Consider the following 144,179-nt stretch of genomic DNA (forward strand, 5'->3'; position numbering starts at 1 on the left):
TATACGGCAAATTCTGCTTTTTTTTTTAATTTACAAAAGGACATAACTCAAGAACAGCGACAGTGACGCCACCCAAATTCCAACTTGATCTGTGTTTGTGGTAAAAAGTTTTGTGTACAAGTTTCATAAAATTTAGTTGAGGCAAACTAAAGTTAGAGAACGGAAACTAATTTTGGGACGTATGGACGGACATACAGATGGACAAGGGTAAAACTCCAATGCAGCAAGGGCATTAAAAGTAATGAAACTTAACAGATGGTTGGACTGACCGACTTAGAAGAAGGCAAACCTATTGTCCTATTTGGCTTCTCGGATAGGGGACTCAGTAAAATGTGATAAGTTAATGAACAAATGGATGCCAAATGCTAGAAATAGCCCACACTGGTCATTTGAGCTATGTGAGTTAAACATTGGCAGTAATACTTAATGCAAAAGGTAACAAGGCAGGATAAAACAGATGTTTTCTTTTTCATTTTTATTGACAGTTCACCACTGCATAAAATATGAACACAATCAATGACAAAGTTATATAACCTGTATCAAGTTATTGCAACAACTTATTCATAAACATTCTCTTTTATTCATATCAATTATAAATGAAAATGGAGAGAAAATTTCAAAAAATAATATTTCAATACTGAATAATCATTACCCTTATAATTTAATAAACCAATTAGACATATATTCATACGTAAAATGAAAAAAAAAATGATTTTATGTATTGACATACTGTGGATTCATTTTTATTCGTTGGGTACCAATATTTGAGATTTCGTGGGTGAAGGATGAACCACATATTTATATTTTCAACAAAATACAATAATTCTATAGGCTTGTATGCAGACTTTGGCAAAACCACAAAATCAAATATTGATGAAAATACAATTTTACTTAATCCACAAAAATAGGTATTAATGAAAATAAATGAATTCACAGTACATGTATCTAAAGATTCACGATGAAAATTAAAGCCATTACATGATTAAGAACCAAGGCCTCGTATTCAGCTAGAATGAAAGATGCATTGATCCCATTATAAAAAGTTATTGGGTTTATCTCCTGATTTCTATGTCCTACTGCTGAAAATGTACAGGAATTATAAAAAAAGTTTAATGATTCAAAAAACCAGGATTCTGTGAGTAGAATTACTCTAACAATCTCTTCCTCAGAAATAATTCTAAGGTTCTGCAGAAACAGTTGAGTAAATATTTGCAACACATCACTGAAATTTATGGCTTAAAAAAAAACCCACTAAAAACACAAGTCTTAATGCCCTTAAAGAAACCCTTGCTAATTTATGATTTTGTAATACCATGATTTTAACTTGGAAGTTTTACAACTGTATACCTTTGCAATGAGTATTTACAACTTTCAAAAACATGATAAAAGAGGTACCCAATGATCACTTACTGTTATATTTAATATGTGCACTTGACATGAAACTCATGATTAAATAGATTTACCAAATGTTCACCAAAACATGTACTTTACATTAATTAACTTCATCATATGAAGTTTTAAATATACATTCTGTACAAATTCATTTGTATTTACATATATATATACAAAATTTCTATCAAAAAAGGTTTACCATACAAATTATATCAATTTATACCAAATCTAGGATTATCAATCGTGAGAATTCCTAGTTTTGAAAATTATATTTAAATTCTACATTCATAACATCAAATATATTTTCTCAAAAAGTATATAAAAATGTTACCGAAATCTGTTTAATAGCTTACACTACTTTAAAAGAACAAGTTATTTATCTGATTAAAGATCAGCATTTTCATTTTCACAGAAATAGAATAGCATTGTTTATAAAACCATCTTATATCCGAAAGCTTAAAAAAAAATATTGATAATAAAGGTTCACCTATTTTTCTTTATCCCAATATTTACACAATAATTCAATTTAAATAAATCACTTTACCTTTTTACAATACATACAAATGTTGTTGTTTTTTTACACGAATGAATGATTCATTATTATATAAATAAATCAAACAATATTTACATCAACATCACTTATATACAAGAAAATAACAAAGCATTCACTCCCATAATGCACCACAAAACAGGAAATGTACCATAAAATAGGAATCAATGCCATTAGATTAAGCTGACAAGCACATGTTTTTGGAGGAATAAATATTGAAATGAAAAGAAAACATTGCAACCCTTTTTGCTGTTCAATGAAATCCATCTTTTAATAAACAAAACAATTTCACTTATAATCATAAGTGACCAATACTGACCTTAACAAAGCAACCAGATCCTATATAATGTACATGTACAACATATGTCTAACCTGATCAGTGAAAACTTTATAGACACATACTTATCAGAATAACTAGCCTATTCAAAGATGTTTTATATATACTATTTTCTATAAAGAAACCATAACTGGTTAATATATAAACAAACCAAAAGCAAAAACAACTGAAAGATGAGAACCCATCATTAAAATAACTCTCAATCTACAACTGCAATCATGTTAAAATATCATCTTAGGATAAAACAAGATTACTTGGATATCTTCAGGTAGACAAACTGTCAACCTTTCTTTTATTAGAAACAAATTTTATACAGCATCCATCATTTTACCAATTTAGAATTATACTGACTAAACTGTCCATGCACATTTCATACAAATCTTGTTAAGCTCTCTCAAATCAATTATACAATACTCACTCACATCCCTTTAAATAACACACGAGGGGGTTCCCCACATGAGAATACTACTTTGGACCTATAAATAAGAGCTCCTATAATTTTTGTATCCCAATCCTTTGTTAAGGAACCTTATATACAGGAAAGAAATTTCGTAGGCATCTGATTAATATCATTTTCAATTCCTGTCTGGTCCTTACACATTTAAGTACTTAAATTTCAAAATGTAACCGATTCTTAGTAAGTCATATACTTAAAAAATGTCAACAATTTAGCACTAAAAGTATGTTTGCTATCACATTCTTCTTGACAATAGCACCATTGATGGGTATGAACTTTCATTCAACTTTACTAACAGTTTCCTTTTCCTCTTTATTTTTCTTATGTTTCTTCTTTTTATGTTTATGTTTATGTTTTTTGTTCTTTTTATGTTTTTTTTCCTTCTTGTGTTTTTTCTGTTTCTTTTCTTCCTTATCACTTTTTTCCTCCTCCATGCTTGATGCATCACCATCAGATTCAGCATCTGAGTCACTGTGTTCATTATAATCGGGTACAAAGGCTGATTCATCAATCACAGACTCTTTTCTCTCATACTTTTTCTTTTTAATCTGAATTTCATTTTCTGCTTTTGTATTTTCTTCCTGTCCATTCACTTTCTCCAGTTTTGATTTCTCACCTTCAACCTGATCAGTTTCTTTCACTTTCTCAATATCTTTACTTTCCTTTTTCTTCTCTTTCACACTCTTTACAATTGTCTGTTTAACTTTAGTTGAAACTTTTTGTCTGCTTTCTTTTTCTGGAGATTCATTCCTCCTAGATGATTTTTGCTTGTCTATTTTCTCTGATTTTTCAACGGCATCAACTTTATTTTTTTCACTGCCCACTACTTTACGCTTATCTGACTTTTCACTTTCTGAGACTCTACGTTTATCTACCTTTTCACTTTCTGATACTCTCCTGTGAATTCTTTCAGCCTCTTTTTCATTTTTATCAGAAGAGACTGTAATCTGCATGGAATTTTCACGACTGTGTACTCTTCGACTATCATCTTCATCTTTATGATTCTGTTTCTGGTTATCATCCATGTAAACTCTTCTCTGTTGTCGGCCAGGGGATTTTTTATTATGATCACTGGAAACAGGAGACTTACGATGTCTTTCATCGTTCTGTCTAACAGGTGATTTCTGTAATCGGTCATGGACTGAGAGTTTCTTTTGAGGGTGTGCAGGCACCACAGCAGAAGCAACTGTAGCTGGCTTCGGTTGTTTCTGAGTTATAGCTTTCTCTGCACTTTCAATTATGGATCTGTAATATGAAGAGAATTAATTGGTAATGGTATTATCATATACAAATACCTACAAGATTGGTGGAGATTGGTGGAGTAAATTTTTCCTAAATGTACATAAATGTAATAAGAATTTCAGGCTTAACACAACTTCTTTATTCATTACTTGTACAGACGAAGAGTAGTTTAGAACTTGAGACAACGTATCTATTGTTAAAAGACCACATCTTGACCTCTAGATGACTTTTCATGTTTGTTTTTTGTAAGGTTGCGGTCTCATTGACATAAAATCTCACATCTCCTTTTTTCCTAAGTGTCTATTGATTTCATAGCACATTTAACAAGCCAATCTTGAATCATTGACTAAATAACTAGCAAGACACCTAGCTAAATCAAACATAGTGAAATTATTTCTGGACAGTTTGGAATTCATGTATGTTGTTTATTAAACCTGTATGTAAGATTACAGATATAATTGGTAAAGTTTCATTAATTGTATATTTTGTACATTACTGATAATGTAAAAAAAATACAAATAAATATGTGATCATATCCAAAACACCTTGATACTAGAACATCTATCAATAGTTTATTTTACTAAACACTGCCATTTGAATTTCTAATGACAATATATGATAGAACAGGAACTATGATCTGCAACATAGATCATAGATGTGCATTTATTTTTTTTATTTAAGATGATATTAAGATGCTGCAATCCATAATGAATTATTTGAGTTCTAATTGATAGCTCTATGATTTATATACCAACCTTGGCAAAGGTTTCCTCTCGGTTTTCTTTTTAAGTTTGTCCCTGAGATCAGGTGATTTGTCTTCATTGTAATCTTCCCTTTCCCATTTTGACAATTCAGGGGGAGACAACATCAGCTGATCTTCACCTTTAGAAATATTTTTCTTTATTTCCATTTCTACTTCAGCATCATGTTTTATTCTTTTAGCTGGACTTTCATCTTCAGAGTTCTCATTATTTTCATTTATCTCCTGAACACGTTTTTTCTTTTTCGTTTTTACTTTTTCTAAGTCTGAAGCAGAATCACTTTGTGAAGCCTCTATATCCACAAGTTTTTTAACCTTTTTAACTTTTTTCACTACCTTAACCTTCTTTTGAGATTTAACAGGAGTAACTTGTTTAACTGGAACATCTTCCTTTTTATCGATTGTTTTGTTAGTTTGATCACTTTCTTCTCCATTCATTGCACTGTCTTTACTTTCCAAATCTGTGTTTTCTTTCTCAGTCTTTGACTGTTCAGTTTCCATAGGTTCAAGTTTGCTTACTTCATTAATAGGTTTTGATTTAGCCTCCTCATCAGGTGCTTCTTTGACTTCAGGACTCTTCACCTCCGGCAAAACATGCTGAGTGTTAATTTGTATAAGATTAGAATTGCTTCTCTTTGAGTGCAATGCTTCCTTTTGAGGTAAGTTTCTAATATTCTCTGTTGTTTGAATTGTCTTGAGAGCTCCTGATCTATTTATAGTAGTTGATTTTTCATCACTTTCACCAACAACTGCTTTAGCTGTGACAACTTTAGCAGCTTTCACAGGAGATTTGGGAACAGTTCCCTTAGTCTTTAATCTAAGTGCAAGTGATTCTTTCTTTACTATTGTTCCATCTTTTAATTTAACTACTTTCTTCACTACTTTCTTTTCAGGTCCTTTCTTTTCAATCTCTTTTGGCTTTTCAGTTTTTGCCTCTGTCTTTTCAGCAGGTTTTGTGGATTTGTTTTCCTTGGATTTGCTTTCCTTTTCTTTATCTTTTACCTTTTCCTTGGGTTTGTCGTCTCTTCCTTTTGATTTTTCATTTTCCTTCTTAGTTTTAGATTTGTCGTCCTCTTTTTTATTCTTTGTCCTACTTGATTTATCAGTTTTCTTATCTTTGTCTCTACCTTTAGAATATTTATCATCTTTACGATCCCTAGGCTTGTCACGCTTGGATCCTCTAGGAGACCTTGACCTAGATCTTGATCCTCTTCTATATACTCCTTTGTGTGAATCATAGTACATGCCTCTTTCTAACTGTCCTGAAGGTGGGGGTGGTGGTGGAGGTAGACCATATCTAGCTATATAATCTTGAAATATTTCCTCATAAATTCTCTGGTCAAACCTACAAGTAAAAAATATATACTTCTCTAGATAATCTTGGAATGTTTCCTCATAAATTCACTGGTAAAACATACCAATTACAGAAGGATTAGCCATGCCTGTATGGCTTAAAGGTGTTAGTCAGATCTTTCTGAAATATCAGTGAAAGTAAACTAAACCTTAGCGTGCATGGCTAACCCTCCATATTTGGGTTAGTTTTCATCATACATTTCCTATCAATTTTCCAGATTCAATTAATTCCTTCTTTAAACATATTTCTTAAGCTAACCTTATCGTGAAAATTTACACCTTACAATGATTCAAATGAAATAATAGTCAGCCTAAAATTGAAAGTAGCCGAAAAAATGACCTAATCACTAAAATTAAATTAAACCATGAAATAGAAGTAAAGGTGCAGCCAAAGCTGTCATATGGACATGAGCATTCTACAATGATTTATAGTACATAGTAACAGAGAAATTAACCTGATCACGGAAACTAAGTGTTAAATAAATCATTTAACCATGAAAATAAGATCAAGGTCAGGTAAAGCCCCATCCCATGGACATGTAAATCTTACAATGATTCTGTAGACCAAATATAGTTGACTTCTTTCTAACAATACCGGAGAAACAGACCTTATCACCCCAAAGTAACTGTTAATCAATGAACCATAAAAAATGAGGTGAAGGTCAGATGAACACTGTCAGACTTTCTTCTTCCCTACCTTTGTACATGGCCTTCCAATCATTAATCCCTTAAAGTTTCAACATTTTCGCCTCATAGTTTCAAAGAAGGTATTTAAAAATTGTCCAATCAGAATCACTAGAATTAAGTCTTCTAGGGATCAGATACCCCTGCTTGCATAAAAACTCTTAAACAGTTAATGCTAAAACAAAATTCAAATTGAATGTGACCTGTATTTTATAATTCATAGCATTGTCTTTAATTCTTACATGATTTTTTAAAATGGCATTTTCATTATCACCAGGTAACCAAAAAATTCGAAGTTTTCAGGTAAATCAAGGGGAAAAACTCTTGAACGGTTAATCTCAAAATCTAATTTGACCTGTTTTTTTTATAGTCCATGACATGGTATTCAAATTTCAAAAGATTTGGTCAAGTGATACTTAATTATCATCAGGAAATAAAACAACCCAAAATTATTAAGGAAACTAAGGAGCATAACTCTAAAACTGTAAATTTCAAAACCATTAAAACCAAACTAGACTTGTATTTTCTGATCCTTGACATTGTGTCCAAATTTTAAAAGATAATTAAACTTTAATCATCATCTGGAAATCCATAAAAATTCAATTTTAAGGTAACTTACGGCACAACTATTGAACAGTAAATGCTAAAACCATAAAAATATATCTTGACCTGTAGTTTATGGTTCATGACCTTGTGTTAAAATTCCAAAAGATTTGGTCAAGGGGTACTTAATATATGTTAAGAAACTTAACTTGTGACTGACAGATTCAGACAAACAAGTACTTCACTATATACTATATATATGAAGATTGCCTCTTTGGGCCATCTTTTTTCATTCAACCAAATCATTGATGATAATTAGTAAATATCTTTCCATTAATCATCCCTGCCAGGTTTAGAATAAGATTATAACAAGAATGTGTCCATAGTACACAGATGCCCCACTCGCACTATCATTTTCTATGTTCAGTGGACCGTGAAATTGGGTCAAAACTCTAATTTGGCATTAAAATTAGAAAGGTCATATCATAGGGAACATGTGTTGAAGTTGATTGGACTTCAACTTCATCACAAATTACCTTGACCAAAAACTTTAACCTGATACGGGACAGACGGTCGAACGAACAGATGAACGAACGAACGGACGCACAGATGAACGAACGAACGGACGCACAGACCAGAAAACATAATGCCCCTACTACTATCGTAGGCAGGGCATAAAAATGTGATTTTCAATATGGTTTCAATGAGAGCTATGAAATTTGATTTTCCATAGGGTTTCCATGAGAACAATAAGCCACCAAATTCAACCATGTTTGCCACCAGATTAACATTGATTGAGGAAAGTTTTACTTCATAGTATCAGAAAAGATTTTTTAAAATTGTCCAATCAAGATTGCCCCTTGTCACCATGTTTTTGTTATTTCATCAGATCTGAACAAGAATCATTCAGCACTTTCAATGCACCATTCCTACAAAGTTTGGTTAAAAGTGGCCGTGTAAATTCAGAGAAATAGATTAAAATGTGATTTTCCATAGGGTTTCAATGAGAACTACATGTATGTGCCACCAAGTCAGACACCCAATCAAACTTAAAGGTGGATGTTTGAAAAAGCCTTTCCAATTACAATCTCTTAGATTCAAATATTTTGCCCTGTAGTTTCAGAGGAAATGATTTTTTTTAAATTTACCCATTTGTGGCCATGTTTTTCAGCAAATCCTAACCAAATGAAATTGTTTTGTTATAAAGAACTTTCCATATATTTTTATTGCAAATTTTGGTTCAAAACAGAGGTTTCAGCAGCAGAGATGATAAAACAGTCAACTGTCTTAGGTGGAGAGAAGACAGATACAAAGGGGTTACAATATTTCACATTGGTCCTGTGGGACAGGTGAGCTAAAAAAAACCTAACAGATATGATTAAGATCATACTTGCAGGAAAATATAGTATAAAGTATGCACATTATACAACCACAGCAATTTTTTTTAAATTTTAAATACCCGTACCAAGTCAGAAAGTAAGGCCAAAAATAAAATTAAAATTGTTTGATGTTGCCTACCTACCCACCTTAAAAGCTGCCTACCGGAAAAATTTTACGACACAAGTTGTTTCAAATTTTTTTTAAAGGATTTTTTCCTGCTCCAACGTCTTTTCCTTGTCTCAAATATATAACTTATGTTGTTGGCCATCCAAAAAATAAAATCCCTACCTATCTAATCAACCCTACGAGGCATTATTAGGCATCATCAAACAAAGAACTTTTTAAGGGTGGCCTGAAAGTTATTTTTTAATTGTTTCCTTTCCTTTTTCTTTTGCATTCAATTCTCATAACATTGCCATGTATCTATATTTTTCTGGCTCCAATATGGCACATTTGTTTATATCATCCTCTCTCTTTCCACAAAGAGTTTCTAAGATAGTTTTATTGCTCATCATTGTTAAATAATTCTTTTATACAGTTTATACTCTCCTGCAAATGTTCTTTAAACTAAGTATGAAGCAGTTAATGATGACAAGATTTTTTTTCAAATTTAGGAATCTTGTCTTATTATTTTTTAGGGTCTATTCAAACTATTGTGTAGAATGTAAATTTGCTGTTGTTGAACTCATTCTACACTTTTCTTAAAGTCTTTTTTGATAGTGTTATACAGTGTTGGCAACTGTCCATTCTTATATTGACTGATTGATTGGTGTTTAATGCCACCTTCAGCACTATTGGCTATTTTGTGGCGGTTAGTTTCTTATGGTGGAGGAAGCCGTAGTACCTAGATAAACCACAACGTTCCATAGGAAAACTGACAATCCTAGTTAATTAAGATTGGAGTCGACAAAAGATGACACAATGACTTCTACTTAATGGTCTTATAAGGTTGCATTTTTGTTTTTGCATTCTAATTTCTGTTTTATTTCTTGTTGACCATTTACTACAAGTACAGGTAACCAGATTATGCCTATTGAAATGCAGTTTATTTTGTTTGTATCTCTCGGTCTTGTTTTCTAATATTTTTTTTATGCATGTCTATATACTGAGTCATGGATGATACCGTCACTATTTTGTTGACTGAAGACAAATGTTAAATGGTGTTTTATACTGATATTTCGAGCCCATTTTTCCAACATTCTATTAATTTTCAACTTCACTATCTTACACAATATAATTTGCTGTTCTATTCAATAAAGTCAATGCCTTGTAAAAGTCAACTAACTTGAAAATGTAAAGCATTTAAACTCCATGTTTTACATTTGACAAGATCTTCAAAGATCTTCCATGCATAATTTATATATCTAATCACTGTAATTTTTATGGCAAACTTGAGATTCACAGAAATGGCATTTTTACACATCAAAACATTTTGGTGTTCATGGCCAAATAAAATATTGAAACAAAACTTTATGCAGAGCAGTATACGGTGTCCAATAGATTGCAGTAGAAAAAGTTTTTGATTACATGTAAACCTCTCATTAACTTTTAGACCTAGAAATCCCTGTGAGAAAATGAACCACTTTTACTGGTATTTGAATGGTTGTAAACATGATTGATCCAATACAACACATGTAATGACCAGTCATGTACAATTATTAACAATGACACAGATATTGAAAGAACATATATTTTGTGTAATTGGATGAACTTAACACACCTAGCAGGAAAATCTCTTCCCCCGAAACCATAAGGTGTTGGACCATATCTTTGAGGGGAAAATCCTCTGGGCGGTGGACTCCTGTAATTTCTGTATGGTGGTGGTGACCAGTCCCTTCCATAATAGCCAGGAGATCTCCCTCTTCCACGGAAATATGGTGACTTTGATCTCCTCCTAGGTGGACTTCTGGAAAATGACCTTCTTCTAGGTGTAAGACTTCTAGAATATGATCTTCGTCTTAATGGGGGAGACCTGGAATATGTCCTCCTCCTAAATCTTGGTGACCTAGTTCTTGATCTTGTTCTTGACCTTGTGTATGACCTTGATCTACCCCTGAATTTTTTAGGTGTCCATGACCTTGACCTTGGTCTTGGGGTCAATGATCTAGGTCTTGGGGATCTACTTCTCCTTGGTGTTAAAGATCGTGAGCGTGATCTTGAAAATGACTTTTTCTTCCTGTATGGTGATCGGGATCTACTCTTGGTATAAGAACGTTTCTTTGGAGGTGGGGTTCTTGAATATGAACGTTTCTTTGGTGGTGGAGATCTTGAGAACGACTTTTTATCTCTTGAACTTGCTTTAGGGGTTTTCGATCTGTAAAAAAACATAAAAAAGGAATAAAATCACATAAAATAATACTACCTGATATTTAATGCATTCAAGAGAACACTCTAGAAGCTATAAAAAATGTTTGGCATATTGCTGATTTTGAAATATACATATAAAAATATACATCAACATATTATTCTTGTGTAATGTCTGTGAACCTTCATACAATCATCTGGTACTATGGCTTCCTCTACCAGTAAAAAATGACCGCAATGATATTGCCAAATGTGCTTAAAGCGGCATTAAAACACCAACAATCAATTATACAATCAAATTACAAAAATGATTTTTTATGAAATGGAAGCAAATGAGCTGTATTTAGTGTCTCTTACAAAGTAAAAATAACATTTCACAGTTAATTTGATATAACAGATGATTTTTTCAAATTTCAATAACTAAGTTTCCTAAAACACATTTTACTTCAAATAAAAAAAAATTCAAAATTCATATATCTTGAATATATATCATATATAACTTTAATAAGAAAAAATAACCAGTTAGCTCAGATATATCAGCTGTTTACATTATTCTTATAGCACATTAAATGATATATAAGATTTTTTTCTATTTTATGAAGTTATATGATTACAACTATTTAGTGCGAAAATACACAAATTTAGGTTTAATAAAATATTCATACACAGTTTAGATAAGCTCAGAATATATGATTCAAGTTTTCTTTCTCTATATATAAACTCAAAAATGTGATTCACATGTCAACAAATAAAGGGAAATAATTATAAATTTGAGTATAATATAATAACAAACCTTGATCGAGATCTCGGAGACTTGGACCTCTTGAATTTTGGACTTTTAGACCTTGATTTTATTTTAGTTTCTTTTTCTATTGGTGGTCTTGTGTAATCATCTAATGGACTGAAAACAAACAAACAAGTGTTAAATAAAATAAAATAATTTAACACCCAAACATCAATCTACATAATTGTTTAAAGAAAATAGAAACGATAAAGGTTTAGAAAAATTATATTCAGACTTCTCCAATATAGGTTTACAACTTCCATTGTGTGGATTTGTGTACATATATTTTCCATCACACATACATTGTACTTCAATAACTCCATTAATAAATGCAATCACCAACTTCCAATTTGTTTGGTTTTTTTTTAAACTTTTGTTTTTCTCTTTGAACCAAAGAAGTCAACAAGTCTTTTCACATTGTGATAATTTTGTTTTGTTTAGTTTTTTAGGGGGGGGGGGGGGGGGGGGGGGGGGGGCGGGGTTGTATTATTTGTAATTAGTCTTTAAAACATTTTATATTGAGAACATGCAAGTCTGATGCATGCAACATTGTTATTCACAAATGCACATATGAATAAAGGAACCAACTTCTCCCGATAGGGTCATATACCCTCAATGGTTTGTGTTGATAATAGGCTAACCTGTCTAAATCACACTTTGTATAAACAGTGAAGTTGCCTTAATTTAACTTTGATATCAGACATACAATGAATATTCTTTAGTTAATTTAACCTTTGTAAACAACATACATGTCTGATCCATATAAATTTTTTAGCTTTGTAAGAAATGTTTCAATGTATTGACTGATTGCAAAATTTTACGTACTTGTTTTTTAAAAGCCTCTTCTTTTCTCTGTAAAATTCATGTTCTGAAAGAGGTTTGGACACCTGAGGTGGTATAAATCCTGGTGGTACACCATATGGTGGTGGAGGGACTAGACTAGGAGGGTATAACAAAGGTGGTCTGTATCCTGGGGGCGGTAAAGTAGTGTTTGGTAGAGATGCTGAAATAAAAAAGTATGTTATTAATATACTTTTGCACAGTTGAAGCTATAAAATGAAAATACAAGTGAAATTCATTTTTTTAAATAAATATTATAAATAAATAAGGAAAAGAACTTTTCAAGAATTATATAATCAAAATAATATCATCTTTAACTGTTTACTTTTGCAGATACAATGAGTGTACATAAAGAACTAATGATTAAGAAATAAATGTGGATAGTGTCCAGATGTGGACACAGATGATGCCCCCGCTTGCATATCATATAGTTATAAAGGGACATAACTGAAGAACAGTAAAAGTGACGCTTCCCAAATTTGAACTTGATCTGAGTTTTGTGGTAATAAGCATTGTGTGTAAGTCTCATAACATTTGGTTGAGGCTAACTTAAGTAGAGAACAGAAACTAAAAATTCAGCAATTTTTCTATTTGTAAACACGCATAACTCTAGAACGGTTGTGTATAAGTTTTATAAAATTTGGTTGAGACAAACTAAAGTTAGAGAACGCAAACGATAAATTCATCAATTTTTATGTTTATAAATGGACATAACTCAAGAATGGTTAAATTGTCGCCACCAAATTTCGTACTTAATCTGTATTATGTAGTAATAAGCATTGTGTATAAGTTTCATAACATTTGGTTGAGGCAAACTAAAGTTAGATAAAATGCTTCGCTGAGCGCAGCCTGATACGACCGCAGAGGTCGAACCCTGAACAGTTGGGGCAAATTTGGACACAATATTCAGGCTTGATACTGTCTGAATTTGGATTGTAATCAAATTTTTGACATAATATAGGTTTCTGACACAAAATAAATATGGTCAAAGATCTTATAAATCCATTGCGCAATACTGTGCAATTGAAGATTTCTTCTTGAAACTTTTCAAAAATTCGAAATTTTAAAAATTTGGAAAAAAAAATATGAATTCCTTAAAAAAAAATTGGGAAAAAAATCCCCCCCTCCCCCCCCAACTTTTTGAAACCCCCCTTGGAGCAATAACCCCAAAACTCAATCCCAGCCTTTCCTTTGTAGTATGGAACCTTGTAGTACAATTTCAGAGAGATCCATACACTTACACACAAGTTATTGTCTGGAAACTAGAAAAATGCTTGTTTTTGGCCCTTTTTTGGCCCCTAATTCCTACATGTTTGGGGTAATTAACCCCAAACTCAATCCCATCTTCCCTTTGTTATATGGAACCTTGTGGTACAATGTCAGAGAGATCCATATACTTACACACAAGTTATTGTCTGGAAACTAGAAAAATGTTTGTTTTTGTAAAATGAATCCCAACCTTCTACTTGTGGTATTAAACATTGTGGTACAATTTCAGAGCAATTGAAATACTTATACACAAGTTATTATCCTGAAACTAGAAAAATGCTTGTTTTGGGACCCTTTTTGGCCCCTAATTCCTAAATGGTTGGGACCATCATCCCCAAAATCAATCCCAACCTTCCTTTTGTGGTATTGAACCTTCTTAAAAAATTTCATAAAGATCCATTCACTTAAACTAAAGTTATTGTCCGGAAACCAATGTGTCTTCGGACGACGACGACACAGACGCAGACGATGACATCATACCATTATACGATCCCAAAAAAAAAAACGGAAACAAAAAATTTGTACTTGATCTTAGTTTTGTGGTAATGAATATTGTGTATAGGTTTCATAATGTTTGGAAGGGGCAAACTTAAGTTACAGAATGGAAACTAAAATTTTTGCAATCTTTCGATTTATAAAGGGGCATAACTCAATAATGGTTAAAGTTACACTACCCAAATTCAACTTGATCTGTATTTTATCAGTGGTAGTCAAAATCAAACATTGCATTGTATAAAGCATTGATTGTAGCTGATACAACTATAATCATGGACAAAGGAAGATAACTCCAATTTTAAAAATAACTTGATATTCAGAAGAAAATAACAATTTTGCAATTTTTCCATTTATAAAGGGGCATAACTCTAGAACAGTTAAAGTGACGCCACCAAAATTCAAACTTGATCTGTGTTTTGTGGTAATGAGCATTGTGTATAAGTTTCATAACATTTGGTTGAGGCAAACTTAAGTTAGAAAACGGAAACTAAAAATTTTGCAATTTTTCCATTTATAAAGGGGCTTAACTCTAGAACAGTTTAAGTGACACCACCAAAATTCAAACTTGATCTGTGTTTTGTGGTAATAAGCATTGTGTATAAGTTTCATAACATTTGGTTGAGGCAAAATTAAGTTAGAGAAGGGAAACTAAACATTTTGCAATTTTTCCATTTATAAAGGGGCATAACTCTAGAACGGTTAAAGTGACGCCACCAAAATTCAAACTTGATCTGTGTTTTGTGGTAATAAGCATTGTGTATAAGTTTCATAACATTTGGTTGAGGCAAACTGAAGTTAGAGAATGAAACCAATTTCGGGACGTACGGACGGACGTATGTACGTACTACGTACAGACGGACAAGGGTAAAACTTAATGCCCCCACCGCTACGGCGGGGGCATAAAAATTCACAAAGGAAGGATATGGAAAGGAGAATACAATATTATTTAATTTGATGGAATTTTTATCCTATACATAATATGTAAGATTTGTTATCTATAATCCTTAAAATTTGACGTGTACTGATGTTCCCTGATGCCCTGTGTTAATTTTGTCAATTTCAAAGATGATTGTTATGTAAAGTTTCAGCATGAATTTCATACATAACTGTTAATACTAAAACCCTATATCATTGACAGTTGGGTTTTTTTTTCATAACAAGAGTTCATTTAAGAAACACTCATTAAATATCTTACATGCAGAAATATAAAAACAGTACTAACACAGATTTTAAACATTTTCCAATTAAAATATTTTTTTTCCATATAAAAATAAGGAGATGAGGTATGATTGCCAATGAGACAACTTTCTACCAAAGTTCAAAATTTTTTTCATATTCATTAAATGAAACAATTGAAATAATGTCAAAGCTTTTAAAAACATATAAATGCGACTGCAAACCAACCCTTAATTGTTCTTGTTCCTCAAGTTCTGTATGTTTATATAGGACAGCAGCTATAAATAGCAATTTAAAAAGGTATTGTTTTTTATCTGACCAAGGATTTGCCTACATTGCAGGCTCTGCATTTTATTATTGACCCTTAAATTCCATTAAATTTTGTCATTGTGTCCCTTCATTTAATTGTTTTTCACATTGAAGTTAATGTTACCCCTTTAAAAATTTCTATGACCATGGTAAAATTATTGATTCAATTGGAGAAATGAAGCAAACTTTGTTATTGTGAGGAGCATAAACACTATCAAACTTTTTTTACTGCACTAATTTCATAGAAACTTAAGAGACTTAAAAATAGAAAACTTCCCATTTAAATTTCAAAGTTAACCATTTAGAGATGAGAATTAAGAGCACCTAAAGACATTTTCCCATTGAACTTCTTTATATTCCAATGTAATCTTATGAACATTAAAAAAAATTTGAAGAAATAAATGGAAAATGGGTCCATGGGACATAGATGATGCCCCCGCTTGCATATAATGTTATAAAGAGACATAACTAGAGAACTGTAAAAGTGACACCACCCAAATTGTGTTTTATGGTAATCAGCTTTCTGTATAAGTTTCATAACATTTAGTTGAGGCAAACTAAAGTTCAGAGAACGGAAACGATAAATTCAGCAACTTTTCCATTTATAAAGGGGCATAACTCAAGAATGGTAAAAGTGACGCCACCCAAATTTGAAATTGATCTATGTTTTGTGGTAATAAGCTTTGTGTATAAGTTTCATGACATTGGGTCAATGGAAACTAAAGTTAGAGAACGGAAAACAATTACGGGACGTACGGACATACACATTGAAAAGGGTAAACCTTAATGCCCTCTCTGCTACGGCGGGGGCATAAAAAACATTTTAGTTAGGCATTAAGGTGGCCAATATACCAATATTGCCAAAGTATGACAAGCACCTACCAGGTGGCATGGATGGTCTGTATGCTCCTAAGGATGGTATAGGTACTTGTACTGGAGGAACATAATTCTCTACAGAGACTGAAGACTTGGACTCTACTGGTCTGTATAATGAATACATTTTTACATTAGTCATTCATTTAAAATATATGACAATTAATTCAGTTACAATATATGTATAGATGTAACAAACAACTTGAGAAAACAATAAATCATTACTGTCTGAAATGTACTTCAATACTTTCTGTGGAATGTCAGGTCTTTATTCCTGAAGATGTCTGGTCTGGGATGAAAAACAGCAATACAAATGTTTCTTGTTTGAACAAGGATACTGGAGTATTTTTTATCATATTCAGTGTACAATTAACATTATAAAAATATGTTAAACTTAATTGGAGTTGGTATTTCAAGGAAATGGATTAATATAAGTTATGTACAGCTTGTTTCCGAATACTATTTCATAGTGTATTTTTGTATGATGATACATTTGTAATGATGACAAACAAATATGTTTATACCAACATTATAAGATGTAAAACCAATTATTTCAATAATCTACAGGATATATCAAAACATTTTAAACTAATAAATTAAACTTATATATTCCAATCTGATTAAAATAAGATCTTTCACATTGCTCTGTTGGATTGTTTATCATGTCTTCAGATCTGACACATACACACAGTGACAAACAAATCTAACAAAGCAAAGTGAAAGATCTGATTTTAATCAAACTGTCCTATAATTATGAAGGATTAATATTTATTTAATATAATAAAGGAGTAGGGGCAATAAGGCCCTTATCTGGCCCAAATTATAGCGCAAACTGAAAAGTTACCATACTATTTAGAAATTTGTCCTATACTGTACAAAAATAAAAACAAATTTCGCATTTAACAAGTTACCATGGCAACAAACCACGACAAATTTGTAGTTTTTGTAAAATTTATTGATTTCCTTGTTTTACATCAACTTCTTTAGTATATATTAGATTGGAAAAATATGTGCCCACCCCACTTTATAATTGGTTAGATTATGTCAATAATTATATTACAGATTTTCTTAGATTAATTGGTTGTTTCACACAGTTTCCACAATGGAAATAACGATGGAAAACTGCAAAAATTCTGCAGTTTTCTTCATTTTCATAAAAACGTTACATATGACGTAATTGTCATAAATTATGTAATTCATTTATTTTTCTTGATTTTAGGCATTTTCAAACATTATGTGCAAATTTGAAGTAGATATCAAAAACTTTATTTTCTTGGACCAAAACCCAGCCTTAATGCCCTGCCCCTTCTCCTTTATTACTGGTCTATTTCAGTATCAATTAATTATGCTTAACAATACATGCACTACATCTATGTAAACTTTTATCATACACCTGTACAATAAATAATGAAAAATTTAAATGATTTTTATTTGTCTTATTTCATTTTTTCTTGATCTTTACCTGTTTGATGTTGAAGTCTGGTCTTTGTCTGAAATATAAAGATAAATATACAATTATGAAAATAGTAAATATTAAATCTAGATCAGACCTAACTATGACATGATCTGTTGATTAATGAATTTCCATAGACTGGCAATTTCACTTAGGAGACTTTATTTGTGAAGTATATTTTTCCCCATATAGCTTTCTTTACAGGATTTAAGTTGTTCTTTTTTATAACTGTACATTTTGTTTTGTTTGTTGAACAGAGTTGAATAGGGAAGAAAAAAATCAGCTGTTCATATATTTTAGAAAGTGATTACATTATAATTCAAATTACACTCTTAAGTGAAACAAAATAATCAGTAAAGAAAGAACTTGTTGTAAATAACATGAACCAACCCGACAAAGAATTTGTCCAGCTGCATACTATTTATTTGAGACGAATGTTCACATCTTAACTTGACCAGAATAATGTATTTAAGTCATAAAGTATGGTCTCTCCAATAATATGAAGGAACTCAATACTGATGAATAGGAAGTATGATCTAAGTGTCGAAATCAAAAAGCAACAATGCATTTGTTTGCCATTTTAGTTCACAAAGTTACTAGCTGGGATCTATATTTAAGACAATTACTAACAATAATAGTTTAATCTGTAACACTGGCATTAAATGCACTTGTTTCAAATCCGTCTTAGCATTGGTCTGTTCTTTTATTTTTCTTTTGGTTTGTTTAACAGAGTTAAATTGAGAAGAAAATTCCACTGTAGATACATTTTAAACAGTGATTACATTATGATTACAATAACTAAGTGATATCCATTAGATAAATTTTTCAGTGAGACTATAGCATACCTGTAGTAACAGCCTTTCTTCCACTCAAAACAGCAATACCCTGAAACAACATACTTATAGTTAGTACATTTGAAAGTCATTTTTAAAGTTTTTATACATTTATTTTTTTATTAGCTAATAGATTTTTATCTTTTCCCTAAGCTTACACTTGTTTTTTTTTTTTATAACCATCAACATATGTTTCTATTTTTTTTTTATCTTTGTACTTATTCACTCCACTTTCTATGTGGGAAATCTGTGTTTTTTTTAGGAGAAACGAAATCTACATTTTCTTGGAATAAATACGCCTGTAGTAAATCTAGACGTTTATTTGTTATTACTGAATAATCAATATTTATGATCAGTTTTAAGTGTAGCCAGTACATTTACTAACTAAAAGTCTTAGTTTGCAAACTACATATGTTCAGTCCCTAAGTTTACATAGTCCGATTCAATATTTAATTCAACTTGTCAATATTTTCACAAATGAATGTCCCCTATGATTGTCGTATACATGTATGTTTATAATTCTCATAAATAAACTGTTGTCTGTTCATTGTCAGTCAATGACTGACAGTGTTTGTAGATAGATTTCATCAGTATAATCATGTACTGATTATTCCCAATATCATATGTAGCAGTAAAAGATTAAATTAATTATGTTTATTGTGTCTTTACAGATCATAAACTGGCTTGATTGCTGTCTGTCATATTAGTTTCAACATAAATTAGACCATTGCTTTTCTTGAATTGTTTCACATTTGGTCATGCATGGGCTTTTTACAGCTTACTTTACAGTATGGGGTTTCCTGATTGTTGAAAGCTGTATGATAACATACATCTACCTTATATAAACATGTAGGCTGTTTGGATCATTAGAGAAGATTTTCCGTAAATGTCAAGAAAATGATCAACATACAAAATAGTTCTTTTGATACATGGTTATAAGTTCCCTTTATCTAGTGGAACTTTTCTATAATTCTTTATTACCTTTCCAATTTCTTCTATCGCTTTATTCTCATCTAATACAGGTGTTTCTGGTTCAGTGTCGGCTGTTAAATCTATTGTTTTACTGAAAATTTTAATCAAAATGTAATATATAGCAATGACTTCTTATAATGTGATTAACAAAATTCATTTTACAATGATTGATAACATAAATGATGTAAACTTTCATCTTATAAATTCTCTCTTTTGATTACACAAATTAAAACATACATGTTACCCAGGGAAGGCACTTAAAAAATGGGGTAACCACCTATATAGGCAAATTAAAATTTCACTAACATTTCCACTATGCAAAAACATAGATGATACCCACCCATAGTTGAGATTTGGAAGTGCCTTCCCTGGGTCCGATGTATGTTTTTAGGAAACAGCCCTTAGAATTTTTTTATACTATAAAAATGAAATAACAGTAAAGCAATAAACAATTTTCCTATACATTTCATAGTGAACATGCTGCCATAACCACTCATAAGGTAGAAACAAAAATTGTTTGAACCCTCTCACATTGTAGAATACTAACCTTGTATCTAACCTAAGTGGAGATGAAGTAACTTCTGTTGTCATTGGTGTACTGGTTGAAGGTGTTATCCTTGGTGGGGGTGGTGGAGGGGGTGAGGGAGACTTTTGCTTCTCTCGTTTCTGATACAATGTTTCATTCTTGAAGTTATTTACAGAGACTCGTAATGACTTGTTGATAATTAATTTATCGGGCGAGACATTTTCCTCATGGCAAGTGGGACATTTGTGATCATCATCCTCTACTAAATGATTTCTTATACCTGTAATGAACAAATAGGATAGTTGGAAGATCACATTTTCTGACCATAAACTGACAATTTCCATTCAATTTAGTGTAGAAATTCTACAACAGGAACATACTGTACATTGTTGTAGTATGTAACATAACCATACTTTATAAAACTTAAAAAGGCAATTCATTATTGTGACAACAATTAGTAACATTGAGCCCAAAATTTACGTAGCTAAGTTCGTTTTTCTTTTTCTTAAGATCTTTTTCACAATTTTATACCATACCTAAAAGTGTTCAAGGTATAGGTTGGTCTTCATGTCAGAGGATTCACCTATTTCACAACTTTGATTTCCAGATAATATTTTTAAAAGTATCAAATGATGAAAATTTTCACAAAATGTAATGAACTATAAAATATATGCTGAGTTCCATTTTTCAGCAAATTTAACATTCCAACTTTAAAGTATAACCCTTTATATAAATAAGATTTTTTTTCTTTGCCTTTTTGAAAATTTTTGACCATGTGTTCTAACTCGTACCTTTTTTTTTCAAATACCACTATTAAACCAAATTTTGCCTATAATTGCTTACATCCACTTCATTTGAACTTTGGTGGATAGTTGTCTCATTGGCAATCATACCACATCTCCTTTTTTTTTTTTTTTATTGCTTTCTAGTAAAAATGCACTTACATTCATCACAGTAACTATTTCCACAACATGGTATAACTACAGCATCTGTTAATAGATCTTTACATAATAAGCATGTTAGTTCTGAAGGTACTGACACATCTTCTCTCTTCTCTTCTGGTAGAGCTGGTAAAAATGGTGGTCTCTCTTTCTTTCCTTTCTTAAATGCTTCCCTGTGAAAGAAGTCATTATATTTCATTTATTTTATTTTTTCTAAACATTTATGGTTTAAATACATTAAAAATCAACCTTTTCATTAGTGAAGGAAGCTGTAGTGCCTGAAGAGAACCACATACCTTTCGCAGGTTAACTGGCATCAGTAACATGTTTAAGTTTGAAAAGCATTGGTAGAATAGTTCTCAACTTATTAAAATAGGAGTTACATATTCACAGAGTAAAACAAATAAGCAATTGAATGATGTATGATTTATCTACATGAAAATGAATCTATTACTATTTCAAGATAGAAACTTGCTGCCCCATGGCCCCAGTCATTCCTAAAAAAAAGGCCATCAGATGTCAGAGCAATCTCAGACTATTAAAAGACTAGAACCAATTTTAACTAGACCATGTGACGACCGAGTCATGCATGCCGTTAGTTTTCTAGTTTGAATTGTTTTACATTTATCATTTCTGGGCCTTTTATAGCTTGTTATGCATTATGGTTTTGCTCATTGTTGAAGGCTGTACAGTGACTTATAGTTGCTAAACTTCTACGTCATTTTGTCTCTGGTGGAGAGTTGTCTCAAGGCATTCATACCATGTTTTCTTACTTTTATTATAATTTTATAAGTACATGCATCTTTTTATTCACTACCTGATCTGCTGTCGCACAGAAACATTGATGAGCTTTATACACTACACAATCCTTTAAGAAAATACATACTGATCTATAGTAGGCACAGCAAATCTGCCCCCTCCAAGTGACATAGCTCCAGGTTCAGATTTTTTGGCAACAGTAAGGAAAGTATGAGGAATCCCTGTTGGTCTCTTCATTCTAATGTCATTTACTTCTGTTGTTTTAGGAGAGCCAGTTGTTTCCTGAAATTTATAAAACTTTTACTATTAACCACAATGTTTTAATATTTTGACATTTTATAACAAAATACATACAGAGAACAGTGTACATGGTTTTCACATTTAAACAATTGCTTAAAGTTAATCTTATTTTGGAATACAAATATTGAAATACACACAGACCTATTGATTCTGAAATGGCAAATTAGTTGACTATCATGGTGAGTATTACACGCTATCTCTAAGAACACTATAGGGAACTGTTCTGTCTTACATGTATCTTATATAATCTCCTAATGTAAGCCTACTATATCAACATTAGCATTAGTGTCCTGAAACACTTACTCTACGAATGAGAGCATTGGGAATGAATGAAGTGTCCAAGCTTGTTATAAAAATTTCACTGTGCTGGCAGTTAAGGGTGATATGACCTGGCTCTATAAAAAAATTATTGTGCTGACAATTAAGGATGAAATGTCCGTACTTGTGAGATATAAAACGTCCTGGCTTGTTACATATAAAACTGACTTTGTTGGCAGTAAATGAAGGATGAAATGGTCTCACTAAATACTTCTCAAACTTACGGTGTTGGCAGCAGCATTTGGACAATTATGGATGAAATGTCCAGGCTTGTTACATTTAAAACATATATAGGATGGTGATGGTGTTCCTGTTGGCAGCTTCTTTTGATAACTGAAATTATAATAAATCTTTTACATGATCACTCTTCCTTACAGCATTAAAAAAATGTCCAATTTGGTTAACCAATAATAAGTCATACAACTTATCAATCTTTCTTTTAAGATAAAATTTAGAACCATATGATATATCAGTACTTTTTCACCCCTTTTCTTCAAAATTTTGTTCTTAAAGCTTTAAATTAGTGTTCCATGTCTTGAAATATTATCTTTTACAAGCTGACTATTCATAAAGAGCAACACATTATGCAATTAACTTTTATCCCAATGAGTATTTTAAGAGTTCATACTTGGCTGGATCAAAGTCTTTAGTAGACTGTGTCATCATTGCTTTAATCTTGTCCTCCTCAGATCCTACTGCTGTCACCAAATCTGCAATCTACAATAAATTTCATTCTTTTGATGCATTTCATAAAACTATTTTTTCATAAATCGACGGCAAATCCATATGAAAAAATTTGATATTAGTTTCAGAATTTGATATGTAGCCATTAATATTTTTGGTTACTGTTTAAATGCAAAGGCACAAAGTGTAATAAGGCAATTTTCATGGCGTGTACTTCAGATCTTATGATGTCAGTATGGATCTATGATTTACAAATATCAAGTATATGTGGGATTTGAAAAAATAACCACAGTGTCTATTTCTAATAAAAACACCTCCCATATAAATATTAATGTATATCTTACATGTAATTGACATTCCTCTTACATGTAATTGACATTCCTATCTTCAAATAATGAACAATATATAAAGTCTTTTTCTCTTTTCTCAAATTCACCATTAACTTGTTAGAATTCCAAGTATTTATCAAGCATCCTTCTACTTAAATCAAATTTTATAAAGGTAAACCCACCTCTGCAAGGTTCTCCTTATTAATGACTGGATCTGGTAACTTGACTTGCGGTTGCTATTTATAAAAGACAATCAAAAGCATTTAAATATTGGTTATCATAAAATAAAAACTCTTCTCAAAATCAACTTTCATAGTACACACAATAGGACATTTAATATCATCTTCACTCTCTCTCTCTCTCTCTCTCCCTCATTTTCAGGTGACTTGTCAAAGAACAATTTCCCAAGCAATACTTAAGTAAACAAATACACCTACTTTTGTTTTCATTTTTTGTATAATCCTTAATTTGATTAACTTGTTTACCAGTCATTCCTCCAAAGGCTCCTTATCATATATTCAACTGCAACAAATTGTCAACCATTACGTCTTCTGTATCAAGGTGTATTCCAATAGACATTTGGCTACATCAGGAACAGCTTAACACAAACATTTCAATTCTCTAAATTAAAGTCCGTGTAAACTGACATCTGTCATGTCTGTACTTGATTTTTATGTACTTTTCAAAAACAGACGGGTTTAGATCTGGATTTTACTATACTGTAAATTCAGAAATTATTGCGTGCATTTATTATTGCGAATGCATTGAAGAATGAACAAAAATGTGAATTAAATTATTGCTATTTTAGGAAACGCTACATAAAGATATATGTATCAGATATCAGAATGTGAGTTCAAATAATACCAAGGAACAATATGCACTTTAGCAAACAATATTCTTTATGGAGAACATAAGTTATTGCAAGCAATCAAAGCGTTTGTCGAAAGACAACTTTGATAGACCAATATCATATTACCAACAGTTATGTTTTTGTTTCAAGAAATACTCTTTGTTTGTGAAATGGAACTCTTGTACATGAAGTTAACACAGACATATCTATAACTGATCTTTTACTTGTTCCTTTTTCAAATGGATCAATAGGCATGAAAGCAGGGACTTGGTTTTGCATGGACAAGGCTCCCAGTTAAGACACTTAGAATATGGAGGCAATGAATAAAATGTTGTGAATAGTGATAAATCTACAGAGGTAAGAAGAAAGAAAAGCAAAAACAAGAGTGCACACACTAAAATGTCTCACACAAACTAAAAATTATCAATGATCCATGCCAATGAGGTCAATGTCAGATGAACCCTACCAGTTTGACATGTACACCTTACAATCATACCATACACCAAATATAGTAAACATATTACTTAAAGTATAGATCTGGTTACGAAACTTAATGTTGACCAAGGAACCATTAAAATGAAGCCAAGGTCAGTTCAACCCTGCTAGACTACATGTTCACCAAGCAATCATTCCATATACTAGTACTAAATATATTAGACCTATTGCTTATATTATCTCAGAAAAATTAGGTCAATGTCAGATGAAACCTGTCAGACAGACATGTACACCTTACAATCATTCCATAATCCAAATTTAGTTGAACTATTGCTTATAGTACTTGAGAAACAGGCCAAACCACAATAAATTGCTTCGCCGAGCGCAGCTGGATTCGACCGCCAAAATCAATCCCAACCTTCCTTTTGTGGTTATAAACCTTGTGTTTAAATTTCATAGATTTCTATTTACTTATACCATAGTTATTGTCCGGAAACCAAATGTCTTCGGACGACGCTGACGACGAGATACCAATATAAAAACTGAACTGCGTCCATTGAACCATGAAAAAGGTCAAGGTCAGATGAAACCTGCTAGACAGATATGTACACAATTCAATCATTCAATACACCAAATACAGTTGATCTATTGCTTATAATATCTATGATACAGATCTAACCACAAAAGCTTAACATTGACCAATTAACCATAAAAATGAGGTCAAGGACAGTCAGAAATGTACACCTTACAGTCATTCCATAATCAAATGTAGTTGCTTATAGCATATCAGATATGGACTACGAAAATTTAACCTTGAACATTGATGACATAAGGTCGAGGTCAGCTGAACAATGTCTGATGGCCAAGCAGACTTTTCAAATATCACATATACCAAAGATAGTTATCCTATTACTCATAATAAGTGAGAAATTCACATTACAAACTATCATATACAATTTTTTTAAGAAGTCACTGAACCATAAAATAATTTGATTTTTTGATTTTTTGGTGTTTTAACGCCACTTTTAAGCACCACTTTTGGGCTATTTCGTGGCGGCCAGTTTTTATTGGTGGAGGAAGCCATAGTGCCCAGAGAAAACCACCGACCTTCGATAGACCATAAAATAATGTCAAGGACAAAGGACATATGACAGACAGAAACAAAAAACATCTCTATACAAGGTATGAGGCATATAGGTATTTATACAAATAATTAACGCCGTTGATGCTGTTGCTTGATTATCATCCCTATGTTCCAACATAACTTTTAAAGTAAATAAAAGAACAGAGTTCCTTTAAAAGAACAGAGTTCCAATGTCCCCTGCGTTGCACATATTTTATCTATCCAAGGTACAAGGGCGATAATTAAAAAAAGCACATTTTTTTCATTCTTTAAAACATTTTATTAATATCTTAAGGGAAATGAAGGTTTCAGAGCAAATACAATGCGATTTCCATTATAATTTGTATTTCCAAAGAGCATAACTCGTTAAAAATATTTGATCAGAACTTATTTTCGAAAGTGTCTTCAAATCCATTGATGATATAAACTTATAATATAAATTTCAAAAAACTCTGGCAAGAATTGTATACATTAGAGGGCTCATAAGGCAATTTTCCATATAATTAATATTTCCAAGGGGCATAACTCTTTTAAAAATTATTGATCGGCACTGATATTCTTATTCGTCAAAGACATTGCTAATATAAACCCATGATTTAAGTTTCATAAAATTCTGGCAAGAATCATACAAATGAGAGCGCTAATGATGCAATTTTCCATAAAATTAATGTTTCCAAGGGGCATAACTCTTTTAAAAGTAATTGATTGGCACTGATTTTCGAACTCGTCCAAGACATTGCTAATGTAAACCTATGATATAAGTTTCATAAAAATCTGGTAAGAATTGTACAAATGAGAGCGCTAACGATGCAATTTTCAATATAATCAATGTTTCCAAGGGGCATAACTCTTTTAAAAATAATTAAACAGCACTGATTTTCGAACTCATCTAAGACATTGCTAATATAAACCTATGATATAAGTTTCATAAAATTCTGGCAAGAATTGTACACATGAGAGCGCTAACAATGCAATTTCCATAAAACTAATGTTTCCAAGGGGCATAACTCTTTTAAAAATAATTTATCTGCACTGATTTTCGAACTCATCCAAGACATTGCTGATATAAACCGATGATATAAGTTTCATAAAAATCTGGCTAGAATTGTACATGTGAGAGCGCTAACAAGACCGGATGGGCGGACGCCTGGTATTTCCATGTCCCCCGCAACGTGTTGCACGGGGGACAATTTTTTTTTTATATATATATTCTAATGTATGGCGCTTTAATGTAAGGTTGAGCTGTCATGTTCTGTGCTTATTTTTCCCAATCCATTAAGGATCATATCTCCTGAACAATAAAAAATGAAAATTTTCAATGTAGAACTTGACACCCATTTTGTCATCAGTAACAAAATATTTAAATTTGAAAAGCTTTGGTTGAAAAGTTCATGGGTAATTGCACAGAAATAACATAAAGTGCTATATTCCAATCTATCAAGGATTATTTGATTGTTGTTTGCTTAACGTCCAGTGGCAAATATTTCATGCATGTTCATGGGTTATTGCAAGGAAACTGTCTACCTGCCAGCAGAATTTCACCATTTAAATATCTGGATTTTTCCTTACATTTGCCTGCCAAATTATTTCAGACTGGTTAGATTTTTAAAGATATAATCAAAATGTGATTCCAGGTAACTAAGTTTTAATGAAAATATGTTCCACAATGAAATAGTTAGAGGAGCAGCATAATTCATACAAATCTTTGAATAAAGTCTGCCGTTGAATAGTCATTCTCATAGCATATTTATAAATTGCTTAACATATCTTGAAAAGTAAATAATGAGAAAACTGACTGATCAGCATAAAGACTTTCTGCTCACTGTCATGCACAGTAAACAGACATGGATGGAATTTTCAGTCATCATAGTTTTTTAACAAATAAACCAAAGTTCAAAAACAAACTGAGCAAGAACAAATAGATTGGGCATGATGGAAAAAACACACATTCAAAATGTCTCAAACATCTACCATATGGACTCTCAATTTTGCCCTCTAGATGTCCTATGTTTTGTGCGTGTTTTTGGTTGCTGTTTCATTGATGTATAACGCTCATCTCCTTTTATTCATAATACAAACATCCTCCCTTTAAGTTTAATTTGGGACAGATGTGAAAAAAACCAACAACTGTAATGAATATTCTTAATTTCCGTTTATATATTATGGAATGGTACTAAAACTAAGGTCTTATTGGTTACGACGCTCTCAAATGTTTCATGAATTGGTTTCAGAAACTTTTGGTCTCTAGCATGATTAATGTAATGGTTATTCAAGAATCATATTTCTCTAATTTTCATGCTTTTTTACATTTTTTTGACTGGTGTGAGAAAAATATTTCTCATCTCTAGATAAAACTTTGTTCTCAGCAAATGATTGATCAAAATTTAATTATGACATCAAATGTTCTTGGTTACTTCTGAATTTCCTATTATGATTCATGAAATAAAATGCTCCGCAGGGCGCAGCTTTATACGACCGCAGAGGTCGAACCCTGAACAGTTGCGGGAAGTATGGACACAACATTCAAGCTTGATACAGCTTTGGATTTGGATTGTGATTAAATATTTGACACAGCATAGGTTTCTAACACAGATTGAATGTGGTCTAAGAACTTAAAAATTTTAAATTGGACATTCACCTATTATGGTCCAATATCCAAAATCTAAATACATGGTTAGATTCAGCATATCAAAGAACCCCAATAATTCAATTTTTGATGAAATCAAACAAAGTTTAATTTTGGACCCTTTTGACCTCAATGTGGACAAAGTTGATAACGGGGCCCAAAAATCAAAAATCTAAATACATGGTTAGATTCAGCATATCAAAGAACCCCATATATTCAATTTTTGTTGAAATCAAACAAAGTTTAATTTTGGACCCCGATTTGGACCAACTTGAAAACTGGGCCCATAATCAAAAATCTAAATACATGTTTAGATTCAGCATATCAAAGAACCCTAAGAATTCAATTTTTGTTAAAATCAAACTAAGTTTAATTTTGGACCCTTTGGACCTTAATGTAGACCAATTTGAAAACGGAACCAAAGATTAAGAATCTAAATACACGGTTAGATTCGGCATATCAAAGAACCCCAATAATTAAATTTTTGATGAAATCAAACAAAGTTTAATTTTGGACCCTTTTGACCTCAATGTGGACAAAGTTGATGACGGGGCCCAAAAATCAAAAATCTAAATACATGGTTAGATTCAGCATATCAAAGAACCCCATATAATCAATTTTTGTTGAAATCAAACAAAGTTTAATTTTGGACCCCGATTTGGACCAACTTGAAAACTGGGCCCATAATCAAAAATCTAAATACATGTTTAGATTCAGCATATCAAAGAACCCTAAGAATTCAATTTTTGTTAAAATCAAACTAAGTTTAATTTTGGACCCTTTGGACCTTAATGTAGACCAATTTGAAAACGGAACCAAAAATTAAGAATCTAAATAAACGGTTAGATTTGGCATATCAAAGAACCCCAATAATTCAATTTTTGATGAAATCAAACAAAGTTTAATTTTGGACCCTTTTGACCTCAATGTGGACAAAGTTGATAACGGGACCCAAAAATCAAAAATCTAAATACATGGTTAGATTCAGCATATCAAAGAACCCCATATATTCAATTTTTGTTGAAATCAAACAAAGTTTAATTTTGGACCCCGATTTGGACCAACTTGAAAACTGGGCCCATAATCAAAAATCTAAATACATGTTTAGATTCAGCATATCAAAGAACCCTAAGAATTCAATTTTTGTTAAAATCAAACTAAGTTTAATTTTGGACCCTTTGGACCTTAATGTAGACCAATTTGAAAACGGAACCAAAAATTAAGAATCTAAATACACGGTTAGATTCGGCATATCAAAGAACCCCAATAATTCAATTTTTGATGAAATCAAACAAAGTTTAATTTTGGACCCTTTTGACCTCAATGTGGACAAAGTTGATAATGGGGCCCAAAAATCAAAAATCTAAATACATGGTTAGATTCAGCATATCAAAGAACCCCATATATTCAATTTTTGTTGAAATCAAACAAAGTTTAATTTTGGACCCCGATTTGGACCAACTTGAAAACTGGGCCCATAATCAAAAATCTAAATACATGTTTAGATTCAGCATATCAAAGAACCCTAAGAATTCAATTTTTGTTAAAATCAAACTAAGTTTAATTTTGGACCCTTTGGACCTTAATGTAGACCAATTTGAAAACGGAACCAAAATTTAAGAATCTAAATACACAGTTAGATTCAGCATATCAAAGAACCCCAATAATTCAATTTTTGATGAAATCAAACAAAGTTTAATTTTGGACCCTTTAGATTCAGCATATTAAAGAACCCCATGAAATCAAGAATAAAACCCCATTGAAATTGGTCAAGAAATAAGCAATTTATAGGAAGTATCTTCTTTTGCACAATCCTGTGCTATTAAATATTTCTTGCTATTGCGCAATACTGTACAATTGACAATTTCTTGCTATTGCGCAATATTGTGCTATTGGATATTTCTTGCTATTGCGCAATACTGTGCAATTGAAGATTTCTTGCTATTGCGCAATACTGTGCAATTGAAGATTTCTTGCTATTGTGCAATACTGTGCAATTGAAAATTTCTTGCTATTGCACAATACTTATTATATAATAATTTACACATCCTGTTTGGTGTGTATCTCCTACCATATCATTATTATTTGATTTTAAATATAAATCAGAAATAACCAACTTAAAATGGAAAATTTTAAAAGAAACAAAAAAGGAAAAAAAGAAAAAAAAGGAAAAAAAAAATAAATCCCCCCCCAAAATTTTTTGAACCCCCATTATGATTCATCACCCCCAAACTCAATCCCAGCCTTCCCTTTGTGGTATGGTACCTTGCAGTACAATTTCAGAGAGATCCATACACTTGAACACAAGTTATTGTCTGGAAACTAGAAAAAAATGCTTATTTTTGGCCCCTTTTTGGCCCCAATTCCTAAACGTTTCGGGCAATTACCCCCAAACTCAAACCCAGCTTTCCCTTTGTGATATGGAACCTTGTAGTACAATTTCAGAAAGATCCATACACTTACACACAAGTTATTGTCATGAAACTAGAAAAATGCTTGTTTTTTGCCCCTTTTTTGGCCCCTAATTCCTAAAATTTGGAGGCAATTACCCCCAAAATCAATCCCAGCATTCCTTTAGTGATATGGAACCTTGTGGTACAATGTCAGAGAGATCCATACACTAACACACAAGTTATGTCTGGAAGTTACAAAAATGCTTATTTTTGGCCCCTAATTCCTTTACTGTTATTACCATAACCCCCAAAATCAATCCCAACCTTCCTTTTGTGGTATTGAACCTTGTGGTAAAATTTCATAAAGATCCATTCACTTAAACTAAAGTTAGAGTGCGAAAACCAATGTGTCTTCGGACGACGCCAGACGACGACGACGCCAACGTCATACCAATATATGACCACAAAAATTTGTTTGCGGTCGTATAAAAAGGCGACCATGCCTGATGATGTCACATTTGAGAACACAACTTTCTGCAAATCTTTGAAAAGGAAGGATAAACTTTGTTTAGATATCATCTAAAATTCATTAGAGAAAAATATTCCACCACCATGACTCATGTATTATGATATTTCTCGATTCTCAACAGTTAAATTTTAATTATTTAAAAAGCTCAGCAAGTCTCTTGCATTAAATATTAAAATTTAACTGGCTCGAGTGGAGAAATATTGTAACACACTTAATGCAGTGGTGGAATCTACATGTAATTCACACTAAAATGGGAATCACATAATTAATTATATCACATGTAATAAGAACACATTTAAGTGATAAATGGCTGTAGTAGTTACTATAAACACAAATGATGATCTATGACGATGATTTATCTGGTATCTTATGATATATTCAAGTCTGATTTCTAACCAGTGTATATGGTTATTTGTTCCAATCATCATCTTATAACCACTTTGGACTTAAAGCTATTCATATGTTTGTCAGGCTGGTTTACAGCTGAAAGTCTATGGTTTTCTGGATATACGAAGACCAAATATCATACAATAAATGGGGAATGTGTCCATGGGACACAGATGATTCCCCTGCTTGCATATAACGTTATAAAGAGACATAACTCAAGAACTGTATAAGTAATGCTACCAAAATGTGAACTTGATCTGAGTTTTGTGGTAATAAGCATTGTGTATAAGTTTCATAACATTTGGTTGAGGCAAACTTAAGAGAACGGAAACGAAAAATTCAGCAATTTTAAAAAAGCATAACTCTAGAACAGTAAAGTGATGCCATTAAATTCAAACTTGATATGTGTTTTGTGGTAATAAGCATTGTGTATAAGATTCATAACATTTGGTTGAGGCAAACTAAAGTTAGAGAACGCAAACCAATTTCAGGACGTACAGACAGACAAGAGTAAAACTCAATGCCCCCTCTGCTATGGTGGGGGCATAAAAATTATTGCAGACAAGTTTGTAAAGATCAATAATTTCAACTTGAGGTCAAAAGTCAGGTCACCTATTAAGTCATGATGGTAATGCAGGTCTGACAAGTGATAAAAAAACTTGCCAAATATGGTAAGTGACCCAGCAAACTTGCCAAAAATATGCAATATTCATACAGTGTAGGAAAATATAAAATTTATTTGTAAGAGCTTTAGAAAATGAGATAAGTGAGGCTCGCCAAGCGTTTCTCCTGTTTCGTAGTGAGTAACATAAACAATAAACTTTATATTTTCATACATGGTACAAATAATGTTTTTATCCTGCAGTTTAACATTGAGCTTAAACAGAGGGTGATTTTAGCTGAATTTGTTTTTGAATGAATCAACATGACTTTAATGCAACCGTAATGAGGACCCCAAATTGAACTGTGACATAATCAGTAATTTAAACATAACCTTTCGCTCGCAACAGAAGCAGGGTACCAGGAGTTTATAAACATTTATAATTTCATGTTATCTGTACACCTGTATTTATATAGTAGAAAGATCAAATGCAGGATAAATATAAATAATTTGACAATGATGACAAAGTTAGTCATGAAAGTATATGTATGACATATATAAGTTAACCTGGAAAAACTTAGTTACCACATTAATATGTATTGACGTCTGGTCACAATCATGTGTTGGTCATGTTAGTATGCATCTCCAATGCTAATGTCATTTATGATGATCCATGCACAATATTATAATTCTAAGTTGGTTCATTATGAAGTTCTGGCACAAACAGGCTTACTTGCAAAAAATGCAATAAGGAGGAGGTGTGCATAAATGCCCCATAGATAAAAACATTGGAAGTCTTACAAATAATATGATTTTGGGGTATGTGTGTGTAGTTTAAACTGTAAGATTGTTCAAACTTTATTATCAAGTATCACAAGTCTATGTCAAAAAATAAGAGTTCTGACCCAAAAAGCATTCTTTAAAAATCAATAATTTAAACTTGTCTTAAAGTCAAATGTCTTGGCATGACAGAACATCAAATCATCTTATGGTGATAACCCCATATGATATGCCATGTCATCTTTGTCTGTAAACCTGGCTTTTTATACAAAGTAGCTTTTCGGAGTAAATGTTGAACCATGAAAGACAATTTATCAAACTTTTCATGGGTAGTGGTAAAGGATGAATTTACAATGCAAAATCAATGAAAATGGGCTAATGACAATGCCTTAGGTTAACATTATTGAAGATATGTTGAATGCTGCTAATCAAATTTTCATTCTGAAAGCCCTTGATGTGAAGCTTTATAATGTTTTCCATTATCATTTATTTTCATGGGTACCAATTAACATGAAATTGAGGAAAAATTATATTTTCATGAATATTTGATTTCATGGTTTTGCAAAGTCTGCACACAAGCCTACAGAAAATTTGTACTTTGTTGAACATTTAACTTCCTGGATCACCTTTACCCACGAAAATCACAAAAAATGGTATCCCACACATAATAATGAATACACAGTAATTTAGAGAAATAATGGTGAAAACCCACTCCCAAAGTGGATGATGGAATTTCGTTAAACTAAAATTTCATCAATTTTAATAAACTGCTTCGCTGAGCGCAGCTGGATACGCCCGCAGAGGTCTAACCCTGAACAGTTGGGGCAAAAATGGACACAATATTCAAGCTTGATACAGGTCTGAATTTGGATTGTAATTAAATATTTGACATACATCTATTATAGGTTTCTGAATAAATGTAGACGACGTGATACCAATATACGACTGCAAATAAAAGTGCTTTCAGAAGTTTTCCATGAAACCAATTTACTTCTTTACTGTACATTTACATACAAATTTCTTCTATTTCAGTGTCAAGTTATGGGTATGGACATATTTGTCCAACTTTTTAAAAGTCATAGTGGTGTCATGTTATACAATGTATACAGGTAATTTGAAGTTTTACAATGTCCCTAACTAACAACAGACACATTAAAGATTACAAAAAATACGTCAATGTCTCCTATGGCAGGGTTGTAATATTTGTGACTCAATTTTGCTGAAAAATGACCAAGTTCCTATGCATGGACAAAGGAGAAAAATTTCTGTTGGAGTTGACTACACAAAACTTGTACCCTCTTTCATGAATTTTGCTAAAATGACTAAGTATGGAAAAATTAGGAAAAATCCTCAAACAATTCCATAAAAGCAGGAGCACAACTTCAACATATGTACAATCTCTCTGTGAAGTTTCAGGGTTTCGGGTTGAAATCTGTAGGAATTGATCACACAAGTTAGGTACCCACTTTAACCTGGCCGCCTGCTCAACATCACAATACAATAAGCCTGTTTTGGACTTTGTCCAAACCCGGCCAAAAATTAACATACTTGTATCTAAAAGATTATAGCACTTATTTTAAGTTCTTTAGACTAAGTTATAATCAGGTCCTCTCAGCAACTTTTTCCGATGTATTGAAAGGATTTTAAAATGATTGTAAACATCTTGCTAATAGATTTATTCTCATGTGAAACTTGGGATAGTATTTTGGTATAAACTCCAGTTAGATTATTCTATAAAGACCAAGATACAAGACTTCCAAAGAATATTAAAGAATGAATATACGTCATTTTGTAAGTAGAACTCTGAAACAGTTTAAAGAACAATTATTAATTCCCTACCTTGTTCTTGACAAGTCACCCAAAATATTGTTGAAAACAAATCATTACAGTATTAGCTCTGGATCTGTGTATAGTTGTTCTAGGCATTCTTCCCTGCTCACTGTTGTTGATGTAGTCTCTGGACAGAGCATAATACTGTACTCTCACACACAATCATACACACCAACAATGAAACAAAGAGAGATACTGGTGTATTTTTTATTTTGACAGATGATATCAAGATCATTCTAGATAAATGATATCCTCTTATTGAACGTCCTCCATTTGTAACAATTCTGCAATTGGAAGTCCATATCAACTCCAGATAATAAAGTTCATCTAACACCATACTATGTAAAGTTCATATAGCACCATATCACGTAAAGTTCATATTACTGATCAATTCAGTTCATGGATAATGTTTATAAAGTTCACCACAATATGGTTTCCACAATTCTCGAGTCCAGTTATGTATAAAATGTCTTATAATTACATAATTAATGTATGGTTTTATGTAGTCAGCAAACACATCAGTTTTCCACGAATTTTCATTTTTAAAACATTGTAACCATCATACATGTAACTAAGTTTTACAAATACACTTTGTACATACTGAGATAAACTCATATATATTTTTGATTATTGTAGTTTAAAAACCATTTTCTCAATGTTTCAAACATATAACATCTAAAGGCTTTGTTAAAGGTGACTGGTCAACAATTTGACAGATTACACTGTTCCATTTTGAATATCTACACAAGAATAACATTTTTTTTAATAAAGACACTGTGTGTGTCATCTAGGCCTGTATATGTAAGAACTTCACATAAATCTTACACTGACAATAAAATCCAAGTAGCATGTTTGACAAATGCATGACCAGGTGAGATGATGGACACATGCACATACAAGCAAACACTTCTATAGATTTGTAAAGCTTACTAAGGGTTTTTCTCATTGTTGGAGGCTTTACGGTGACTTGTAATTGTTAACATTCTTTTCCTTATGTCTTTTTTGATAGTTGTCTCACTGGCAATCAGACCATTTCTCCTAATTTTTATATTTAGTACACCGAGGGGATATACAATATACTTCACACCTATGGCAGAAATTATCCTAATAACGGAATTCATTGCAACATAACAGATATTTGTCATTGGGTTGTTATCTTGTTTAATTTACTATTTAAGTTGTAAAACCAAGCTGAAAGAGACTTTAAATAGAGAAAATTCTCAATACAAGACCAAAAGAGCAAAAAATCACAATTGTGGCATTCAAAGATCTTAAATTGTTAGTCATGTTTTCCCAGTTTTTTAAAACGCAAGCAATCAAGAAAATGATATAAGACTACAGAATTGAGGCAATAATTCAGTTGACTTATAAACAGAATGATATTCTGATAGTCAAGACATATATGAATATCAGAAGGAAGGGCTCACAAGTTGATATTGAAAAGTAATACCATTGTCTTTGATCCAGCAACTTACATCCATGCCAATAGCAAGATAAAAACATCAGTATTCACTGGAATTTTATTTTTAATGTACTATCTGAAGTATTGTGGTCATTTGAATACTACCACTTGTACTTTTGTATTCAAAAAGACTTCAATAGTAAACAATAATTTAAATGTAATTAATTGTATACAATTAAAAACAAAATTTGATATTTTTAGGCAAAATGAAGACAAGCAAACCTCATGATTGCTCATTATGAATGAATTTAACAGAAGAATTATTTCTGAAATTCTGCTTAGCAAATGCTTTGTATTGCTTAAAATCAACAGAATCTGTGTGAACATGATGAAATCATATTTCCAGTTTATATATAACATAGGTGTCAACTCTCAATATTGATGGAAGCTTCCCAATATTTGTTTCAAAATTTGGAAAGCTTCCTCTATTGATCAGTCTCAGTCTTTTCTTTCTCTATTTATTGTAAGCAGTAATTTGTCTACAAATTAGTCAAAACAGTGTTTTTTAAACAATTTTGAGAGCCCTGGCAACTTGATAGTTGGTTTTAGCAAGATAAATAATAATGCCCTGATCAATTTAATTGTAACTTTTTTTCAAATTAACAATAGAACTGCAAAAAGTCAGATAAAAAATATGGAAAAAAGCAAATCTCCCTTTAAAAATTTTCCAAATTGGGATTTAACTCTCTGGAAGATTGAAATGTTGACACCTTTGCTATGAATAAACATCAGTTTTAACATTCACATTTCAAAAACCAAAGTAAATGGTATATGGCAGAACTACATGTAATTATCTTCGTAACCAAGTATTTCACAAGATAAAAGTAGATGTGAAAGGATAATTATTGGTTCCCAGTTAAATTTACATTCCAATGAACAATATTTATACTTCAATCATCTGCTTTTATTTTCAAAATAGTATTTCCAAGACATTGTAACAAAAACATAATGTCAGTGAAGGTTAATAAATTGAGTAAACTTCATAAAGTATCTTTGTAAAAAAGATATAACAATTGTATATGGAATAAACACAATATTCATAGTAAAACAATAGTAAATATAAAATGTAACAAACTTATGTATAATATAGCTGCCTCTTAAAAGAGTATTCCTGATTTGTGACAACATTAGCTAATAAGTCATTGATATACAGATTATTAAAAGTTTGGAAGACATAGGATAAAGGGAATTTATTTTGGAAGAGGTGTTTATATTTACTATTTCTCAATTCTGCTTTTAGAGTAATTTGAAAAAGTCCTTCTCTTTAAAGATAATCATGTACATGCATTAAACATTAGGCAAACTTCAATCAAACAGTCTTTTACTCCAAAAAATTACAAAATTAACTGACAAAGTTTATTATTACCTTTTAAATATAATTTTACTTGTAATGATTAAATAATTCAAAAGTTCAAATTGCTGTATCGCATAGATTACTTTTTTAACCTTTTTTAATGCGGGTTCAAAATCTGTTATCAGCAGATTCAAAGAAACGAATCAGACCCCAAAAAAAAGCTGTCAAAGATTTTTTTTTGCTACAGAAGTTTGGATTACACCAATTCAACCCATGTCCTCCTTTTAAAACTCAATCAAAAGCTTAAAATGGGTATTTATACCAAATAAGGAGAAAGGGTAAATGGCGAGTAAATTTACCTAAACTGACCTATACCATTACATAGATATACAATAATTATTGCAATGAACAAATGCATCGGTACATGTCAATAAACAAACATATTGGTTATCAAAATACAAATATAAATGTTAGCTTGACATTTAATGAAATATGTAATTAACATTGATCTGCATGTTAGCTGTTTGCTAAAATATACATTGTTATATATATAAGTATTAAAAAAACTTCATTCATTCATGATTATTTTTGTTTCTTCCTAATTAATCTGAACATTTTATTTTAATGCAAAACCAAATACATAATTTCAACTAATTTGAAATGTGCAGTCAGAAAGCACATATTCAACATGTTCATATTAAATAAATCAATGAATTTTCTACAACCATGAAACATTTGAATCTGTTAAATTAAGTAGTTCAATAATATATTGCACTATGTTAACACTATGGGCTTTATGATGAGGGGCATTGTAATAATGACTTGTAAATGTCATTATGAATAAAAAGAATTAGGGTAAACATTAAAGAGAATTAATCTTCCCAAATATAAAATTCATTATATTGTTGAATTCATTAACACTTCAAATACTAAAATTGGGACTAAATTGTTTTTCAAAACAAAAAGTTCAAACAGGACATACTTCTAAATTGAGATGTTTGACAAGAGGCTTGGTATGCTATCCAATATAAATCAATTTGTAGGTCTAATGGAAGAAAACTTTCTACATAATTATTTGATAAAAAGTATGTCACTGCTAATTCAAAATGCAATTAAGTCTACATACTTTCTTTATCACTTCATACAGATATGCCATTGTGAATAATATGATTGGATAATGTTTACATAATTAAACATTGTTATTTTATATTTTAACACAAGTAATTCATAACAGATTTCTATCATAACAAACAACATATATATCTGAAAAGTAATTGCACATGATTTATAAACAATACAATCAAACATTATGACATAATACTGTAACCCGCTTGTAAACCCTTATTTAACCCCAATACTATACCACTATAAAAATAAATAACATACTGGCTTTGGATCTTCTATATATGCCTTCCTGCAAAAGAAATTAAATAATAGTTGAGTGTCATTTATAACATGTAATTGATAACATTAATTTTGAAAAACAAATATTTCATTACACGGCACCTTAAAAGTGACAAACCTACATTATTGATAAATGTATTAGGAAATAAGTTAATGTAGAAAAACACAGTAAATTTTAGCTACATCGAATTTTTTTCTCGTAAAATATCCAATTTCCTCATATAATTTGAAACTGAAATAAATGGAGAATGTTTCCATGGGACACAGATGCACCTGCTTGTATAAAACGTTATAAAGGGCATAACTCGAGAACGGTAAAAGTGACGCCACCCAAATTCGTACTTGATTTGTGCTTTGAAGTAATAAACATTGTGAATAAGTTTCAAAACATTTGGTTGAGGCAAACTAAAGTTAGAGAACGGAAACCAATTTTGGGAAATACCTACGTATGGACAAGGGTAACACTTAATGTCCCCTACGGTGACGGCGGGGGCATAAAAAAGATTGCCATGAAATAGCAAAATGTCCCCTGCAGAAATGTAACAGAGGAATAAGGTGCAAGTACGCTGCAATAGGCCTAGGATAGTCAAAGTCCCATGACGAAGAGTAGAAATTGTCAAATCAAAATGAATGTATGGTATATGATATCCTTTAAAGTATTTCTGACTTTTTGACACACAAAATATACTTACAAAGTTTTAGGTCCTTTTGATTTTGGAGCATCAGATTTAGGTATCCTGGCTACAATCACTGAGGCATTCTTTGGAATCATTTCATCTTCATCTTTGTAAGCTGAAAAGTTGAATGACTTAAAATGAGAAACCTCTTTTTGTAAATGAAATCTGTTATCTACTACCCACTTTAAAGATTTAGGAAATATAAATAATACTAGAACACTCTGTCATGTCCGTGACTGAATTAACGCTTACACCCCAGTTCTATTGTTATGCTTCATAGTTTCTGTCTCTGAAACAAGTGTAAATTGAATAGATCTATTGTTACGAATAACAATGGATTTTGACCACAGGGTGTGACGAGCGGGGTTTCTGGAAACCCCTGCTTCATTCATCCCGCAAACAAAGTCCATTGTTATTCGTAACAATAGAAATTGATTATTTTTTTAAATAGCATGAAATTACTACTAGTGTTCACTACAAATTGTTTCAAGATATTAAAAAACACATTTTAGGAAATTCCAATAGCGAAAAAAAATTAAGCATCTATTTTGAATACATCATAATCCTTGAAATACTCCTTTGCTTGAAGGTAATTTTCTTTATCCCAGTCATATGTCTCTATTCTAAAGCATTGATCTTTAAAAAAAAACGGGGACCCCCCCCCCCCCCCCCCCCCCCCCCCCCCCATTTGAATGGTTTTGACCCTCCTCCCTTTTTTCTCTTGAGTTGGGAACCCCCGGCTGTTTCAGCGCCTGATTGCCCCCAAAAGGGAGTGGGTTGCTAAAATGCTAAATATTAATATCTTTATCTTTGTATGTTGAGCGTGTCTGGTAGTCGGGTTTCTAATGCAGACACACCCATTCCTTAGTATGTCCGAATATGAATGTTTGTTTATTCTCGAGAAGAGAGGGGGGGGGGGATGTGAGGGCTTTTTTTATTATAAAATCGTAAGATATAAAATACAATTATGATTACCTTTATTTAACTGATAAAGGTTAGTACTTTGGGTTGTAATAGTGCCTTTATCTTTAGTCTGTTCTACCAAATTCAACCTTTGCCACAAAATGTCGTCCGTCTTATACCCGTCCATATTGACAACTGTATACAAGGAGCATGATGTATTTTTTGTTTGTAATATAAATATACACGAAACAGTCAACCTTGACCTGCTGATCCATATTAGCACATGGATTTAACGGGAATATGCAAAACAACTTTGACATTTGTAAAATATACTCACTTGTCAAAATTTGAACGAAGATAGCCAAAAGAAAGGTTACTAGTGGGGTTTCATGTAATAAGAAAATAATCTTATAAATCATGGTTTGATATTGTCAATAAATATGCTATCGGTTTGGTTTTTTTTTCATTTAATAATTAACGTTAACAAATATAGGGTTAAGAATGGGGTGTAAGTTAGTTATACACCTCGGGATACGGCGTGTCTGGATAAGAAACCCCTCCGGCCTCCGGCCGACGGGGTTTCTTATCAAGACACACCTATTCCTCGGTGTATAACTATTACACCTACACCTTATTTTCAGCCTAGATTTTTAGTATTCATATTGTCATTTGATAAAGTCATGCTGATTATAAGGTGTACAGTTTTATCTGTTTTCAAAATCTTTCTGTTTGAATCTGTCCTGGTTTTCTTACTTCAACAGGAAACTACTTGTGGATATTTTTTTTTTGTCAATGATTGAATTTAGTGGTGTCAATCCCTGTATAATGACGAAGTTCAGGTGTGATTATGACCTGTGTATATAGCAAATCCCAAATACAATGTTTGGTGGTGCGCCTGACAGAGGCAAAACATACAGATTAGGTTACAGGTAACATGTGACATATATACTACTGGTATCGGTATCAGATTCGACCCGAAACTTGTTGACTATTGGTAATATTAATTATGTGGAAAACAAAAGCGTCTGGAATGGTGTAATTTTTATTCAACACCATTGTCCTATATTAGTTATATAAAGTTGAATTCTTTGATTTGTTGTTTTTATGTCATGCCGGCTAACAAATTGAACCTTGTTATTTTAGTAGTATAAATACTGCATTCTAGTGTCTGATCTCAGGATTTGAAATTGGCACTTAATTTATGAAGGACCAGTTTTGAGTGTACACAATAAAGGGAAAATCTAAGAAGACAATTTATAATAGGGATGTCAACGAGTACTCGAGTATTCAAGTATCGCTCGGTAGTACCGAGTATCAAATACCAAAACGATTCTGGACTAATCGGTTTCCTGCTAGAATATTGTTGTCTTCTTTATATAAAATTGATCTTCTTGGGAACCTCTTTCGGAAAATTGAATAGGCATCACTGATAAATCATACTAGTAAATAAAATACATTTTGTTTCGAATGTTTGTGCAAAATTGTCATTTAAAATGCCTCCGAAAATATGTGGGCTATACCTAGGCTAACACTTTAAACTAAACATGTCTTAGACATTCCATCACATCGGTACCATCAGAGGAAATATTTTCGTCTGGAAGACTGTAATTTAAGTAGCAAAACCGACTGTCCCCAATAATAGTTGACAAGAAAATGTTTCCAAATAGAATAAATTCTTTGCATCCTCTGATGACCCTCAGTAAATAGTTAAAACTTCTAATCCTTACACCTTTGTAAACATTAAATGTGTTTTCTTAACGATTACCCAATACTATTGTTTGATATGATTTTTCCTTGTAATAATTTAAATAGATGTTCATAAAATTACATTGATTAGATTATTGTTTTTTTTTTACTTCATTAGTACTTATAGGTAATGAACTATTAATTATGGTGTGTAATTCCTTGTCCCAGATATTTATGTAGATCGTTTTTTGTCCGTTGAACAACAAATCCACAGTATATAAAATATGTATTTTTGTGTTTCCATGTTGTAGATATATTCGGGAGCGAGTACTCGAGTATCGCTCGATAAAACCAAAGAGTACTTGATTAGTAATTGTTCACTGAGTTGACATCCCTAGTTTATAATGAAAGTATTTCAATGAAATAAAATCAATATGCTTTCCTCCAGAAGCTTGTCAAATGGAATTTTTTATATATGGTAAGAAATAATTACCTGTAATCCGATAGATATTTTTTTCCTTTTTTATCAGTGTTTCACACCATTGTTTTATCATTAGCTGAATAGCATATAAATAAAAACATGTCTCAACTCCCAAAAATTTAATATGAAATAAAGTAGCTTTAAGATTATTTATTGTCATGTTGTTATTCAAATACTCTACAGGAATGACTACTTCCAGAAGTCGAGGAAAATCAGAAAATACAGAATTTTTTGTTGAAATGCATATGACCTTTATCATACTGCCATACCCTACTCAGTATCTCTCAGACCCAAGTAATTTTGTATGTCATGTATTCACTGGGTCTTACAGGTTAAGAAATAAGACAAATTATTTTCAAAATTGACACTTTTTGCATCAGACGAGTGAGAAAGCCTACTTCAGGGCAGCATTCCATCCAGTCACACCTGCTCATTCCAACCATCCTGATCACCTATCTTAGCTATATTTTCATCAATAAGAATCAGCAGCAAGGTAAAGCTCATTTAATTTGCATATTTTTACAAAATGTACAAATAAACATTTTAGACATTTTCTGCATATAAAATGGTAAAAATTGTCATTAATGGGCAACAACTCTAATAAGGAGTCGATTGATGATTTCCGCTATATTGACTTACTTGAAGATCTTGTTTTGCTGATCAGTTTTGCAGTTATAATTTTCTCTCTAACTGCTGTAGTTTTCAAGATTATAGGCAAAATGGAAAAAAAGTGGGTAAAATTCATCATTTTAGGGCAATACCTCCAATAAAAAATTGTCTGACAGTTCGAACATAGACAGATTATAGGTAGAGCTCACCATTCTGAACATTTCTGCCACTGTCAGATTTTCTCTTTTTATAGAGGTTTTCAAAATATTAGACAAAACTTACATTTTACCCCTATATTCTATTTTTAGTCAAGTCGACCATCTTCGTTGGCAGATGGGGTCATAGGACACATTTTTTAAACTAGATACCCCAATTATGATTGTGGCCAAGTTTGATTAAAATTGGCTGTGTAGTTTCAGAGGACAGTGTTCTAGCTACAAAGTTTGAACAGGGCGCAGTGCCCGCCCCTTTTTTATTGACGCCCGTGCCTTTTTTCTGCCGTTTTTGTCGAAATTTTCATCACCATTTTTCTTCCTTGTTGACAATGCGTAACGCGCCACCTATAACTAACAGAGCTCCAGATAAGAATTCACAAATTGGGGTTTTTACCCACCATTTTTTTATGTAATTGGGTGATAAAGTTTTTTAATTGCATTATCAATTCCAATTCACCCATCAAGCAAATATCAAATTGGGTTTTTCACCACCAAGCTCCTTAATGTATTGGGTTTTTTCATCAACACAATATTGAATATTTAGGCATGTTATAATCACATTATATCAACCCCAGATGTGTTTCCATCTTAAATGTGTTTCTTTCTTTGTATATGTGCTTAGCTGTTTTATTTGGTTTATTCACTGACGAGCAATTGTACGATTAATTTGTGTCCCCTTTTAAACGTTCTGTCAGTTTTGTATTTTCTCAAAACTTATGTAAACTGCAGCTGGTGTCACTAGTTGGACAGTAACTAATTGCCTTTCTAGATCACATATGATCACCCTACAGTTTATCAGTTTATAGTTGGGGTAGGTGTGGCTAAGTGTTTAGATTTTTATGTAATATATGTGAAATTTAGGTGCTGTAAAAAAGTTTTGCCAGTCCTTTCACCTATTTGCCAGATGTTCCCATATTTAAGATATACCCCAAAACCTTGAGATTTATAGGGTGGTTTAATGATGGAGACCACATTCAACTTAAATTTACAAATAATTCTGCAACATCAAGTAAATAAATGACAATGTTATACTGCACTTGCCAATAAGACAACTATCTTAAGCATCCAGGACAATTAGACCAAATCAAAGCTGCATAATTTGACGTAAAAAACGTATATGTGTATTCATTCATCAACAAATTTGTAAGGGTTCCGCGTAACCCAGTGTCTCGCCTACTTTTGCTGTTAATCGCAGGCTCAACAAAAATGAGGAAAAAAATTAATAAAAATATTCCTCTCTATACTATCTTTTGATTGTAAGTAGCTTCTGTCCAAGTTTGGTAAGAATTAGGATAGTTTATGAATCTAATAAATGTTTAAAAAACTTTAACTGCAGACTGTATGTAATGTTAACTGGAAGAAAAACTAAGTCCATTTATCAGTAAAATACGGAAAAAATGGAACAAAATTTTAACAAAATTTCCTTCTAGATACTAGTTTTTAATCATAAACAAGCTTCTGTCCAAGTTTGGTACAAATCCAGGATAGTTTAAGAAAGTTGTTAAAATTTCAAAAACTTTAACCACAGAGTGAATGTAATGTTTCCTGGCAGAAAAACTAAGTCCATTTATAAGTAAAATACGGAAAAAATGGAATTTTTTTTTTACAAAATTTACTTTTGAATATTATCTTATGATCATAAACAAGCTTCTGTCCTAGTTTGGTAGAAATCCAGGATAGTTTAAGAAAGTTATTAAAATTTAAAAAACTTTAACCACAGAGTGAATGTAATGTTTCCTGGCAGAAAAACTAAGTCCATTTATAAGTAAAATACGGAAAAAATGGAATTTTTTTTTCACAAAATTTACTTTTGAATATTATCTTATGATCATAAATAAGCTTCTGTCCCAGTTTGATAGAAATCCAGGACAGTTTAAGAAAGTTATTAAAATTTCAAAAACTTTAACCACAGAGTGAATATTTGTGGACGCCACCGACGGAATGTAGGATCGCTATGTCTCACTTTTTCGACAAAAGTCGAAGGCTCAACAATAAAATGAAAAAAATAATATATAAACTGTTTTTGTTTAATTCAATTTACATAAATCTGGGTTAAGTTGTCCCATATCAGAACTTGTGATTTCCGATGCTTTCCAACTACATATCATGTCATAATTGATTTGGCCTTTCACTTTTTCCAACTGATTTTGTTTTTGACGAAACCCCGTGTTTATCGTTCTATAGCAATGTTCTCGTTAAGGTACGCAAACACGCCCGTGCGTTCAATTGACGCTTCCTAAAATCACTAGCTGAGTCTTGTTATCATCATAACTTTCCCTCAGCTATCAAAAAGAAGCTGAAAACATGCTTCTATTCAATATTTTTATCGGACATTTACTTTCGTTTTAATTCATTGTATGTTATGATAAATCCCGAGCAATTCGAAAAAATATGACAGCATGTCACACGCTAATTGGATAAACGCTGAGAAGATCGAAATGTTTTCATAAACAATTGTACCTTTTGAGCAACGGAAAATTCCAACAGGGACCCATTACAGCTACTTGATGCAGGGCTCTATTTTAAGAACGAAAGGACATTTCCAATTATAAATATTATAAAAATAGATTACACGACGACTGTAATCAGATAAGGGCAAATAACGCAAACGATAGCGAATAAAAGCGTTAAGAACTCATGGTTTTGGCATATAATTGGGTTATTGAACCCTGCAATGGGCAATTACATTAGGTTTTTAATTATTTGTATTGCGTGATCACGCAAATAAGCAGCTTATCTGGAGCTCTGAACTAATTAGCATAAATATTTGCATAAAAAGTGTTAACCTTGACTATCGATCGATTTCGTGATTAGAATTAAACTAAGAACTTAATTAAGTCCATATAAATTTTTAAATCATTATTTTCACAATGCCGACTCGAGATAAGACGCCTGAAAGATGAAACCAACAAGCATTCTGTGAGTATTGCATGGCAATACTTAGTCCCCTACCTGTTACAAATTCATTGTAATAGAAAGAAATTCTAACTTGATCTATAACTTGTCATGGTGTAAACTACATAAAAATATCAAGTCAAAATCTTCAAGCATGACGAAAATAAATGTGGATAGTGTCCACATGTGGACACAGATGATGCCCCTGCTTGCATATCATATAGTTATAAAGGGACATAACTGAAGAACAGTAAAAGTGACGCTACCAAAAATTTTGTGGCAATAAGCATTGTGTGTAAGTCTCATAACACTTGGTTGAGGCTAACTTAAGTAGAGAACAGTAACTAATAAAATGCTCCCTGCTGGGCGCAGCTTGATACGACCGCAGAGGTCAAACCCTGAACAGTTGGGGCAAGTATGGACACAACATTCAAGCTTGACACAGCACTGAATTTGGATTGTGATTAAATATTTGACACAGCATAGGTTTCTGACACAGAATGAATGTGGTCTAAGAACTTAAAAATTTTGATTTACCTATTCAACCCATATCATTATTGTTTGCTTTTATATATAAATCAGAAATAACCAATTTAAAATGGAAAATTTTAAAGAAAAAAAAAAACCTCCCAAAAATTTTTTGAACCCCCTTATGATTCATCACCGCCAAACTCAATCCCAGCCTTCCCTTTGTGGTATGGTACCTTGCAGTACAATTTCAGAGAGATCCATAAACTTGAACAGGTTATTGTCTGGAAACTAGAAAAATGCTTGTTTTTAGGCCCCTTTTTGGCCCCAAATTCCTAAACGTTTTGGGCAATTACCCCCAAACTCAAACCCAGCTTTCCTTTTGAGATATGGAACCTTGTAGTACAATTTCATAAAGATCCATACACTTACACACAAGTTATTGTCCTGAAACTAGAAAAATGCTTGTTTTTTGCCCCTTTTTGGCCCCTAATTCCTAAACTTTTGAGGCAATTACCCCCAAAATCAATCCCAGCCTTTCCTTTGTGGTATGGTACCTTGCAGTACAATTTCAGAGTTATCCATACACTTGAACACAAGTAATTGTCTGGAATCTAGAAAAATGCTTGTTTTTAGGCCCCTTTTTGGCCCCAAATTCCAAAACGTTTAGGGCAATTACCCCCAAACTCAAACCCAGCTTTCCTTTTGAGATATGGAACCTTGTAGTACAATTTCATAAAGATCCATACACTTACACACAAGTTATTGTCCTGAAACTAGAAAAATGCTTGTTTTTTGCCCCTACTCCTAAAATTTTGAGGCAATTACCCAGGGCTTCCAAAATTTCCTGACGACAGCCGGACATTTTTCAAAGAAATATTTTTGACGGTCAATGATCAGCTGGATACTTAAATGTAACTGAGAGGATGCATAAATTGATATATGTGTCTAAATAATTAGTAGTGTTATATGCAATAAAATTATTTATAACTGTTTTGTTTTCTTCATTCTAAAAATAAATAAAATATTATCCTCGGTATTGTGTCATTTTTCTGTGTATCGTAATACAGTAACCATCATTGCATCAATCAGCTTCAGTACCTGACTGTTCTCATGTTTTTTTTCTGTTTATATAATCTATCTTCTCTCTGTGAGTACTTAACACTTTGTAAATTAAGGCCATCTTATTTGAAACTGTTGATGTTGGCTTTAATTGCAGTACAACTTGATCATCAATACACGTGATACTTTTCTTTTTGTGTATTGATTACCTGACCACGTGACTTTAACAACTGATGCGGTATTTATAGATAACATTGAGGAGGCCCAATGAAGGATATTGTTTTAAACCGTGTAAAATCTACTGAACAGTGATAACATTTTTCTTTGTACAATGATAAGTACAAAATTAAATGTTTTTGCGTAGCCAGATCAGTTGACTCGTCGATCATAATTCCCACGGCGGGACTTAACTTTACGTCGGACATCACCTCTTTCTCTATAACATCGGAAATTGTCTAAATAAATTCGGAGGAGGCATTGTTCTCTTGATATAATTTAGAAGTGATCACGGCACCATTTAACTTAGTTAAATCATTTATTGACTGAAATTTGTCCATTGGTAAGTTTTCTTTAGCAATAAAGTAAGCATTACGGAACAAGGTGCATTGCGTTGTCAGTCTTTTCATGAACTTTCTCAAATACTGATACAATTGGATTACTTTTGGAAGCTGTCTCTAATTTAAGAGCTTGAATGTGGTCATTGCTATTAGCATGCTCTACAACGGCTGACTTTCGAAAATTTGTCGAACCAGGCTTTACAAAGTTATTTTTAAGTTTATGTTTTTGACAAATGTCACAAAACATGGCATTTAGCATACTGTCAAATCTTAACCATATAAACAGTTGTAACCATTTATGAATAAAGCTTCTAGCATTTTTAGCAGATTTCGAATTTTGATCGGAATCGTCACGTTTACGTTTGCCCATGATGGCAGATTTGTAAAGTTCAATTTGAGACAAAGTCTTTATAACAGTCGGAGATTGTCATGATTGGATATTATTCTTTATGATTTTAATTATAAAAACAGTTTTTAATATGAAAACAAGAATAGAGAACGCCCCCCTTATTTATTGGACAACTCAGCTTGGTATAGTTTTTCCTATATATTTTAGTAAATTTTCCCCTTGAAAGTACCCCCGTATTTAACACGATGTACAGTGTTAAATAAAATAATATATATCATACTTATTCATTTACAAATATCCTTATTTGAATAATAACTTTTAAATATCAGGATACTTTTTTAAACTGAATGCTCATTTAAAATAATATCTATAAAGCGTAATTAAATAGGATGTTGTTCCATACACGCTTACATGTTTGACCTCGTTTACCTGATTACCTTTATGTACATTGTTATGCATCATTAATTCTATTGATAAAGACAAGCTGACACCTCATCAAAGGTAACAAACCTGTAATCAGTGAATGATTTATGGCTTCAATATAACTTATTGAAGGGATAATTGTTTGACAGCTTAATTGTTGTTATTTAAATAAAAGAAAACGTGTTTTTTCTACTTTTTATTGATGTACACAAGCTAAAGACCAAGCCGTACATTTATGTACCCAGAGGATTAGACTAACTGAGACACTTCAAAGTATCTGAAATATGCTGCTTCTGTTTTATTAAACCCAATTATGACCGAAATATCTTTGTGAAATAGATTGCCACAATTATAAACTCAAATGCCCAAACGGACATGCCCAAAGCCCCAAACGGACATTTTTATCGATCGATAGTTGGTAAAAATTGAAATGACCGTTTCATGAAAATGCCTTGAATAACAAAATGTGGCACACCAATTCTATTTGACCGTTTGAGGCTGAGAGCAGCCGGTCTTTTTATGAAAGTTTCGGTCAAGTCCGGAATATATGACCGTTTTGGAAGCCCTGCAATTACCCCCAAAATCAATCCCAGCCTTCCCTTTGTGGTATGGTACCTTGCAGTACAATTTCAGAGAGATCCATACGGTCCGGGTACACAGTTATCGTCCTTTGATTTTCGTTGTCCACGAATATAGTCCCTAGTGTGGACAGTGTGTTACTTGTTGATTTTTTTTATACCCCTTCCAAATTTATTTCTCCATGTTTTATGACTCAAATAGTAAGTAGGGGGGTGAAATGACACTGTAAAAAAATTTGGGTCATGAATTTTAAAGTAAAGTAGTGATTTGGTCCAGCTGAAAAATGTTAAAAATTAGCACTTCGGAAGCTGTCAAAAGATTTGAAGACCCCCTTAACATGAAATTGTCCATATTTTGAGTTAGAGCCGATGAAGTTTTCTATAATTTTGATATAATTTGTCCCAAAAGTAGTACAACACACTGTAAAAATATTATTGAGAAAGCGCAGGTGGGATTTTTTTAATTTTCATTTATTGTCTAAAAGAAATGCACTACGAAATAACTGTGTACTCGGACCTAAGAGGTGAAATCAGGAAATACAGAATCTGTACTTTGGCAACTTCCCTGAATGATTTGATGGTGTCAATTTATCAAATAACATAAAACTAAAGGATTTAAACTTTTATTTGATAGAATTTCTGCAAAAATGACCAATTTTGGCATTTTATGGTCAAAATAAGCATTTCATAGCTTTTTCAATTTTGATGCATAAGTGGCATTCTGACTTTCTATCTGACAGGTTTTTATGTATCAATATTTGTGTTTCTATGCTTCAATCCAGTTGTATTACTCATTTGTGAACTCTGAATCTACAGAAAAGCAGATTATCTCAGACAATATGTGCAAAATGTGTTGTATATATGATCCTCGTCTAACGCCCTGTTTGGATCAAGTTAAATGTGAAGAGCTTGGAACATCAAAGTTGAAGTCCATTATAAAGACCTCACTAACTTTGTATAAAAAGCACTTAACATTGTCTTTTGTACCTGTTTTATGTCACATAATATCTTTCTTTTCTTCTGTAGGATAGCAAGTGGTTCAAATATAAGCCTGTTGAGACTAAAATTGCATGCATGTTTTTCACTGAAAAGTGAAAAATCTTTGTATCAGACCATACTGTCTGCAAAAAAAGTTAAATGCAAGAGTCTTTTTGTGCTCAAATTTATTGTATCATGTCACCTGAGTATAGAAATGATAGAAAAGACACAAAATTTTATTTTCTATAGCTTCAATATGCATTTTTAAATGTAAATATGTGATACGGCCTAAATTGACCCTAAATTATTTTCAGTCTTACTTGGCCTAAGACCCTTTTAAACTAATGTGATATGTTATTTGTAAGTTTTCTTTCCATTAAAAGTACATTAAATACAAATGTAAGGATTATTTATAACCAAAAAGCTTTACAAATTTAAAATTGCTGGAAAATATTACATCTTTATGTAAGGCCCCCCTTCATTGGAAAACCTCAATTTTTAGCCACAGGCTCATATAAATTTGACTTTTTAATAATTATGATAAGTCTGATAAATCAAATGAGTACTCTATTGCTTTTAATACATAATATATTATATATTAAGGCATTTCAAAAGTATTTTTTTGCAATATTTTAATTTTTTAAGCCCCAAATGTTGATAGTTGAAAATTTTCAATTTTAACGTCTAAATTTCACACGCAAAGTTGAATATAGAATTAGTCATATTGTCTATAATATATATCCTATTGCCATGAAACTTTGTAAGCAGTCTTATAATTTAATAAGCTTTGGTCATACCAAGTTTCATTAAGATTGGTCAATTTTTTCTACCCTATTAGGTCCGGGTACACAGTTATCGTCCTTTGATTTTCGTTGTCCACGAATATAGTCCCTAGTGTGGACAGTGTGTTACTTGTTGATTTTTTTTATACCCCTTCCAAATTTATTTCTCCATGTTTTATGACTCAAATAGTAAGTAGGGGGGTGAAATGACACTGTAAAAAAATTTGGGTCATGAATTTTAAAGTAAAGTAGTGATTTGGTCCAGCTGAAAAATGTTAAAAATTAGCACTTCGGAAGCTGTCAAAAGATTTGAAGACCCCCTTAACATGAAATTGTCCATATTTTGAGTTAGAGCCGATGAAGTTTTCTATAATTTTGATATAATTTGTCCCAAAAGTAGTACAACACACTGTAAAAATATTATTGAGAAAGCGCAGGTGGGATTTTTTTAATTTTCATTTATTGTCTAAAAGAAATGCACTACGAAATAACTGTGTACTCGGACCATACACTTGAACACAAGTTATTGTCTGGAAACTAGAAAAATGCTATTTTTGGCCCATTTTTGGCCCTTATTCCTAAATGTTTTGGGCAAATAACCCCAAACTCAATTCCAGCTTTCCCTTTGTGATATGGAACCTTGTAGTTCAATTTCAGAAAGATCCATACACTTACACACAAGTTATTATCATGAAACTAGAAAAATGTTTGTTTTTTGCCCCCTAATTCCTAAAATTTTGAGGCAATTACCCCCAAAATCAATCCCAGCCTTCCCTTTGTGATATGGAACCTTGTGGTACAATGTCAGAGAGATCCATACACTAACACACAAGTTATGTCTGGAAGTTACAAAAATGCTTATTTTTGGCCCCTAATCCTTAACTTTTGGTACCATAACCCCCAAAATCAATCCCAACCTTCCTTTTGTGGTATTGAACCTTATGGTAAAATTTCATGGAGATCCATTCACTTAAACTAAAGTTAGAGTTAGAAAACTAATGTGTCTTCGGACGACGACGACAACGCCAACGTCATACCAATATACGACCATAATTTTTTTAATTTTTGCAGTCGTATAAAAATTCAGCAATTTTTCTATTTGTGTAAACACGCATAACTCTACAACGGTTGTGTATAAGTTTTATAACATTTGGTTGAGACAAACTTAAGTTACAGAATGGAAACTAAAAATTTTGCAATCTTTCGATTTATAAAGGGGCATAACTCGATAATGGTTAAAGTGACACTACCCAAATTCAACTTGATCTGTGTTTTATCAGTGGAAGACAAAATTAAACATTGCATTGTATAAAGCATTGATTGTAGTTGATTCAACTATAATCATGGACAAAGGAAGATAACTCCAATTTTAATAATTACTTAATAGAAGAAACTAAAAGTTTTGCAATTTTTCCATTTATAAAGGAGCATAACTCTAGAACGGTTAAAGTGACGCCACCAAAATTCAAACTTGATCTGTGTTTTGTGGTAATAAGCATTGTGTATAAGTTTCATAACATTTTGTTGAGGCAAACTTTAGAACGGAAAACTAAAAATTTTGCAATTTTTCCATTTATAAAGGGGCATAACTCTAGAACAGTTAAAGTGACGCCACCAAAATTCAAACTTGATCTGTGTTTTGTGGTAATAGGCATTGTGTATAAGTTTCATAACATTTGGTTGAGGCAAACTCAAGTTAAAGAAAGGAAACCAATTATGGGACAAACGGACGGATGTACGTACAGACGGACAAGGGAAAACTTAATGCCCCCACCGCTACGGCGGGGGCATAAAAACTGTTGAAAACTGATTAAGTGAATTTTTCTATGTCCAAAGACCATACATGTAACTCTGCACAAAATTATCAGACTGGAACAAAATTCCAACTTGATCTGTAACTTGTCATGATAAAACTATATACTAATTATCAAATCTCTTCAAGAATGACAAACAAACCTACCATTAAATTCTTCAAACAATTTACCAAAGAAAACGAAAAAAATCCAAAAATGTCATTTTGTCTTTTAAAAAATGAGTTATTTCCCTTTGAACAGAAATCTACTAATTAATAAGTATTTCATCAAAAATTTAATTCTAGGGAAAGGATGTTTAACTGAACAAAGAGAAAAGCTAAAATCGTGAAAATTGAACTTGACCTGTAGCTTGTAATGATAAATCAATTAACCAAATATCAAATCAATATCTTCAAGCAAGAAGAAAAAAAGTCTGGAAAACTGATTTGGCGGACTGACAGAAGGACGGAGTGCAAACCTAAAGTCCCCTTCGACTTCGTCGGTAGGGGACTTAAAAGTATGCTAGCCAAAATAAAACTTTGACATCGTTCTTTAATATGTAAGTTGAAATGGACATCTTTCATTTCCTTTATTGGGGACACTTCAGCTGAGCTCAGATCAATACAGAAGTGCATAACTGTGCTCATGAATGAAACACTAGGTTTGACTGAGCTCTATCCAAAAATTTTGAAACTTATGAGTGTGGCAGCAGTTTTGCCACTGAGCACAGCTGAGGTTGTTGAGTGTGTGTTTTCTCAAGTAAAGCTGATCAAATGTGATCATAGAAATAGGCTCAAGCAATCAACACTTGAGAACTTGCTACATATCAAAATTAACTGTCATAATGACATGTTCTGTTCAATTTTAGACAATGTTGTAACAAAGTTTTTTAAAGTCAAACAGAGAAGACTGTGCCAAAAGTATTGAACTTTATTACTCCATTTTAACTGAAACTTGATTTTACCACAGTGCCTGAGTTATATAGAGTATGTTGTGTACATTAATAATTGCCCTTTTTTCAATGACATTTACACGTAAAATTGCCCTTTTTCTGACTAGCACCCTGCCCTTTTCAAATCCTGGCTAGAACACTGAGAGGAGATGATCTTTGTAAAAGTTAATGGACGACGACAGACGCCAAGTGATGGGAAAAGCTCACATGGCCCTTTGTTCCAGTCAACTGATAATTTTGAGTAAAGTCATAAAAGTAGAACAACAAATGAAGTCAGGAATTTGAAAAGTAATACTATCATATCATTATGTACCTTTAGCATTCAATGCATTTATGATGAGCAAATCCATATCTGTATCATTTAACTTCTTTCTGTGCATGATGGATTCCTTTAGATCTCTTACAGAAATATGTAAGCCATCAAAAGTGATGGAATCAAAGTCCAAACTATTCTTAAACTTGTAATGAATACAAGCCATGGTGGTAATTGGTTACAGCTTCAAATGGTAAATCTGAAAATAAAAAATTTCTTTCACAATTATTTATCTCATGAAAATGGCTGTTATTTGAGAATTGTGAGTCTATAAATGACATATCACATTGCATACAAATGTTCTTAATAACAACTTCCATAACATGCTATTTCATTGTACATATTTACTTATTACATACTACATGTTATTATTACATACTACATGTAACAACACTGCCTTAGGTAGCTACACTGTTACATGAGGCCAAGCATTGAAAATAAAATGGATTAAAAGAACAATCCATTGTATTTAAAATAGAACTGGGTGAGATTTTTATGTACATGCACTGTTCGCCCCCTGGGTTCGTTCTCACCCTATTTTTATTTGTTTGAATTATTAGTGTTTTTTTATATAAATCAAAATATATAAACTTTCACGATTAAATTTCGGGAATTTTTAAATAAAATATTTTTTTGGTGATTTGATGATCAATTATTTTAATTATGTATAATTAGTGTTAATTGGTATTGACAAAGTCAAATTTGGTATTATTGTTCTGTGTTTAAAAATCATGATTGTTGTTATAACTAGCTTTGATGTAAACATGCATGTAGTTAGCTTGGTATGAGTAAACTCAATGAAGATTTGGTATCTTCCGCCTTTCTTTTACAAGTCTTATATAAATGAACTTTGCCTTGATCATCACTGGGACACAATCATTGTATAACAGTCCAAGATCATCATGATTATTTCGTCAAAATATTGCCAATGAGACAACTCTCCACAAAACACCAAATGACACAGAAATTAACAACTATAGGTCACCGTACGGCCTTCAACAATGAGCAAAGCCCATACTGCATAGTCAGCTATAAAAGGCTAAAATGACAAATGTAAAACAATTCAAACGAGAAAACTAACGGCCTAACTTATGTACAAAATAATGAACGAAAAACAAATATGAAACACAGCAACAAACGACAACCACACAATTACAGGTTCCTGACTTGGGACAGGCACAAACAGAATGTGGCGGGGTTAAACAAGTCCAGGCCATAATCTTGCCGGCGAAATGAAGATTTATGTCGCCAAAGAATTTTGAAAATCGCTAAATCTCGCCGGCCGACTGACTTCATGGCGAAGTCAAATCGCTATCAAAATCGGTAAAAGGGAGACAACTTGTGATTGACATGTCTCACAGGTAAAAAAAAATGGCGGCTGACAAGGAAAATCGAGATTTTCGAAACGACCCAGGACTAATACTGTCAACTATCAAATTAAATAAATACAACGGCGACTTTGAACATCCTCGGATATAACTTTCAAAACTATTCAAACGGAAAACTGGATGTCTGTTTAAGTTATCATTTTACGATGATTTTCATTACTCACACGAGTCGATCAATTTTACTATTTGGTAGGTAAAGGGTGGGAATTAACGGTAGATTTATTATATTGATTGAATAAAAATTGAAATATAAAAGGTAGAAAGACAGCTGATGGATAATGTGATTGCAAACGTACAACACTCAACCAGATTGTGATCAGCAGTGGAATTTTTCTCATGACCATTTCGTTGATATGGATGATATCTTTAAATAAAATGCTTCGCTGGGCGCAGCTTAATACGACCGCAGAGGTCGAACCCTGAACAGTTGGGGCAAGTATGGACACAACATTCAAGCTTGATACAGCTCTGAATTTGGATTGTGATTAAATATTTGACACAGCATAGGTTCTGACACAGAAAGAATGTGGTCTAAGAACAATTTTTTTAATTTACCTATTATGGTCCAATGTCCAAAATCAAAATACATGGTTAGATTCAGCATATCAAAGAACCCCATATATTCATTTTTTGTTGAAATCAAACAAAGTTTAATTTTGGACCCCAACTTGAACAAACTTGAAAACTGGTCCAATAATCAAAAATCTAAACACATGTTAAGATTCAGCATATCAAAGTACCCCAAGAATTCAATTTTTGTTAAAATCAAACTAATTTTAATTTTGGACCCTTTGGACCTTAATGTAGACCAATTTAAAAAACGGGACCCAAAATTAAAAATCTAAAAACACGGTTAGATTTGGCATATCAAAGAACCCCAATAATTCAATTTTTGATGAAATCAAACAAAGTTTAATTTTGGACCCTTTTGACCTCAATATGAACCAATTTGATAGCGGGCCCACAAAATAAAAAATCTAAATACATGGTAAGATTCAGCATATCAAAGAACCCCATATCTTCAATTTTTGTTGAAATCAAACAAAGTTTAATTTTGGACCCCAATTTGGACCAACTTGAAAACTGGGCCAAAAATCTAAATACATGTTTAGATTCAGCATATCAAAGAACCCCATATATTCAATTTTTGTTGAAATCAAACAAAGTTTAATTTTGGACCCCAACTTGGACCAACTTGAAAACTGGTCCCATAATAAAAAATCTAAACACATGTTTAGATTCAGCATATCAAAGAACCCCAAAAATTCAATTTTTGTTAAAATCAAACTAAGTTAAATTTTGGACCCTTTGGACCTTAATGTAGACCAATTTAAAAAACGGGACCCAAAATTAAAAATCTAAATACACGGTTAGATTTGGCATATCAAAGAACCCCAATAATTAAATTTTTGATGAAATCAAACAAAGTTTAATTTTGGACCCTTTTGACCTCAATATGAACCAATTTGATAGCGGGCCCACAAATAAAAATCTAAATACATGGTAAGATTCAGCATATCAAAGAACCCCATATATTCAATTTTTGTTGAAATCAAACAAAGTTTAATTTTGGACCCCAATTTGGACCAACTTGAAAACTGGGCCAAAAATTTAAAATCTAAATACATGTTTAGATTCAGCATATCAAAGAACCCCATATATTCATTTTTTGTTGAAATCAAACAAAGTTTAATTTTGGACCCCAACTTGGACCAACTTGAAAACTGGTCCCATAATAAAAAATCTAAACACATGTTTAGATTCAGCATATCAAAGAACCCCAAGAATTAAATTTTTGTTAAAATCAAACTCAGTTTAATTTTGGACCCTTTGGACCTTAATGTAGACCAATTTAAAAACGGGACCCAAAATTAAAAATCTAAATACACGGTTAGATTTGGCATATCAAAGAACCCCAATAATTCAATTTTTGATGAAATCAAACAAAGTTTAATTTTGGACCCTTTTGACCTCAATATGAACCAATTTGATAGCGGGTCCACAAATAAAAAACTTTAAATACATGGTTAGATTCAGCATATCAAAGAACCCCAAGAATTCAATTTTTGATGAAATCAAACAAAGTTTAATTTTGGACCCTTTTGACCTCAATGTGGACAAAGTTGATAACGGGGCCCAAAAATCAAAAATCTAAATACATGGTTAGATTCAGCATATCAAAGAACCCCATATATTCAATTTTTGTTGAAATCAAACAAAGTTTAATTTTGGACCCCGATTTGGACCAACTTGAAAACTGGGCCCATAATCAAAAATCTAAATACATGTTTATATTCAGCATATCAAAGTACCCTAAAAATTCAATTTTTGTTAAAATCAAACTAAGTTTAATTTTGGACCCTTTTCACCTTAATGTAGACCAATTTGAAAACGGAACCAAAAATTAAGAATCTAAATACACGGTTAGATTCGGCATATCAAAGAACCCCAATAATTCAATTTTTGATGAAATCAAACAAAGTTAAATTTTGGACCCTTTGGACCTCAATGTGGACCAATTTAAAAACGGGGCCCAAAATCCAAAAACTTAATACACGGTTAGATTCAGCATATTAAAGAACCCCAAGAATTCAAGAATAAAACCCCATTGAAATTGATCAAGAAATAAGCAATTTATACGAAGTATCTTCTTTTGCACAATACTGTGCAATTGAATATTTCTTGCTATTGTGCAATACTGTACAATTGACAATTTCTTGCTATTGCGCAATATTGTGCTATTGGATATTTCTTGCTATTGCGCAATACTGTGCAATTGAAGATTTCTTGCTATTGCGCAATACTGTGCAATTGAAGATTTCTTGCAATTGTGCAATACTGTGCAATTGAAAATTTCTTGCTATTGCACAATACTTATTATATAATAATTTACACATCCTGTTTGGTGTGTATCTCCTACCATATCATTATTATTTGCTTTTAAATATTAATCAGAAATAACCAACTTAAAATGGAAAATTTTAAAAGAAAAAAAAAAGGAAAAAAAGAAAAAAAAAGAAAAAAAAAAATTCCCCCCCCCCAATTTTTTGAACCCCCTTATGATTCATCACCCCCAAACTCAATCCCAGCCTTCCCTTTGTGGTATGGTACCTTGCAGTACAATTTCAGAGAGATCCATACACTTGAACACAAGTTATTGTCTGGAAACTAGAAAAATGCTTATTTTTGGCCCCTTTTTGGCCCCCAATTCCTAAACGTTTCGGGCAATTACCCCCAAACTCAATTCCAGCTTTCCCTTTGTGATATGGAACCTTGTAGTACAATTTCAGAAATATCCAAACACTTACACACAAGTTATTGTCATGAAACTAGAAAAATGCTTGTTTTTTGCCCCTTTTTTGGCCCCTAATTCCTAAAATTTTGAGGCAATTACCCCCAAAATCAATCCCAGCATTCCCTTTGTGAAATGGAACCTTGTGGTACAATGTCAGAGAGATCCATACACTTACACACAAGTTATTGTCTGGAGGTTACAAAAATGCTTATTTTTGGCCCCTTTTTGGCCCCTAATTCCTTAACTGTTGGTACCATAACCCCAAAAATCAATCCCCACCTTCCTTTCGTGGTATTGAACCGTATGGTAAAATTTCATGGAGATCCATTCACTTAAACTAAAGTTAGAGTGCGAAAACCAATGTGTCTTCGGACGACGCCGGACGACGCCAGACGACGACGACGACGACGACGACGACGACGACGACGCCAACGTCATACCAATATACGACCAAAAAATTTTCAATTTTTGCGGTCGTATAAAAATGATAGAAATTAGCTCTTTATCGGATAATTAATATGCGATTGAAAGATATTTTCATCTATAGGCTTACAATCTTTAACGATAATCTCAATTTACAACTAACATAATGTCCTGGACATTCAATAATGTTTTACAAAATAATGACAAGTGGTGATATAAATTAAATTCCCAGTCGTGTGAAATTCATCAGGTAAACTGGGAGTCATATTTTTTCTGGACTTTTAAAAATAAATTGAGGCAGATGCACATGAATTTAATGCATCATAATCATGATAATATTACTAGGCTACTCCCTCATGTCTCAATCAACAAATTTTATTTAGAACACAATGGTATCAATAAATAAATAACAACTATATATTGTCTAAACCTTTTTATCAAGAACTTTCTATATATACATTGTGTATAATAACATATATGAAATAAAATGCTCCGCAGGGCGCAGCTTGATACGACCGCAGAGGTCGAACCCTAAACAGTTGGGGCAAGTATGGACACAACATTCAAGCTTGATACAGCATATGTTTCTGACACAGAATGAATGTGGTCTAAGAACTTAAAAATTTTAAATTGGACATTCACCTATTATGGTCCAATATCCAAAATCTAAATACATGGTTAGATTCAGGATATCAAAGAACCCCAAGAATTCAATTTTTGATGAAATCAAACAAAGTTTAATTTTGGACCCTTTTGACCTCAATGTGGACAAAGTTGATAACGGGGCCCAAAAATCTAAATACATGGTTAGATTCAGCATATCAAAGAACCCCATATATTCAATTTTTGTTGAAATCAAACAAAGTTTAATTTTGGACCCCGATTTGGACCAACTTGAAAACTGGGCCCATAATCAAAAATCTAAATACATGTTTAGATTAAGCATATCAAAGCACACTAAAAATTCAATTTTTGTTAAAATCAAACTAAGTTTAATTTTGGACCCTTTGGACCTTAATGTAGACCAATTTGAAAACGGAACCAAAAATTAAGAATCTAAATACACGGTTAGATTCGGCATATCAAAGAACCCCAATAATGAAATTTTTGATGAAATCAAACAAAGTTAAATTTTGGACCCTTTGGACCTCAATGTGGACCAATTTAAAAACGGGGCCCAAAATCCAAAAACTTAATACACGGTTATATTCAGCATATTAAAGAACCCCAAGAATTCAAGAATAAAACCCCATTGAAATTGATCAAGAAATAAGCAATTTATAAGAAGTATCTTCTTTTGCACAATACTGTGCAATTGAATATTTCTTGCTATTGCGCAATACTGTACAATTGACAATTTCTTGCTATTGCGCAATATTGTGCTATTGGATATTTCATGCTATTGCGCAATACTGTGCAATTGAAGATTTCTTGCTATTGCGCAATACTGTGCAATTGAAGATTTCTTGCTATTGTGCAATACTGTGCAATTGAAAATTTCTTGCTATTGCACAATACTTATTATATAAAAAATTTACACATCCTGTTTGGTGTGTATCTCCTACCATATCATTATTATTTGCTTTTAAATATAAAACAGAAATAACCAACTTAAAATGGAAAATTTTAAAAGAAAAAAAAAAGGAAAAAAAGAAAAAGAAAAAAAAAAAAATCCCCCCCCCCCCCAATTTTTTGAACCCCCTTATGATTCATCACCCCCAAACTCAATCCCAGCCTTCCCTTTGTGGTATGGTACCTTGCAGTACAATTTCAGAGAGATCCATACACTTGAACACAAGTTATTGTCTTGAAACTAGAAAAATGCTTATTTTTGGCCCCTTTTTGGCCCCCAATTCCTAAACGTTTCAGGCAATTACCCCCGAACTCAATTCCAGCTTTCCCTTTGTGATATGAAACCTTGAAGTACAATTTCAGAAATATCCGAACACTTACACACAAGTTATTGTCATGAAACTAGAAAAATGCTTGTTTTTTGCCCCTTTTTTGGCCCCTAATTCCTAAAATTTTGAGGCAATTACCCCCAAAATCAATTACAGCCTTCCCTTTGTGATATGGAACCTTGTGGTACAATGTCAGAGAGATCCATACACTTACACACAAGTTATTGTCTGAAAGTTACAATAAAATGCTTCGCTGGGGCGCAGCTTGATACGACCGCAGAGGTCGAACCCTGAACAGTTGGGGCAAGTATGGACACAACATTCAAGCTTGATACAGCTCTGAATTTGGATTGTGATTAAATATTTGACACAGCATAGGTTTCTGACACAGAAAGAATGTGGTCTAAGAACTTGAATTTTTTTAATTTACCTATTATGGTCCAATGTCCAAAATCAAAATACATGGTTAGATTCAGCATATCAAAGAACCCCATATATTCAATTTTTGTTAAAATCAAACAAAGTTTAATTTTGGACCCCAACTTGGACCAACTTGAAAACTGGGCCCATAATCAAAAATCTAAACACATGTTTAGATTCAGCATATCAAAGAACCCCAAGAATTCAATTTTTGCTAAAATCAAACTAAGTTTAATTTTGGACCCTTTGGACCTTAATGTAGACCAATTTAAAAAACGGGACTTAAAATTAAAAATCTAAATACACGGTTAGATTTGGAATATCAAAGAACCCCAATAATTCAATTTTTGATGAAATCAAACAAAGTTTAATTTTGGACCCTTTTGACCTCAATATGAACCAATTTGATAGCGGGGCCCACAAATAAAAAATCTAAATTCATGGTTAGATTCAGCATATCAAAGAACCCCATATATTCAATTTTTGTTGAAATCAAAAAAAGTATAATTTTGGACCCCAACTTGGACCAACTTGAAAACTGGGCCCATAATCAAAAATCTAAACACATGTTTAGATTCAGCATATCAAAGAACCCCAAGAATTCAATTTTTGTTAAAATCAAACTAAGTTTAATTTTGGACCCTTTGGACCTCAATGAAGACCAATTTAAAAAACGGGACCCAAATTAAAAATCTAAAAACACGGTAAGATTTGGCATATCAAAGAACCCCAATAATTCAATTTTCGATGAAATCAAACAAAGTTTAATTTTGGACCCTTTTGACCTCAATATGAACCAATTTGATAGCAGGGCCTACAAATAAAAAATCTAAATACATGGTTAGATTCAGCATATCAAAGAACCTCATATATTCAATTTTTGTTGAAATCAAACAAAGTTTAATTTTGGACCCCAATTTGGACCAACTTGAAAACTGGGCCAAAAATCAAAAATCTTAATACATGTTTAGATTCAGCATATCAAAGAACCCCATATATTCAATTTTTGTTGAAATCAAACAAAGTTTAAATACTGGACCCTATCTTGGACCAACTTGAAAACTGGGCCCATAATCAAAAATCTAAACACATGTTTAGATTCAGCAAATCAAAGAACCCCAAGAATTCAATTTTTGTTAAAATCAAACTAAGTTTAATTTGGACCCTTTGGACCTCAATGTAGACCAATTTAAAAAACAGGACCCAAAATTAAAAACCTAAATACACGGTTAGATTTGGAATATCAAAGAACCCCAATAATTCAATTTTAGATGATATCAAACAAAGTTTAATTTTGGACCCTTTTGACCTCAATATGAACCAATTAGATAACGGGGTCCACAAATAAAAAATCTAAATACATGGTTAGATTCAGCATATCAAAGAACCCCATATATTCAATTTTTGTTGAAATCAAACAAAGTTTAATTTTGGACCCCAATTTGGACCAACTTGAAAACTGGGCCAAAAATCAAAAATCTAAATACATGTTTAGATTCAGCATATCAAAGAACCTCATATATTCAATTTTTGCTAAAATCAAACAAAGTTTAATTTTGGACCCTTTGGACATTAATGTAGACCAATTTGAAAACTGGACCCAAAATTAAAAATCTAAATACACTGTTAGATTCGGCATAACAAATAAATAAATGTGATCAAAGATTTTACAAATCTAATGCGCCATACTGTGCAATTAAAGATTACTTCTTGAAATTTTTCAATATTTGAAATTTGAAAAAAAAATAATATTTGAAGAATAATTCTTTTTAATTTCTGAAATCTGAAATGAGAAAAAATTGGCCCCCCACAATTTCTTTTTATCCCCCCCCCCCCCCTTTTTCCCCCAAAAAAATTCTTTCCCTCAAGATATGGTCATAATCTCAATTCAAATTTCCAATGGAGTTGGCAACCATAATTACCCATTTAAATTTACCATAGTGCTAACTTAATCTATTTTATAATAGAATTAATAAAAATATAGTGTCAAATCTTTCATATGGATTTTTTTGTAAAAAAAAAAGATGAAAACATTTGCAGATATTTTTACTGGTCTTCCTTTATAAATATGCATTTCTTTAAACATAATTTAAAAGCAGTGTAAGGGAAGTAACCAAAACATTGTATTTGGATTACCTCCCTTACACTGTTTAAGATTATCTTTATTGTTCATTAACCATTACTTTATACATAATTTAAAAGCAGTGTAAGGGAGATAATTTCAATGATGTATTTGATTTATCTCCCTTACACTGCTTTAAATTTTGTTTTGTACTAAAGTATTTGTCCATTAACCAGGACAACCTTGTTTTTCCCCCTTTTTTGCCCCTAATTCCTAAACGGTTTGAGCCATAACCCCCCAAAGCAAATCCTAACCATCCCTTTGTGGTATGGAAACTTGTAGTATAATTTCAGAGAGATCCATACACCGTTCCACAGTTATTGTCTGGAAACTAGAAAATGCTCATTTTTGGCCCCTTTTTGGCCCCTAATTCCTTAACTGTTGGTACCATAACCCCCAAAATCAATCCCAACCTTCCTTTTGTGGTATTTAACCTTATGGTCAAATTTCAAAAAGATCCATTCACTTAAACTAAAGTTAGAGTGCGAAAACCAATATGTATTCGGACGACGACGCCGGACGACGACGACGACGACGACGCCAACGTCATACCAATATACGACCACAAAATTTTTTTGCGGTCGTATAAAAATGCTTATTTTGGCCCCTTTTTGGCCCCTAATTCCTTAACTGTTGGTACCATAACCCCCAAAATCAATCCCAACCTTCCTTTCGTGGTATTGAACCTTATGGTAAAATTTCATGGAGATCCATTCACTTAAACTAAAGTTAGAGTGCAAAAACCAATGTGTCTTCGGACGACGCCGGACGACGACGACGACGCCAACGTCATACCAATATACAACCAAAAAATTTTTAATTTTTGCGGTCGTATAAAAACTGCAAGTATATCTTTTATTGCATATAAAACAATTTCCTTAGTGCTAAGCATGAAAACACGATGCAACCGAAACGGTAATGGAATCTCACTTCTCCAAGAAATTGACCACTTCTCCCTTCTCTCTCATGGAAGGAGAAGTCACTTCTCCCTCTCCAAAATCCTAGATTAGGCCCTGCAAGTCACTTTATTTTGAAACAATAACAATAAAATGCTTCGCTGGGCGCAGCTTGATACGACCGCAGAGGTCGAACCCTGAACAGTTGGGGCAAGTATGGACACAACATTCAAGCTTGATACAGCTCTGAATTTGGATTGTGATTAAATATTTGACACAGCATAGGTTTCTGACACAGAAAGAATGTGGTCTAAGAACTTCAATTTTTTTAATTTACCTATTATGGTCCAATGTCCAAAATCAAAATACATGGTTAGATTCAGCATATCAAAGAACCCCATATATTCAATTTTTGTTGAAATCAAACAAAGTTTAATTTTGGACCCCAACTTGGACAAACTTGAAAACTGGTCCCATAATCAAAAATCTAAACACATGTTTAGATTCAGCATATCAAAGAACCCGAAGAATTCAATTTTTGTTAAAATCAAACTAAGTTTAATTTTGGACCCTTTGGACCTTAATGTAGACAAATTTAAAAAACGGGACCCAAAATTAAAAATCTAAAAACACGGTTAGATTTGGCATATCAAAGAACCCCAATTATTCAATTTTTGATGAAATCAAACAAAGTTTAATTTTGGACCCTTTTGACCTCAATATGAACCAATTTGATAGCGGGCCCACAAATAAAAAATCTAAATACATGGTAAGATTCAGCATATCAAAGAACCCCATATATTCAATTTTTGTTGAAATCAAACAAAGTTTAATTTTGGACCCCAATTTGGACCAACTTGAAAACTGGGCCAAAAATCTAAAATCTAAATACATGTTTAGATTCAGCATATCAAAGAACCCCATATATTCAATTTTTGTTGAAATCAAACAAAGTTTAATTTTGGACCCCAACTTGGACCAACTTGAAAACTGGTCCCATAATTAAAAATCTAAACACATGTTTAGATTCAGCATATCAAAGAACCCCAAAAATTCAATTTTTGTTAAAATCAAACTAAGTTTAATTTTGGACCCTTTGGACCTTAATGTAGACCAATTTAAAAAACAGGACCCAAAATTAAAAATCTAAATACACAGTTAGATTTGGCATATCAAAGAACCCCAATAATTCAATTTTTTATGAAATCAAACAAAGTTTAATTTTGGACCCTTTTGACCTCAATATGAACCAATTTGATAGCAGGCCCACAAATAAAAAATCTAAATACATGGTAAGATTCAGCATATCAAAGAACCCCATATATTCAATTTTTGTTGAAATCAAACAAAGTTTAATTTTGGACCCCAATTTGGACCAACTTGAAAACTGGGCCAAAAATCTAAAATCTAAATACATGTTTAGATTTTGCATATCAAATAACCCCATATATTCAATTTTTGTTGAAATCAAACAAAGTTTAATTTTGGACCCCAACTTGGACCAACTTGAAAACTGGGCCCATAATCAAAAATCTAAACACATGTTTAGATTCAGCATATCAAAGAACCCCAAGAATTCAATTTTTGTTAAAATCAAATTAAGTTTAATTTTGGACCCTTTGGACCTTAATGTAGACCAATTTAAAAAACGGGACCCCAAATTAAAAATCTAAATATACGGTTAGATTCGGCATATCAAAGAACCCCAATAATTCAATTTTTGATGAAATCAAACAAAGTTAAATTTTGGACCCTTTGGACCTCAATGTGGACCAATTTAAAAACGGGGCCCAAAATCCAAAAACTTAATACACGGTTAGATTCAGCATATTAAAGAACCCCAAGAATTCAAGAATAAAACCCCATTGAAATTGATCAAGAAATAAGCAATTTATACGAAGTATCTTCTTTTGCACAACACTGTGCAATTGAATATTTCTTGCTATTGCGCAATACTGTACAATTGACAATTTCTTGCTATTGCGCAATATTGTGCTATTGGATATTTCTTGCTATTGCGCAATACTGTGCAATTGAAGATTTCTTGCTATTGCGCAATACTGTGCAATTGAAGATTTCTTGCTATTGTGCAATACTGTGCAATTGAAAATTTCTTGCTATTGCACAATATTTATTATATAATAATTTACACATCCTGTTTGGTGTGTATCTCCTACCATATCATTATTATTTGCTTTTAAATATAAATCAGAAATAATCAACTTAAAATGGAAAATTTTAAAAGAAAAAAAAAAGGAAAAAAAGAAAAAAAAAAAAAAAAAAAATCTCCCCCCCCAAATTTTTTGAACCCCCTTATGATTCATCACCCCCAAATTCAATCCCAGCCTTCCCTTTGTGGTATGGTACCTTGCAGTACAATTTCAGAGAGATCCATACACTTGAACACAAGTTATTGTCTGGAAACTAGAAAAATGCTTATTTTTGGCCCCTTTTTGGCCCCCAATTCCTAAAAGTTTCGGGCAATTACCCCCAAACTCAATTCCAGCTTTCCCTTTGTGATATGGAACCTTGTAGTACAATTTCAGAAATATCCAAACACTTACACACAAGTTATTGTCATGAAACTAGAAAAATGCTTGTTTTTTGCCACTTTTTTGGCCCCTAATTCCTAAAATATTGAGGCAATTACCCCCAAAATCAATTACAGCCTTCCCTTTGTGATATGGAACCTTGTGGTACAATGTCAGAGAGATCTATACACTTACACACAAGTTATTGTCTGAAAATTACAAAAATGCTTATTTTTGGCCCCTTTTTGGCCCCTAATTCCTTAACTGTTGGTACCATAACCCCCAAAATCAATCCCAACCTTCCTTTCGTGGTATTGAACCTTATGGTGAAATTTCATGGAGATCCATTCACTTAAACTAAAGTTAGAGTGCGAAAACCAATGTGTCTTCGGACGACGCCAGACGACGACGACGACGACGACAACGACGACGACGACGACGACGACGCCAACGTCATACCAATATACGACCAAAAAATTTTTAATTTTTGCGGTCGTATAAAAACTATATACAGCAATACACAAACTTGAACATGATTAAATATTTATTCCACACAAAAACCAATAAAAAGGGTGTGAACTAGTGGGGTGCGAACATGCAAGGGGGCAAACGTGAATGGGAGCGAACGTGATTTTGGGCGAACGGACCTGGTTTCAATATATTCCATAGCTATGTATTTCAACATTTTTAAAATTCATTTATTTACAATGTATGATGTAACTCTTATGTTCTATTTTAAGTAACAGTGGCTATATTGATTGATCAACAGGAAACTGCATGTTCATGTTATTTTGAAAATAACAAAGGGGGAACCCTGATTGTGTCCTAGTTTAGTTCCAATGTAACAATTAGGTAACAATTCACCAAAACACACTAAGTCCGTCACATGTCTGTCACAGTACTATTTTTTTAAATTTCCATTCACATTACAGAAACAATGAAACAAAGTCCTTTACCAAACAAATTTTATTCTAACGCAGTGAATACATGTACGACAGTCTGGTGTACCCATGCACAGATTTATGATTTTATTCAAACACAAAATGAATACATACATGTCGCAGAAAAAATGGGACACAAAATGATGGCAAATCTATCGCCAAACTGGGTGAAGATATTGTCACCAAACCACAAAGACTAAAGGCGTGGTTTTAATTGTGGGTCATTTTCTGCATAAAATGAGTCGTCCAAATAACTGTACTTTATTATAAGTATCTGTAAATACAAAATTGTAAACCAAGTTTACAATGTGTTCCAATAAATATGAACAATATACATAACTGAAATATTCACATGCAACAGGGCTATATTCTGTCATTTACTAATATACCAAAATGCGGCCTTCAAGCCAAACTGAATTCTATATTTGAAATACTAAAATATCTTTGCATTAACTGAAACATTTGAAACATTTAAACATGACTAAAAGAATAAATAAATTTACAAGTACCTGTAGCGGCAACTCTCATCATCCGCCCTTCCTGATATATATTGACCAGTGACTAACTCAAAAAGTGCTTATTACAATGTAGTATATATATATGGTTAGTATTGCCGCGCTTTGAGTTCATGCATAGCTCATGTTATTTGTATATAAATATATATCATTTAAATATTAATATAGTATCGCATTCACTTCCTACAGTACTAATTTAAATACTTGTGCCGTGATTTAAATATTCAGTACTCATAGCCAAACATACATGAACAGTAGCATACAAAGCTATAATCTGTTTCTAAATCAGTGCAAAACTATTTGTCGTCAATCGTCAAGTGGAAAATGAATATGAAATATTAATATGATATGAATGTGAAACATATAACACTGAAAACACAAATAACATAAAATGTTAAATAAATGGAGCAAAATATATTGGATACATATATCCGGTGACATACAACTTTGGTATCGGGTCCGTTCGCGTCCAATACACGTTCGCCCCCTGGGTCCGTTTGCACCCTTTTTTTTAATTCAAAAACCCGATGAATTATAAGATGTTTTTTAAGATGTTTATCTCAAAATAAAGAAAAATTCGGCAATTTTTGAATTTTTTAAATGAAATATTGTTTTAAATTGATTTGATGATTAATTATTTATGATTACTGTTAATTATATATGGTGTTTACACAGCTAAACTTGATGTAAATTCTGCATGTAGTTATATTACATGTAGCATGTATTTAACTTGGTATGAGTAAAAACAATTAAGATTCAAAATGTTATTGTTGTTGAGTTTAAAGCGGTTTGGTATCTTAACATTTAAATAATATTCAACACAAAAAACCTTTTTAGAAAGTCACTTTATTTTGAAACAATGAAAAAAAAAATAATATAGCAATACACTGACCAAAACACGATTAAAAAGATATTCAACACAAAAAACGTCACTTTATTTTGCATGTTTTGAAACAATGAAAAAAAACTTATTTATAGCAATACAATAACCAAAACACGATTAAAAAATTATTCAACACAAAAATCATTTTTAGAAAGTCACTTCATTTTAAAACAATGAACAAAAAAAATATTTATAGCAATACACTGAGGGGGTGGAAAGGGGGGTACCTTTCTCCTTTCTCCCGCCCCCTTTCTCCTGCCCCCTTTCTCCCTGTCTCCCAATACCCTTTCCACCTACTCATACACTAACCAAAATACGATTGAAAAATTATTTAAGACAAAATCAATAAAAAGGGTGCGAACGGACCTGGGGTGCGAACGTGAAAGGGGGCGAACGTGAATGGGCGCGAACGGACCCGGATTCTACAACTTTTATGTACGACAGTCTGGTGTTACCGTGTACCCATGCACAGATAGATTTATGATGTTATCAAACACAAAATGAATATAACTTTTATGTATCTAGTGGACGCTAAATGCTAAGCCTTAAAACTTTTCGAACTGCAAATGTTTGTCTGTATAAGTAATTATTTTCGAGATGTAAACACATCAGTTTTAGTCCATTTGTAACGTTATGAACCTTAAAGTAGTTATCGCAATTACTTGATTTAAAATAATGGCACGCATCTCTTATATGTAGTAGTACATAGGCAGGAACTGCTACTCGGACCAGTGTATTTTCCATCTTTATCTAAAAATTCATAATTTTGGGAGGTATGTTGGCCATGTTGCAACTGCAAGAAAGAAAATTCAGAAAGGTTCACCGGATCATATAATTTATCGCCGTCTTGATGAATCAGTAAAGTTTGAGTCATTAGTGAAAAAAAACTTACATGGTCTATTGTATGAACACAGCCAATAAGCTCTAATTTGAAGAAAAGTTGTGACATTCACATTGTGCTATCCTTGCATATGGCGTCATTCTGGAAAATCCTCTCGGAAATTCTCGTTAAACTTCGTTGGACACAGTACTTTGTGGATAAGATCAGAAGACGGACTTAGTGATCCGATATATCTAAAGTACTAATTTTTTTTAGAATTACACAACGTACATAAAATGGGAAATTTAATATTACACCAGAGGCATATATACATGTGTATATATGTCTCTGATTACACTGAGTATTAAAGGAAGGTTGTTTGTCATCAGATCGTTTACTCTTGGGATCTAATTTATACAACCCTTTATAAAGAAAAAGAAATTAATAGCAAACAATCAAAAAGCATAAACCGTGCGGCATAATGTAAATGCACTCCTCTGGAACTGCCGCGAATCAAAGTTGTTACTTGAAAGTCAAACATGATATTTAACTATAAAAAAAGTTCATATACTTGAACACACTCCTTTGGAACGTATTTACAAAACTGCTAAAATATGATTTAAAAACTCCATACCGCCGCTTAAAATTATAGCAACATAAATAGTATATGGCCGCAACAGAAAATCCTGTTGTTGCCAGTACATCTTCAATAGACAGGGTTTCCTTAGGTTGATATATATATTTTCATTGGCATCAGGATATTCACTTGTTATTTGAGAAATGTTACACATCTATGAACATTTAAGTTAATCAGCATAATGTAGTTGGATAATAATTGTAATAAAAGTTTCCACTGAACAGTTTAAAAATAGAAAGCAACATATTTATGTCATACAAGTTAAAGTTTTGAAGTAAAATCAATCGATCAATCAATCAATCAAGTGTTAACCCTTCACTTATATGGAAGGCACGATCATTACAATCGAGAGAAAACATTGAACATCAGCTGCCGGTCTAATTTACTCTTCAGTATAATATGAAAGGCTATTCAATTCATCATACTCTTCAAATCAGTACAGAAACAGGAAAAAAAAACGACTCAACTACTTCATTCTACTTTATTTCAAACAAGAAATTTATAGACTTGATTGGGTTGATCAACTGTGACACGATCGTATTGATTGAATACGATTGATACGATCGTGCCCCTAGTAAATGGAAGTAATATAGAATCGATTGAGTTGATCAACGGTGGCACGATCGTATCGATTAAACCCGATTGATACGATCGTGCACCTATTAAATTGAAGTAATAGAATCGATTGAGTTGATCAACCATGGCATATGTACGATCGTATCGATAGAGAAAAATATGAGATTAAAAGGGATTTAAAAAAGAGAAAAACCTTTTTGTTGATGATTTTTATGAAAGAACATAATCTCTTTAATTTTCATTTACTTGAACTATATTCCAATCTAATTATAATATATATCTCTGATTTCGTTATACTCTTATATACGAGCATGCGAGTTAATATAGATATAAATTTTAATTAGATTGAACTATATTCATGACATCTTACTTAAAAGTATTTTAATTGATTAAAACAATTTCTGCATGTCGATACGTTTTTACTTTTCAGTTTCAAAATATTTGCTGATTTCATTATGTAAATTAATCACCAATGTCATTTCCATTACACAATTAACACACTTAACTCTTTCTTCTCTTGATTGGTTTAGTTTACCATCAGTCCGGCAGATTATATCGGAAATCTATAATATTCACCATTCGAAATATAAAACCATATAACAATCTTTTTTGTCGAGGATATTTAAGTAACTTTCAAAAATATGTTCCGCCGTGTTATAGATACGAAAATTGATTGTTTTGGGGCAATATTATGAACGTCTTGCTTGAGTTCTAAGTTTATTCAAATTTATCTTGCAGTATCGTTTAATTGTTGTTTGATCCACTGTTCTAAAAAAATGTTAGTTAAGTCAGATTTATGAAGATTTCAAATGTATTTTATCCACAATGACGTGTTGCGGCTTTCTCATGGCACCGACTTTCAATTGATAGATCATACTACATAACTTATTCCTTCAAGTTTACTGCAAGAATTCAAGTCTAGCCCGATACAAAATCATTCTGGCTTTACAATCAGTAGAGTAGGAGAAGCTAGACTGAAAAGTGAGAGGGACTTCTGAAGGTGAGAAGAAAAAGAAGCAGTTAGTAAGTTTCCTCAATAATTATTAAGTTTTGTTTGCAATAAAAAAAATGCAAAAAATAAGGAGGGGTGGGCAAAATTTCTTAATTGTCCGCGGCTCTTATGCCAGTGATACTAATGTCTATATACGATTTAGACATAGTTCGTCGTATAAAACCGCAGAAGGTGTCGTGGATTCTAAACCCGAAGAAGTAACTTGCAAAATTAATGCTGAAATTTTTTTAATCAGATTGATATATTTAATTTTTATTGTATTTTGATGAATTTACACCAGGTAATTAGCAACGGTTTAAGTTATGGAATTTTGTCTATTGTCTCAAGTGAAATACTAATAAATGTGATAAAATGTATATACATGTATATGTCTATGTCCATAAGAAAGGGTTTTGTCTATCATAACATCTTTGAGACATAATCTTTACAGAATTATTTTATGTAAAAGTAGATCAAAAGTTACAGGTAACAAACTAATCAATAAAATCAGGCCGTTAGTTTTGAATTGTTTTACATTTGTCATTTCGGGGCCTTTTATGGCGGACTATGCAGTATGGATTTTGCTCATTGTTGAAGGCAATACGGTGACCTATAGTTGTTAACTTCTATGTCATTTGGTCTTTGGTGGAGTTGTCTCATATTGGCAATCATACCACATCTTCTTATTTTTAAAGTGGCTCATGTTATTGTTGGAAACTACAAGAAGGTTTAAATCCCTTTTACATGTATTATTCCCATATTTCATTTGCTAAATATTGTAAATAATGGTCTTCTGACCAAATACCAAATGTTTAAAATCGGAAACGACACGTGGTTGGAACCATCCAGGATAGAGGTAATTCGAATCCGCGTCTTTTTCCCGCGAGATTTCCCATTTGCACCGATAATGACATGGCGCAGGAAGTTGAAACTGGTTGGTTTACAAACAACACGTATTATAGTCGCATGCTTTTGTTTGTTTACATTCTATCAATTTTTTTCTGCACGATAAATTCTTTGAGTCTTTTTCGAAACAGTCACCCACTTTAACCATAATGTCATTAGATAATTACAGATATGACCTGTCAAAAGTTTACCTTTCACTTGTGCGATCTTCCCACATTATTTACATTTATAAATATTATAATAGAGTCATTAAAATTCAGTTTGTCGTAATATTGATTAAAGAATTAGCTGTATAAACTTATTGGTTCGATTCAGTATCACTGTTCATGAGTTTATAGGGATGTCGAATGACCACTAGTGACCCTGAAATTGACATTGATGATTGAAGGACATTGATCTTAGATCATAGATGTGACCATCAGTTTTAGCATATGTTGACAACAGTTATTTTCATCTGCACACATTTTTGTAGGAATGATTCAGTTATAAAACATTTATAGAATGGTCAGAAAAATGAATTGAAGTATACAATACAATGAAGGGAAAATGGTTCTGTCACAATAGACCACTTTTATATTCGTGTATTTTTCCGAACATTTCCAATGTCACAATGTTAATGTTAATACATCACAGTAAGAATCATTTGTTTAAATTTACATTGAATGACCCTTCATTTGTCAACGTATATTTGTTCTACCTAACAGAAGGTCCACTGGAAACTTTTTTATAAACAATGTCATAATATCTGTTCCTGTTGGAACAATATTCTATACCATTTATTCCGTTAGGAACATATACTGTAATATTTATTCCAGTGGAAATAATATTCCGGAATATTAATTCCATTTGGAACTTATATTATGAAGGAACTTCTATTTCGTGACATACTTGTACATGATCTGTATTCCAATTAGGCCTGTCTGTGCCCCATACCTGCACACTTAACTATTAGTGTAAAATATACATGATTTTAACTCTTCAATCAAATGCACAATATTAGTGAATTACCACTTGTAGATGGTTCCTATCTTTCCTAAGAAGTAAAAAGCATGTTGATTTATGCCAGCACCTAGAAATATAGTAAACCAATGTTAACATGGTTAGATAATTTCAGTGACTGACAAAATAAACTCTGGGGATATCATATGACTTCTGCATGCGGACTTCTAAATTGACCACATGGGCCTGTATATTGTTTCAAAGCAGTACCAGTCTTCATCAGAAGTCCTTCTTGGCTCAGAACACTTGCAAGTCTGTCAGTGAGTCATGTCTGTAACTTCCTCTACTGACAAAAATTGTGAAGTGTGAATGTATACTTTCAATGGTAAAGGAGATACAGACATATCAGGTTTTCTTTAGATAATTTAACTTCATGCTCTCCCCTGACTGAAAACAAAAAACACCACTTAGTGTTTTAGCTTAACCCCACAAAGGACTAAAGACAATCAAGCAAGCTTGTTACTTACTTACAATTATTGTCAGCGTAAGTTAATTTAATAAAAGGACTGCTTATACATGCAAGATAGTTCAGTGTTCCAATTCACTTTGGCCATTACATGATATTGTGTCTTAATATTGCACTTTTATATGATGTATGATGTATGTTATTATATGATATCAACTTCCAAGCATAGTTTATAAAATGGTTAAACTGGCCAGTTAAGTCTGCCAAATTTCATATTTTTCAGTTTGAAATTCTGCTTAAACTGACACCATGTTTTTATTGTTTGATATATATACATATATCTTGAATTTTAAATCAAAATATCCCACTCAGTACACATAATCATCACTCACTATCATCGGGCACATAAGAACTGGAGTGTTAAACTTAAAAACTGTTTAGCACTTTTTAATAGACAGCATTTAGTCATTCTGAAGATCAAAGTATTATTAAAGAATAACCTTTAAATGTATATACAAAAGCAGCATAAACTGACAACAGAAATAATGTTAAACATAAATTTGATTTGTTGACTGACAAGAGTGCCATGAAATATTTGCCCAAACCTGGATTAAAACTGAATCAAAATAAAAAGTCTGACATCGAACAATAGTCAAAACAAAGTGTACCATGTCTGCATAAACACTTGATAAAAGCTTACAAATTCATTGTTTGGCTGTTCATGTAGATCAAACCTACATGTATGTATTGTAGGACATATTAAATTTGTATCACCTGATAGATTAAAAAAAAGACACTTGAATTCCTATAACCTTAATATTTGCATGTGGACTGTTATGAAGTGTTGAAGCAAGCAATTTGTTAACTAAGCTGAAACCAAGCAAATGGTAGGATCTATTACTCACATTTTGCTTTGCCATTGTTTGCAGATGAAAGAAAACTACTATGAAGACGGTTGAGAGTATGTATAGTAATGACTGACTGTACCACAGATGATGTCAATACTCGGCAGGTCAAGGGTGCCTTGGCAGTCATCAGTAACTTCATTAAACAGGTAAGTTAAAAATGATTAGAGATTAATTTTTATACGACCGCAAAAAAATTTTGCGGTCGTATATTGGTATGACGTCGGCGTCGTCCCAAGACACATTGGTTTTCGCACTCTAACTTTAGTTTAAGTGAATGGATCTCTATGAAATTTTACCATAAGGTTCAATACCACAAAAGGAAGGTTGGGATTGATTTTGGGGGTTATGGTACCAACAGTTAAGGAATTAGGGGCCAAAAATCAGCATTTTTGTAACTTCCAGACATAACTTGTGTGTTAGTGTATGGATCTCTCTGACATTGTACCACAAGGTTCCATATCACACAGGGAATGCCGGGATTGATTTTGGGGGTAATTGCCTCAAAATATTAGGAATTAGGGGCCAAAAAAGGGGCAAAAAACAAGCATTTTTCTAGTTTCATGACAATAACTTGTTTGTAAGTGTATGGATCTTTCTGAAATTGTACTACAAGGTTCCATATCACAAAGGGAAAGCTGGAATTGAGGTTGGGGGTAATTGCCCAAAACGTTTAGGAATAAGGGGCCAAAAAGGGGCCAAAAATAAGCATTTTTCTAGTTTCATGACAATAACTTGTGTTGAAGTGTATGGATCTCTCTGAAATTGTACCACAAGGTTCCATATCACACAGGGAATGCTGGGATTGATTTTGGGGGTAATTGCCTCAAAATATTAGGAATTAGGGGCCAAAAAAGGGGCAAAAAACAAGCATTTTTCTAGTTTCATGATAATAACTTGTGTGTACGTGTATGGATCTTTCTGAAATTGTACTACAAGCTTCCATATCACAAAGGGAAAGCTGGAATTGAGTTTGGGGGTAATTGCCCAAAACGTTTAGGAATAAGGGGCCAAAAAGGGGCCAAAAATAAGCATTTTTCTAGTTTCATGACAATAACTTGTGTTCAAGTGTATGGATCTCTCTGAAATTGTACTGCAAGGTACCATACCACAAAGGGAAGGCTGGGATTGAGTTTGGTGGTGATGAATCATAAGGGGGTTCAAAAAATTTGGGGGGGGGATTTTTTTTCCTTTTTTTTCTTTTTTTCCTTTTTTTTTTCTTTTAAAATTTTCCATTTTAAGTTGGTTATTTCTGTTTCATATTAAAAAGCAAAAAATAATGATATGGTAGGAGATACACACCAAACAGGATGTGTAAATTATTATATAATAAGTATTGTGCAATAGCAAGAAATTTTCAATTGCACAGTATTGCACAATAGCAAGAAATCTTCAATTGCACAGTATTGCGCAATAGCAAGAAATCTTCAATTGCACAGTATTGTGCAATAGCAAGAAATATCCAATAGCACAATATTGCGCAATAGCAAGAAATTGTCAATTGAACAGTATTGCGCAATAGCAAGAAATATTCAATTGCACAGTATTGTGCAAAAGAAGATACTTCATATAAATTGCTTATTTCTTGACTAATTTCAATGGGGTTTTTTATTCTTGAATTCTTGGGGTTCTTTAATATGCTGATTCTAACCTTGTATTAAGTTTTTGGATTTTGGGCCCCGTTTTTAAATTGGTCCACATTGAGGTCCAAAGGGTCCAAAATTTAACTTTGTTTGATTTCATCAAAAATTTCATTATTGGGGTTCTTTGATATGCCGAATCTAACCGTGTATTTAGATTCTTAATTTTTGGTTCCGTTTTCAAATTGGTCACATTAAGGTCCAAAGGGTCCAAAATTAAACTTAGTTTGATTTTAACAAAAATTGAATTCTTAGGGTTCTTTGATATGCTGAAACTTAACATGTATTTAGATTTTTGATTTTTGGGCCCCATTATCAACTTTGTCCACATTGAGGTCAAAAGGGTCCAAAATTAAACTTTGTTTGATTTCATCAAAAATTGAATTCTTGGGGTTCTTTGATATGCTGACTCTTACCATGTATTTAGATTTTGGATATTGGACCATAATAGGTGAATGTCCAATTTAAAATTTTTAAGTTCTTAGACCACATTCATTCTGTGTCAGAAACCTATGCTGTGTCAAATATTTAATCGCAATCCAAATTCAGAGCTGTATCAAGCTTGAATGTTGTGTCCATACTTGCCCCAACTGTTCAGGGTTCGACCTCTGCGGTCGTATCAAGCTGTGCCCTGCGGAGCATTTTATTTTATGTGTTTCGAAAATATTTCAAGGAAGTGCAAAACAAAAAGCTTGTGGATGTTAAATAGACCTTGCATACATTTTAAGATACATGTATGTGAAATTGTTTTGATTTATGTTGCTTTAAATGGGAAATCTTAACAAAATTGATTTCAAATACCTGAGCGACAGATGTGACACATGCTCTTTAGCACCTCAAGTTTTTTAAAACAACCTCAACTTCTTGCACAAATGTTGCAGAGATATGCGAGTTTCCAATAAAAAATTTTGTTTACTATCTTGCTTTTTTCAAGGATTATTTTTATGGTCCAGATACTGTCATTTATTGTCTCGCCTTGACGGAGTCAAAAAGCGAGACAAAGGTGTGCTGTTTCCGGCGTCCGCGGCAACAATGTATTAGTTTGTGATTATGTCTAGTTCATGGTGAACCACTAGTGGTAGGTCAATGATATTTGGTATGCAGTTGTATTAGCATTGGCACATCTCATTACCATGGAGATTATTTGGCCCCGCCCCGTCAGTCAAGGTCTATTGACTTTGAAACTTTTCATAGTTTACATGTATTAGTTTGTTATTAGGTCAATTTATGGGGAACCACTAGTGGTAGGTCAATGATATTTGGTATGCAGTTGTATAAGCATTGGCATATCTCATTTCCATGGAGATTATTTGGCTCTGCCCCCTTAGTCATGGTCTATAGACTTTGAAAATTTTGCTAAGTTTCCGGCATTGGCGACGATGGCGGCGTCAACAATGTATTAGTTTGTGATTAGGTCAGTTCAAGGGGAACCATTAGTGGTGGGCCAATGTTAATTGGTGTTCAGTTGTATAAGCATTAGCACATCTCATTTCCATGGATAATATTTGGCCCCGCCCCCTCAGTCATGGTCTATTTACTTTGAAACTTTTGCTTAGTTTGTGATTAGATCAGTTTAAGATGAACTGCTAATGTTAAGTCAATGATATTTGGTATGCAAATTTATTGGCATTTGCAAGTATCATTTCCATGGAGATTATATAGCCCCACCCCTGATCATGGTTCATTGACTTTGAAACTTTTACATAGTTTACAAGTTAATGTTTGTGTTTAGGTTTGTTTAAAGGGAACGACTTGTAATAAGTCAATGGTATTTGGTATGCAGTTGTATTAGCATTGGCACATCTCATACCATGGAGATTGTTTAGCCATGTACCTTCAGTCATGGTTCATCAACTTTGAATATTTGCATAACTTACATGTTAAAGTATTGCTATTTTAATTTCAACATTTGCATAATAAAAATTACAAAAAGGCGTGACATATCTCTCTGATAACAGTTTATTTAGATATTAAAGTATCTACCATGTAAAATTATTGTAATTTAGTTGAGGTGTCTTGCTACTCTGCATTTTCATGCTCTAAATCTAAATAGTAGTAGTATTTAGATCCTACAGAGCATCTTATTGCCCTAAGTACCTGAGCAGATCTTGTATAACTGGACTATATACACATGATATAGTTAAATCATTTGGTTGTGGGTCCAAGTATTTTTAAAAACAAAAAAGATAAATCCATCCCAATTTTCATTCAAATGAATATTATCTCTAGCAGTTAAAAAGTAAAATAAGTTGGTTTATGTTTTAAATTATGAGTAAAAATGTATTTTAAACGGATGCATTTTAAACATGTTAAAGAAAGCCCATTTTAGGGGAAATAACTCCATTTAAAAAACAACATAATTTTATCATTATGCCATCATCATCATGATTATCTGCACAATTTATTATCTTAATCAAGCCTAATTAGTCTAGAATAAAAAAGTATTATTAGAAATGTTGTATGAAGCCATTTGACAGGGCTAGTCAAGATATGTTGCTGATATTGGGGCATTGGAAAGGCAAACAAAGGAATATTTTTTTCAAGTGTGAGGGCAGAGGGATGCAGCCTGAAGAGGGAGGGGTGTGGTACCCTCTAATTTGTGGTAGGGAGGATGCTGAATGTGAGCTATGTAATAGTTGACCTACTTTTGACATTTAATGGCCATTAATCTACTTTCAATTTCATTATACAGAGCTTTGGCCAAATTAAAATATATGTGTAGTTCCAGTTACCTGACCAACCCTAGATAATACCCACTGACCCTAGAACTTTTTTTGCATTTCTGAAAGATATAATTTGACTGATCCCGTTTTGAAGAATGTGAACTTCAATAATTAAATTCACAGATTTCTGTCATCTGATTTCCCATTAGAAGTATCAATAGAAATGCTACAAATTCTTAACAGAATGCAACAAAATTAACTGAAAACGTAACAAAGAAAATGGTGAACTTCCGGTAGGGGTGTGTATAATACCGTAACTGGAACCGCACACATATTTTTATTTGGCCTTTGCATATATATATTTGAATCAGTGCCAAATTTCAGCACTGTTCTTAATAAAAAAATGGGCCCTTTTCTATAAAACTAAATATTTTGGTCATACTATGGTATGAGTGTGTCTATCTGTACAGATTTTTTTTTTCTCACAATAACTTTAGTTTAAGCTTAAACATCCTATTCTCATCTCAAAACAATGATTCTTGGTAGAAGAATAATGCAGGCACTGCATTTTGGAAGTTGAAGCTGCAATTAAAACAAAGGATCAAAAGGGACTCCTGAAAGTGTTTTCTCACATTTTGATGTTATGAAGTGCTTTAAAATTATAAAGAAATTGGTTAAAGTTAATCATGTGTTAAAAGATACTGATAATTGTTTATCATTAGGGCCCAGTTGACTGGTCAGCAGTGCCTATAGTTATCGCTCTGTCTGTTTGTTACAGAAATAATTTCAGTCATTTCATTGAGATCAAGTTTCTACAATGCCATTTTTAACTAAAGTCTGTTTTGAAACGCTTTTCTGGTATTAAAACTGCCACTCCAGTATAGTATGATAATCCTGTAGGCCCTCCTATTAACCATAATAATGACTCTGGAAGATATTGGCTAATGGTCGCTAATCAATTTTTACCGGTGTTCTTCACATCTGACAGTAGTTATCAAGCTGAGAACTAATAGTAATATTTTAAAGAAATTCTATTTTATTACAACTGCATTATTTAAGAACTTTTCAGTAAAGACAATCGGCAATTCTGATTTAAAAATTAAAACTTTTATCGAATGTTTGTGGAAAAAAGTAATTAACCTGCTTTATTGTCCCCCGCGCAACACGTTGCAGGGGGACATAGAAATAGCAGGCATCCGTCTGTCCGTCCCGTCTTGTTAGCGTTCTCACATAGACAGTTCTTGTCAGATTTTTACGAAACTTATATCATAGCTTTATATCAGCAATGTCTTGGATGAGTTAGAAAATCATTGCTGATCAATTATTTTTATACGACCGCAAAAATTAAAAATTTTTTGGTCGTATATTGGTATGACGTTGGCGTCGTCGTCGTCGTCTGGCGTCGTCCGAAGACACATTGGTTTTCGCACTCTAACTTTAGTTAAAGTGAATGGATCTCCATGAAATTTTACCCTAAGGTTAAATACCACGAAAGGATTGATTTTGGGGTTATGGTACCAACAGTTAAGGAATTAGGGGCCAAAAATAAGCATTTTTGTAACTTTCAGACAATAACTTGTGTGTAAGTGTATGGATCTCTCTGACATTGTACCACAAGGTTCCATATCACAAAGGGAAGGCTGTAATTGATTTTGGGGGTAATTGCCTCAAAATTTTAGGAATTAGGGGCCAAAAAAGGGGCAAAAAACAAGCATTTTTGTAGTTTCATGACAATAACTTGTGTGTAAGTGTTTGAATATTTCTGAAATTGTACTACAAGGTTTCATATCACAAAGGGAGCGCTGGAATTGAGTTGGGGGGTAATTGCCTGAAACGTTTAGGAATTGGGGGCCAAAAAGGGGCCAGAAATAAGCATTTTTCTAGTTTCAAGACAATAACTTGTGTTCAAGTGTATGGATCTCTCTGGAATTGTACTGCAAGGTACCATACCACAAAGGGAAGGCTGGGATTGAGTTTGGTGGTGATGAATCATAAGGGGGTTCAAAAAATTTTGGGGGGGGGTGATTTTTTTTCTTTCTTTTTTTTTCTTTTTTCCTTTTTTTTTTCTTTAAAATTTTCCATTTTAAGTTGTTTATTTCTGTTTTATATTTAAAAGCAAATAATAATGATATGGTAGGAGATACACACCAAACAGGATGTGTAAATTTTTATATAATAAGTATTGTGCAATAGCAAGAAATTTTCAATTGCACAGTATTGCACAATAGCAAGAAATCTTCAATTGCACAGTATTGCGCAATAGCAAGAAATCTTCAATTGCACAGTATTGCGCAATAGCAAGAAATATCCAATAGCACAATATTGCGCAATAGCAAGAAATTGTCAATTGTACAGTATTGCGCAATAGCAAGAAATATTCAATTGCACAGTATTGTGCAAAAGAAGATACTTCTTATAAATTGCTTATTGCTTGATCAATTTCAATGGGGTTTTATTCTTGAATTCTTGGGGTTCTTTAATATGCTGAATCTAACCGTGTATTAAGTTTTTGGATTTTGGGCCCCGTTTTTAAATTGGTCCACATTGAGGTCCAAAGGGTCCAAAATTTAACTTTGTTTGATTTCATCAAAAATTTCATTATTGGGGTTCTTTGATATGCCGAATCTAACCGTGTATTTAGATTCTTTGATTTTAACAAAAATTGAATTTTTAGTGTTCTTTGATATGCTGAATCTAAAGATGTATTTAGATTTTTGATTATGGGCCCAGTTTTCAAGTTGGTCCAAATCGGGTTCCAAAATTAAACTTTGTTTGATTTCAACAAAAATTGAATATATGGGGTTCTTTGATATGCTGAATCTAACCATGTATTTAGATTTTTGGGCCCCGTTATCAACTTTGTCCACATTGAGGTCAAAAGGGTCCAAAATTAAACTTTGTTTGATTTCATCAAAAATTGAATTCTTGGGGTTCTTTGATATGCTGAATCTAACCATGTATTTAGATTTTGGATATTGGACCATAATAGGTGAATGTCCAATTTAAAATTTTTAAGTTCTTAGACCACATTCATTCTGTGTCAGAAACCTATGCTGTGTCAAATATTTAATCACAATCCAAATTCAGAGCTGTATCAAGCTTGAATGTTGTGTCCATACTTGCCCCAACTGTTCAGGGTTCGACCTCTGCGGTCGTATCAAGCTGCGCCCTGCGGAGCATTTTATTAAACGAGTTATACCCCTTGGAAATATTAACTATATGGAAAATTGCATTGTTAGTGCTCTCATGTGTACAAGTCGTGCCAGATTTTTATGAAACTTATATCATAGCTTCATATCAGCAATGTCTTGGACAAGTTCGAAAATCAGTGCTGACCAATTATTTCTATACAGCCGCAAAAAAATTTTGCGTCGTATAATGCTATGGTGTCGTCCGAAGAGACATTTGGTTTCAGGACAACAACTTTAGTTTAAGTGAATGGATCTCTAAGAAATTGTACCAGAAGGTTCAATACGTCAAAAGGAAGGTTGGGATTGATTTTGGGGGTTATGGTACCAACAGTTTAGGAATTAGGGGCCAAAAACAAGCATTTTTGTAGTTTCCGGACAATAACGTGTGTGTTAGTGTATAGATCTCTCAGAAATTGTACCACAAGGTTCCATATCACAAAGGGAAGGCTGGGATTGAGTTTGGGGGTAATTACCCCAATGGTTCAGGAATTAAGGGCAAAAAAGGGGCCAAAAACAAGCATTTTTCTAGTTTCCAGAGAGTAACTTGTGTTTAAGTGTATGGATCTCTCAAAAATTGTACTACAAGGTTCCATACCACAAAGGGAAGGCTGGGATTAATTTGGAGGTAATTACTCCAAGGGGGAGGGGGTTCAAAAAGTTTGGGGGGATTTTTTTTGGGGGTTCATATTTTTTTTTATTCAAAATTTTTGAAATTTCAAATGATTGCACAGTATTGCGCAATAGCAAGAAATCTTCAATTGCACAGGATTGCGCAATAGCACAGTATAGGGCAATAGCAAGAAATCTTCAATTGCACAGCATTGTGCTAGTAATCTTTAATTGCACAATAGCACAGTATTGCCCAATAGCAAGAAATCTTCAATTGCACTGTATTGGGCAAAAGCAAGAAATTTTCAATTGCACAGTATTGCGCAATAGCAAGAAATCTTCAATTGCACAGTATTGCCCAATAGCAAAAAATCTCCAATTGCAGTATTGCGCAATAGCAAGAAATCTCTAATTGCACAGTATTGCGCAATAGCAAGAAATCTTCAATTGCACAGTATTGCGCAATAGCAAGAAATCTTCAATTGCACAGTATTGCGCAATAGCAAGAAATCTTCAGTTATACAGTATTGCGCAATAGCAAGAAATCTTCAATTGAAAATAAATACAATTATTACATTGGTTGCAATAAATTACCTTGATTTCCCAGTGAAATAAAAACCGATAATTTCACATAAATAATTATTTCACTCCTCTGACGTCATACAACAATAGGTGTTGTCAAGACGTTGTCGATGACGTCCTGTCACAGCAAATTGTGAATGCGTAGAAAAAGATATAGTTCCTTACATTTTCTACTTTAATTCCATTAAAAAACCAATTGTCAATGTAATAAAAAGATAACTCTTCCAAGTATTCAAATATCGAAAAATATTCAACTCGTGGCCGAACAACACTGATAATTAACTCATGCGCTACGTGCATTCGTGAATTAATGTGTTGTTCGGTCACTCGTTGAATATTTTTCTATATTTTAATTCTTAAATTAGCTATTCTATAAATCTTTTTATTTCAGTGGGATTAATTTAAAGTCTTATTTTTGGGGGTTCTAACCTTGTATTACTTTTTTGGATATTGGGCAGTTATATTTAAACACTTTTATAGGTATTAAAATAAAAAAATACGATGATTTCTTGTCATTTGATAAACAGAATGAATCCTGTAAATGAATCTGGAATCACTCGTTATTTAGTATTAAATTCCTGTTTTTTATTAGTCCCCTACCGAGGAAGTCGAAGGGGACTTTAGGTTTGCACTCTGTCCATCTGTCTGTCTGTCTTCTGTCCATCCGTCAGTCCAGCAAATCAGTTTTCCACACTTTTTTTCTTCGTGCTTGAAGATATTGATTTGACATTTGAATTTGGTGTATTGTTTTATCATGACAAGTTACAGATCAAGTTCAAATTTTGTTCTGGTCTGATGATTTTGTTCAGAGTTATGGTCCTTGGACAATTGAAAATTCACTCAAATAATCAGTTTTCCCCACTTAGGGGCATTATGTTTTTCTGTCTGTGCGTCCGTTCGTCAGTCTGTTCGTTTTCTGTCTGACTTCAGGTTAAAGTTTTTGGTCAAGAGTTTTTGATGAAGTTGAAGTCCAATCAACTTGAAACTTAGTAAACATGTTCCCTATGATATGATTTTTCTAATTTAATGCCAAATTAGAGTTTTGACCCAAATTTCACGGTCCACTGAACATAGAAAATGATAGTGCGAGTGGGGCATCCATGTTCTATGGACACATTTTTGTTTTCGTCATGCTTGAAGATATTGACTTGATATTTGTTACATAGTTTACACCATGACAAGTTATAGATCAAGTTAGGATTTTGTTCCAATACAATGAATTGTTTACTGGTAGGGGACTATGTATTGCCATGCAATACTCTCAGTATGCTTGTTTTGTCTTCAAAATCTAAAGAAGTGTTGGCGATTCCAGAGAAATTTACAATTTTGTGTCGTTAAAATCATTTCAATTTTAAACTGTTATAATTCATTAATAACATAAAAAATAATGTGTTGCATTTCTATTGGCACTCAGTATATAATAAGTGGAAAATCCAAGTTGGTCTAATAATAGATTTGTTTTAGACAAAATTTCTATCTAAAATCATAACAGAAAAGACTGATGATGCCTTAAAGTAAAAAAGAAAAAACTATGCCATTAGGTATCTATAAGCTTTTTCCCCTATTGAAGGTGTGGGGTATGTTAGCTTGCTCCTTAAAGGTTCTTAAATTGTGTAATGCTTTCAACAAAAGATGCTGTATCTGTATATTATGCATTCCAAATTGATCAATACTTCCCATGTCAAATTTGTGGTAAAAATTGAGTTTTTTATTTTTAAAAAAATGACTAATTTTGAGAAACATTCTGATCTTGCTTGGATTTCAATGAAAGTTGTTATATATGTAGGTATAATTTGTGTCCCCAAATGATTCCCTTTGTCAAAAGCAATAAGAAGCCCCAATTTAATTTCCTTTTGAATGAAAGATAACCTTGGCACTCTGAAGCTTCCAAAGATAATAAATGCTGTCCAAAATCTGAGTAAAGTTTCCTGCATAAAGGAAATTTATCAATCAAATTATGAACTTTTAGGCATGGTATTTTGTATGGAATTCAAAGTAAAAGTCCACAGATAATACTTTTGTGCAATTAAGCATTTTATTTAAAGGTTGATAACATATCTCTTGCACACCACACTGATAAAGAATGGAGAGGGTAGGATGCTATTTTGGAAGAGTCATATTTAGATTTATCCATAAAAAATATATGGAATATATATTTCTGTAATACATGCTCATGATGTTATAAGGGACACATTTTCAGTACTAAGTACAATAATTTTGGTACAAGTACTGGTAACAAAGGAAACTATGGACAAATTTCACTAAGTGAGAGAAGGTGCTGTTTTTACGACACCAGTATTCTTAACAACAAATAATTTTTAAAAAAGTACTTATGATTCATATTGTGTATTCCTTTGTATTATCATCCATTCCAGTCATCTCAATTTTGCATAGAATATTACATTATATAATTAAGAAAAAATGTTTCAAGAATTTGATGAAAGCAGTTTACATCAGCTATTTATTTATAACCTGAATTAAGATAAAACCTTAAATATATCAATTGTACAAACTATATATTTATAATACCTTGGTGCATGTACACAGAAGTTAAAACACAAGGTTTCACCCTTGACTGATGATTATAATTAGTGCAAATTTATTGCAATTAAATATGCAAGCTTTCAATTTCACATATTATTTTAAGTAAGATTTTTATTGATAATAGGAAAAACCTGAAGTACTTCCTTATAAAATGAAGTGTACAGTTTATAAACTGGTTTGTATGATGTAGTAAACATGTATCATTTTCTGATCAACTGTTCATTGTGAAATAGAGAGTTTGGAAGGAAGTCATCACGGAAAATAAATTCATCCACAGCACAATTTCTATTGATTCAATCTGGAGAATTTAACCTTGGAAAAATATGTACATATGTAAATTTATGTGTTGAGAAAACTCTATGTATACATGTGAGTAATATTCTTTATTTTTAGAAAAAATACACCCTTGCATTAGCAGAATGTGAATCTGGTAAGTTTTTTTTATAGTATTCAATATACTGGTAAGTCAAGAGATTTGTATGATTGCCAATGAGACAACTATTCGACACAAACCTAAGGAAAACATTTACAGGTCACTTGCAAAAAAGTCATCAGCAAGGACGAATAATATAAAGTAAGTATTAACAAACCTGCTATGCCAAATGTTAAAACTTCAAAAGAGACAAACAACAGCCATATGTGTCAGAAATAAATAAACTAATAGAAGACAGTTACTGTTGCTACATAGATTGACTTAGCTACATAGCCTTCTGCTATTTAGAAGAGAATGTTTCTTTATATAAAAAGCATTAAACATGTTAAAATTTCAGAGGCTATAAATGTAATTTTTACGCCCAGTTTCTTTGTCCATTTTCACTGTACAAATATAAATATCTGGGATGAGTTTTAAGGTGGCAGCTTGTCTTGAAATACTTGGGAAAATATCTTTATTTTTTTTTTTAAATGTGGACTATGATAATTTTTAACTGTTATTGATTTGGGGTAGGGCGGGAGAAGGAATTGGAAATACCTATATACACAGTATTTCAGTATTTTTTTTTCTGGAAAATAGTCATAAATTATTGAAAAGTCTTTTACTTTACTTTAACATTAATATTTCTATTCAATCAATGAAAATCGAATTGATTTTCAGCAGGATGTCTCATACAGCTCAGAAGTTATGCTTAGATAAATGGTGTCTGGCTGATTAATGAGATTTGTCTTAAGCAAAACAAACTAATGAGGAAATTATTTTGATTTTCATAATACCTACCCCCTTGGTTTAGGAATTATTTTTTTAAAATAAATTATTTGATTTCATAACCACAAAGGTAATGTGTATTTATATCATTTGTTTTATTTAGTGCAACATATCAAAAGACAGATATCAATACAATATTGTAATGTTTGATGAATAATTTATATGTTTCAGTTAAATGTGTTTATATAGACACGGTAATTATATTTTAATGTATTGATTTTAAGCAATTCAAACATTTGGAGAACATGAGAAGTTAAAAGAGAGGAAGATCAAGATTCTGTGCCATCAGGGGGACTTTGATCATGCATATACTATAGCAAAACAATGGTTTGAGGATCAACCACAGGTATATATACACCTTTATGGATGATAATTGATTCTTAAAATAAATATGTGTGTTTTTAAAAAGGTTAAATTCAGCTCGACCAGAAAAAATCCCAATTACTTAATAAAACATATGAAGATAACAGGAATTACCAAAAAATATTGAACAGTACAACAGACCATACAAAAAACCTGTCTAGAAATAGTAGCACAAACAAAAACAACAACAATAAACACATGGTTCAGATAACCTGACTTGGTACAGACCTACCTATACCTACCCTTTACCTATCTAGACCATATCAGGTAAGAGTAAATCACACAATACTTCCATTTTATCTCTGAACTGAAAGTTTGCTATTGTTTAAAAACATATTTGAACACACAAACACATCTAATTCAGAGTACTAGAATTATCACTTGGCATTTAGCATGTCTGTTATTATTTTATAATATATCTTTTTTTATTCCCACCGCCATAGGTGAAGGGGACATTAAGTGTTACCCTTGACCTTCCGTCCGTCCAATTTTCCTTTCCACACATTAACTTAAGTTTACCTCATGCAAAATTTATGAAACTCCTACACAATGCTAAGAATCAAAACTCACAGACAGAGTATGAATTTGGGCAGGGAGTCACTTACCATTCTAGAGTTATGTCCCTTTATAATATGGAAAATTGTTAATTTTTTCGTTTCCGCACTCTATCTCAAGTTTGCCTCATGCAAATTTTATGAAACTCATACACAATGTTAAGAACCAAAACTTGCAGACAGAGTTTGAATTTGAGGAGCAAGTCACTTATTGTTCTAGAGTTATGTCCCTTTATAACTTCAAAAATTGCAAATTTTTTCGTTTCTGCACTCTAACTTAGGTTTTCCTCATCCAAATTTTATGAAACTCATTCAAAATGCTTAAAACTACAAAATGCAGACATATTTCGAATTTGGGCAGTGACTCATTCACCGTTCTAGATTTATGCCCTTTTTAACTTGGAAAATGCAGAGCTTGATAGGTTGGCATTCACGACATAATTGTCTGGCCTGCGACGAAAGTCGCAGTATGCGAGACATAGGTATTACTATGCGGCGGGGGCGTAAAATATTTGTATAAAGCTTTAGATTTCAGAAGGTAGAAGACCTGGATGCTTCATATCTTGTATGCAGATACCATAGGTTACGAAGTTTCCGTCAATCATATGTCCATTGTCCCTGACCTCATTTTCTTGGTTCAGCTACTGCTTGAAAATTTTTTTTTTTGTCATGTGAATTTCTCATCACTTATTATGAGTAATAGGATAACTATATTTGGTATATGGGTTCCTTACACCGTCTACATGTCTGTCAGACAGAGTTCACCTGACCTCAACCTCATTTAATGTATCAGTGATCAAGGTTAAAGTTATGTGATTAGGTCCGTTTCTCAAATACTATAAGCAGTAGGTCAACTATATTTGGTGTATGGAATGATTGTAATGGGTACATGTAAGTCTAGCAGTTATCATGTAACCACGACCTCACTATCATGGTTCATTGGTCAATGTTAAGTTTTTTTGTGTTTTTATCTGTTTTTCAAGTACTATAAGCAATAGGTCTACTATATTTGTTTTATGGAAAGGTTGTAAGGTGAACATGTCGTACTGGTAGGTATCATCTGACCTTGACCTCATTTTCATGGTTCATTGGTCAATGTTAAGTTTTTGTGTTTTTGTCTGTTTTTCAAGTACTAAATGCAATAGGTCAACTATATTTGGTGTATGGAATGATTGAAAGGTGTACATGTCTGTCTGGAAGGTATAATCTAACTTTGACCTCATTTTTATTGTTCAATGGTCAATATTAAGTTTTTGTGTTTTGGTCTGTTTTTCAATTACTAATAGCAATAGGTCAGCTATATTTGGTGTATGGAATAATTGTAAGGTGCACATGTCTGTCTGGCAGGTATCCTCTGGCCTTGACCTCATATTTATGGTTCATTTCAATGTTAAGTTTTTGTATTTTTGTCTGTTTTTCAATTAGCATATGCAATAGGTCAACTATATTTGGTGTATAAAAAAATTGTAAGGTGTATATGTCTGTCTGACACAATTTATCTGACCTTGACCTCATTGTTATAGATTTTTTTAAATGTTAAGTTTCTGTTATGGTTATAGTAAAACCTTTCTCTTTAAGACATAAAATCAATGGTCATTAAAAAATGTGAGACATTTCAGCGTGTACACTCTTGTTTTAGAAAAGCTTTCTTAAAGCTATTTACAGAATCTATATATTGTTGTATTGGAAATAAGATATATTCAAAAGTGCATTTTAACATGATTTATATTTTTTTTTTTATATAAATTAATTTCGTTTCAGAGTGCTCTAGCAGCTAAAGAAGTTAAAAGATTACAAGTTGTTATACAGGCCTTACAAGATGGGGTAAAGTTTCTAACAATTAATTAATAACTTTATTTAAAAAAAGATAAATTAGAAAAATCTTTGTAGTAAAGGAAAAGATGATAATAGATGTAAGTTATTGATTTGTCTTGAAAATATGTTTTTGTATTTTGAATTAAGGTACTGTTTTTTTTTATTGCCTTTAAGTCATTTTTACTGGGTTTGTTTTTCAGTTTATGGTTGTAAAAAACCTTTCATAGTAAATATTGTAAATGATGTAGCAGTAGAAATGCAGAAACTGCCTATTCTCTTTCCTGAAGGCATTATAATAATATACTAGTATATTTAAGGCTTATTTGTTGTGATAAGGCTGCAGGCAGTCACATGTGTGTCATAACAACACATAAAGTTTTCCAAAAAATCAGACTCTACCATATTGGTGGGCATTGTACCTGACCATGGGTCCAGATAATATGTATTAAAAAAAATGATGGACAAAAAGAGAATGTAATCGACTTACTAATAAACTAAGTGCCAGTTTTAAAAATCATATTAATGCATGTCTGACATTGTCAGATGCTTTATGAAAATTGGCTTTGACAGAAAAAAATCTGTTTTGGCCATGTAAGCTATTGCCAACAATTGCAGTCTGCACCGTTAGCCACTAGTCCGATGCCCCAGACCAGTAAATATTGATTCGGACTAGTGAAAATTTTCAAGTTTTGATATTTAGGTTCCACACTAGTAGATGAAAAAGTTTTTGGCGCAGACTGCAATTGTTACCCTTGTATGTTGGTTGTGTCTGCTTGGAACAATTGTATGGCATCATAGAGGTACAATACTTTATCCAACTGTTATCAAATATCAAATTCTTGACCATAGATAAAGCTTGAATCCTGTTCTATTTCTAGATCAAGGTCACAATATGACATAGGATATTAAAATTGCCTTACATTCCAAATTTGATGTAATCACCATCCATGATTAAAAACTTAGTTTCGATGATATAGATTAAATTCAAGGTCACTTGATTGCATCATAGAGAACAGACATTTATGACATAAATTGCTGGCAGATGAGACCTGTGTGTGTGTGTTTACAGTTAATTTTGTACACTGGATTACTTATTTTTTAAATTATTTTATTTAGCATTATAAATAGTTTTAATGAATACTGTTCCTAACAATTAGTAATATATTTATGGCAGGATTCAGATGAGGATGATTTGGAAGAACAAGCAGGTCCATCAGAAGATATATCTCCTTTATTGAATAGTGAAGAAAGGAGGAGTGTATCTCCTGATAAAGTGCCTAGCAATAATGATGTCAGACCAACAGGTAAGGTAATCGTCAGAAGACAACATATAAAGTGCCTAGCAATTATGTCAGATCAACAGGTAAGGAAGTCTTCAGAAGACAACATGTAAAGTGCATAGCAAAAATGATGTCTGACCAACAGGTCAGTTAGTCTTTAGAAGGGATTATGCCCCATGGGGGGGAAGACCTCAATTGATTTGGGATCAAAAGGTTAAAAAATCAAGGTCACAGCATCTATTGATTTACTGAAAATTGGGGAAGGGAAAATAATGGTTGCAAGATTTTATCTTTTGAATAACCATACATGGATGTTCAACTTTCACCAAACTGATTTAATAATGCCTCATGACTCATGAGTCATGTGATGACTTGATTTTGAGGTCACTAGGCCAATGGTCAAGGTCACTGCAGCAATTTATAGACTTAAATGGGGGATTTTGGTTTATGGATATTAACTTTTGAACCATATGTCCAATGTTCCCCAAACTTAGCTGGAGGGTGCCACTTTGGGAAAATCAAAACTTTTGTTCATTTTTGAGTCAGTTGGTCAAAAGTCTAATTCACAGTACATACAAATAGACTGAAAATTTCAGGAAAGATTAGTTCCAGGACAATATGCTTTGAGCCAAGAATCAGATCTTTACCTATCTTTGGTGGATAATGCACCTTGGAATAAAAAAGAATCCAATTGAATTTTTGGTTACTAGGTCAAAGATCAAGATGACAGCAGCAATTTATAGACTGAAATTTAGGCAATTTTTATGTTTCCCTTCATTCGACTTAAACTGCCAGCAGACTTTAGTCTACATTGTCTTAAATATTTCACATTGTCCATTTGCTGTTCCTTGATCTTCAGTAAGGTACTTCATTTGAGTTTCTGAACAACTATTTTTTACTCTTTTTATGTCAAATCTAAGCTAAAGGCATTAAGTGTTACCAGAACACAAGTTTCTGAATGATTTTACCAGAACTAAACTTTCTGTTGAAATAGTATTGTTTTTTTTTTATAATTGACAAGAATATATTTCCATAAACAGTTTACATAAAGTTACTAAAACATTAAGAATGAACTTATTTACATAGCATGTCATTGATTTTCTTGATTTTATGAATATAGAACAATGAAAAAATAAAACATGAGTAAGAGTTTTAAAGTAACATCTTGTTAGTGTAATTTTTATTAAAGTTCAACTTTTATGTTGTAAGCTTAATCTGATATACAGGACCATTAAATAAATGGTATAATACAAGCTTGAAACAAAATAATGGTAAATACTTTAATTGTAGAGCTACCTTGTTGGTGTGACTTCTGTGACATGAAATTTACCTCAGAAGCAGAACTAGAAACTCACTGTAGAAGTGACTTACATAAGAAAAAGATAACATCAGATGAAGATGGACGGTGGAGATATCGCTATCCTCCGAGAGGTCTTTCCAGTGAGGAATATACATTATGTAGAAGTTTTGTGGAGACTACCAAATGCCATCTTGGTGAAAAATGTACTCAGGCCCATTCAACTGAAGAACTGGAAGAATGGAAAGAAAGATTCAAGTACAAGAAAGAACAGATGAAGATTGCTAGAGAAAAACATCTACATGGTACTACATATGCTGAACAGCTGATGGAAAAGCTTGTTAATATGGATAATCCAAAGTCACTGGTAGGCATTTCTAGTTAAGGATTTTTATATGACCCCAAAATTTTTGCGTTCGTATAATGTTATGGTGATGTCTGCGTTGTCGTCCGAAGACATTTTGGTTACCAGACAATAACTTGAGTATAAGTGTATGGATCTCTATGAAATTGTAGCACAAGGTTCCATACCACAATAGGACGGTTGGGATTGATGATGAGGATATTGTCCTAGCTGTTTAGGAATTAGGGGCCAAACACAAGCATTTTTCTTGTTTCATGACAATAACTTGTGTATATGTGTATGGATCTCTATGAAATTTTACCGCAAGGTTCTATACCTCAAAAGGAATGTTGGGATTGATTTTTGGGGGTTATGACCCTAACCGTTTAGGAAAAAGAGGCCAAAAACAATACTTGTGTAATACTTTGTATAAATTGATTATTTCTTGACCGATTTTACAGGGGTTTATTTCAAAGTCTTGAATTCTTGGGGTTCTTTAATATTCTGAATCTAACGGTGTATTAAGTATTTGGGTTTTTGGGCCCTGTTTTTGAATTGGTCCATATTAACATGATTAAGGTTTAAAGGGTCCAAAATTAAACTTTGTTTGATTTCATCAAAAATTGAATTATTGGTGTTCTTTGATATGATGAATCAACTGTGTATTTAGATTTTTAATTTTGGGGACTGTCTTCAAATTGGTCCACATTAAGGTCAAAAAGGTCAAAAATGAAACTTTGTGTCATTTAAAAAAAAAAATGAATTCTTGGGGTTCTTTGATATGCTGAATCGATCTGTGTATTTAAATTTTTGATTTTTTGGGACCGGTTTTAAAATTGGTCTACATTAAAGTCAAAAGGGTCTATAATTAAAATTTTGTTCGATTTTAACAAAAATTGTGAATTCTTGGGGCTCTTTGATATCTGAATCTAAACATGTATTTACATTTTTGATTTTGGACCCAGTTCTCAAGTTGGTTCAAATTATGGTTAAAAATTAAACTTTGATTGATTTCAACAAAAATTGAATGTATGAGGTTCTTTGATTTGCTGAATCTAACCATTTTTTTTAAGATTTTTGATTTTGGGCCCAACTTTCAAGTTGATCCAAATCGGTGTCCAAAATTAAACATTGTTTGATTTCAACAAAAATTGAATATATGAGGTTTTTTGATATGCTAAATCTAACTGTGTATTTAGATTTTGGATTTTGGGCCCTGTTATCAAATTGGTCCACATTGATGTCCAAAGGGTCCAAAATGAAATTTTGTTTGATTTCATCACAAATTAAGTTCTTAGGGTTCTTTGATATGCTGATTCTAACCATGTATATAGATTTGGGATCTATTATCAAATTGGTCCACACTGAGGTCCAAAGGGTCCAAAATTAAACTTTGTTTGATTTCATCCAAAATTTAATTCTTATGGTTTTTTGATATGCTGATTCTAACCATGTATTTAGATTTGGGATATTGGACCATAATAGGTAAATGTCCAATTTCAAATTTTTGAGTTCTAAGACCACATTCATTTTGTGTCAGACACTATGCTATGTCAAATATATAATCACAATCCAAATTCAGAGCTGTATTGCACAATAAATAGAAATTATAAGTAGAGTTTGTTATCAAATTTGTCCACATTGTGGTCCAAAGGGTCCAAAATTAAACTTTGTTTGATTTCATAAAAAATTGAAATTCTATGGTTCTATGATATGCTAAATCTAATGGTGTATTTAGATTTGGGATATTGGACTATAATAGGTAAAATTCAAATTTCAAAATTTTCAGTTCTTTAACCACATGTATTCTGTGTCAGAAACTTATGATGTGTCAAATATTTAATCACAATCCAAATTCAGAGCTGTATCAAGTTTGAATGCAGTGTCCATACTTGCCTCAACTGTTCAGGGTTCGACCTCTGTGGTCGTATCAAGCTGTGGCCCGCGGAGCATTTTATTTATACTGACATTACTTCTTTAATGGGATTAATTTTGAGTGCTTTGTAGTATCCTAGTTAAGTAGTTTTGAAAGTTAAATTCATTGTAACTAAATTAAAGTGGAACCAAATTTTTTTTCAGTTTGCACAGTTTATTACATAAAACATAGTTTTTTAGTTTAATACATTTTCATATTACAGGCTTAACCGCTGTAAAAAATATAATAGTAAAATAGCAAATTATACAAAATATTAACTCAAATATGCTAAGAAAAAATACACACCACAACCTTTGCCCCAAAAGATATCCACAATTTTTTTATTCCCTGGCACTAAGTGACCAATGCATCTAGTGTTCATATCCGTTCTTTCAATCTAAAATCAAGAAGTTTTTTGTTTTTGTTATGCCTGCAGATATTGATCTGATTTTTGGTAAATTATGGTGTGTAATGATCTCTTACAGATAAAGTTTGTTGTGTTCTTGTTGAATGACTTGGAATTGCGACCCTTTAAAATTGTACTGGTCCAGTCTTTTTTTTATGCCCCACCTAGTGGCATTATGTTTTTCGGTATGTGCGTCCGTTTGTTCGATCATCCGTCCGTTCGTCGTCCGTCTGTCCCGATTCAGGTAAAAGTTTTTGGTCAAGGTAGTTTTTGATGAAGTTGAAATCCAATCAACTTGAAACTTAGTACATATGTTCCCTATCATATAATCTTTCTAATTTTAATTCCAAATTGGAGTTTTGATCCCAATTTCACGGTCCACTGAACATAGAAAATGATAGTGCGAGTGGGGCATCCGTGTACTATGGACACATTCTTGTTTCGGTAATGCCTGCAGAGCTCATATTTAGTACATATATGTTTGAGGTTGTAGGCAGGGGCATCTGTGTATCACAGACACATATAGTCTTCCATTTCTTCAAATACTTTGCATCAATTTTGACAAAGGAGTTATAAAAGTCAACAAGGCTTCGATACTTTTTAAGATGCAACACGGTAATGCATCATCATCATCATCATCATCATCATCATCATAAAACAGGAGAGACTCTGTTCCCCTTTGTTAGTCCCTATCATCAGTAGGTGTCCATTTACAGTGCTTATTTTTTGGTCAAATTTCCTTCAATTATCAAAAGAAAAGAAAAAGGTAACCATTAAACTGAGATATTGGGTCATTTATATTTAGTTGCATTCATGAATCTTGATTTAAAGCAACCAAATAGATGATAGATTTTATTTGTTAATTTTAAACTTTCACCATGTATTTTATCATTTGCAGATGGTACAAAATGTTGAATATGCAAAAATCCATTTGAACTCTGACCTTAAAGTTAGTATGACATCTAAGAAATGCACCAATGCTTGGACCTTTACACTAACTAGCAAGGTAGGTTGATATTTAATATACAAAATCTTTAGTTAAAAAGTGAAGTTTAGTGACTGAAAAGTAAGGATTGGCTTCAAGAAAATTGCCATGGTTTTAAATACATATACTTCATTTTATATCAAGAACAATTTTAAAAAAACATTAGTTTATCCAATAGGCCATGTGAGATATTGCAATCACTTGTCATCCTTTTGTCATCATCTGTGGTATTAAACTTTTTCAAAAACTCTCCCCTGAAACCACATGACCAATTTTACACAAACTTAAGCTGATTGATTCTAAGGGTATCTAGTTAGAATTAACAAGATTTTGTTTACCTGTCAATTAAACAACATGGGTAATAAAGGAACATAACTGTAAAATGCAGTTAATTGGATGATTTTGCAAAATATGTTAATTTTTTTTGTTTTTGTAATGAAGTCTACATGAAATATTTCATACAATATGACGAATAACATTATACCATTGCAGATACCTCTACACAGAGTAACCTTGTTAGATGACACAAACAGAATTTACTTTTACATTGCCAGTGTATCTGTGGGACCAAAGAAAACCCAGAAATATCAAAATATAGAAAATAACTGTCAGGAATGGGTTAGTCCTGATTATAATAAATCTGCAGCGGAACATGTTTATAGAATAAAGGTAAGTTTCCACTTTATATGGATTCTTAGTTCTGAATATGTAACATAGGAATTAGTTTGATGGGACGTGTCAAGTTTACTCAATGATATTATGGTGAATACAATATTCTAGCTTTCATTATTTAGAAGAGTGGTCTTTCTTTGGCCTTATTTTGCAGGATATCCAATTACATTTCATGACATCATGTTGAACTCTGTTTTAAGCACCTGTGTCAAAAATTAAACCATCCCTACCAAGTTCTTGCTTTTGGTCTTAACTGAATCATCTTGACTGTACCATCTATATGTCACAAAAATGTGCCTATACAAAATGTAAACAGTCTACAAAAGAATGGAATGAAACTTGAGGGTTATGTGGTACTGTATGAAGTTGTTCACCTCATATTTTATTTTTGGATCAAATCTCTTAGCATATATACTTTGTTAAGCAAAAAATATAAAGCACACATTTACAGATAGGCTCTCAAACATGTGCATTTCTGTCATTTGTCACTTAGATAGGAGGAAAGGTGGAAACAAGTTTTTGTTTCAGAATAATGCTGTACTTACCTATGGAATAAGTAAATCCCCTAGATTTAGCAATTTAGACAACTCTTCTTTTATTATAGATAAATGACAATAAATATTAAACAGGAAAACTTACTGTTTTTGTCGAGCCTGCAACTTTTGTCGCAGAAAGCTCGACATAGGGATAGTGATCCGGCGGCGGCGGCGTTAGCTAACTTCTTAAAAGCTTTATATTTTAGAAGGTGGAAGGTCTGGATGCTTCATACTTTGTATATGGATGCTTCATGTTACGAAGTTTCCGTTAGTCAATGTCCTTGACCTCATTTTCATGGTTCAGTGACTACTTGAAAAAAAAGTTAAGATTTTTTGTAATGTTAAATTCTCTCTTATTATAAGTAATAGGATAACTATATTTGGTATGTGCGTACCTTGCAAGGTCCTCATGCCCGTCAGACAGTTTTCACTTGACCTCGACCTCATTTCATGGATCAGTGAACAAGGTTAAGTTTTGGTGGTCAAGTCCATAACTCAGATACTATAAGCAATAGGTCTAGTATATTCGGTGTATGGAAGGACTGTAAGGTGTACATGTCCAACTGGCTGGTGTCATCTGACCTTGACCTCATTTTCAAGGTTCAGTGGTTATAGTTAAAGTTTTGTGTTTTGGTCTGTTTTTCTTATACTGTATGCAAAAGGTCTACTATATTTGGTGTATGGAATGATTGTAAGGTGTACATGTCTAGCGGGCAGGTGTCATCTGACCTTGACCTCATTTTCATGGTTCAGTGGTCAAAGTGAAGTTTTTGAGTTTTGGTCTTTTTTTCTAATACTATATGCAATAATTCAACTATATTTGGTGTATGGAAATATTTTATGATCTAATTGTCAGTCACGCAGGTGTCATCTGACCTTGACCTCATTTCCAAGGTTCAGTGGTTATAGTTAAGTTTTTGTGTTTTGGTCTGTTTTTCTTATACTGTATGCAATAGGTCTACTATATTTGGTGTATGGAATAATTGTAAGGTGTACATGTCTAGCGGGCAGGTGTCATCTGACCTTGACCTCATTTTCATGGTTCAGTGGTCAAAGTGAAGTTTTTGAGTTTTGGTCTTTTTTTCTAATACTATATGCAATAGTTCAACGATATTTGGTGTATGGAAATATTTTATGATCTAATTGTCAGTCACGCAGGTTTTATTTGACCTTGACCTCATTTTAAAGGTTCATTGCTCAGTGTTAAGTTTTTGTGTTTTGGTCTGTTTTTCTTAAACTATAAGCAATAGGTCAACTATATTTGTTGTATGGAAGAATTGTTAGCTGTACATGCCTGCCTAGCATGGTTCATCTGACCTTGACCTCATTTTCATGGTTCATTGGTCAATGTTTAGTTTACTTGGTTAATGTTAAGTTTATGTGACAGTTTTAATAAAGCTTTATATTTAGGACTATCAACATAATATCAATGATTAGTAAAGAAGGCGAGACATTTCAGTGTGTGCACTCTTGTCATAAAAAAAATAACCTTTTAGTAATTTGTGAAGTATGGCATGAACGTCAATATTAACTATATAATTATATTTGGCATTTTTTATGCCCCCACCTAGGGGCATTATGTTTTTTCGGTCTGTGCATCTGATCGTTCGTTCGTCCATCCGTCTGTCCCACTTCAGGTTAAAGTTTTTGGTCAAGGTAGTTTTTGATGAAGTTGAATTCCAATCAACTTGAAACTTAGTACACATGTTCCCTATGATATGATCTTTCTAATCTTAATGCCAAATTAGAGTTTTGACCCCAATTTCACGGTCCAATGAACATAGAAAATGATAGTGAGAGTGAGGCATCCGTGTACTATGGACACATTCTTGTTCTGAATATTTCAGGTAATATTCAAAACAGACATATATGGCACATTTCGACAGACGTTAGTGTTTGATTTTGGTATGGAACCATTGTTAAGTAGAGAAATGCAGATAGAATCAGCTCCTATCACTGATACAGAAAAGTTGTCAAAAGATCTTCAAATGACTGACCAAGGCAGATGGACGAATGAAAATATACAACTAACTGAATATGAAAATAAGTAAGATTAAAAAAGTTCTTGTTTTCTTACAAGTCAACTCATGCATGCTGAAATGTAGTGGCAAATAGTTCATGTATTTGGTGGTAGAAATGGTAAATACCTCATGTATTTAGAGGTAGAAATGGTAAATACTTCATGTATTTAGTGGTAGAAATGGTAAAAACTTCATGTATTTAGTGGTAGAAATGGTAAATACTTCATGTATTTAGAGGTAGAAATGGTAAATACTTCATGTATTTAGTGGTAGAAATGGTAAATACTTCATGTATTTAGAGGTAGAAATGGTAAATACTTCATGTATTTAGTGGTAGAAATGGTAAATACTTCATGTATTTAGAGGTAGAAATGGTAAATACTTCATGTATTTAGAGATAGAAATGGTAAATACTTCGTGTATTTAGTGGTAGAAATGGTAAATACTTCGTGTATTTAGAGGTAGAAATGGTAAATACTTCGTGTATTTAGTGGTAGAAATGGTAAATACTTCGTGTATTTAGAGGTAGAAATGGTAAATACTTCATGTATTTAGTGGTAGAAATGGTAAATACTTCATGTATTTAGAGGTAGAAATGGTAAATACTTCGTGTATTTAGAGGTAGAAATGGTAAATACTTCATGTATTTAGTGGTAGAAATGGTAAATACTTCGTGTATTTAGAGGTAGAAATGGTAAATACTTCGTGTATTTAGTGGTAGAAATGGTAAATACTTCGTGTATTTAGTGGTAGAAATGGTAAATACTTCATGTATTTAGAGATAGAAATGGTAAATACTTCATGTATTTAGTGGTAGAAATGGTAAATACTTAATACATTGCTGTATAAACACCTCATCTCTTCAAGTTAGCTTTTGTTAGTTATATTTTATACACGTCATTTTACAAATAGGTTGTCTTTCTTTGTAAGAGTTAGCAGGAGTTGACATTTGATTGATTGGTTGATTATGGTTGTTGAATGCCACGTCAGCACACATAGATTTGAGTTTTTACAACAACTGGATGGATGTGTTTAAACTTTAGCCAAAGAAAAAAATTTATACATTTGACATTGTAAAAAATGATTATTATTACAACTAGAACAGAGAAAAGAGCAACCAATGAAATGCCTACAATGTGCCTGTTTTAGCCTGATAGAATGATAGAACCTTTGTTAGAAGAAAGAATTTTATTGTAGATGCTTAGCATCGAGTATAACATGCACATTCATGTATTATTAACTTACTTATCTCTCTATTATCATGAAACCTGCAGAGAGATAAATATCATGTTTAAATTTTAGAATACTAGTAATGGACATTTTTGAGTTTTATCCTTACTGAATATGATAATACAATTTTGCAAATATTTTTTTTAGGACAAATGATTATTCTTTAGATGAGAAGAAATTGTTGACTAAATACTGTTTACCTGAAAGTGATAAATTTAGAATAGCTGAACACTTGATGCATCCAGCTTCAAAAGAAACTTACCGAATCTGGATGCATGAAATGTTATATTTAGAGGAATGGGCTCAACTGGAAAATATTGCAAGGTAAAATATGTAATTTATTTAAAAAAAAAAAATGTTTGTTAACATTTTTTAAGATTAACCATGTTAACTATCACTTTTGTTATACCTTTAAAACATTTTTTTGTATTAATGTAATGGAATAAAAAATGATGGTCAGTGGTTGTGTTTAGTTATGTCTTAGTTTTTGTCAATAAGAAACTTGGCTGTGATGGCAGATGTTTGATTATCTCACTTGAATTTAATCATAACTTTTCTACGCTCTAATACTCATAATAACCATGAATGAAATTTTTGTAACAATTATCTCTGGAACTATGAATCCTAGCACCCTGAAAATTTGGTATTAACATTCATGTGAGCATACTTTATTGTATGATGACTTTTCACATCCATTGCTCTACATCTTCCTGATGACCAAATAATTATATAGCAGTGGTATAATTAGTGAACTATTGCTAACAGTTCAAATAGTTTTAACTGTTTTGAAAATGAGTTCTGCATCAGCTGTGTGAAGTGACTGTTACAGGGTAACAGTTTTTGGTTTATTTGGCCAGCTATGATAGTTGACCCCTTGTATGCATTTGATTAGCTAGAAATATCATGCCAGTGATCTGTTGACTGCTTGCTTGAATTCATTGGCCTTTACATCAGGATGAAATGTTTCTTTTTTCAATAAAAGAAAAGTATAAAAAAACAGGTATAGATTGTGTTCTTGGATGCCAGCTCTTTTTTCTACCCTCACATCAAACTGTTACCCTCAATGTATGGCTTCAAGTAACTGTTTACTATCGAGTAAAAAAAAAACTACTGGGGATTCATTATTTTTCGTGCGATACCAATTTTCATTGATTTAGTGGGTATATGTACACATGTAGACTTGTATGCGGACTTTGGCAAAACCATGAATTCAAATATCCACGAAAATACTATTTTTCCTCAATCCGCAAAAATTGTTACCAAAGAAAATAAATGAATCCACAGTATAAAGCCTGTTTTCATAGAACCAAATCACAAATCATTAGCTATATATTGTATTCATGGTACTGTTAAGAGGATAAAATTTATAAAGAAAAAATAGATAACAAATTGATATTGATACTCGCGTACTGTAAAATTATTGAAATACTTTTATCAAAATATCTCCTTTAAAATTTAGATATATTTGAATTGTTTAAGTGAATGTATACATGTTTCATATATTTTAGGTACAATGTCCAGACTGAGCTTCAAGTAGTAGATAAATTCATGTTGGTGCCTGGATCACTGATAGGTGGGGCTAAATATGCTCATGAAGGTCAAATGTTTGCACGTGTGCAACTAAAAGAGAATTTGTCTGAAGATTCTGTTGGTGGAAGATTGATAATGAACTCTCAAGTTGCTTGGTTATCTGAAGTTACTAAAACACCAGTTCCAACAGGGGAACTTAGAAAAGTAAGATCATATTGCTATGTGTTTGTGGCTGCTGGTCATTGAAATGATAGATGCCATGGTGAAAGAAAGATTTAAGAAATATTGTTGACACATGTATGAAAGCTATCGGGTTTGAATAAACCTAAACTAAGAATAATAAAAATATATTCCCATACCATGCACTGCTTGCATTTTCTCATTTTCATGTTCATTGAATTGTGGAATTATAATGAACATGTGTACAAAATTTCTAGTTGATTTGACCACAAATTAATGGTAAACTATGTTAAAACAAAACTTTAACCTGATGAGTGAACTGCAAAATCTGGATCAAAACCCTAATGAGGCATGTATTTTTAAAAGTTCACATCATAATAAAGATGTGTACTAAGTTTCAAGTTGATGTGACCACAACTTCAGGGTAAACTACCATAAACAACAACTTAAACCTACTACGATACAAACAAATGGACAGAAGGACTTACAGATGGACATACACTTTATCTTTGTTAACTCAACAATGGGAAGGTCAACTGTTACCAAACGCTGATCTATTTTGTTTAAGTTGGTTAACTCAACAATGGACAGGTAATCTGTTACCAGACACTGATCTATTTTGTTTATCTTGGTTATCTCAACAATTGGAAGGTCAACTGTTACCAGACACTGATCTATTTTGTTTATCTTGGTTAACTCAACAATGGGAAGGTCAACTGTTACCAGACGCTGATCTATTTTGTTTATCTTGGTTAACTCAACAATGGGAAGGTCAACTGTTACCAGACACTGATCTATTTTGTTTAAGTTGGTTAACTCAACAATGGACAGGTAATCTGTTACCAGACACTGGTCTATTTTGTTTATCTTGGTTAACTCAACAATGAGAAGGTCAACTGTTACCAGACACTGATCTATTTGGTTTAAGTTGGTTAACTCAACAATGGAAAGGTCAACTGTTACCAGACACTGATCTATTTGGTTTAAGTTGGTTAACTCAACAATGGGATGGTCAGCTGTTACCAGACACTGATCTATTTTGTTTAAGTTGGTTAACTCAACAATGGACAGGTAATCTGTTACCAGACACTGATCTATTTTGTTTATCTTGGTTATCTCAACAATTGGAAGGTCAACTGTTACCAGACACTGATCTATTTTGTTTAAGTTGTTAATTAGTTTGCAACTAAACATTTTAAGTGAAACATGATTTATTTTGTAATTGTCAAAGCAATATAAGAATTGTTCTAAACTTATACTTATATATAAAAGGACAATTTATCTTTTCCAGGTTTATGAAGTTATTGTTGAAGATAAAGGAAAAGATTTTATATTTTTACGATTATCAAAGAAATGTGTATCTGATTTAGGATTGAGTAACGATGACAATATTGAAGTAGAGGTAAATGTTATTTATTATTAGGGTATTTACTCAATAATTGATGGAAATAGTGTTAAGTAAGAGTACATTCTAACAATTTGTGACTGTTACAATGATATTAAGAATTTGTTAATGTGAATCATTAAAGTTGAGGCCGCTAGATGTTAAACAAGCAACAAACATTCAATCAATCAATCAATCAATCAAAAGTTGACAAGAATAGAAAAAAATAAATGTGACTCAAATAACTGCATGATGACAATCAAGATGCAAGTTTCAAATGAAATGATCTGAACCAGTCACATATTTTGAATGAATAAAACCATATCAATCCTGAAAGATGATACTGTTTTTCAAAAATTATTGCGATTTCAGGAAATACTGCATATAATTATGCTCCAAAGATAACATTGTATAGAATTAGTGTGGGTAATTAAATAACATGACATCATGTTCATACATACAATCAGTCTGTCAAATTATGATAATCAATATAGATGGTTTTAATAATTCCTTTTCTTCATTAGAATCATGATATTTGTAACACCTGCCTACCATCTTTATACTAATTTAGGTTCCAATTTCAGTTAAAAAGGCAATAACACTTAACATCTTTATACTAACTTCAGTTCCAGTTTCAGTTAAAAAGGCTATCAAACCTATCATCTTTATACTAATTTCAGTTCTAGTTTCAGTTAAAAAGGTCATAACACCTACCATCTTTATACTAATTTCAGATCCAGTTTAAGGTAGATAGGTTATTTATAACACCCTTACATCTTTATACTAATTTCAGATCCAGTTTCAGTTAAATAGGCTATCTAAGTGTGAGATGCATGCAGCAATAGATGGTATATCCACCTTAGATTTAGTGTTTCCTCCTCCAGACAAAATACCCACAACGTTCTGGGCAAGTACAGAGTAAGTAAAATATATGTACTTTGTACTATAACAGTATGTAATGAAAAAACACACAAAAATAAAAAATGTATATAGAATCATGAAAATCTTGAAATGGTTTCAGTGTTAAATAATCCAGAAGAATCACAGTTTCATTTTATACAAGAGAATATTTTGATTTCAACAAATATTTGTTATTTACTTTAGGACAACATTTTCAATTTAGTAACTGTATAAGCAATTTTTGTAGTAAGACATTTTGTTATTATTTCCACAGTAAAAATAAATATGAAGAAATACTTTTGAATGACATTACTTTTATATATTTACCTATTGATATTTGATTTAAGATAAATTCTTTTGATTTAGAATTTACAACAGTATGTACCTGTATTTTTCAGAAAAGAGTTCTGTGATTTAGTGAGTTCAAAGTTGAATAGTAAACAGAAAGAGGTGGTGTGTGGGATAACTGCTGGTCGGGATCTCAGCTTACCTCCCTTGTTATTGCTTGGCCCATATGGGACTGGAAAGACTTATACTCTGGCGCAGGCTGCCGTCCAATCCTTAGAAGATGATAATTCTAGAATATTAATTTGTACTCATTCAAATAGGTAAATGTTGGTGATTAAATTTTTCAATTATTTGCTAAAATATTGTGTTTGATAATGAGATGGAAAGAAATGCTTTTAAATTGTTGTTTTACGATCACTTGCTACTCTTATACTTCATTAGCATTATTTATCAATGGATGTTGTATACAGTATTCTTCTAAACTTAACAATCTTTGCTTGTACTGAGGTCATTATCTGCATGCATTTTGAAACTGCTTAAAGGAGTCAATATTCTAACACATGATACAGCATTTTCAAAAAGGAAAATTTGTCAATTGAAAGATACATATCTTCAATATTGTTTACCTATAGTAAATATCCTTTAGTAAATATATGGTGAATATTTTCAGTGCTGCTGATCTATATATTAAGGAGTTCATTCACCCACTTGTTAAAGAAGGAAATTTAAAGGCAGTTCCATTACGTATATATTATCGTCATCGGTGGAAACAGACAGTTCCAGATGTAGTGCTACAGTACTGTCCGCTAGACATGTCAGGGAAATCTAACTTCAGAATGCCTACCAAGGAAGATGTAGAGAAGCACAGAATCATAATAACAACACTAAGTACAGCTAGATATCTGTGTGACCTTAACCTTGCTAGAGGTCAGTCAAAAAATATGGAACAAGAACTTTTAAGTAGTATTCGTTTACGGGAGAGATAAAGATGCATAAAATTTGCATGACAAAAATTTCCTAGTAAAATCACACAGTGAAATGAAAGAAGGTTTATATTTTTACATGTTCAACATAATAAAGTAGGATTCTATAAGTATTCCAAATTGGCTTTTTCAAACGTCAAGATTGTCATCGCAACTGGATCATATAAAAATAAGAAGATGTGGTATTATTGCCAATGACACAACTCTCCACCAGAAACCAAATGACATAGAAGTTCACTATGAAATATACAGTAAAGTACTACTGGGGGGTGTTTAACGACCTTGACTTGGGTTATGCATGATCAATACAGTAAAGTAAACTTTTCTTTAAAGTTTGTTACATCCTTTGTTTACAGATGCATTTTCACACATCATAGTGGATGAAGCTGCCCAAGCATTGGAAGCAGAATGTTTAATTCCACTATCTCTGGCTGGACCTCATACCAAGATTATATTATCAGGAGATCATATGCAGGTATTTACACATTTCTAAACATGTAATTTATGTTCTGAAAAGCTCTAAAATTATGGCCTCAAGATTATTATTTTTTGTATATTATTTTACATTTTCAGTACTGAAATTGTGGTTCCCTGTTGAATAAAGTACAAATAACCAATATAGAACTTCAGCTTGTAATGCTTTTGCCATTTATAAAAAGGAAACTAAGTTTGTTTCAGCTGTCCATTTATTTATAAAGGGACTGAAACAATTGCTTGTCACAATTAACTTGAGCTTTAGGTATATCAGTATATTAGGAAGTGCATTCCTAATATACTGATATACTGACACATTTAGTTTCTCAATAATACAGCAAAATTTCAGAACAAGCTTCAAGCTTCCCTTTATATACACAATTCTATTTATTGACGACTTGAAATGTTAAATTTCAGATGAGTCCAGAGATTTATTCAGACTTTGGTAAACAACAGGGCTTTGACAGATCCCTTTTAGAACGTTTGTATGACTTGTATCCAGATAAATGTCCTTGCAGTATGATGTTATGTGAAAATTACAGATCACACAGGGAAATCATTGATTTTACCTCCGATCTTTTCTATGATCATTTGTTAGTAGCCAGTGGAAACCAGCCACCTCATCCCAAATACCATCCACTCACATTCTTTACTGTACGGGGAGAAGATTTACAACATCAAAATTCTACAGGATTCTACAATGTTTCAGAGGTAGAATTTATATTTATACATCTATAATAAAAATATTTAAATTCAGGATGACAAAGAATGTTAAAGCAAACTAAATCTGTTTGATATAAGATATTGCACTAGCTTATAATTTTGGATTTTAATCAAACAAACAAATATACAAAGTTAAAGGTAAATTGATATGAAAATAAATTCATTTGTGCATTAAATGTTCACATTTTAAGAAGTAAATGACATTTTTCTCATATTGTGTTACTACAAAAAGGAAGATTTCCATTCTTTTCACTCCTTGATAAAAAAAAATCATAGTTCTGATTCATACAAATTATTAGTCCCCTACCGACGAAGTCAAAGGGGACTTTAGGTTTGCACTCCATCTGTCTGTTCGTCTGTCTGTCCTTCTGTCAGTCCGGCAAATCAGCTTTCCACACTTTTTTTCTTCATGCTTGAAGATATTGATTTGATATTTGGTATATCATGACAAGTTACAGATCAAGTTCGAATTTTGTTCCGGTCTGATAATTTAGTCCAGAGTTATGGACCATATCTTATGTTAAAGTGCTATGTTAAACCATATTTCTGTACAAAGGGAGATAACTCATTTTTTAAAAGACATTCATTGTTAAATTATTTGAAGAATTTTTTAGCAGGTTTGTTTGTTATTTAGTATAAACTAATTTTCTGAATGCTATATATATATAAAGAAAAATTTAGGAAGAGAAATCCTTTAATTAGATAATAATCTATTTTTATTAATGTATATATTTCAATACATTATATTGTGTAGATAAATGTTGTTGACATTTTATAGATAAGTTACAAATCTACATTAGTTTGTGACAAATGAAAGAAAAAATATTTGGAACTATTAATTATACTTGATTATAATTTGAAAATAGATATACACTGTATTACATCAAATCTAATTTTAGAGAACTATTAAACATATCTAATGTTTTTTTCACTCATATAATCAGTTTTCCACACTGTTTTTAGTCATGCTTGAAGATATTGACATGATATTTACTTTTTGTTTACACCATGACAAGTTATAGAACAAGTTAGCATTTTGTTCCAGTAAAAAGAATTTTTACCCAGTAGGGGACTATGTATTGCAATGCAATACTCTCAGAATGCTTGTTTTATTACAGATATATGAAGTAATAGACAGAGTGACGGATTTAAAGAATAATTGGCCAGAGGAGTTTGGTGATATTAATGATGGAGGAATTGGAGTTTTATGTCATTATGCTGACCAGGTCAGATTTTTGAAGGAAAATATTGTCTATTCAACTTTGAATTGAACTTGATTTCAGCAACTATGAGAAGTTGTCTTTTCCTTGTCTCTTCTTTAGAATTTCACATAAATGAAATAAAAATATCTGTCACTGGAGTCTACATATATTTGTTTCTCATCCTCTGGTTAATTTGAATAGAACAGCTTATTTTCTAGATAATAATAAAAATGTTTACAGTTTATAACTAGATAAGTCAGCTAAACTTTTCAAGCGGCAAAACACTATCTTACATAAAGTTTATCTGCACAACCAATATTGTACATGAAAGAACTTTTTGCTCTGATAAATAGTTAGACAAAATTATCTGTTCTTTACAAACATTTTATTGAAGAACCAGCCAATGTTCTAGTTGCATGACTTAATGACTTTATAATTAATTTGTACATTTTTTATGAACATGTGATACCTCTGTTTTGGCTATGCAGAATGTAAATGTAAATATAAGAATTCTTTATGAAAGGGTCAACCATTCATGTCATATTAGATTGTTTCTAATCAAACAATATTGTAAGGCCACCCTTAAAGAATTTTTTGTTTGATGTTGCCTACCCATGCCTTGGAGGGGTGGGTAGGTAGGTAGGGTTTTTTTTTGTTTTTTGGCCAGCAACATAAATTACATGGTTTAGACAAGAAAACGACATTAGGACAGGAACGATTTGTGCCATAAATTTTTTTGGGTAGGCTGCTTTTTAGGAGGGTAGGTAGGCAACATCAAACAATTCAAATTTTAATTTTGGCCTAATAAATTGAATTTTGTATCTGTAATAAAACACTATTGAAGAATTTTTGTATTGTTATTAACAGACAACCTTGGAGTTTACTTAAACATAAATTATGATCTTTTCACCTTCAAGAAAAAATATACAAAGGATACAAATAATTTCATTATCAGAGTTGATACAGAGCATAATAATTGATTGATCAATAAGGAAGCTGGGTTATTACATTCTTAGAAATTATGTTATAAATGTTGAAAATGTATTGTTGATTTTCTATTATTCGTGTATTTATCTTGTATGTGTATAGAATACGTTCAGAATTGTTCTGTATTTATCTTGTAGGTGTATAGAATACGTTCAGAATTGAGAAAAAGAAAATTATATAATGTCAGTGTAGAAAGAATTTATAACGTGCAAGGTAACAATTTATTGTTATTTTAGAAATTTTCTTCTATTTTTCTTCAATTGTTGAATATATTGTATGACAAATATGCCTATATAAAGTTTTAAAGCAGATTATTTTAATCTTAATTATTATAGCAAACAATAACATTTTAGTTCAAAATGTTTTTTTTACAAATTGATATTTTAAAGTTTATGCCAGTACTTAACCATTGAAATATAAAAAATTGAATGAAAAATGTCGGCAATTCTGAAATTCTACTGAAGAATTTTGACTCTTGAAGACTTGGAAAATTTGCAAAACTGACATGGATGATGAATGAATAATTATGGTATTTTTACAATAAAAAGATTATAAAATTCTTAAATTTTAAGTTAAATATTTGAATGAGGAAAAATTAGAGATGGATTTATATTTATATTAACAACAGCAGAAGACAAAGAGGACTATGTTTTATTTTAACAGGTAAACAGTTTCGAGTTGTAATATTGAGTACTGTACGGACTCGACATACATGTGAGACACAGCAGGAGGACTATATGGACTATGGTTTCTTGTCAAATGTTAAATTACTGAATACCGCCCTGACCAGAGCTCAGTCATTAGTAATTGTAGTTGGAGATCCTCTGTCTCTTTGTCTAGTCGGAAAATGCAGGTTTGTTTTGAAAGATGTTGCAAAAGATCTAATGTAGAGATGATATTATTACAATGACTGATTTAATATGTAAAAAAAAAAAAAATATGACATGTTTCTAGATATTTGTATAAAAGCAAGCTATATGAATCAAGGCATTCATTAAGGTGCCATAATCTCCCAATATATTATGACAAAATAAAATAAATACAAAGAATCTTGCAATGTGAAAATTTTATGTCATTTTTTTTTTAAATAAAAGTTCCATTGCTTTGATTGTTTACACCATTTCTAATAAGAGTACAAATTCACAACTAAATTCTTCATCTTAAAAAAGTTAAATATGTCAGTATTTGTTTAGGAAGTTTATTCCAGAAACATTTTTAGCACAGAAATTCATTATGATAAAATTTTGTAACTGGAAACAAACTTTTATGGCATACCTGATGTAAAAACAGCCATGTAAATTTAAAACAAAACTTGTAATTATGTCCTGTCTAAATTTGTTTTCCTAAAAAAAAAATAACATTATTTATCAGAAATTGAGAAAAAAAAATATTACTGAAATTCAAAGTTCACAGTATATCAGTTTTTATCAAAAATCCAAACATTGTTTTCTGTGATTTTGTATTTCATATAGTACATGTGATTAGGTTTTCCTACAATAGATAATACTGAAATTTCTTACCATTTTCTGCTTTCCTATAGGAAAGTATGGGAGTGTTATTTAGAAGAATGCAAAGAAAATGGCAGCTTTTATGGAATGCCATGGGATGCCTTTAAAGCTCAAATTGAAGCAGCAGAGAGAAGAAAGACCTATGTGTTGAACCCTCTAGCTCCAGAATTTGTACCTAACAGATTATATCATCCACAGCATGGAGAAAATACTAACATACCCCACCAGTTTGCAGCACAGGTTAACCAACAACCATGGTATTTAATGGGACAGAGAATGATGTACCCAGGCATGCACCTACCAACTCAGGTAAGTCAATAAAAAAAATCATATTATATGGCAGGCATGCACTTACCGACTCAGCTAAGTCAATAAAAAATCATATAATATGACAGGCATGCACCTACCAACTCGGGTAAGTCAGTAAAAAATCATATTATATGGCAGGCATGCACCTACCAACTCAGGTCAGTAAATAAAAAATCATATTTTATGGCAGGCATGCACCTACCAACTCAGGTCAGTCAATAAAAAAATCATATTATATGGCAGGCATGCACCTACCAACTCAGGTCAGAAAATAAAAAATCATATTATATGGCAGGCATGCACTTACCAACTCAGGTCAGTCAATAAAAAATCATATAATATGAAAGGCATGTGCTTACCAACTCAGGTCAAACAATTAAAAATATCATATGAAAAGACAGCTCAGTTGATACAGATATTACATAATAAGACATCTCAGTCAATAAAAATATTACATGATAAGACAGCTCAGTTGAAAAAGATATTACATAAGACAGCTTAGTCGATAAAAATATTACATAATAAGACATCTCAGTTGATAAAGATATTTATCAATTATGGACTTTTGACGAGGTCAATACATTATATATGGACCTGTTCAGATTATATTGACCCAGGACGAAGTACGAACAACTTCATAGCTTGTTGCTTTAGCTTTCTTGTATTAGCGTCTGCATTTAACATATAATTCTTGATATCTCCTTCTGATAAACTTGCAAATTTTCTTTTCGAATCGTCTGCTGCGGCGCTTCCTCCATGTATGTTATGTGTGACGTCATGAATCTAAATTTAGCAAGATTTTTTATATTGACCGTCAATATACATATAAATAGAAACATAGCGTCAATATACATGAAAATAGAAACAAGGCTTCGAATACATAAAATAACCTTTGAAACATGTGATCATAATATCCAATGAAAACAAGAGAATGCTACACCATATGTAATATTACATAATAAGACAGCTCAGTTGATAAAGATATTACATAAGACAGCTCAGTTGATAAAAATAATGCATAATAAGACAGCTCATTCAATAAAAACACTTATAACATACCATCACAGGTTAGTCAATAAAAATATTCCATAATTAGATAGGTAAGTGAATGAAAAAACTAAAATATATCAATACAGATCAGTGAAAAAACGTTATCAAACCAACTTAAGCCAATCAATGATTATATGTGCAAAGTTTATTAACTAAATTGAAAAGTTGTTAGTGAGGCTATGCCCTTTAATGATTTACGTAAAGGTGTTAGTGAGGCTATGCCCTTTAATGATTTACGTAAAGTTGTTAGTGAGGCTATGTCCTTTAATGATTTACGTAAAGTTGTTAGTGAGGTTATGTCCTTCAATGATTTACGTAAAGTTGTTAGTGAGGTTATGTCCTTCAATGATTTATGTAAAGTTGTTAGTGAGGCTATGCCCTTCAATGATTTACGTAAAGTTGTTAGTGAGGTTATGTCCTTCAATGATTTATGTAAAGTTGTTAGTGAGGCTATGCCCTTCAATGATTTACGTAAAGTTGTTAGTGAGGTTGTGTCCTTTAATGATTTATGTAAAGTTGTTAGTGAGGTTGTGTCCTTCAATGATTTATGTAAAGTTGTTAGTGAGGTTATGTCCTTTAATGATTTATGTAAAGTTGTTAGTGAGGTTGTGTCCTTCAATGATTTATGTAAAGTTGTTAGTGAGGTTGTGTCCTTCAATGATTTATGTAAAGTTGTTAGTGAGGTTGTGTCCTTCAATGATTTATGTAAAGTTGTTAGTGAGGTTATGTCCTTTAATGATTTATGTAAAGTTGTTAGTGAGGCTATGTCCTTCAATGATTTATGTAAAGTTGTTAGTGAGGTTGTGTCCTTCAATGATTTATGTAAAGTTGTTAGTGAGGTTGTGTCCTTCAATGATTTATGTAAAGTTGTTAGTGAGGTTGTGTCCTTCAATGATTTATGTAAAGTTGTTAGTGAGGTTATGTCCTTCAGTGATTTATGTAAAGTTGTTAGTGAGGCTATTTCCTTCAATGATTTATGTAACGTTGCATAATATGCAGATAAATCTTTAAGAAAGAAGATAAATTTTGTGTGAGAACAAAAAGCGGAAATGACAATTCCAAAGAACAAATAAGCATGTGATTACATAAAAAAATATTGTTGATTCTCAAGACTTTTTATTTTAAACTTTTAACTGGTACATGTGTTAATTATGATGTGAACTTTATACAATTTATGCAAAATTACAGTTTTGGCCCTGATTTCATAGTACATTGAACTTGGAAATTTGATAGTGTGAGTGGGGCAAGGTGTCTTATGAACACATATTCTTGTTGGTATCTCACTGCATTTATTTAAAGCTACTTTTCATTTTTATTTGCAGCCACTTCAGCCATATATGCCTTTACAGTATCACCCAGGATACTACCAGCCTTTAATGTACAGACCATATTTACACCAATATGTCGGTGGAGGTAGAATGCCTCAAGGTAAACTTCATCCAAGAGGAGTCAATCCTAGGCTTACAGTCCCAGTCCGGGCAGCAAAGATAGCTGATAAAGATAAGAGTGGGAGAGAGTCACCAGTAGGTGGCAAAAAGTCGGGTCGACCTAGAACCATGATGTATGTGCCAAGAGGTCCTCTTCCTTATTATCCTGCTGTACATCCACATTATAATCCATATAACCCTGGGTTACCTTATTACATGGTTCAAGAAGATCATCGAATGGCTGCCATGCTTCGTCATCCTTACTCCATCTATCCTCAGCATCCGTATCATCCTGCTGGCAATTTTATTCCGTTTCAAAACTCTCCTCCATCTCATGGCAGTGATGATGGAAGCAGACATTCGGATGATGGTCGTGACTCAAGGTCATTATCACCAGCAGCACAAGGACAAAATGTAACACCAGGCACATCTCCCAGCTCAACTATAGCAGGCCAGCCCATTCATTTTCTGCCAAATGTCAAACATGTGCCAGTTCATTTGTTTGGTCAGAGATCAAGAACTCCCACAGGAAATTCAAGATCTAGCACCCCAAGAGAAACTGATTCTCCATTAGATATTTCATCTGAAGTAAAAGGGGAGGCTCAAGGTGAAATGGACTACATGGCAATGTCTCTAGATACACATGAAAGAAGGTCTTCAGCTCAAAGTCCATTGGGGCGAGTCATTGCATCAGCTCAGCGCAGACAAGAGGCTTCATCTACTGTAACAACATCTTATGAGAGCAGAACAGAAACTCATACACCAACACGATATTCTGAGGAGAGAACACTGGCACAACATAAATCTGCACTGAAAATATCAACAGGATTCAGTAGACAGTTCAGTGAGGATATGAAAACACCAACAGAAATAAAGAACTTAGTTCAAATGATAGATGACGAATCGGCAGCAGACGAACGTTCATTGAAGTCAACAAATCCTATTCCAATACCAAAGTCTGCAAGAACCAATGAAAACTCCACAGGTTCAGCACCAAGTCGATTATTTCTCAAGATACCAACACAAAGAGAAATAGCGGAATCTACTGAATCACTTTCAACAAGTTCTTCAGAAAGTAGTGATGGAAGACCAACTTATGCAAGAGTAGTACGCAAACGTTTACCCTCAGGAAGTGCTGATATAGATAATATAGAGCCTCAGACACCACACACACCGGCTGGTTTTACAACTCCTGGAGCTGAAGTGGATACAGATCCTCTGGGGATACTTAGGAATCTTACCATCAACTCATCTTCTGAAAATCAGAGAACATATAAGTACTTCTCCTAGAGAATGTGTCATCAGTTTAAACGTTCATTATTATTTACATTGTTGTTGGTTGAGTTTTGTTATGAACTTGTTTTTGTTTGATTTTTATGTAGGAAATCTAATTATTTTAACTTCCAAGATTTCTATGGTTGGCAGCAGTCTTAATAGTAATATGCTGACTTTTAGAAATGTGTTAAAATATTGATGATGGAAATTAATGTAAATCTTTATATTGACAAATATATTGTTAAAAATGTGTAATTGTACATGTTATAATGCCTTTGATAATAAGCTTAATGGGGTTAGACCAGGGTTAAAGGGAGATAACTTTTTAATCATTATTACATTTGTAAAATATGGTTTTAGTGATTTTAAAGCATTTATGTGACACAGTTTCAAAATAATCTGTGTTATCTAGAAGCTTAGAATATATATATAAAAATGATTTTTACACAAACGTTCTAGTGATTTTTCAAGTTGTTTCCTTAGGCTAGGTCTAGCTCCTGAAACGATGTAAAGAATAATTATTTTTGTAGCAGAGGTAGTTAAATATTTTTCCTTAAACATATTGTAGACATGTTGTATTAGTGGTAGCTAGATTAACATTTAATTCTGTATATTCATAGTGTATATTTACTGGCTTGATTTAATTATAAGGGTCCAAAAATAGACAAGTTAGTTTTGGGGCTACTTTGTCAATCATAGATATTTGCTTGTTAAATTTTTAAAAAACAATTTGTAAAATAAAATGCCCAAATCACTTTGAAATCTGTTTTTGGATTCTCCATTTATTAAGATAGAAACTATATACAGTAGTAAATTGCACTTGCATTATGTTGGGTTCAGATTTAAATATATTTATATGCTGCACACAGTTTTGTTTTATTAATATGTATCAAAGTTTTTCAGTATACATATGAATATTATATATATGAATACATGTGTGTGATTTTATTCAGTCATTATTTACTAAAGAAAAATATGCTTTTTGGAAAAAGAATATTTGTTGATTTAAACAGGAATAGTGTGCTTTCTGATAAATATCAATATTTGTAAGGTAACACTTTCCATGGTGTTAATTTTTAATGACTGATGACACTAGGTGAAATGGTATGAGAACTGAAACCATGGACATTGGTGCCAAGGAATTGTGTTTCTATAAGATTAATTTTTTTTTGAAAATATGCTACAATATCTTTGTTTGTGCATAAAAGTAATATGAATATATATTTTTGCATACAGAATTATTTTTAAATACTAATTATTTGAAATATAGATGTGAGTTTAAGTAAAATGTATATGATATGGAATGATATATCTGCTTAAAGCATTATAGCAATCATATAAATTATTTGATGACTCCATTAGTGCTTATAAAATTAACGTTTTACAGATAAACCTGTTCTTTTTGTCAAGATACCTCAGCTTTATCGACAATCTTTAAAACTATTATGGTATCTTTTTTTTTTTTGTTACACCTTCTATTATTGTCCATTTTAATGATGCAAACAAGTGCTAAACAGTATCTCTTTATTAAAGTCTTAAATAAATGTAATAAAGGACAGTAAGAATATTTAAGAAGTACTCTTTGTTATTTCTAATGTTTTAAGTAAAATAATAGTGTCTTTCTAATCTAAAAGGAATAGCCCTAAATAAGCAGATTTGAAAACCTAGATAAATTAACTTATAGCTTCGGGATGCACAGTAAAGTACTAGTATAATCATATCTTAAATACCAGAAAAATAACCCAATAATAAACGCTCTGGACCATAGTCTCACCAGAACATATATATGCTATTAATATAGCCATGCAATTTATACAAAATATTGGAACAATTAAAGGATAGGGTATTATGTGTACAGATTTACATGTAGTTCGTTATATGGACTGAAAGTTCAAGTAATTAATACTTAACACCATGTTCTTTTAGATAAACAGTTTATATACATGGGTCCTGCAATAGTTAACTAATAATCTGCCATTGCGACATATTCCGTATGCCTTGCATTTCAATTTTCCCAGTTGAAGACAATGTACATCAATATATATATATATATATATATAAATTGGAACTGATACTGTTATCAGTAGAAAAGAAATATGTGTATACATGTATCTTCTTTTCCAAGTTCTGATGAATTTGTTAAGTAAATGTTTATGTTATGAACTACTGTAAATTCAGAAATTATTGCGAGGTTTTTATTAATGCGAATAATGCGAGTGGATGAAGGTTGCAATAATAAGATCTCGCATTCTGATATCTGATACTTATATCTGTATGCAGATTTTCCTGAAATCGCAATAATTAATCTCGCATTTTAGTCCATTCTTAAAAAATCGCAATAATAAATGCACGCAATAATTTCTGAATTTACAGTATTGAAGATTATTATATTTTTGTTGAAGTTAAAAAGTCCTCATGATACAGATAATGGGCATTGGAAAAGAATATTTATAATTATTAATCAAGATGGCATAATTGTTTCTAGTAACTGTTTTCCCCAAATTATTGATTTTAGAAAATAGACTTTGACTACTTCAGAAGTAATTCTAGATGGCAGGACTATTCAATAGCCCTGTGAATAAAATGTATGGGTGATGGTTGTCTAAAAATCAACCTTAACATACAGTATGGAAAAAATCAACAAGAATACTAAAGGGTAAACATAAAAGTACTTTCAAATTCACCATACATCTATATCTGAAAGTAAAAAGTAATTATAAATGTGCATTTTCAAGTGTACAAATTCCTATCTAGCTACTTTTTAATCTTCAGAGTCACAGTTAGATTTTATCTTTATTCGGTCTAATTTTCTTCATTTATTTAACTCTGTAATACAGTGTTATTAACTTACACTACCTCAAAGTAATGTAATTATGTTTTACACTGAAAACAACTATCACAATTTGGGAATAAAATTATCACATAACAAACCAATTGATTTTCATTATTAGATCAAAAAGTGTTATTTTCAATTCCTAAAGAAACATTCAATAAAACATGAAGTCAAGTCAGAAATCTTGAATTGTTATTAGGATTTTACCTACTACTATATTATGCCTGTATACAGTTGCTTTTGTTCATTGTTATTTAAATATCTCGGTTTTAATATCTTGGGTGTAAGCTTTAGGCGGATGCAGTATACTAAATGTGATTGCTCAAGTAGATAAGACACTACAATGTTAAGAAAAAAGTAGCTCTGCATCCTCAGTCAATTTTTAAATATCTATGAATTTTTAATCGAGCCTTTCATTTCATTTCAATGTAAAATATGTGAAGTGGTGGAAAATTTTCTGGTTTATGAAGGATGAATTGGAAGGACCGTTGCAGCCTTATATCATGGCATGTAGAAAAAAGTTAATTGTGATCTAACATCTAAGATTTCAAGCTACCAGCAAAGTTTATTATGAGCAAGTGTCTGATAATATTATAGTGTAATATTAACAATGGAATGACCCTAGCAAAAATGCTAAACATAGGATGCATGCAAAAGCTTCATTTTAAGTGGATCTTTAACGGATGATCCTAAACATCAATCATGAAAATTTGCAATACTATCTAAAATAATTAGTGCTAAATTAATAGTTTCAGTTGGGTTCAATAACATCTAAGAACATAATAAGTTATTCATCAGTGTTTGTGTTTGAGCTTTCACAATTTAGTATATGTAAGTGTGTAGAAATTATGCTGGAGTAAAATTATTTTATAACATTAACTTCGTACCCCCAATCAAATATAAAATATAGCTATATTTAAAAATACTGGTATTTACATGTGTAATTAATGTATGTATAGATGGATGTAATTTTACCGTAGTTCTTGCTTGTTATATTGTTGTACTAATGTTAAAAGCTTATTTTGAGTGTTGCCTATTTATTTTACCATGAAATAATGGTAAAGGTGTTATTTTTTCCTTTTTGTACATTTGATATTGTGATACAAAAAGTTGCATGCAATTTATTACTTCAGAATTCTGGTGTGGCGGCCATTTTCCTTCTGCTACTGCTAATTGTATATCATGTTTTATTACAATGGACCTTTAGTAATTGTTACTTTTTGTCTGCACAATTCATAAAATATTGACGTTCTTGGATCTTCATGTGAAATAATGCAGATTCAAAGATCAAGGAATGTTTTATATCACTCTTAGTTTGTTTGTGATTGTAACACATTTACTAACCCAAAACATTGTCATTTATGATTCATTGGTCATTGAGGTTATAAATCTAAAGGCCTAGTTGTACATTAAATACTGGAAACATGCTTTAAAATTTGATTTCCATTAGAGACTAAATATGTTTACAAATTAAAGCTGCATAAAAAATTAACAGCTTGCAGTGTTAAAGTGCCTTTGAGATGATATTTCAGTGACTGAATTTTCATTGTTCATTCATAATTTGGTTAATATATAAACCTGAAGTGTCCATAACATGAAATATAGTTAGCAGTGGTGGTAGAGAAAATGTCCTGACTGTTACACTAAAGTTTTAGACTTCAAGCTATATATAGTATTTATATTCCTTGCTTTGTATTCACTAGTGATTAAATGTAGTTAGCACAGAAACATTTGTCTTTATTTTCCATTTTATAGTTGACAGTTGATGAGATTAAACTAATTTTTGTGAGTACTCAACCTGACCTCAATTATCTCTACTATTTGAATTACAAAAAGTACAGAAGAGCATAAAATACAGAGGCGGATCCAGGATTTTAGGTTAGGGGCGCAAACTTAAATTTTGGCCGATCGGAGCGAGGCGAAAATTTTTTTGAGGTAAAATTATCAAAATATTCTTTATTAAGCTGAGAACAACCCATGCTTTGCAAATTTTTGGGGGGGGGGGCATTTGCCTGCCACGCCCCCGACTGAATCCGCCCCTGAAATTAAAGTCCGTTTAAGAAAAAAATTTCATTTTGTAATAAGGTATTACAGATGAGAAAAACACAGGTAAAACCACATCATACAATTATAGCCTTTGTATGAGGATATATCGACTGAGGACGATTCATTTGATAGGTTGTAATAATTGTGTCTCAAAGTATTGAGGTTTTTAGATTTCTATTTATAGATATTTAAAAAATAACTGCAAAATCACTTTTCTATCTGCGGTTTTCGGTCTTCCGTTTAGGAATACAGTTGAATGTGTGACTCTGAATGAATACAAATTAATAATATTAGATAAAGCAGTATATACTTCCATGAAACCAAGCCTTCCCTGGCTCATTTGCAAATTTGTAAAACAACATTTTTACGTCAGTACATAAATCATGATGAGCCCCAACGGTTTACTATAACCTATAAACAATTATGTTTCTAATATATTGAATATAGTAGAAATATTTGCAGAACAAAAATATATTCAATCTGGACAAAATGCATGTAATAATAATCAAAAAGTAAAAAAAAAATCAGCATATAAAAACAAGTATTGAGCACATTACCTTATAATAAGGGAGTTACCATTTGATTTTTATGGGGGGGGGGGGGGGGGGGGGGGGGCTAGGATGAAATTTGAAAAAAATAGACAGGACAGGAGTTTTGAGTAAAAAAAAAGGCAGGATGAGACACTTGCAAGAAAAAAAAAATCAGGACGACAATTTAGGTATAAAAAAGTCAGGATAAACTAAAAAAAAAAGGCAGGACCGAATAGAGTGAAAAATAAAAAGGCAGGACAGAGATTACAGCTAAAAAAAAAATGCAGGACAAAATTTTTCATCCTAGCCCCCCCATAAAAATCAAATGGTAGCTCCCTAAAACTAATATTTTGTTGACATTGACCCAAGTACAACAGGGAGGTGTATTGTAAATAAATATACAGAAGGCATTAAGAGTTGATGTCTTAAGGAGAAGTGTATAAATGTGGCCATTGCTACAGCCCTGATGACAGTAAAATTCATGTAAAGGGGTGCCATTTAGCTGTGCAATATGTATAAATACACAGCCACATCCAATTGGAATGTGGACGTTAATTCTGAAGCCTCATGTATGGGAGTGTCGCTGTTGGAAAGAGGGTGCACATAACTTCAGTAAACAGCATTTCAAAAGGAATATTTGATAATTAAATTATATTAATTATGAAATCATTTAAATATAATAAATTTGAAAATCCTGAATATTTGTGACCAAAAATAGCCCCAATTATCTCTAGCCCTTTTACTGACATAAAAATAAGAAGATGTGGTATGATTGCCAATGAAACAACTCTCCACAAGAGACCAAATGACACAGAAATTAACAAGTATAGGTCACTGTACGGCCTTCCACAATGAGTAAAACCCATACCACATAGTCAGCTATTAAAGGCCCCGAAATGATAGATGTAAAACAATTCACACGAGAAATCTTAACGGCCTGATTTATGTACAAAATATTGAACGAAAAACAAATATGATATACAGCAATTAACGACAACCACTGAATTACAGGCTCCTGACTTGGGACAGGCACATACAGAATGTGGCAGGGTTAAACTAGTTTGAAGGTGTGCCAACCCTCCCCTAACCTGGGACAGTGGTGTAACAGTACAACATAAGAACAAACTATAAAAATTCGTTGAAAAGGGCCTAACTCATCAGATCGATACAAAGCAGGAATACATCTAACAAAAACACAGAGTGGACGTGGCAGGGTACTTATACATCCCCACAACAAAAAGACACTAAGTACAGATCTGAGAGTACTCGCTGCTACTGACCGCTAGTTCAAAGCCAATAACTAACAACTACTAAAAAAAATCATGCATCTGAGACTAAAATATCAATCAGTACACATCCAATGGATTTAGTGTAAAGACGTCATTAACAATCAGAGAAAAACATGACCTTGTGCAATGTCAAGATATAGGTATCGACAGATTGTAGAGCCATGTATATAAAATAATATTTAGTTTGATTTTAATTTAATGATAACAAAATTAATATTAATACCAATAAAAACAATATTCAAAGATCTTATTATAGTGAATTGGTAACCTTTTAGAATAAGTTTATTTAAAGGATCGATAAGTTTACCCGGATCGTATCTAAATTTCCGGGCTCGGTAAACAACATTTCCGTAAAAATTAGGATGTGCTATCCCGTTAAAAATAAGTTTTGTACAGGTACAACCAAACTTCCAAACCAAATCTTTATATCTATGGACGAATTTAGTAAAGGTTTTAAGTAATTTGAGGAAACAAAATCCCTGACTAAATAATTTACCAGTAATACACTTCGAAAAAATCTTGGACATCAATATAACAGAAAATGGCGTGTACAAACTACTAAAAACCTAAATCCAAACAAGGTAGCTGGGTCAGATAATGTAACACCACGAGTCTTAAAGGAACTTGCATTACATATACGGCACCAATCCTGACAACAATATTCCGCTGCTCATATCATACAAGCGAAGTGCCAAGTCACATGATTTGGAAATTAGCAAATATCTGTCCAGTGTACAAGAGAGGGAAGAAATACGATCCAATGAATTATAGACCTGCATATCATGTAAACTATATATAAAAATGGAGCATATTATAACTAGCCATACTATGTCCCATGCTGATACACAAAACATCATGTATCCACTTCAACATGGGTTTCAAAGAGGATTATCATGTGAATCTCAACTAATTGAATTTATCGATGATATAACTAACAACTTAGATCAAGGAAAACAAACAGATTGTCTCATAATGGACTTCTCCAAGGCATTTGATAAGGTTAGTCATAGCCTTCTCATCCACAAACTGAAGCATTATGGGATAACAGGTAATACAAATGAGTGGATAAACAACTTCCTCAGTGATGGTGGGCAGTGGCGGATCCAGAAATGTTGATAAGAGGGGGCCCACTGACTGCCTAAGAGGGGGCCCGCTCCAGTCATGCTTCAGTGATTCCCTATATAATCAACCAATTTTTTCCCACAAAAGGAGGGCCCGGGCCCCCTGAAAAACCCTCTAAACCCGCCTCTGGTGGGTGAAACATCAACTTCCATACCTGTAGAGTCCGGTGTACCACAAGGATCCGTCCTGGGACCTATCCTATTTTTGTTTTATATAAACGACATGCCCCAGGGGATACAATCAACCATACGACTGTTTTTGCTGATGACACTATTGCTTATGTCACAATCTCATCCAATGCAGATGCCGCAAACCTACAAAAGGACCTTGACAAAATGGCTGTATGGGAAACAACATGGCTTATGAAGTTCTATCCTGACAAATGTATTTGTACTCACCATCTCCAAGAAGCGAACGCCATCTAAGTACAATTTATACACATTACATGGCCATAACATTGAACATGTCACATCAGCTAAATACATGGGATGCACTATTTCATCTGATCTTAAATGGGGGAAACACATAAGCACCATCTGCTCCAAAGCTAATAACACCATTAGTTTCTTAAAAAGGAATGTAAACATCTCCAACAAGTCAATTAAAGAAAAAGCATACATGTCCCTCGTCAGACCTACATTAGAATATGCTAGTGCAGTAAGTAAGTAAGTAGATCATTTATTATAGTGACATGTGTACATTAGTATAAATAATATTACATATTAATAAGACAATAATTATTTAAATTACACCCGGCCCGTTGGACCTATAAGTCACTTTAAACTTAATGTTCATATTTCCAATGAGCAGTATTGGACAAATACCAACAAAATGACATCCACAGATTGGATATGGTTCAAAGGAGGGCAGCAATGTATGTTACTAACAGATATCACAACACCTCATCTGTTAGTAACATGCTTGAACATCTTGAATGGACTACCATATAAGAACGAAGGAAACACAGCCGCTTAATAATGATGTATAAGCTACAGAACAACTATGTCAAAATTGACACATCTGGTAAGTTAATACCAAATGAATACCCTTCCAGAAATAACAACGAAAAGGCATTCAGAATTCCACCATAAAAAAACTACTGTTCGGAAGGAGTCGTTCTGTCCTAGAACTATCAGAGAGTGGAACACCTTGCCAAACTGTACTATCTCTGCCCCGAGTCCTGAATCTTTCAAGGCTCAGCTCCGTCATTAAATTAAAATGACATGTTTTAATTGCACCTGTATATATTATTATTGCACCCATTTTTTGTTTATTAAATTTCAAAACATTTCATGCGCTCACTCCAAAAATGTGGCAGAATAGTCAACCAGTTGATGGTGGCCGCTTACCGGAAGAAGAAGAAGAAGATTACGTTCATTGAAATCCAAAAAGTCACAACAGACACGGGCATAGCGAACGAGTTGTGATAAATAAACTACGTAAGATGGTGACAAAGGAATATCACCGTCCAAAAAAAGGATAATTAACAATAGGGAACGAAAAATCGTCCCTTTTGTCGTAAAACTTTAGTGTAGAGTTTCCCGTGTAAAACTGAAATATCTAAATCTAGGAAAGGACAGTTATTACCGTTTATATTTGATTTATTTAAAGTAAGTTCCTTTGGGTAAATTTCGGCAGTATATTTAGAGAATTCTTGATTATTAATGAAAAAAATATCATCAAGATAACGATACGTGTTGTTGAATTTATCAATTAAATGCAATTTAGACGGGTCTTTACTGAGTTAGGCCATAAACAGTACAAGAACAAATCTGATATTAAAGGGCCCAAATGGTGCCCATATGAATACCTACAACCTGTTGATTAACTTTATTGCCGAAACGAACATAAATATTATCAAGGAGAAAATTAACAGCTCCAATCATCTCATCACACTTCCAGTAAGTATATCTAGCATATTTACCTTTCTCATTAGAGAAGAAGGCTAATAAATGAGTTGCAGCAAATATATTTGCATTCAGATTTTTATCAAACGACTATTTTTAAAATTAATAGCAATTCTCTGTAACCATCAACCAAGTTGCGGCACGCATTGTCTCAGATTTTTTAGAAATTTTGTCTATTGTTAGCTATCTACAAACACATAAGAAATATATTGACAAAAAGTTTTTTTAAGCCCCCGTTGTCAAGGTTACGGGTCCCTTTGGATTTTGGCTCAAAATTGCCTTTTTAGAGGTAGAAAAATTACCATTTTCAGGCAGTAATCATGCCCACATTTCAATTTAGATGAATATTGTAACATTTGTTCATTAAAATATAACATTTAATTAAACAGATAAAAGATAAAAAATAATTCTAATGAAAAGGGGAGAAGGTGGCAACACTGATTAAAATAAGGGAGTTTTCATTGTATTCAAGAAGGCAAACTATAGGCATTTTGCATGAACTAATTACACAATTTTGCATCCACACCCATTTACATTGAAGTTATTAACGAAAACTAACACTGTTGCCTAGTAATAATTTATAAATAAAGGTTTGGGGTTCAGGTTGCTAGAGTGGTTGCTAAGGGAACCTTAAAGTGATTTTTTTGTTATTTTGTAAAATAATTTTGACCTTGTTATTAAAATATCTCATAAACTATGACAGATAAAGCATGAAAATCATTTGAAAAATGTTGTGCATTCAATTACTTTAAGTTTGTTCCAAAAAATAAAAGTCTTTTTTATTAGATTTGTCAGAAATGGTTACAAATATATTTATACCTTGAATAGAGAAATTTTCAGAACGATTATTGCTTTTTTTTTGTATCAAGGTTAAATGCCAAAGGTCAAGGTCATGTCAAAAAATCTTAGCAACGACTCTTACTTGATATAAAAGTAACTAGCATCCATACATATCTGGGTTCAGACTAATTATAACTGTTAAATAGATCCTTATTGAAAGGTGAGGGTTTAATATCGTTACCAAAGACTTAAGTAGCCATTCTCATATAGATGGAAAATGCCTTGCAATCATCAATGTTTTGATTCCTTGTGCCAAAATTCCCAAATTTTGAAACTAAAATGTACTTTTTTCTTTCAATTAAATGTCAATTTCCTTTTAAGAACAGAAATAATTTACTGACATGATTTTACTTATGTGTATTTCAGTTAATCATAAACATCATAGATATTTTTGTGTGTATTTAGTGTTCATGAAACTTTAAATCATTCGAAATAAGTACTTTGGCTGTTTTCCCAGGCATATACATGTATATAGGTTTACTACGAGGGTGTAAGTGGTCAATATCGTCACAGTAGTTTTTGGTAGCTATTCTCATATCGTGGTAAATGCCTAGCAACCATCATTTTTACATCGCGATGACATTGAGGTCATTCCGATGTATTGCTATCGCCTAGATTTCCATTATGTAAATTAGTTTTGGGTTTGTAACCGATCTATAAACATGATAAATATGCGCACATAAACGAATGCAAAATAACATTCCTTATCGTTTGATATAAATACATCTCTTCAATGAATACTGATAAAAATATTTTTGTTTACAACATAAATTAATAATATGAAAATGTTTTGTAGTTAGATATATATATAAGTAAAAAATCATTGATAATATCAATGCACACGTACCGAAAAATTGTGTTAAAGCATGCGGAAGAATATCTCAAAGAACGTTTTGAAGGACCGGTAACTCTGTAATTGTTTTTGCGGGAAAATATGAATGCCTACTCGTATCCAATCTTAGAAAAATCGAATTTTTACAGAAAAGTGTCCACCATGCACTTGCATTGCACTATTATTAGAATAGTAGAATAGAATGATATACAAATGGATGCAAATCATATATGTATGTAACTGTTATTTTAATATAATATATAACAACAAATCAGTGTATACTGATTTGTATCACTACAATATAATACATGTAGTTATTACGGTGAAGATGAATTTCCTGTCATTTATTCATCATCCACGTACGAACTTGTCTCAGAAAAAAATATATCTCTGTACATTAACCTCAGTTTCAGGTAAAGAGATATGTTGTTTTTTTTCTGAGACAAGTGCTTTTGACCATCCTCAAGAACTTGTGGTCATCCGATGTTCAGTACTTCAGTACTTTGATTTGTATTTCTGAGGACAAAATGTAAAACAAATCTTTCTGATCATGATTCAAAGATCTTTCTTTTAAACTCACCTGGCTCTTAAGAGCTTTATGAGGTTATACAAACACTGGGCGTTCGTCATTATGATCATTTTGTACATTGTCCGTCTAAAATATTTCCCATTAAAACTGCATAATCAAATGATATTAAACTTAACAGTAATAGTGCATAGCACATATTCTGTAAACAGCCCATATTCTGTTGCCACCTGATAAAATTTATGGCTGGTACAGGTAAAATTATACACTGAAATTAAAACGATAGTTCTTGGCTTAATTTACCGGTATGCTTAATGGTCGGTAGGTGTTGATCTATCTTAAAATTTTCAGAACAGAAATTGAATGTCAGCTTTTAGCAAATTTTACAGTTATTTTACCTGAAAAATATTTTAAATAGAAAATCACAGAAATACTTAAAATGACTTTAAACAACGATTTTTACCAGGTTTTTGTTTTGCCTTGCCTACATAGCAAATTAAGCTTTTGTCATCGCTTGCCATCCGCAATCTTCGTCTATAAACTTGTGCAAAAGTCTGGTTCTCTGAAATTACTGGGCAAATTTGAACCAAAACTTGTCATTCTTATGATATATAGATAAATACAAACATCTGAAGGGACATAAATACACTATAATATAGAATAAAGGACACTGTTGAATAAAAATTTTATTTTGTGTTTTTGCTTGAAATGTAATTCTAATTTTATTGTATCAATTTTACGTATACATACCTGGTGAATCATACAGAATAATTCGGGGCCTCGGATAGAAAGTAATTTAGCATATTCAAGTTATTTGTATTGAAAACTTGTATAGATAGATGGAAAATTTAATAGCAAAAATTTCCAACAAGACTAATTAATCAACATGACCGTAATTGTCTATTGACTCCATATAGGCGTTATGTCCTTAAATGACGACTGTTACTCTATCTTAAGTCTAATTAAAGGTAATCTTGAAACTGCAATAAATCGGGAAAAATATTATACAACAAAAATAATGAACCAGACAAGATCTACAAGAAAGTCTAATCTGGCATGAATCTTCAGTCAACTTCCCCCTTCTAATGATGATTGTATCCTTTGTGTTTTGCTAAAACTTATGGTCGATAAAGAGAAACTGTACACAGCTAAAACAATCAGCAAAACAAGATGTTGAAAAACTATAAAACGCAGAGAGCATTCAAACTTTAAACAAAGCCAATCAGCTATATAAGATCTACAGACATGTCAACATGATCAAAATCAGTTTGTCTACTCCTTTAGCGATTTATTGCCCTTCAGTGACAATTTTCTCCGAATTAAGTGTTTTTTTAACGAGAGCAAAATATGATAGAGTAAATTGTAATAAGCAACAATGTTCAACAAAATAGGATCTACAAATAAGTCAGTTGACAATCCGCACATATTGCCATTCAAAGTTAACAAAAAATACAATAGGTAGGTCCTGTAATAGAGGCCGACCGGGATGAAGGTTGGTTTCACTTACCTTGACCTCATTTTCATGGTTCAGTTGACAGTGTTTAGTTTTTGTGGTTTGGTCTATTTCACGGATACTATAATGAATATGGCCACTATATTTGTGTATGAAATGATTGTAAGGTGTACATGTCCGACTGGCAGGTTTCATCTGACCTTGACCTCAATTTCATGGTTCATTGGGCAATGTTTAATTTTCATGGTTTGGTCTATTTCTCAGATTCTATAAGCAATAGGGCAACTATATTCTGTGTATGGAAAGATTTTAATGTGTACATGTCTGTCTGGCATGGTTCATCTGACCTTGACCTCATTTTCATAGATCATTGATAATATTAGGTTTATGTGATGATTGTAGTAAAACTTTTATATTACAGATTTTCAACATAAATTCAATCATAAGTAAAGAGAGAGACATTTCAGCGTGTGCACTCTTTGTTTTTATTATAGGGATACATTTTCGTCTCAAATACATTTTTTTTTTATGGAATTAGACCTAGTTAGTACCATTACTTAAAGGTGTAACACCACTAATTCGGCCCGGCCAGAAAGCACATACCAGAAAGTAGTACATATTTAACACAAAATAGTTCCTACGCATGAGTGTAACTTTCAAAATATGTAGAATATTTAGGTATTGTTGGTATCAAATGAAAGTTGAATGACTGGTGATCATTGTAGAACACTTTTTGACTTATAATTTTGAATATTAAAAAAACTGCACCAAATTTTATAAAGAGGGTACTTTTTTGCCTGTATGTCAGATCTGAAGTACGTGTTTTAGTACATCCGAAGTTCCGGGAACCAGTTCTTTCTTATATGCCATTAAAGGTATGTTGATTTTTCCAGTAGAAGACACCATAAAGTGTTGCTTTGACATGCAATGATTGTCACTTTATTTGAACTTGAATCAAAAGAGCTATGTCTGCTTGAAATTGAGGAATTTAACATAAAAAGCAATGGGGCCATGAATTAGTGGTGTACTTCCTAAAGGTTTTTTCTCTCTCTCTGACGGGAGCATAATTTAAAAGCATGGACGCAAAACTATGGAACGCCAAAACTGTCTTGTTATGACCATTTTCATTATATGATGTGCATTTACCTTTATATGATGTGCACTTGTCATTATATGATGTGCAAACACCTTTATATGATGTGCAAATATCCTTATATTATGTGCAAGTATCCTTATATGATGTGCAAATATACTTATATGATGTGCATATATATACTTATATGATGTGCAAATATACTTATATGATGTGCAAATGTACTTATATGATGTGCAAATATTCTTATATGATGTGCAAATATCCTTATATGATGTGCAAATATACTTATATGATGTGCAAATGTACTTATATGATGTGCAAAGATCCTTATATGATGTGCAAATATACTTATATGATGTGCAAATATACTTATATTATGTACAATCAGCTTTATATGATGTGGTTGTGTCATTATATGATGATCCCCAAGGGTGACTGGGGAATAGAAGTATGGTCAATTGGTCTTCTTCCGACCGGCAGTAAAACGCTTTCCTAAGTGGGGCGTCCGTTTGGCTGTGCGGGATGTACAAGTTTGCAGCCACGTCCGGTCAGAATGGGGACGTTAAATCCGGTGCCTCGTGTAAAAGAATGCCATGCTCTCTGCACGTTAAGAACCCTTGCAACAACTCTTTGAGGGGTCCGTAGGTCTGTCCTATCCAATATACCCTCATTTTCCAGTGGCAGTCCAAGCTTCCCCGACCTTCATCCCAGATGGCCTCTATTACAAGACCTACCTATTGTATTTATTGTAAACTTGTTCTCGTCCTGAACATGCATGAAATATTTGCCACTGGACGTTAAGCAACCAACAATCAATCATTATATGATGTGGTTGTAACCTTATATGATGTGGTTCGGTTTACTTCATTATATGATGTCGAAAGTTCATTATATGATGTGCTTTCATCGTCGTTATGGTCAATGAACATGATTACGATTATAATGATTACTGTCTACGTCATAACTGATTCCGATCTGCTTCTGTGGAATTACTATAAACCGGCGCAAATCTGTAGCTATCGTTTAGAAAATGGTTGAGATTTAAAAAGAGATAAAACCTTGGCTTGTTGGTACCTCGTTTTACGATGAAAAAGATCACATCTGATATTGTTGGAAAATTGTCAAAATATGAATTGCAAAGTTCAGTTTTAATCGATGGGTCTACAATAATAAACATACGGGGTCTACAATAATGAATATAAGGTTATAGTTATTAAATTTAAGAAATAATTCTTTTATGCCATGCTCTATGCCCATTTTAACAAGGGTAGGCATTATATTTGTCAATATCTTTATACCTAGCGTTAGCGTTTTTTCTATAAGAAGTTATTACATGAATTTCCAGTATGTTCATTTTTTGTAAATTTTGCCTTGGTGATCATTTTAGCTGTTCAAGTTTCTCTTTATATATTACATTTCTTAAGATAGACACAAAAATGGGGAAAAAATCGGACATTGAGAGGGTAATGACTCATATATGGGACCGGTCATTTGTAACCCCAAAAAGAAGGGATAGGAAGAAATTAAGGGGGCCTTTGATTTAATTTTTTTTTGGATGGAAAGTTGGTATTCAGTTTTTTATAGTTATAGATTTGCCGCCGTATAATGTTATGGCGATGTCTTCGTCGTCCGTAAATATTTTGTTGCCAGACAATAACTGTTTAGGAATTAGTGGGGGGTTGTGAAATATTTATGTCTTTGGAAAGGGGAACGTGATTGTTTTTTTTTTTCTTTCTTCAAGGTCAAGACTTGAAAAAAATAAGAGAAATTCCCATGTTTCCTCCCAATGAAAGAAAATTACCATAATTATAATTTATTTATTTTTAAATCTGTTCTTGTATATACCATTTTGCAAGGAAAGGTTTCTCTATAGATAAGTTATCAAGATAATAGGCAATAAAACAACTAAACTCATAAGAGCCAAAATAGCCCAAATGGGACCTTTACTATAGAATATATTCAGACACATTGCACTATCTGGTTGTTTTTTTTAAAAATCTATTGTAGTTTTCAAGATAAACGCAAAATATTAAAAGCCGCCGCCGTAAATCTTCACTTAAAAAAAAAATTAAAACACAAAACACAACTCTCTATCTATAAGAGACCAACAGGCCTCAGTAAACAATAAATTAATGCAGTTATTTTATGTTAATTTAGACACATATCTGATTAAATTACAGATAGTGTGTGTCCAAGCTTTGCTTACGCGGATCTCAAAACGCTCCATTCTATTTTCTGTTTTAAAGACCATTGGGATTCTCTGGTTTTGTCGGATTGGTACACACCTTCATAAATTTGAAGGCTGAAATTTCATTGGCTAATGTAATATTTACCAGAACAGAAGGTAAAATGAAGTGTTGTCAGATCCTTATATCCAAAGCTAAGACAAATGATCTGTACATTGTATCTTAATCAGATGCACCGACATTCCATCTACTGCATGTGGGCAGGAGCACGTGCATTTCCTTGTGCTTAGGACAAACATATTTTTTGATTTTGATAAAAAAAAAAAAAAATTAAATAACATGTTGTTTTTTTTAATTTCATTATTGTTTTATTTTTCCCTCATTTTCAATGGAAACAAAATATTTCGCCTCCCTTCTGAAATAGATAAAATCTCTTTCAAGAAATTTGGAATCAAACATTTACAAAAAAACATGCTCCCTACTCGCCAAAAAAAAATCAATGCTAGGTACATTAGCCCTGTTTACTTGAGTCTGGAGGTGTATATATGAGCGGCTTCCCACGAAACCTTTTTATATAGCGGGTTACAGGCTAGTGGCGGTGCTTTCGTGGTAACATATTCGCCTCTAGTACGGGAAGTCGTGGGTTCGAACCAAAGACTTGAAAATCGATATTTGCTGCTTCCCTGCTAAGCACGCGAAATTAAGGAGTAAGAGCAAAGACTTGGTCGGCTCGGAATCAGAATAATGTGTCCGGGTAAGGCGACATGTCTTATGACTGTGAAATAGCATGTTGAAAATTCGGCTCAGGGTGTCGGTCTAATACAAAGCAGGGTAAATATTCATATCACATTAACATGCTCTCGTACGAATATGCATATCAATTTGCCGCTGGACGTCAAGCTTCCATCCATAATCATCTAGTTGAAGCTGTGAAATAAATGCACGAAAACATAATTAAAAGCTGCACGCAAATGTGATGCACCGAGTTGAAGTTCATCCCATATCTCCTTTAATTGGTAACATAATTTCGCGCACCCCTTTCCCACACTCTCTACAACGACTCCCTGGGTGGCCTGTTGCAAAGTAAAATTGCTGCTTCTATCCATTATAACCTATTTTTCACGGTGGCAATCGAAATTCCCGTCCTTTATCCCGGTTGACCACTTTTTAGAACTATTTCTTTTTGTCCTGAATGTGCCTGAAATATATGTTACAGGACGTTAAGCAAACAACAACCAATCAATCATAATTTTAAATGATACTCGTACAGACTAAGGGTCTATCAAAAGTGAAAAAGTTGTAACGTTCAGCGGATTCGTGACAGTTTTGAGCCAAAAATGAGATATAAGTTCTTGGGAATTATGTTTTCTGTAACAATTACTAAATTTATCACCTAAACATATCCAGTTCAATAATAAAACATTGACTACTGGGTGTTGATACAACCATGGAAACATTTCCCCTTTTTACGTGTTATCAAAGTGAAGTCCCTCCAAAGCAAATAGTTTTTTTGTTAAAAGTTGATCATTGTTCTAATCCTTAATATGGTATCTCGACATTAAGCAACCAACAAACAATAAATTGGCACTCGCTCAACTCATCACTGCATTTTTGTGCAATTTAAAGTCAAGTTAAAAATGCATTTTGCCACTATTTTACCTAATTGTGAAGTCCCGTCCTGTCTTTAATCAATGACAAAAACCAATGCCATTCCCTTCCCTTTTAGTACTGCTGACATATAACATAATTTCAGAAATAGTCATTCTTTATCGTAAAGTTTATTTTTAGTTATTTGTTAAATTTTCTTATCTATTTTAATTACCTACACAGACAAACTAAGCATGTTACCATTTTAAAAAAAAACAAACAACTTATTGGTTAAATCTTTACTTGATGTTTACATGCTTTATTATTTACACTGAAAAATATGCACACCTATTGACCACTTAAAAAGATTTATTGTACGGGTTCTTTAACGTCCAAACAGTACGACATTTAACCATCATGTAGCATCATATTGAACACCTCCATTCCAGACGTCTGTAATGAGGAGGTAATTAAGTTAGAACATTTAAATTTTGTTATATTAACAGCTTTTCAAAACTAGGGGCGAGGGGTTTGGGTGTGAATTGACAACACCTTTCAACTCCAATAGAGGTGGATGCAAACGCACCTCTCACACACCACGGTGCACTCAACTGCCATCGAAAACCTATAAAACTACCGAAATCATAAGAAAGACAAACATTAAAGAGACAAAAATAGTGCCAAACAGCCGAAACAGGTTGTGACATAATGGAAATCGGATAGCCTAATTTGGTAAAAATCAAGATGTTGTTCGGTTAAGTCAAGAGATTAAACACAACACAATACTTGGAAAGTAGTGTCAAAGTTTGCTGAATTATGTTATTAACCAATACTAAGTTGGCAGAACCTTTCGGAATTTTTGGTCCTCAATGCACTTCAACTTTATTTGGCCTTTTTAACTTTTTTATTCGAGCGTCACTGATGAGTCTTTTGCAGACGAAACAAGCGTCTGGCGTGTAAAAAAATAAATAAACAGCTGCGCCATGAGCGCATGATACGCCCGTCGTCTTGTGTGTGAATTTTTATGCAATAAGCATAAATAGTTTCTGACATACGGCGTGACATGCGAAAACCCCCTTTTTTTTTACAAAAAACTCAATATCTCTAAAATAAAATTTTGAATCAAAACCAAAAAAGTATACAGATCTTTAGATTAATATAACTAAGAAGTGTGTAAAATTTTAAGCAATAATCATAAATCGTTTTTTGAGATACGGCGTGACATGCGAAAACCCCCTTTTTTTTTACAAAAAACTCAATATCTCTAAAATAAAATTTTGAATCATCACCAAAAAGTATACAGATCTTTAGGTTAATATAACTAAGAAGTGTGTAAAGTTTTAAGCAATAATCATAAATCGTTTTTTGAGATACGGCGCGACATGTGAAAAACCCCTCCCCCTTTTTTAACAAAATACTCAATATCTCTAAAATAAAATTTTGAATCATCACCAAAAAGTATACAGATCTTAAGATTAATATAACTAAGAAGTGTGTAAAGTTTTAAGCAATAATCATAAATTGTTTTTGAGATACGGCGCGACATGTGAAAAAAAACAACACATACCTGTTTTAGTTACTAATTACCATAACTCAAAAAGTTTTAATCTTATTTTCACCAAAAAGTATACAGATCGTTTCCCCATCATAAGAAACAACTATGTTAAGTTTCATGAAATTTGGATAAGTCATTCTCAAGTTACGGTGCGACATGTTTACGCCGGACAGACAGACGCACAGACGGACGGACGGACACCGGACATTTGTATACCATAATACGTCCCGTCAAAAAATGACGGGCGTATAAAAATGTAATCCTGGTTTATATGATGAGTTTATAGTACCATGGATGTAAAGAATAGTTAACCTACTATGAAACTTAATCCCAGGTCCAGAGCCTGTAATTATAGTGGTTGTCGTTAGTCGTAGTCTGTCATATTTTTCTATTGTTTGGTAAATAAATCAAGTCGTTGATTCTTTCGTTTGAATTGTTTTACATTTTGTTATGTCGTGTTTTTTTTTTAAATTACCTCTACGGTATAAGATTTTCTCATTGTTGAAGGCCGTATGTTGACCTATATATATTTGCTTACACCTACGTCATTTGGTCTCTTGCAACCATACCGCATCTTCTTATTTTTATATTTTAATTTTTCTAAGGACAATTGTTTTGTTGGATAAAGTTCCCAAGGCTTGTTTGATTTCAGCTTAATTCAGGATTGTTCAGACGATAATGGAAAAGTTGAAGTTATCCTTTCGGTTATACGAACGCCTTCATGATTTGGTTAACCTTTGGAATATCTGTGTCACAGATGACCACGGATGTGTTTTACTTGTCGCTGACACAGATGACCACGGATGTGTTTTACTTGTCGCTGACACAGATGACCACGGATGTGTTTTACTTGTCGCTGACACAGCCAGATTCCGTCCTCTTTTCCTGGATTATGACATTCCCGAATGAGAACTTATCACCAGATTTTTACTCGCCGTAAGAAATACGAGTTTTCCTAGTAGAGCAATGTCTCCTTACCCTTCTGGAGCACCATAGTTCACTCCCAGTTTTTGTTTGGTTCGTGTTGCTCACTTCTTAGTTTCATGTGTAGAGTTTTGCGGACTTGTTTTTGTCTGTTCGTCTTTTTTTCAGCCGTGGTGTTGTCTGTTTTTCTTCGACGTGTTTTTATAGGTCCGTTGGTATTTTTCTCCTTTTATCAATAAGTTTTATAGGGAATGAACGTTGCATCCGGTGTCATCTTAGATAGTTCAAAGGATAAATGGTTCTTTTATAAAGATTAAATCATGATTTATCCAAGTAAAACACCATCATTACAAGCAAGAATCTATAATTACCCTGAAATTTGGAAACATTTTCCTTCATTTTACACAATTGGTATTGATTTTTTCCACTTTTTTGTATTTATGTCGGCCAGGTTTGTTGACAGTTGCCTTTTACAATAATTTTCTGATTTTGTTCCTGGTGTTTCTGAGGAAATTTCATTTTCTTTTTTAGTGAGGGTGATGACATGTTTGAAAAAAAAATAGTTTTCCAAGAATAGAAATATACCTAATGGAAAAAAATACCTATATCCTTTAATATAACATTTAAATGTATAGAAAGTGCCTGTGCTCCGTAAATCCCACATCTATTTTATATTGAATTATATACATCAAATACATAAAAAAGGTAAAATATCACATCTTTATTGTCTTGAAAAGTTATTCTTCACAACACCAATACTGTATAAAGATATGAATACTATGTAAATAAGATTAATCTTTCACAACAATTAAAACCCAACTATGAAGCTCTTTTTACATATCAAAACATTATAATAAACATAATAAATTCCACATATCAAATATAACAATTCAATCTTTTTTTAAAGAAAAAGAAAAGAAAACAACAAATAACAAAACCCCCAATATTTAGGCATAGAAAGGTTTCCATTACTAATAAATAAATAAAAATCCATTGGTAAAGAGAGTTAATCAAAATCAGAACTTAAGCAAATTTTTAATATTCAAACACGATGGCTTAGTCGAATAGTTTTGTTTTGAACGATTTGTAAAACATTTTATTTATAAATCATAAATGACGTTTTATGCGTTATAAATAAAAAAAAAATTGCTTCGCCGAGCGCAGCTGGATACGACCGCAGAGGTCCAACCCTGAACAGTTGGGGCAAAAATGGACACAATATTCGCGCTTGATACAGGTCTGAATTTGGATTGTAATTCAATATTTGACACATAATAGGTTTCTGACACAGAATAACTGTAGTCAAAGAACTAACTTAGTAAATCAGTTTTCAAACTATATACAAAGAATTAGCAAAATAAATTGTGACCCCCAATTTTTCTTCGGAAATATTTTTATACCCCCTCCCCTTCTAAAATTTTCTTTTTGATTTCCTAAATCTTGAGGAAAAAAAAGAAATTTTCTATTTGTAAAATGTGGTACAATTTAAAAGACACCAATACACTATTATATTCAATTTTTTGCTTTTGTGCAATACACTATGCTGTTGCGAATTGACCCCCCCCCCCCAAAAAAAAAAAAAACCCTTTTTTTTTGCTTTTGTGCAATACACTATGCTGTTGCAAATTGACCCCCCCCCCCCCAAAAAAAAAAAAAAAAAACCCTTTCCCTCAAGATATGGTCATAATCAATTCAAATTTCCAATGGAGTTTGCAACCATAATAACCCATTTAAATACATCATAAAAGTCTTAAAATAGAAAATGACATACATAATCAAGGCTAAAATTAATATACCTTAATCAGCATTTTTAAAATTATTAAAATAATGACTTCTAAAAATAAATTGACAGCTAATCACCTCAAGACAAAGCAACATTTCGTTATACATAATTTAAAAGCAGTGTAAGGGAGGTAATTCAAACACAACATTGTACTTAAGTAATTGTCCATTAACCAGGACACCCTTGTTTTTTCTCACTTTTTTGCCCCTAATTCCTAAACGGTTTGAGCCATAACCCCCCAAAGCCAATCCTAACCATCCCTTTGTGGTATGGAAACTTGTGGTATAATTTCAGAGAGATCCATACACCGTTCCACAAGTTATAGTCATGAAACTAGAAAAATACTTATTTGGGCCCCTTTTTGGCCCCTAATTCCTTAACTGTTGGGACCATAACCCCCAAAATCAATCCCAACCTTCCTGTTTTGGTTATAAACCTTGTGTTTAAATTTCATAGATTTCTATTTACTAGTACTAAAGTTATTGTCCGGAAACCAATTGTCTTCGGACGACGCGGACGACGACGACGACGTGATACCAATAATTTTGCGGTCGTATAAAAATGTTTGTAACTATGATGTGCAAATGTTATACGTACTATTTTCTCAATATTAGTATGAAATGATTTAATTGTCAATACTTTTGATGCCTTTCTTTGTTTGAATGTAAACATTTTTAAGCCCAAAAATTAATTGTAGCGACACACATGTTCCGTTCATAATTAGAAAGAGATTACGAGTTATGTCGCTTTGTACAAACATCTACGTTTTCATTAACATTTAAAACATTTTAAACTTTTTTTTTATAAGATTCTGTATTCCATTTACTGATATTTGCCAGTAATACATTCTATATCTCAACCCATTCCTGTCTTTCCGCGAGCAGTGGGCTCAGGGACTTGACATGACATAATATGTTAACCTCCAGTCATTTCACAAAGGCAAACAAACGGCATATAAAAGCTAAATGTAGGATAACTTCACAATAAATACTAAACAAAAAGTATAAAACAAACATGCCTGTTGCAACTAAAATGCCTCTTTCTATGCATTCATTTTTATTTATGAATGAGTTCATGAGCTTGACGTAAATGTATATAGACTACATAGACCTAAGACCAATTGCACACTATAAATTTGAATAGATAAATACCTCGATTCCTTAAATGATTATATTTATTTATGTCCAAAAACATAACGAAACCTGACTAGGCTTTTTAGATGCAAATACTATGATCTGGCAAGAGTATGAAATATTTCTTTACTCAGATGTACTGATTTTACTCGACCAGTCTGAAAACTAACATCTTACAGCATTATATATATTATCCCAAACTGCGTCAATTGTACTAAAAACTCTTGAGATTCTTAAAATTTCATTGCATAATAATTCAAGTAAAACATACAAACACTGTAATTTCAAATATTTATGAAAATTATAACCTGATTGCATCAAGCAAATTCTTACATTGTTAATCTTCTTGAATCTGTTTGAATTTCCAATACCTTTATTCTAAAATAGCATGGGGGTATTGTGTTGTCGTTTTAAACAACATGAGTTTTGACGTACTTTTTATTGTCCTTGCAGCACTGATATGGTCCCTTAAAGTGTATCATAATAATGAAAATATAATAATCATGGAGGTAAAAATATCATTGTCCTACCATACGTCAATACAATACTCCCGCGGTCTAACTGTATACATAATTAATATACACACCAGGCGTTGAATATATTATATTTAAAAACAAAATTGTGAACCAAAAAGTCTGTATGAAAAATAAATCGCATGTACGCAGTTAGCATTGCATTTATCTATATTGTCTAATAAAAGGCTAAGACAACCATTTCGAAATGTCATTTAACACTATTTAGGTTTTAAATTAATTATGGTTTTATGTATTTAACGTACGACCCTTTGTAAAAATATATTTCTCATGAAAATTATCTTGTATTTCCGTATGTAGCAGAACTACTTTGAAAATAACCTTCATTCTTTTTTTTTTGCATGGAACTTGCACAATCTTTCACTCTCAGGAGACACCATAAACCTTGACCTTAATAGCCTCTGTAAAAGAAATATAATACCATTAATGCCAAAATGGTTTAAATAAGTCAACGTATCGACTATTAAAGGTGATTTTGAAAACAAATTATCGTTGTTGCCATTAAACATAAAAAAATTCAGACGGGAAACAGTCGGAGAACTTTTCAACAAAGAACTTGGCTTCAGCATAGTTTGAAGAGAAAAACAGTAATGCAGTAATATTAAGACTAAATCATGAAAAAATGGACAGCCATACATATGTAGTTAAAATGGACAGCCATACATATGTAGTTAAAATTGCATAATAATGTTAAAGGAAATGCTTTTTATTGAATTTTTGATTATGTCAAGACTTCTATGCACTGCAGTGTTGGTCATCTTGGATACGAGGCGGTGGTCATCAAAGGATTAGCCAAGTCTTGAGAAAATATATCAAATATTCTAAATGTCTTGTTTTGCATAATTTCGCATTCTAATTATGTGGGTGACTTTGTGAAAGTATACACCCTTAAAAATATTTCTTGGTTTAGTCGATGTTTAAAGAAGATGCTACAAGCTATTGCTGCATTAAGCGTCATAGTATTGGAGCAGGATGTTATTGAAATTACGTTTATTCGACGGAAACCAAATGGTAGCGATAAGGATATAATGCATGCAATGCTGAAATTATGCTGAACCTATAAATCTAGTAAATGACCACAGGAAGATATTATAGTAACATGTATACTTGAGAAAAACATTGGCAAAACACTAACACAAATGATTATGGTAATCGATACGACAAAAAAAACCGTAGTTGCTGCATGAGAAAGATAATCAGCCAAAGTACTATTTAACTCGTGTTTTATAAAGAATAAGTGATTAATCTTCCTTACCAAACTATATATTTTCATTAAACGATTTTCACTTTTTGGCAAAGTTCACTTTTAATCATCTCGCATATTGGCCTATGAATTAATTCTACATAGTGGCTAGATTTCATGTAATCTTTCCTGATGAAACAGACATTATATTTACATTAGATACATACAACCTACTTTATATTGAAATGAGATTCGTAACATGTTTATACATATCTTATAATGCAAACGTAACAAAAATAAATTAATAAAAGCGGCATTTCTTTTCTTAATTGCAAGCATATTGATTAAACTGACTAGATTATTTTAAATAAATTATGAAATTCTGTTATAATGCACCAAATTTTAACTAGACCATATGCCCTGAGTTATAATTAACAACATATTACAAAACAGAAGCGGATAAACACATGTTTCACAAATCAGTTTCCAGAAGAATTAACGTCTGTTGGTTGGAAACTGCATCTGCAACTTTGCTCTCTAATGATCTTGTTTCATACTCCTTAACAACTACACTGTCCGTAACCTGCTGATAATTCTGTTTATAAATCTCTCTGCATCCATTGATGCAATCGTTTCCAAAGTCTGTATGAACTGGCAGGTCCCCGTTCCTTTGGCAATTAAATGAAGCATCCTGATCAAGTTCTCTGTCCGATTTAGCAAACAACACGCTTTCATTCACATAGTCATGTCTATTGTTATTACACGTGTTAGTATCAACAACTACCGAATATTGCCCTGACGGCTTGGAAGCCATATTGTCCTCGTCATCTGACGTATCTTTCATAGCAACATACATAACTTCTGCTAGTTTATTTTCAACGTGGCTAGTTGTTAGTTCTAGTTCGGATTCGTTGACATAATCATGACATTCCGCGTCTTTTTCGGTTGGAGGTTTTGATATCACATGATGAGGTTCAGGTAAATGGTTTTGTGATGCTGTTATACCATAGCTATCATATCCTTCATCGTCTTTTTCATCCTTTTCATCGTCACTATCGCTAGAACAACACGGCGGTAGAATACACTTAAAACATATAGTCTTACAACCTGGAATTCGGAGACATCCGCGAAAAGTCCTTCGGCATATTTCTCTGCAACTGAAAAAAAGATATCACAATATCATTAACAGTGATAATCAATTTTTATTTTAAAAACTAACAGCCAAGTTGTATACACCGATCCTTTTTCTTTCGACATAATATTTACAGACTGAGGCCTACTACAAAATGCTAATATTTTTTTTGTGTGTGACTTGAAGGCAAATTTTTTGCTATTCTTTGGTTTAGATTTGTTGTCGGTACGAAGACACAGTCTGACATATGTAACAAATGTGAAGGTCGTAAGTATCAACTCTGCTGTTTCTGAAATATGAACAGTTGTATCTTAAACCTTCTATTAGGATTATCTCCCTTACATGGGAGAATTATTATTTTGGTCGTCATAGGATAAAATTGTCTCGCTTAAGATATATTTTAAAATGTTCCACTCTGTATGTTTTAACTTCTGAGTATCCCGGTTTTCCAGTTTAAAGCGATAATGTACTTGAAAGTAAAATTAACCCTTTTTACATCGGATGTGACCTTGAGAGGTCATACCAGTGTTATGTTGCCGCAGAAATTTCTGCACACGTCCCTTGCGCTTTTGACCGATAACCGAACGTATTTTGTAAAAATACGCGGATATTATCGAGTGCAAAATAACATTCCTTATCGCCTGTTATAAATTCATTTCTTCAATGAATACTCATGAAAATATTTTTTAAGAACATAAATAAATAAAATGAAGTTTTGTCGTGAGAAACATATATATATAGGTAAAAAAATCATTAATATCTATGCACA

The 144,179-nt window shown here is 32.4% G+C and overlaps 2 protein-coding genes and 1 long non-coding RNA gene across 5 annotated transcripts; 2 read left to right on the plus strand and 1 right to left on the minus strand.

The window, feature by feature from the left end:
• Positions 1-460: 460 nt before the first annotated feature.
• Positions 461-71,633, minus strand: LOC127708643 (E3 ubiquitin-protein ligase RBBP6-like). Its single transcript, XM_052213685.1, has 19 exons — positions 71,506-71,633; positions 55,299-55,497; positions 40,270-40,369; positions 39,560-39,587; positions 24,046-24,099; positions 23,479-23,567; positions 23,075-23,183; positions 22,360-22,514; positions 21,477-21,646; positions 20,554-20,812; positions 20,016-20,097; positions 19,047-19,086; positions 18,211-18,238; positions 16,758-16,858; positions 12,612-12,789; positions 11,796-11,903; positions 10,419-11,012; positions 4,734-6,083; positions 461-3,981 (listed from the first exon to the last, which is right to left on the minus strand). The coding sequence occupies exons 2-19, from the start codon at positions 55,462-55,464 to the stop codon at positions 3,015-3,017; spliced, it is 4,578 nt and encodes a 1,525-aa protein (XP_052069645.1). The 5' UTR covers positions 55,465-55,497; positions 71,506-71,633; the 3' UTR covers positions 461-3,014.
• A 2,899-nt stretch (positions 71,634-74,532) lies between these two features.
• Positions 74,533-121,481, plus strand: LOC127708642 (probable helicase with zinc finger domain). The gene is made up of 23 exons (XM_052213683.1): positions 74,533-74,571; positions 76,878-77,002; positions 88,476-88,512; positions 89,508-89,629; positions 91,962-92,024; positions 93,190-93,319; positions 94,586-94,959; positions 98,155-98,262; positions 98,734-98,910; positions 101,297-101,496; positions 102,848-103,024; positions 104,209-104,434; positions 105,702-105,812; positions 106,588-106,712; positions 107,093-107,302; positions 107,653-107,909; positions 108,322-108,440; positions 108,857-109,150; positions 110,281-110,388; positions 111,489-111,564; positions 112,015-112,204; positions 112,892-113,168; positions 115,541-121,481. The coding sequence occupies exons 2-23, from the start codon at positions 76,922-76,924 to the stop codon at positions 116,933-116,935; spliced, it is 4,857 nt and encodes a 1,618-aa protein (XP_052069643.1). The 5' UTR covers positions 74,533-74,571; positions 76,878-76,921; the 3' UTR covers positions 116,936-121,481.
• Positions 101,506-102,217, plus strand: LOC127708761 (uncharacterized). Of its 3 annotated transcripts, none has more exons than XR_007985367.1 (4): positions 101,506-101,643; positions 101,708-101,835; positions 101,996-102,059; positions 102,092-102,217. It is a non-coding gene; the product is annotated as an uncharacterized LOC127708761 (long non-coding RNA). The 3 variants fall into 3 exon arrangements; XR_007985369.1 differs by having other exon boundaries at positions 101,708-101,803; XR_007985368.1 differs by lacking the exon at positions 101,506-101,643 and having other exon boundaries at positions 101,666-101,803.
• Positions 121,482-144,179: the final 22,698 nt, after the last annotated feature.

The sequence above is a fragment of the Mytilus californianus genome, unplaced genomic scaffold (assembly GCF_021869535.1).
Source record: "Mytilus californianus isolate M0D057914Y unplaced genomic scaffold, xbMytCali1.0.p SCAF_7, whole genome shotgun sequence".
NCBI classification, from domain to species: Eukaryota; Metazoa; Mollusca; class Bivalvia; order Mytilida; family Mytilidae; genus Mytilus; species Mytilus californianus.

What these genes read in the sequence shown, in the direction of transcription:
- LOC127708643 (XM_052213685.1), bottom strand. Translation starts at nt 55,464, where the DNA reads ATGGCTTGTATTCATTACAAGTTTAAGAATAGTTTGGACTTTGATTCC. An exon ending in TCAAAAGGACCTAAAACTTT is followed by an intron (nt 39,588 to 40,269) that starts GTAAGTATATTT and finishes TTTCTTTTGCAG; the next exon opens with GAAGGCATATATAGAAGATC. An exon ending in TCTCCGAGATCTCGATCAAG is followed by an intron (nt 11,013 to 11,795) that starts GTTTGTTATTAT and finishes GTTTTTTTACAG; the next exon opens with ATCGAAAACCCCTAAAGCAA.
- LOC127708642 (XM_052213683.1), top strand. Translation starts at nt 76,922, where the DNA reads ATGACTGACTGTACCACAGATGATGTCAATACTCGGCAGGTCAAGGGT. An exon ending in TGTCTAGTCGGAAAATGCAG is followed by an intron (nt 112,205 to 112,891) that starts GTTTGTTTTGAA and finishes GCTTTCCTATAG; the next exon opens with GAAAGTATGGGAGTGTTATT. An exon ending in GCATGCACCTACCAACTCAG is followed by an intron (nt 113,169 to 115,540) that starts GTAAGTCAATAA and finishes TTTTATTTGCAG; the next exon opens with CCACTTCAGCCATATATGCC.